Below are 144,179 nucleotides of genomic sequence, written 5' to 3'. Positions count from 1 at the left end.
AGATCCGGAATGAAAAATTAGGCGAAATAGAGTATTCGTTTGTCAGTTTTGGAGACCGAATGACCAAGTTATCGTCGATCAAAACAATAGGCGAAATACCGAATTCGTCCCAAATATTATATAAATAATATTTAATTTTTTTTTTTAATCTCATCTTCCCCAACGCGTCTAAACAGCCGAGACCTATACGAAATGACATTTTTTTCTCTTCGACCTTCCACCTCAGATCTCTCGCAAACGGTCCACTTTCGACGATCGCCGCAGAAGAGAAAAAGGTCCGCAGCTTCGTTCTCTACAAAACCCACCCAACCTTTCTTCATTTCACTTTCTATTTCACCCGATATCGTCAAAAATCAGCCGTATTTGGATACGAAAATTTCGAACTTTGACCTCGGATTTCGTCCGTTTCGGGGTCAAATCGCTTTCCGACAGAACGGAGAAGGAGAAACGTCCGCAGCCTCATTCTCTACATAACCCAACCAAGTTCTTTCCGTTTTCTCGTTTTTTCACCCCGTATAGTCAAAAATCAGCCGTATTTTTATACAGAGATTTTCGTAACTTCGACCTCGGTTTTCATCAATTTCGGGGTCAAACCGTCTTTCGCCGTAGAAGGGAGAAGAGACGAGCACATCGAAATCTTCGAAACCACCGGGCCGGTTTCGAAAATCAGCTGCTTCGAAGTTCGGTCCGTCTCGATTTCCGTGCCATTCATCTCGATTTCCGCGCACGTGCTTCAATTCCGTCGCCTAGTGATTGTAAGGAACTCTCAATTTCTATTAGTAATCATAGATTGTGAAAATTGCATTTAGGATTTTATTGGAAAAATTTGGATGTGTTTCCGAATATAGAATTCTTTGTTTATTTCAAAATTCACGCTAGAAATTGCATTTTGATATGTTTAATTGTATTTTTAACAAATTATACGTGGGTAGAGTATTTTAACGGGTTATTGCCATAAATTGGGTCTTGTGCACTGCTCGGACCCCGTTTTGATATGAAATTTGTATTTTTTTTCAATATTATTGATAGAAATAAATTGTATAGTTGAAAAATGTGATTTAATATTCAATGAACTCATGTGAGTTGATGAATATCAGAAAATGGATATTTTATGAAGAGATTGAAAACTGTAAAAGTCGAAAAAAGGGAAAAAGGGTATGAAACGGTAAAATGTCAGAGTCACACCCGAGGGGTGATGTCTGCATTTTACGTTGTTGTGTTGTATGCAGGTTGGTGAACGGATATCCAGGGATAATGTTACTGGTTGCATGTTTATTTACTTTCTGTTAGCGCGAGGCGCTCTGTTATGTTATTTATTTTAGGTCGGGTGGCCACACTTGCATGGTAGGAACTGGATATCTATTCTCAACCTTGTATTGTTAATTTCTCTTTTGTTTTCAAATGAAAATAATGTATATATATATTAGGTAACTATTGTGAGCTGTTAAAGAGTTTGTGAATGCCTGAAGGGATAGTGCGTCATATCATCCGGAGTGGTGTACTATCCTGGGATGTACGGTAGGGACCACCAAGCTCATACGTGGTATGGGACGCGTATGAGAGTGGAGTCACAACTGGAATCCGGGTTTATTCCTCTCTATCTTTACCAGTGAACTTGTAATGTAAAGGTGGTCGTATACGAAGGTTTGTATATTTGGGAATCACATGTATGCCTGATAGGCATAGACGAAGATGATTGGTCAGTAATCACTAACAATCTATAGTAGTCGAACGTTCTGACACATCGAAAAGAGACCCATTGCTTACGGTCACGTCAAACGGCCAGCCTGAGCGGGATAAATGGTCAACCAAACGTGGTAAGGGCAGCGACCGCCACAAAATCAGGAACTAAAAGCTAGAAAGGAATTGTAACATCATGTCCTGACTGGGAGCGATCCAGTCGTGAATCCCAACTCTCTAATTCCAATACTCCACCATCGTGTATTATGTATCTGTTGCTTATTTTGATATATAAAATGAAATGCATGTTTATTGTTTCCATTTGATCAATTAGATTTGTATAAAAAGAGAATGTTATAGTGAGTACTGCTGATCGATGTAATGTGAGTTTTAAAATATTTAGTTGCTCATCCCTGGCTATATGTACCAGTTAATCGTAGTTTTCTTCTGTAAAACTTTGTTTATTTTAAAATGATTCAGTATGTTTATTCGTTCATGTTAGGAAGGGTTATTGGCAGAAATTGTTGCTTCCTTACTGGGTAACCATTGTTACTCACCCTTTCCTTCTCCATTTTTTTTAGTTTCAGATCTGAAGCTTGGCGAAATAAGTGTAGAAAACGAATGAGGATCATCTGGTTGGTCAGATAAAACAACTAGAGTCCGTCACCTGGTAAGTACTAGGACTATACCCCCTAGTAGTGTCAGTTTCTCCAAGTAGTCTTATGGATTTGTCTTGAGTGTTAGGAATTCTGTTAGAGTGAGGAATTTTGTATAATCCTGTATATAATTTTTCTTCTTCCGCACTCTGATCTATCGAACATTATTAAACGTATATAGGCTTCCGCTAGTATTATATTTTGTTTGTTATATGCAGGATTGTATGTCGTTTATCAGGTGCAGGTTGAATCGCCTTGGAATGCTAACATAAACAGAGGAGACCATGCCGAAATTTCGAGGTGCCACCTCGTACCTTGAAATCTGACATGGGGATTTGTGTTAGTGTTCGGCGGGGCGTCACAGAGAGAGAGAAAGAGTGAGAGTTTTGTGAAAGTTATTGACTTAGGGGCTATTTGTTTGCGACTTTTTTCAGCACTTGGTGATGAAATGTTAAATTTTCAACACTTAAGGGTCGTTCAACAAGTTTGTTTACTTCAAATTTTTAAACGTTTTAATTGAAAATTAAGTAGAGTCGAGTCACTTATTATTATTCACTGAAACAGTAAGCACTGGTCTTTTTACGACACGGGCAATTATGCCCTTATACTTAAAACAACATTACCTCTCATGTCCCCATCTATCCTTCATTTCCATTGAAAATTACTCACCAAAAATTAGTATTCTTTCATCTTTGAAATAGAAAAAGGACTATTACGAGAAAGAATATCGTACGTTGATTTTGGATAGAGGATTTCATGTCGGCATTAATAGGGGAAGGTTTCCTTATGGCCATTAATGGTGAAATATCTAAGGGGGTTTCATTCTTTATTTTCTTCGACAACAACTTGCAAATGTTTCAGTAGTTCAAATTTGCATTTAGATAGATGTTATAGCTCTTCAATCTCTCTCTAGCAAGATAAAGAAGATAGCTACTCTCGTTCTGTTTTACCAAAATCAACGGTGTTCCTTTGTGAGTTGCTTAGCTTGTATAAATTTTGGTTTCAATTTGTTTAATTTCTTATTTAATTTCTACTCAGATACTCACAATATCATTGTATACCCAGCTCATAACTAATAGTTTTCTAACATATTTTCCATATGACAAACTTCTTAGAAGATTGGTTTTCAGCCATTTGACAAAAATTGAAAAACCCAGAATTTTGAACTTGGCTTTATTTTGTTGTGATCTAAAGATTGATAAAAAACCCATGAGAAGATCATTAACAGGATGTGATTAATCAACCAATATAAGAGCAATTAATTGTTTAGCTTTAATTAACTGAGTTTTCTTTAGCAAATCCATATAATTAAATTAGAATATATTTCCAAGTTTAAACACATTAGAACTTTCTTCACAAGCAAAATGATTTGAATATGGAAAGCTCGGGAATAATAAAAATTCAACAAAGATCAAGTTTTTTTTACAAATTGTAGAAGAATCAACATCAAGGACATAGTTGATCCAAAATCAATCATTTAGATTATCACTTTCATGTCCTTATACCATAGAGATTCAGTTACATGGGCAAACTGAACAAGCATTCATGATTGGTTTGCGCAACCAAGTTACGAATCAACTTACAAATGTAAATATTTTAATTTGTATTTAGACAGTATTATGTTTTGTTATTATAGTTTAGACATTTTGCATAATGTTGATGCATATTTATTTTATTATTTGTTTATATTAAAATATGTAGATGTGAATCATTGCAAACATTTGAATTTATGTGGATGTATCTTTATTTTCTTAATTTTTTTAATGTTTATTACTTGTTTTATTTGTAATATTGTGTTGTTTATCTAGATGGATGTAAAAAATCTTATATGCATATACTAAAGATAGTTGCCAAGTTTGTACATCGAAAACTTCAAGAAATTCAGACCGTTTGTATCTTAAATATCCAAATTTGAAATTTTATAATTTTTTCATTAAATTTCACAAAATTATTTGAAATCGCATGTCGATGTCTAAAATGAAATATTTATTTGTTTGTTTATTTTATTAGAAATAATAAAGGATGTGAATTTTGGATTTGGTTGGATGAATTGAGATGGTGTAAATGTCAATGTAGACCATGTAAATTATTAATAACTAAATCCAACAAAAATGATAACAAAAGAAGAAGATTTTATTATTATCCTAAATCAACATTAAGATATTAGTTAAAGATAGTATAACACAAAAATAATATAATTTAATATCTTATTATGAATTAATATATTTATTTTTTACATTAATTTTATTACAGTCAGTAAAAAATGGATGCGACTTATTCATATGATACGAGAAGCTGAATGCTGTTTCATCAACAAGCATGAAAGAAGATAAAGAAAAAATTTAATGCAAAAATAGCGAGATTGATGAAATTTAGACCAACATTATACACCTATGTAAGAATTTGAATGAAAAACTATATCTAAAAAAATGAATAGAATGTTATGTAATTTAAAATTTTGGTATATAATTTAGAATACCAAATTATATTACCTTTTATATTTATGATATTTTTATTATGTGTGATGTGAATTAACAATTAAAACAGTTAAACAAATAATATTGTGATTGAAAATGTAATATAGACAATTTATCAATTTTCAACATAACTAAAAAATCGTATTATATGATTATAATGCTTAATTTGAATCAGTTCAATACAATTCAAACAAATAAACAAACAATATTCCCAACACTTATACAATTTCAGCAATTATAATCTTTCAACACTTATTTGTTCAGTTAAACAAACAACCCTTATATCATCTATAACATTTTAAGAAAATTATCGGTAGTGTAAATTCAATAGCATTCTGAAGTAAACACTATTATTTAGGAAAAATTAATAACATTCATGTTTTGAATGCTATAGATTTTATATTTTATTTGTTTATTTATTTTTAAATATACCCACTATAAAATTCTAAAACCCAGAGTTATAAAAGAATTTACTTTGCAGTTATTAAGAAAGGAAATCTACATTTTTTATTCTACATTGGCCATACCATGTATTGATGTTAAAAAATGTCAAACTCATAGAGATAGAGATACTTTCATTCTCAACCCAACCAATTGTATATGACTGTCAAATAAATCAAGTAACGAGGGGTATGCAATACCCACGAAACCCACAAGTAGTACAACCAAAGAAAAGAAGGCCTCAAATCCATTGTAAGAATCCAATTAAACACAACTTCCCTTTTACAATGGGTTTTTTATTCATAAAGAGTGTTGAAACTAACTAAAAAAATAAAGAAAATGTACAAATTCATATCTACTACATTACGTGATGAAAATATAGAGAGTATTGCATCAAACCATGGATCAACAAAAAAATATGTTAAAAATCAATAATCTTTTCAGAAAATTTTATTTATCAAAACTACAAATCAATTTTGGACATTTTATGAGGATGAATAAAGTTGACTGTGAATTGAACATGATATTAAGAAGATACTTATAGAAAGTTCCCATACAACTACTTCACACAAGATCAAGTCTCCCATAGCCAACTCACTATGAGACAATATATTACGAGCCTACCGTATACCCACAAAGGATTTAGTTTCTAAAAGAGATGCTCTAATAGTCACTAACATTTCAAAATAAGAAGATTTGATAACACATTTTATTAATATTCTGTAATGTTCTTTAATCTCCTCAATATCATTGTAATCATATTCATTATAAATAGTAACAATTATATCCATCTCCTTATACATTGTGATAAAAAAACACAATAACTTCTCAATTTCTATATGATAGCAGAGCGACCCACGAACTAACTCGTGGACTCAATATTTTTACCTATTATACCTCTCAAGCCTTAACTATAGACCATGGCCATAATGAAGTTTCTTTACCCCTTAACCTTGAATGTTGGCAACTTTGTCTTTATACAACTCACTCAAGATAATTACAAAAGTGTATACAACATAAGTTCTTGGACTTATAGAAAGCCAAGATATAATGGGCTTCATCAATAATGAAATCCCATTACCTACTGAGCTAATCGTCACCCCGAATGATACTGTTACTAATGACCAAAAGGAGATCATCAACCCAGATTTTGTATCTTGGAGACGTTGAGATCGTTTATTGCGTGGTTGGATCACAAATACCTTTAATGAAGACACTCTCACCTTAAATGTTGACCTTAACACTATCAAGGATGTTTGGACAAAATTAAATGATGCATTCGCATAAGGCTCAACAGAACATGAATTTCATTTAGAAGAAATTGCAATCAATGTAAAAAGGTACTTATTCTCTCTTCAACTACATTAAAGAATTCCATTTGCGATGACCTAGCAACAATTGGAAAAGTCATTGATGATCGCAAAAATGATTTTTTGATTACTTAATGGGCTTAGACGTGAGTATAAATCTTTTGTCACCACTATGCTCACCACCACTTACTCCTTCATACAAAGACATTGTTCATCTACTCCAAAGCCATGACACCTAGAACATGATCTATGAGTCTGAGCATACAATTCAATATGTTTCTTATGTCGTCTAATGCAATAATAAGGGAAAATCATTCAACAAGAAAGGTCGATAAAGATATGGAACATTCTCATCAAAAGGACATGGATTTACACAATATGGAACAAATAATTGATGGGCTATTTCATCTAATGAGAAAGGATAAGGAAGTAAAAAATTAGAATCTTAAATTCACTAGATATATTGATTCTAACCTACCTTGCCAAATATGTGGTAAGATAGGCAATGTTACTTTGAAATGTTGGCATAGGTTTGATCAAGCATACACATTTGATGATATTTCAAAAGTACTCGTAGTCATGACTATTGAGGATAGCCAAGATGTTGATTGGTTCCAGGATACCGGGGTCTCCCAACATATGATTGGAGATGGACACACTCTTAAAATAACACACACGTATGATACCCTCTTACAAATAAAACATGACCAGATCAAACTTAAAAATGTTTTACTCATTTTTGAGTTAAAGAAGAATCTTTTATGAGTTTACTAGTGATTATTCTTGTATTTTTGAAGTTTTTGTTGGTGGTTTTGAGATAAAGGATAAAAACTGTCAAATAATAGTGATGGAAGGAACTAAGAAGGGGGTCTCTATGCTTTGGATGCACCAAAACTTCAAGCCTTCTTCTTAAATAGGAATCGATTTACATTTGAAGAGGTTTGGCATTGGTGGTTGGGGCATCCACAACCCAAAGTTGTTAGGTTTTTGGATAATTCTCAACATATAAAATGTGTTCATGGAATAAATGCAACACCTTGAATGGTAGTTGACAAATAGGCAAATCTTGTTGTTTATCATTTTTGTCTTCCCGTAATTTATCTATTAAACCATTATATATTATTCATTCTGATTTATGGGGTGCAACACTTATTATATATGTTGATGGTTACATATATTATGTTATTTTGTTGATGAATTTACTTAATTTACGTGGTTTTACCTTCTCAAAAAGAAATATAATTTCTTTCAATGCCTTTTAGTGTTTCAAGCATTAATTGAATGAAATTAAAATATTTCAATCCGACGTTGAAGGTGAATACAAAGATTGGAAATTCTTGCATCACTTAGAACAATTAGGAATTGTTCATCATATTTTATGTCTTAAAACTCTTGAGCAAAATGGAATGATCAAACATAAACATCGAAATATTACGAAGTTAAGATTAACTATGTTGGCCCACGCTAACGTTTCAAAATGCTATTGGGTTGAGGCATTTTTCACAACAATTTTTCTAATAAATCGTAAGCCTTCTTCTGTATTGAATATGGAATCTCCTTTTAAAAAATTAATGGGTAAAACACTTGATTATGAGTCATTTAGAGTTTTTAGAAGTGTTGTAGATATGTAATTTTTAAATCAGAAGATCACCTCTACGTGGATTTTGAGTCATCACCATTCTTTTTATAAAAGGGTGTGAATGGTCACTTGGGAGGTATTTTTTTTTTAAAACTGTCATTTCGGCATCATAGTGACTCTCATACGGATTAGGACACCGATTTACGTAAGGTCTGAGTAAGGGTTCAATTAGAGAGAGCGAAATGTGTTAGGCACTCCTTCAATCATTCACCTTCAAATGTTGGTAACCTTAAAAAATGTGATCATTTTAGTAAAATAAACAAAATGAGAAAATGATTGAGTGAACGACAACTTGTACCCTTAAACATAAGGGATTTACTATCGATTTTGATCATAAAGATCATCTCACTGAAAAAGATGATCCTCACCAAAATCTTTTCTCAGGGACGTAATTTTAAAAATTGTTGGCTAATGGATATGGGCCCATTCTCATAGATTGAGAAGGGCCTAATTATCGATATCCTCAAAATTAGTTGAGTGGGGTGTGTGCAAATCATGTTTAAGGCTTTAAAATGATTACAACCTATACACTTTCGACTGAACCGAAATTCGATTTATTGAAGATATGAGAGGGTGGATATTACATCCTAAGACTTTCTAAACGAAAAGTAAAGAATTGTGGGAGAAGGAGAGGAGAAAGATGAGGTGCAATATAACTAATTTTAACCTACCTTGGGGCTTGATCCTTCTTTTTTCTTTTTCTTTTTCCCTTTTTTCTTAATTCTTTAATAGCATAATTATGGGTTTCCTTTTTAAGGAAGATAAAGTTAACAAAAATAGGGGAAATTGAGTAGAGTGAGATTGAAAGGATGAAATTTTAGGGTGTTTGAGTTTTTAGGATTTGAAAGCATGAAATTTTTTTGAGAGAGATGAAGGATTTTATAAGCTTTATGGGTTATTTTTAGGGTTAAAAATGTCAAAGGTGGAGGATTAAAGGATAATGGCATAAGATGTAGGCACTAGAGGTTTGTTATTTTGATGTTGGAGAGGGGTATGTGTAAAAGATAATGTAAATAGATCATTATTGACCTAAATAGATTAGATCATTCAACCCATATGGGTTGAGTGTTAGGTGAGTTAAGGGGTGTGGATGTTAGTTGAAAAAAAATTGTGTAAGAGGGGTAGTTGTGGATGTTTTGGAAGGGTGGAAGAAATGTTGAAAGTATCTAAAAAGGGGGTATGGATGTGTGTGTTAAGTGAGTTGGTTAAGGAAAATAGGTGTGAGTTGGATTGTTTTCGAGATAATAATGGGGATATGTTACAACATGGGTGTGGGTTGATTAACTTTTTGATAATGGTGATGGAGTTGGGCAGAAAAGTTTAGAAAGTGAGTGGTGGTGATAACAAATGTCCTCTTTGATAATCAAGGGTTGCATAGACCTTGATTGACTATGATCATGGGTATACGTATGGAAATGGATTTGGGTTTGAACTTGATTAAGTTTTATTTGAATAGGCTTTTGACTTGACGAGGGCTTAGAGTTTAGGATTGGCTTGAGTCTAAGGTTGGGGTTAGAGTTGGGTTACATTGGCTTAAGTTAGGTTCGGTTAAGATATTGGCTAGGCTTAGGCTTGTTTTGAGATGAGGCTAAAATAATATTTAGGGGGTTAGAGATCGATAGGCCTTAGGTGGGCTTAGAATGTGTTTGAGTTCGGGGTTAGAAGGTCTTAGGACCTTTGATTTGATCAAAATACCAAATTTCAAAATTTTGAATTTTTAGACCTATTGACAAATTTTGTCGGAAAAAATGATTTTTTGGGGGTTCTTTTGAATGAGGTCCTGTTCAAATTGGGGTGTCTACAAGTGTTATCCCTATCTACGAGACTATGCATACGATAAATTCAATCCCAAGTCTCTTCCTTACATTTTTTATGGGGTATAGTACTCGCTATAAAGGTTATCATTGCCCCTATCAGTCATCGGGTCATGTATACATTCTATGGTATGTGATGTTCGATAACATGTTTTTTCCTTTTGCTAATCCTACTATACTTTGGATATTCATTTTCAGGGAACCACACAAGTCTCTATTTTCAATGAATGGATTGCATCTCCTAAGGAAGTGTTGTCGTGGCCTTTTTTTAATGGGTCACGTGACTCACCACCACCTACTCTACTTTGGATGCTCCATATAGTGATCCTTCTCAACATTAATTGCTACCACCACCTGATTCTCATACACCTGCTCTCTCAGACTAACCCATTGTCAACTGAATGGGTACCATTGATGGCAGTCCAGCTATTTCTTCATCTCTTATAGCAAGTTCTTTTATTCTAACCCATAATCCATTGCCTAATGCTACCGTAGACAGTCCTAATACGTCCACATCTTTTATTACTCCATCTATTTTTTATTCACAAGAATTATCTCATTCTGTTTTCCAATAACTCGACCTTCTACACCTAGTCATTTAATAATCACTCGCCTCAAAGATAACATTAATAAACCAAACCCTCGTTGTGCCAATCTTGTCCTAAACATGATTCCTTAAGATCCCAAATCTATCAAATCAACTCTTAATCACCCGGGTTGGAATGTCGCTACACATGAAAAGTTTGATGCCCTTCATCACAATCATACATGAGAACTTGGCCCATGAGAATTTGGTATGAATGTTGTCGGTAACAAGTGGATTTATAAAACCAAACTCAAGGTCGATGGTAGCTTGGAAAAACTCAAAGCTCTCCTAGTTGCAAAAGGATTCAATCAAATTGAAGGGCTTGATTTTTTAGAGACATTATTGCTGGTTATTAAATTAGGATCAATCCGCATTGTTCTTACTATTGCCAAGATGCACGATTGGGATATTCAACAGTTAGACATCAAAAATGTGTTTCTTCATGGTTATCTCACAATGACTATATTCATGGATCAACTAGCGGGTTTCGTTGATTCCACAAAACCAACTCACGTATATCACTTAAAAAAGGCTCTTTATAGGTTGCGTCATGTGCCACAGGCTTGGTTCAATCGATTTAATGGGTATATACTCATACTTGGTTTTTTCTATACTACCATTGATTTTTCCATATTCGTCTATCATCATTCAAGTGATACCCTTATTCTCATCCTCTATGTTGACGACATGATCATCACTAGTAATAATCAATAACTTCTTGAATGATTTATTACTCGACTTGAAAAAGAGTTCGCTATTAAGGATTTGAGATTTGTTCATTACTTTCTTGGAATCGAAGTCACTATATCCTATGATGCTTTACACTTATCTCAAAACAAATATGTTTTAAATCTCCTTGATCGTGTTCACAAGAACGGTGACAAGGGTATATCCACTCTTATGACACAAAAAAGTTACTTGTCGTTGAGACAGATCCCTATGAGAATGTCACCCATTATTGCAATCTTGTTGGTGGACTCCAATATTTGAATATGACCCGCCTAGATATCTCCTATGGTGTTAATCATATTGTCAGTTTATGGAGTGACCTACTATCGAAAATTTCCAAGCAGTAAAACATATCCTATGATATGTTAGTGAAACCTTGTCTCATGGTATTCAAATTCCTCAACTTGACTCATTAAGCATAATTACATACTCCAATTCAGAATGGGTTGGTTGCTAGTCAACTCGTCGGCCCATCACTGATTTTTATACTTTCTTTGGTAATACTTGTATATCTTGGAGTGCAAAGAAGCAACCAACTATCGCTCGATCTAGTGTTGAGGCTAAGCACCGTTCGATGGTTTTTACCACTGTGGCAATTATTTGGTTATCATTTATTCTACGTGATCTTGGGATCCATCTTTGTCGACCCCCCGAGTCTCTATTGTGATAACTAAAATGCATTGTATATGATTGTAAATCAAATCTTTCATGCTCGTACGAAGCATGTTGAGGTTGATTACCACTATGTCCATGAAAAAGTAGCTCTCGATACTCTCGTCACTTGGTTTGTCTCCTTTGCCAATCAATTTGAAGATGTCTTCACAAAACCATTGCCTTGTGCTTATTTTCAATGCTCGTGCTCCAAATCGGCCCTTATCTCTTCTTGTAAGCCCTATTTGAGGGGGAATGTAGAGAGTTCCTATACACCTGTTTCACACAGGATCAAGTCTCCCATAACCAACTCACTATAAGACAATATATTACCAACCTACTGTATGCCACATATGATTTAATTTCTAAAATAGATGCTCCAACGGCCACTAACATTCCAAAATAAGAAGATTGATAACACCTTTTATGTAATATTCTTTGACCTCCACCATATCACTGTAATCATATTCATTATAAATAGTAACAGTTATATTCATATCCTCACACATTATGAGAGAGAAACACAACAACTTCTCAATTTCTACAATACTAGGGAAGTCAAGGCGACTTGTTAAAAAAATGGTGTAGAATATGACAACAATATTTGTAGAATTATAATATTAAGAAGCTTCAATTTTCCTAGTAAACTTTAAATAGAATGATACCCTGGAAGTATTGACAAGAAAAAGTTATTGTGGTCCTTGGATAACTAAAAAAAAAAAAAAATTTAAAAAGATATCATGGTCTTACAAATCACATATTTCGAAAGGAAAATAAATTGGAAACGTCCCCTAAAGAATTCGATTTCATGGAGAAATGAGATTCGACTCTAGTGGGAAATCGATTTCCATTCCACGTCCCAGCATCGCAGAGAACAGAAGACAGAGAGTAATAGAAAAAGATCCATAAAATTACAAGTTATTTATAGAAACCCTAACATTATTCTAGAGTTTATGAAATTCAAAATTACAAGCGAACTTCGGTTGCCTTGAGATCGAGCTAGTCGAGGTCAAGATGCTAGGTTCCATGTCATACAGATTTAAATTCGTCCCTCAAATGCACTTGTATCAATGTCCTCATCGAAACCTAACAAATCTTGGAGTTGAAGTCCATCGGTCCTCTTGCAACATCTTTTCCAAATTGCAATCGGGTGAAAAAAAAATAGGGCAAAGGAGAGAAAATAATGAGAGAGAATGAAGTTTCGCACAAGCTGCAATCTTTACGCCTCCCTCTCTGTGTTTTTTTTTTTCTCGCGTGAATTGAATTTTACAACATTTTCCCAAAACAAACAACACTATTTATAATGTTTTAATAAACAAACTTTATGAAGTATGATTCTTTAATAATGTTTTAAAAATAAATTGCTATAAAATAAACATATACCTATTTCATAGTGTTTGTAAGTTTAAACGCTACAAATAGTAAATAATCTATAACATTCTATTGTAAACACCATAACACAATTGCTATAAAAGGCCATTTTCGTTGTTGTGGTTAGACCCTAAAAAAGTCCTAATACAAATGTGGTCGACCTTTCAAACTAGACTTGGTAAGTTTTAGGTCAACTCGGGTCTATGATTTTTTTCGCATGAATTGAATTTAACAACGTTTTCCCAAAACAAACAATATTATTTATAACGTTTTAATAAGCAAACTTTATGAAGTATGATCCTTTAATAGTGTTTTAAAAATAAATTGCTATAAAATAAACATATACTTATTTCATAGTGTTTTAAGTTTAAACGCTATAAATAGTAAATAATTATAGCATTCTATTGTAAACGCCATAACACAACTGCTATAGAAGACTATTTTCGTTGTAGTGGCTAGACCCTAAAAAAGTCCTACATACAAACGTGGCCGAGCTTTCAAACTAGACTTGGTAAGTTTCAGGTCAACTCAATCACTACCATTTATGAGTTGGTAATAGAAATTCTAGTGGAGAGAGAGAGAGAGAATTTAATCATACATCATGTTTGGGTTATGAGTAAGAAACATTGGCATATGAAAGATCTGAAAATGAGAGGAAAAGAGGTCATATGGATAGAAAAAGAATGAACATTTTGTTTGAATTGCTAAAGTGGGTGGATACGAATGAAAAATCCCAACATGAAATTGGTTTGATGTCCCGATGAGGACGGAGACGCTCTCTCATTAACCTAAAGTCCAACTTACCCACACATGTATTGTTAAGAAGTAAAAACTCTCCACGTATTTATATTTTAATCATGTGTACCGTTAAGTCATAAAAACTCTCGAAGTATTACTTTTAGGTGTTAAAATAAGAGAGTGGTTTGCAAAATAGGCGGTGTAGATATGGTTCATAAGAAAGTTGAGCTCCTACAAGCTTTTTCCCTCTCTGAGTTCCATAAATGTCGTTACTGGGATATAGGAATCTGGTATTGGAGTTCTGCATCGATCCCTAAAACCACGTCTGGTATTGGGTTACGTGTTAAAACTTCTCTTTCAAGTTTTCTAGTCTCAATTCATGATTTAATTTTCCATCAAACAATTGGTTGAGATATGATGATTACCAACCATCTCAATCGTGAGAATAGATTTAAGATAAGAAGGAAATATCATTTTGCTGTTTTTGTTTCCTTTATATCACTAAGAAATGCATGATCTCTAATATTGCTGTCAATGGATCATATCAGACATGAAATCCAATACGACAACTTTACATATGGATCGAAGGGTTCGTGTTTTGATAAGGATTTCATTTAATAAGCAATTAAATCGAATTTGGATGACCATGTCTCAATTAGACTGGAGTTCAAGCTTAACAAAGTGCTAGTAAGTATATAATTATATATAAATAATTGGATTTGGATCCAAATATTGAGATCCGATAAGAACGGTCCAACTCCAATCTGATGCTTATCGGATTCGGTCCAAGTCCGGGTCCCATCTGATTCTTACCATAGTGACAAAGTTGAGGTTCGGGAACCTTCGGTAATAGGAAGCTTTGAAAAAAGTAAAAAAAAAAGATCGATAAAGTCGGAAAACATCAAATAAATTTGAAGATAAAATGAATTTTTAAATAAAAAATGAATTTGATATAGTAAAGGATGAAAAAAGTTAAAGTTAAAAATAAAAATAAAAATAAATTGGGATTTTTTCAAAAAAAAAAACGTTGATGAAATCACATTTAATAGTGATTTTTTCAAAAAGTTCTTATCGTGCTGGTCCTCGTTCAACGCTGCCCCGATCTGGATCGATCCGAACCCGATCCATTCTTTTAGTCGGTTCTTTGACCGACATGGATGTAATTTTGAAAAAAATTGAAGGGCATTACCGGTACAAGGCAGCAGCCGGTACTAAGATATTATGATAGGTTGCCCTAATGCTTCACGAAGACACGAATAGGGTTTAGCAAGTCCTCTCTCTCTAATTGCGTATATAAGGAGCTCTTCATCCTCTTTTCTTCTTCATCATCATCGACGCTAAGGAGAGGCTAGGGTTTCTCTGCGATCGCACCAAGTTTAGAAGGTAATCTGTTCTTATCGATTATACTCTTAATTTCGTCCGTTTCGTTCATCGATTTGTGTCTGTTTCGATAGATAGACGTTAAGAACCTCTGGATCTTTCTATGATTTCGATTTCTATAATGTATTAGTGTTTGATTATGTTGTTCCTTTAGCAGATTTGTTCTTGTAGCTCGTATTTAATTAAATCGTTTTGGATCTGCTGGTATTTATCTTGTTAAAGCTTTGATTATGTTTTTTTTTTTTGTTTTGTTGTTGTTGGCCTTTTGATGATCAAATCTGATATATTCTCATGCTTTTATTGGTATAATTTTTTTTTATCTGGATTTCATGAATGGTGAGTGCCGTTCCTTATTTGAGTTAGATCTTATTGGATCTGATTAATATTTTGTAAATATTAATAGAGAAGATTCTATTCTAAATTTATAGTTGATTTCGTAATTAGTTGTTGGTGTAGATCTATTCTTGTGTCTGTAAGTATCTGAGATTGTCAAAATTTATAATCTCCGATACGAGAGGGATAATTAGGTTTGCAAAGGAAAGAAATTTTGAAAATAGGATAATTAGGTTTTTTAAGAAAATATTTACACGATAGGGATAATTAGGTTTGCAAAGGAAAGAAATTGTGAAAATAGGATAATTAGGTCATTTCATATGCAGAAAGAAGGGTGATTTTGAAATTTCAGCGTTGAATGTAGTTTCGGCCCACATTTGTCACAGTCATGGTTTTAAAACTCGGTTTCGTGTCTCGTCTCGTCCATGCCAGATAATGAGTCGTCTCAGACGAGTTTTCCAATATGTTTGAGACGTCTTGTTCAACAATGTGAAAAATGAATGTGGGGTTTTAAATCTCGTCCGATACATTGACTTGTCCGCTTGTCTTGTCCATGCCTGATATCGAGACAACTCGGTCTTGGTCTTGGATGAGTTTTGAAACCATGGTCACGGTTAAGTTCGTATTTGATTTGTTTTCAAATTTTTATGGATATAATTAGTTACATGACTTATTCTCTCAATTAGTTGAGATTAGTTTATTTATTTATTTATTTTTTATTATCAGTAAAGAGATTAGTTTTATTTTCCTTGATGTAAGATAGGCTACTCCCAACACCACACTATCCATGCTAAAAGGAGGGACTCCATGGGCGTAGCAAGGCAGTTGAGAGAATAAAAACACTTGGTTGAGAATTGGTTAAATGCTTTCCACTAAATTAGTAGATTTATTTTTCATTGATCACTGCCTCTATCTAGGCATGATATGGCGCCGCATGATGTTAATGTGTTTGTTCTATGTCATATAGTGTAGGCTTGAAGGAACCACAATTTGGACAGGCCCCTAATTTTCTACCTTTTTTTTAGTGGACAAGAAGCATATTGGTGAATGGGGACTACTAAGTTCTTTTAAATGATTACAGATCCATCATGAATATATCTTTGCCTTTGAGTTTAATAATGAACTAGCTATTAATACTGCATGTCTTGCTTTCTTGCTTCAGGAATTTGCAAGTTCAATCTTGCTATATTTGCAGATAGTTGAAGTGGAGTGTGTAAAGTTTGAAGCTTCTTTTATGTCTGAACGGGCTTCTCTCTTTTTGGGATCCTTTGGGTTGCTTGGAGAATATTGTCCTCCTACAAGAAAAAAGAACGGACACTCTTTGGAGATAGTTAGCTTTATGCATCTCGGATTATTTCGAGACTTGACACATTCTTGGGGTTGCAATTTGATGCGCCCTTTTCCAATTGCGAGGGACCAGTCCTGTAAAGTCTTCCTGTTACAAGAAAATTCAGGCATCTACTCCATCTGATACCCCCGTTACAGCGTTACTCTACCGAGACCAACATGGCTTTGCAAAACATAGGTGCTGCTAACAGTGATGATGCCTTCTATAGGTATAAGATGCCTAAGATGTTAACCAAGATTGAAGGTCGGGGAAATGGCATCAAGACTAATGTGGTCAATATGGTAGATATCGCAAAGGCCTTAGCCAGGCCCGCTTCTTACACCACGAAATATTTTGGTTGTGAACTTGGAGCCCAATCGAAATTTGATGAAAAAACTGGAGTTTCCCTCGTAAATGGGTCTCATGACACTGCTAAGCTAGCTGGGCTTCTTGAGAACTTCATCAAAAAGTATGTGCAGTGCTATGGATGTGGGAATCCCGAGACAGAAATAATCATCACCAAAACTCAGATGATTCAAATGAAATGTGCTGCATGTGGTTTTATGTCTGATGTGGATATGAGGGACAAACTCACGACGTTCATACTCAAGAATCCTCCTGAGCAGAAAAAGGGATCGAAGGACAAGAAGGCCATGAGGAGGGCCGAGAAGGAACGGTTGAAGGAAGGAGAGGCTGCCGATGAGGAGCTGAAGAAGTTGAAGAAGGATGTGAAGAAGAAGGGCTCCACTACTTCCAAGGATGTAGCTTCAAAGGTTGTTGCTTCAACTAAGAAGAAGACTGTCCTCTCTGATGAGGATCACTCTTCGCCTGCAAGCAGTCAAATTGATGAGAATGAAGCGGCTGAGGATGATATCGAGTGGCAGACTGATACCTCTTTGGAGGCAGCTCGGCAGCGCATTCAAGAACAGTTGAGCACCGTAACGGCTGAGATGGTTATGCTTACGACTAACGAGCAAGACAAGGAGAAGCCAAAATCAGCCAAGAAAGCCGAGGATGCAGTAACCAAGAATGGTAATCTGCCTCTGACAAACGGAAGCGAGAATGGGACCACTGTGGCTAGCATCCATCACAAGCTAGTTGAGGAGATCAAGGGGTTTCTGAAGAAGGGGTCGGGTGCGAGCCAGGTTCAGTCCTTTTTGGCATCGCTCGAGGGTTCCCCACAAGAGGTGATGAGTGGTCTGTTTGAAGCACTCTTTGAGGGTGTTGATAAAGGATTTTCCAAGGAGGTGACCAAGAAGAAGAACTACCTTGCAGCTGCTGCTCAGAACGAGGGTTCGCAGATTCTACTGTTGCGGGCTATAGATATCTTTTGTTGTGCAAAATCAAACCCAGAGGCTGTGAAACAGGTAGCTTTGGTTCTGAAAACACTGTATGATGCTGACGTGTTGGAGGAAGAGTACATAGTAGAGTGGTATGAAGAAGGCCTGGCAGGAGCCAACAAGAATTCACAGATATGGAAGAATGTCAAGCCTTTCATTGAATGGCTTCAGAGTGCAGAATCCGAGTCGGAATGATAAGAAGAGGTAAGGTTTGGTTACTTATTTACTAGTAAGTGCTTTGGTGTGGTCGTACTTTAAGTAGTCGTAAAGGTTTGTGGCTTTTGGATCATCACTGGACTCTTGTTAAATAAGAGACATATTTGTTAGTCTTTGCCTCGATGTGCACTGTGATCTTTATTACTATATATATATATATATATTTTGTTATTTCTTGGTTTTGGGGCTTCTCTTATTGAGCTTATGTTGAAATGTTTATTATATGTGGTTAAACCAATATTGACCTCACCGTAGAGATCATCCTCACCAAAAATCAGCCCATTCCAAAACTTCTAACCCATGTAAGACAAAACACGTTTGTTAAAGTGTGTGGTAAAGCTTAGGGTGCTGAACGGGACCCTAAAACTAAATCTCCATTTACTCACACACACCAATGGTATTGACGTGTGTAAATTTAGTTGAATTCCTACAAAGGGATTCATATAGACCATTGTTGATTGAAAAAAATATATCAAGTTATAAATATCGTAGGAAGTCTTAATATTAATGTATTAAGTGTTTAGGTTTTCAATTTTACTTCCATATTACATAATATTATTTAAATATAAATACTTTTCCTTAAATTTGGGAACTAGTTATGCCCATTTGAATCAATGTGTTTTTGAAATAGCTTCGAATTTATATAAAGCCAGGCTTTCTTTGAGAGCCTCCTCTGCACTGTAATGAAAATGGGACATTTGTAACATTCGTCGCTTTGGCCCCTTCTCTATGAAATACACTATTTACCATTAAAAAAAAATTCATGGAAGTATCATGCAGGTAACTTTTGCCATTCAATTGAACACTTTTCTATCCATCATAAAGTTGCTTAAATTTTTATACACTGATCTATTTCATTCTATCTAAGGTGTCACAATGGGTACCATTTGCCTGATTATCTGATGAACCAGTATCGATTTAGTCGGTTTTGGATCCAACCCTTTTTCAGTTTTGGGTCCTAGTCCAGCCCTACTCGTCATCTAAAAAAAAATGTATCCTAATAAATGAATTTATTTTACTAATAATTTATTTATTTATAAGAAAATTAGTGGTCTCATTAGAAATTAATTAAGAGAGATCTTGAAGTAAATGTACGTCAAGTAAATATGATCTAAAGGGAATGTGAATATATATATATATATATCTTATTGGTTTTTTTTTTTTTCCTTTTAACATAGTATCATTAAGTTCCCGATTTTATGATACCTTCTCCATGAATCATAGTTTTCTTAATTGGACGGATCAAATAATTGTAGGGGAATGCTTATATTTTAGCATTGTCCAATAATTATTATTTTTTTATAATAGTCCATCTTATTTTGTCTTTTAATGAAAAAGACAAGAGTATGTTAGTCTTTTACATAATAAATATATTTATTATTTATTATATTATTAGTAAATATATTTATTACGTTGGCATTCATGGTCAAAGCATTTATCAATATACGTTTATCTTTTTCACTAAAAAACAAAATGAGAAAGAATATTATTGAAAAAAAAAGAGTGTTGGACAATGCTAACGTCCCTACAAAGTGGATAGTCGTCCATGTGCCAAAGGAAATCTTCATTAGACACAGAGACTCTAATAGATATAACACGTTAAAAGGTTCCTTGAATTATTTCTTTGAATGAATATATATTGTAGAATAATCAATTATGTATGTATGGTAAATTGTTTTTGGAATGGGCTTCCTCACAAAAAAAAAACAAAAATCAGTTGATTCTAAAATTTCCAAGCCTATAAAAGTAATTACAAACTAACATTAAAAATGAACGGTCCATGATTCTTCAACCTGTAAACTGGGGTTAGTAATATTAGAATGGGCTAATTTTTTGTGAGGAGATGATCGCTGGCCATATAAATCATCCTCATACAAAATCAGCCCATTCCAACACTTTTTGCCCATATAAGACAAATATGTTGTTAAGAACATTGTCTAAAATGTTGTCTATAGAAACCAACCTCTCCATATATATATATATATAAGAGGGACCAAATCCTGGTTGATAAAGTAGTAAAAGATAAAGAATTAGCAACACATGATTAAAATACATTTGTATCAGAGAACTTGTTTGGTAAATTCATTTATTTTAGGTATAATCTTTGAGAAAACATAAAATTTTGTACACATAAAATTTTACTGTATTCTAAAGGCAGATTTATAAAATCCAATAATATATTTTGTAATAAAATAGAATAATGATGAATGCACGCGGTTGGATACGTGGCTGATGTGGCAAGGGCATAGAATGGCACATCTTTTTCTTGTGTATCCCGATGAAAAAATATCTATAATTCTATATCCATGCCACGTCAGCCATGTACCAAAACTGGGTGCATTCATCACGACTCAATAGAATAAGGACATTTGTTATCTATAAGATATCACAATGATCTACATGCTTTGGAGTGATTCTCTATTCTTCGTCAATTTCTCCTATCCTCTCTCCATTAATTTTAATGGGTCTCGTTCAGGTGCCAAATAATTGACACCTAAACGGCTCTCATTTTCAATAGATGATTGATTTATTTTACTCATGAATTTATTTTCAATGAAAAATCTTAAAGGGTTAGGATCAAGAAACTCGTGAAAAATGGCTAATGGAAAAACACATTATTCTAGCTATTAAACTACAAAATCCAACAATTGGGATTTACACACATCTCGATAATATATAACTTGATGATACATATTATCATGATAAACTTGACTGTTGGATTTTGTAATTTAACGATTGGTTGAGGTCATGTGATTTCCATGAGTCACGTAATTGTGACATAATCTTAAAATTTTCCTTTTTGAAGATAAGTTTTTGGGAGAAGACTATAGTTTCTATTATACGAAAAATCTTTACAAATAACAGAATAAAATTGATAGTTTAAAAAGTATATTATAATTTTGTTTTATAATAGAAACAAATTAGTCCAACTAATCAGGGTCCAACCATGAACTGACTTATTTGATGAATTTTTTAACACACAACATGTGTTTGTACTTATTTTCAAATTTATAGACGTAGATGGTTATGGCATGTCCAACTTTGAATATTACACGTGTACTTTTAAACTTATGACGTGTTTGCTTTGACTTATAATTATCTTGGTAGACAAAAAGAAAATAACTAAGAAAGGTATGTTTGATGGTATGGAAAGTGACTTTTCATAGAGTTTGAAATCCATGAAAAAATAATGGTGCAAAGTGGGCAGGTTTGGAAAATCGAATTTTATTGTGTGATTTCATCTAGAAAAAATCACAAGAAAAAAAATCCGAGGAAGAAAAGGAAGAGAGAGAGAGAGGAGGAGGGAGGTAACCAACATTGACGATGGAGACAGGGATAGTGACGACGAAGAGGATTAATGTGAGGGTGACGACAGTGGTGGTGATGAGTGAGAGATGACGTTATGATTTTGATTTGAGGACGAAAAATATGGGTAAATTTCATTTTTCTCATGGTTATGAATGAGAAAATGAAATCCAAGTTTTGTGGGACTTTTGGATGAAGGTGAAAAATCATTTTTCATGTAAAAATGCAATCAAACATATGAAAAATGATTTTTCACCATATTTTTCATTTGCAATCAAACATACCTTAAATGCACTTGTTTATCATAAGAATCTATCCAGTTCAATCTTCAAAACTCAATATAATATAAGATAATGAATCAAATGATGAAGGAATTTTGGATTAAAAAAAATAAAAACTGTAATGGATTAAAAATAATTATTTTTAAGGCCCAATTACTTGAGACTTTACCAGACTTTCTTGGCTACTTTTCTAGTTTCTAACTTAAGATTTTGTATAACCCTTACTTAATAAGTATTTAATTAATTTTGGATTATTTATCTATGGACCTAATTGAAGTTGTTTATTCTTGTACATACAAAAAACACGGAGAGAATAGTGAATGTAATTGAAGAATCTAGACTGCAATACGATCATAAGCCCAACTCAAGAACCAAGATTCTATGATCCAAGATGACTGCGTCGAGGTTAAGCCCTTATCGACTGTAGCACGGTGGAATCATTGAAATTTGTGCTCTGATGGTGTTGACTTGTTCTTCACATGAAATATTAGGGTTTGGGACTTTTAGCATCCGAAGTAACCCTAATTTTATTTTTATGTTTGAGAATGATTGCAATCTTCGCTTATAAAATCGTAAATTTTCAATTTAAAATCCATTCTCTCTAATCTTCAAAATTTCATATTTCTTGTTACGCCAAATATACCTATATAAACTGATTAATGAAGGGGATTTATATGTATCTTAATGATACATCATCTGATAATATAAAATCCATATTCTACAATCTAAGTGTTGGATTTTGTATTTAAACGATCAAGATCATCTGATTTTTCATCGGTCACCCAAGACCCAATCTATCAATGTTTCTTTTTGATGATGGAAGGTTACTAATGAAATATTAATAACACAATATTTTTTTTATTAAATAAAAATTAATAATTGAAAAAAAGAAAATCATATTATATTTTTCAAAAGTTTTTAATAAAACACAATCAGTCCATCTATCGTCCCACTTATTTGACAAATTTTAGGCCTAATAATTAGTCCAATTTCTAAAACATTGGTCGTGTGTCAAAGCCTTCTCATAAAAAGTCTTCAACTTAGGCAATTACCTAATGATCAGACTTCACCACCAACCATTTTCAAAGGACGGGACTGATCGGTCCAAAATTTAAGCGGGTTGCTCGCTCCAAAGTTGAAGAGAGTGCTTTTAAATATTTCAAAAAATTACTTTTAATAACACAACATGTGTTCGTTTTTTTTTTATTTTGACGGGCTGCACGTACCAACCACCTTAACACATGTTCAACAGTTAAATATAACCACTTTTAAGTGAAGGAGCATATACGATTCGAAGGTGTGACTTGGGAGCACACCCAGTCAGCCTTACCATGTCAATTAGCTCCTAATGGTGACCTCAAGGTTGTACCTCATATTGCACATCCTGACGTGAAAGTGTGTAGGAATCATATATGCTTTTCAGCGAGATACAAATCAAAAAGCATCTATGGTTCCCACTCACTTTCACATCAGGATGTGCGATATGAGGTACAATCTTGAGGTCACTCTAGTACGATTCTATTTTTATAAACACATTACTCCACATTTTTTTTTATATTATGTTCAACTTTGAATTTTTTGAGTTTCTCATTTATTTTCAAATTGACGACATATTCAGTTTGGTCTTTATTTTCTCTTATAAATAAAAGGAAATGGCCTTGATGCCCTCATCCTTGACTCTAATTTTTATCTACATCAACATTTAAACTTCAAGACCAAGATAGGATAGAAAAATTAAGAATTTTTCATAAAGAGATTAAAGTGCGTGTGTAAACAAGGAATTACAAATAAGTTTTGGTAAACTAAAAATAATTTACAAGGTTGAAGAGCATGAAAATGAATAAAGACAAGCGCATTGAAATCATTTTCTACTAATCTACAAGAAAAGGCCAAGGTTAAGGGAGCGTTTCGTATGTTAGAATACATAGAAATATCTCAAATATCCCCAAAATGTGAAGTCATTTCATGTGGACGGTTTCTTCAATTCTTTGAATCAGGTGAAGAATTTTCAACGAAAAGTTTAATCATGTCATTCAATTCAATGTCTCACTTTTTTTTTTCAATGTACTATAGTTTGTGACTAATTGCTAATGAAATAGGAAATTACTTAATAAATCATAATGAAGGGTTTTTCTTCTAAATAAATCCTTATTTCTTTTTGGGGATTAAGCCTAGAGTGATTTCAGTGGGAGACATCTTGACATGGTGGCACGTGCATTTGTTTATCCGAGATACGAGTAAAACACATCTACGGATATGCGCCCGTCATCACGTCAAGGTGTCCCATGTGTTTCCTCGCTGAGGTCACTCCAGCATGACTCTTTTTTGGGAGGTTTCGTTAGCGTGTGCTAAGGTCACTTTAGCTTGACTCTTTTTTGGGTAGTTTTACTAACGTGTGCTTTAGGCACACGTTATAGGGCAATAAATACATTTAGGAAACTGGAATCAAATGGTATTTTGGTAAAAAATAATTCTTTAAGGGTAGCAATTTCAAAAGTGTTTTATTGCACTTTAACTTGTTCCCTTGGGGCACACATTAACAAGCCCCTTTTTTGGGTAGCAATTAATTAATCTATTGAAAAGGGTTTTTTCAAGTAAATAATTAACTTAATTGCTTATTTTTTATATTTAATTTTTGAAAAATTCTATTGGCACATCAATTTTTACTTACAACACACCAATCTTTTTGAAATTAAATGTTTGTTTACACAGTTTGGTCCGTTATAAGTAAAAAAATTGACGTAACAATAGAATCTATCTCTATTTTTTTAGACCAAAGTATGTTTAGCTAGAAAAAAACATTACTAATGGAGTAAATAAGTGTAGAGGCATGCATTTAATGGGAAATTTCTTATTAGAATATATAAAGTAATTTTTCTTATATATATATATATATTTAAGGATTAGTTATGATTTAAAAAAAAAAATTCTATCCAATATGTTCTTCGTTTTAAATTAAAATTCAGAAATTTCTTCTCAAATTGATTCTTTGAAGAAGAAAAAAGATTCTTCTTTTATAACTTATTTTTCGAAGAAAATTTTAAAGCATTAAGATCAAGTGACACGTGAAAAATGACACATGATCCCAACCATTAAAACACAAAAATCAACAATTGAATATTATCATGGGTTACCCATTATTCGGATACATTTAAATTCCAACCATTGGATTTCGTGTTTCAGTGGTGCTCGAGATCATGTATTTATTCATGAATCACCTAATTCAAAATTTTATTTTTTTTAAATGTTAAGATATAGGCATATTTATTTAATTTTATTAGTTGGTGTGTTTTAATAATATTCTGATGTGACAATAAACATTCTCAACCGTAACTTGCGGGACTTGACTTTTGTTGTTGACAAGCAAAGAGGCCACATCAAAGAACTCTTGTATTGACCGATAACGTGTTTTGTTACGTTACGTAACATGAAACACCTTTAGGGTAGGGCACCATGGAATCAAGACCGTTCAAATGGCTAGCCAATAAGGATCAGTGGCCATCTTCTTCTTAATCACAATGATTGCATGCTCGTAACCATCAAATCTCGGCCCACGTAATCATGCCCACTATCGTGCTCCACACTTAAATGCTATGACGCTAAGGGAGCGAATGTTTGTACTGATTTTAAAAATCTAATCTTGACCATGAACCCAAATCGTGGTATCAACACTTACAAACTTTAACCAACTTAACAAGTTGATAGCTTATTACCTGAACTCAAAATAAGAGTTGATGTTTAATTTAGATTAGAAAAACAATTCTACCATGACTACTGATAAAATGATGTGCTGAAACAAACATGATTGACGCAATAAGTGCATAGATCCGTAGATCATTTTCTTTGTGTATCCCGAAGAAATCTATGGTTTTAAGCACTTACCGCGTCACTCGCATATGTTTTAGTGCGTCAGTTTATCACAACTCTTCTATTAGGATTTGACTATATAAATATTTTTTTCGAAAGTTGTTTCTTCCCTTTTTTTAAAATAAAATGATGCTTTTTGTAGTAATGCATATAACATTTCATCATCCCGAGATTTTGTTTCTAAATTCAACATTAGTTTTCAAAATTAGGTTGAAAATTAATTTTCATAATTTGATTATAACAATCCATGCGACCACTAATGGGGTTTGTGGACCCATTTTTGTACTCCTCGACATTATTGTTGTCCTGTGAACTTGCCGCACACTTCAAAATTTGGGAAGAATCTTGTCTTTTCATGACACGTGTCCTTTACACGTTTAGGTGAATATTCAAGATCCCCTATGTTTTCAAACTCACGGTATACCCCATGACTTTGGTCTTCTATTATAAATTAATACAAAATAACTTAAAAGCCCTTGATTTTTCTTTCCAAACCAATCATCTTCAACTTCTTGGATGAGGTGACGATGAAGGTGAGAACGGTAACGACGATGATAATGATTACCAAGGCATTAAGACCATTTTTAGAGTTTAATAGAAGATCAAGGTCAAGTGGATATTCATGAATTTGAAAATATAAGAAAACATTAACAAAAGTGTCGTGCTACACTACTTCTGTTCAACACTAAGATGAGCTGGTAGTGTACAGATAACCATAGATTTATTTCTTCAAGATACAAGTTAGAAAATCCATAATTCTCCATGCATTACCAGGTTAAACCAATATTGAATCAAATGTCCAACGTAGACAGTCAAGCATTCTCCTTCACAAAAACATAAGAAGGCATCACTTTGAAAACATAAGAAACCACGTGTAATTTAACGAAGAGCGAGATGATTTTAATATTTTTTAAAGAACGAGATGACTTTGAATTATTTAGATATCGTTCATGATTGAGATGAGATAGTATAGAGATTAGAGAAAAGCTCTCGTTATCTTTCAAATACAAATACGGCCGAGTTCCTCAACGAGATAGTGCAAAACAAAAATTGAAAAATATGATATTATATTATAATGCATCATGGGCTACCACTAATTACAATTTACAAGTCTACTATGAGAATTTTGGACTGATAAAATACAACATTAGGAGCACTAACACTCTTAACAACATTCTCATATTCAATGGGTATCAAATTGACATACAACACAATCCACATGGGCCATGACCCATGACCCAAGACCCCTTGTGTGTATAAAATTCAAAATGCCATAAGACACCCAAGAAAAAACTTACCATGATCATTGTACATGAACTTGACCTAGACCCACTAAAACAGGGCCCAACCTCATAAAACCAGATATCCCAAGATTGCCACATAGGACCTATTTGGGAAACGGACAATCAATGATGGCCCACCTAAAATCAGCTTTTTTAGTGATTTATAGCCGTTAGATTTGAATTTTTTCATCCCATTCATCATTGGTAGATCTAATGGACAAAAATCACCAATTAGTGGTTCTAGGTGTAGTATTGGTCCTTGACGAGAAGTCTATATCATCTCAATTATAAAGTGGGACTCAAAGCAGAGAGATGGGATAGAAAACGGTGAGATACACTAACGACGTTAACATTGAAAGCATTGAAGAAGGGTCGAAAGTGCAGGTTTCCCTCGAAAGTCGTCAACTTTGACGGCCAAACGCGCAAAGAAATTCATCTTTCGTTTCTTCGTCTTCTTCTCTCTACGTGATTGTTGACACCTTTGAGGCTTCTACCTTCAAATTAAGTCTCTTTCCCTCAACACATGCAGAGAGAGAGAGAGAGTTTGAATCCCAAAAACTATATTATTTGAAGAAAAAACATGAAGAACCGAACTGAGAAGGTTTCAGTGAAATGGATTCTAATTCTCTGTATCTCCAGCTTCGCTCTTGGAATGCTTTTCACAAACAGGTACAATCTTTCTCCATTTTATATTTTCCCCCAATTTATTTTTTGTTTTTTGGGTATTTTTATGGTATTTAGCACAGATTTCATATTTCTAGCTTTAATTGCTGAAAATTTATATGGTTAGGGTTTTTTTTTCTTCAAAGATCCTTACTTTTTATTGATTTTCTTTAGTTTCTCTATTTGGGTCTTGCTTCACCTACAAAATTTCTGGTTTCTTGTGTTTTTGAGAGATTTATGTCTATGGGTAAATTTGAATATCTGATTATAAGATGGTGCATATTGCAATTTATAGGGTTAGGGTTCTTTTCTTCAAAGATCTTTACTTTTTGTTGATTTTATTTAGTTTCTCTACCTACAAATCTTCTGACTTATAAATGTTTTAGAGGGATTTGTGTCTTTGGATAAATCTGATTATAATATGGGTGCTTATAATTTGATCAAGAATGCAATTTCAAATTTTCAATTGTATTGTAGGATGTGGGATCCGCCCGAATTGAACAGTCCGACGATCTCAAGACAACGACAAGAACAAGAGCTGCAAATAATTTCAGAGGATTGCAAGACGATGCGAGTGTGTATTTTTGTTATTAAAACTCAGAATGTAGATCTTAGACTATTAATTTTTATGAATTGGGCTTATTTTAATTTTGTGCAATATTTTCTTTTACTGTATCAGAAACTTGGACAAGAGAAAGATATAATGGGGGAGGTTCACAAGACCCACAAAGCAATTCAGTGAGTATGCAATTTCCTTTTTGATTCCGTTCGATTTATATATTTCTTTGTTTCCCAATTCAAATTATCAAATCCATTTGATGATGAATCATCAGAACTCTCGACAAAACAATTTCTACGCTTCAGATGGAGTTGGCTGCCACTCGGAGTTCTCAGGAGATGGGGAGCTTCGACAGTTCCCCTGAACACTCTACCGCATCTTCTCATGAGGGTCCACCAAGGAAGAAGGCATTTGTGGTTATTGGAATAAACACTGCATTTAGTAGCAGAAAGAGGCGAGATTCTGTTAGAGAGACATGGATGCCGCAAGGTTTATTCCTGCTATCCTTCTCTGTGTACTTAATGTATATCATTTGCTATAAATTACTTCAAAATCGGTAATAATTGAAACCTCTTTGTTTTCATTTAGGGGAAAAGCTTATTCAGCTAGAGCGAGAGAAGGGAATTGTCATTCGGTTCATGATTGGTCACAGGTACATCACTTCTTTAATTCTAATTAAGCTTGTGATTTTCTTTATTTTCATATTTGTTTCTACTTTTTTTTTGAAAAGATATGTCTCTGTGTGTATTTTTGTAGCTCTTTAGAAATTGTTTTATATTGAATTTGAAATTCTCATGTGAGTCCAGCAAGTTTACATTTTGCAAGCCAGGAATTGCTTCTTCTATGTGTATGTGGCAATCGTGAACTTATTGATTAACCTTTACTAGTATTACTCACATGAGAAGTACCTTAATCTCAGTTTTATTTACGACACGAGCGCCAACTGAATTGGAGGAATTTTCTGTATCTCTTTATTTAAGATGCTATGATACTACTCATTGAATCACCCAGAAAATTTCTTTGTTTTGTGTCACTCCAATTAGTGTTTTTTTTCCATGCTTGTGGGATTTTGATACCCATCAATAAGGTCACTTGTTATGATACCAAAATCCTAACTATGAACTTGGTTTTAAACTAGAAATCTGGTAAGCAGAATTAAGACATCTGTGAATCTTATTATTCTCATATAACAACTGTTTTTAACATGGATAGAGACATAAATTGTAGTGATAAAAATGAACCTAGATGCGTGAGGTGTAAATTTGATAAAAATGTACATTTAATAATTTGTGAAAGTTGAGAGTAAATGGGCATATATGTAAGCATCTCATCAAAATGATTTGACATGCTTAACATAGCTACGTATTACCTATTAAAAAATGGGAAAAAAGAAGGAAAAACTACAGCTTTTGTAACATTGTGCTGGATTTTATAAAACACCTTTATTACTTAACAATGACAATGGTTAGCCCATTATTAAACCTAATGTGTAGTTTTTGTGGTCAAGGTTGCTCAAAAAACATCTTTGGCAGATATAATGTAGTTATGTCTTTACCATCATGATCAGGAAGTGGAGAAATCAGTTATATAGCTCCTATGGAACTTATAAGTGATGTTGTTTAAAAACTTGTTTCTTTGTTAATTGACTGCGGGCAGGTCCGCATTAAAAAATATAACGATGGCACCTCTATTATTTTGAATGAGAAAAAGAAAAAAGGCATATTTCCAAGTGAATGTAATACATGTAGAATATATTTATTTCTCGTGACCCCGAACCCCCCTTTCTCTCTCTTTCTCATCTCCGGGTCTTAGAACACAAAGTGAAATTGTGAGAAAGTTGATTAAGTGATAATTAGAAATGAATGGAGGCATGATGGATATAATAGACACGACAGCTCTCGGATCAGGGGTACTCTATAGCAGTTGATAGTGATATCAGATTATCATTGACTATCTTCAATTTGACTTTTATTATGTACTGCTCCCAATTTTTCAACTAGAAGGATGTAAAAGAAAATATACGAAGAAAGAGGGGAGTAGAATATGCCAATTTTGTTTTTTTAGTTATATAAAAAAGATGGGGAATAGAATTAGGATATTATGATGCGTATGTTGGTCAAATTCTCTGCATCCACAATTGTTTTTTTTTTTCTTGTTTGATAATCATAAAAAAGGTTTCAAGTTGGTTCTTGCAGAAACTATCTTCTTATCCTATGCATTTATTTAATAAATTTAGAAGTAGGTTTCCGATCTAGGTCAAGTTTATGAACCTAAAATGTAAATGCAATACATTTTTACATAAAAGCGATAGAATCCAAGATTTGCAATCTCAAAATGAGGGATTGTGGTGAAACAAACAAAATCCTTTTATTCTTGTTTTCTTTTTTCGTTCGGTACATATTATACATTCATGAATATATAATATTATCTAAAATTTTCATTCTTTGTCAAAATGTAATCTGAAATGTTCAAAACTTGTGGTTCAGCGCAACATCCAACAGCATTTTAGATCGAGCTATTGACTCCGAAGAGGCTCAACATAATGACTTCATTAGGCTGGTAAGAAAACATGACTTATTTTCACGTTGATTAACAAGTGTGGCAGCTTGTCAGAGTCAGGACCTGAATCATGTTATTTTATTATATAGGAACATGTTGAAGGGTATCATGAACTATCTGCCAAAACAAAGACTTTCTTTTCGACCGCAGTTGCAAAATGGGATGCCGAATTCTATGTAAAGGTGGATGATGATGTCCATGTCAATTTGGGTATGCATTTAGTTGCTTTATTATTGTTATTTTCTTGAGAACTGCTATTGGCACCCCAACCTTTTCCTATCACACACCAATTTCTTAAATTATTTATCACACCCCAACTAAAAATTAAAACATACTATTCAAACTTTACAAAGGTTTGGTTCAAATTATTATCTCAACACTATAACACTCGTTCAAACAATTTCAGTAGTTGTTTTCAAGTATGATTAGGCTTACATGAAAGGGTAGTGTTAAAGGCACCCCACACTATAGCCAATTTATTTCTGGTCTTATATCAGTTAAAAGTTTTGGAATGAGCTGATTTTTGGTGAGGATGATCTCTATGGCGAGGAGATCATCCTCTCTGAAAATCAGCCCATTCCGAAACTTTTAACCTGTATAGGACAAGAAAACTGGCTATGGTGTGGAGAGCCCCCTGCCCTCAAAAAAAAGAGAAAAAGAAAAAAAAAAAAAAAAGTAGAAGAAATCTAGCAAAAAATAAGTGTGCTTCTCTTGGCACCCTAATTTTTACTTATTCTCAACCATTCACTCATTTTCTTTATTTTTAATTGGGGCGACAATAGCAGCTCTCTCTCTCTCTCTTTGGTTTCTTTCTGCATTATTGTTTAACTAAGTTTAAGTTTTCTGAACCTATTGGAAAATGCAGGTATGCTAGCTGCTACCCTTGCTCGCCACCGATCAAAGCCCAGAGTCTACATAGGGTGTATGAAATCTGGCCCTGTTCTTGCTCAGAAGTAATCCTCCTTAGTGACCATATTTATAACAATGGGTCTCTCCGACTTACATTTTATTGTCATGAATGGTGTAATATATCTTATATACTTTTTTTGGTCTATAGGAATGTTAAGTACCATGAACCCGAGTACTGGAAATTTGGAGAAGAAGGGAACAAATACTTCAGGCATGCAACTGGGCAGATCTATGCTATCTCACGGGATCTTGCCACGTACATCTCAATCAACCAGTAAGAAAGGATACACTTGTTTTTTTGTGAAGCAAATTCGGCCCAATGTTATTACTTGAGCTACCATATTTAATAGTTCATGAGTTATTGGATGTTTAATATGTTTCAAACCCATTTCACGAGGGGAAACTTTAAGTTTGTCAATTGTGACCACAGGCCCATATTGCATAAGTACGCCAATGAAGATGTATCCTTGGTGCTTGGTTTATTGGACTTGAAGTTGAACACATAGATGAGCGGAATATGTGCTGTGGGACTCCACCGGGTATGAATCTTCAAGTACATGGTCTTTGATGTTCCTCTTAATGGATGGAGTTCGTTTTAATTGATTTTGTTTCTTCGGTTCTCTATAGATTGCGAGTGGAAGGCGCAGGCAGGGAATGTGTGCATTGCATCATTCGATTGGAGCTGTAGTGGGATCTGTAAATCAGTGGAGAAGATCAAAGATGTTCATGCAAGATGTGGCGAAGGAGATGGAGCTGTTTGGAGTGCCATGTTCTAAGTTATTAGGATGAGGGGGTCTTAGGCCGACGTCATGTTAATGGGTTAATCTTTTTGACGGCCAAAGTGAGCTGAAACCCCTCGACGATCATCAAGAGAGTTTTTTGGTGACCGAGATAGAGAAGCTATATGCTTATTTATAAGATTCATACTGCCAATTCCACGTTTGTTTTCGGGAAAGTCGTCTGGAGATTGGTGAATGAGATATTAGTGGTTGAATTATGAAATCATTTTTTCGGTCTAGTGGGTTTTCCTGATTTGTCGTGGATTTGGGAAAAATGATCTTCTCCGTGTGTAAATTTCTGTGTCGTTTGGGGTTATAGCAGCATATTGAGATATTTATATTAGAGAGAATTGATTCTTCTACATTAGAGGTTACTATGCTGTAATTGTTGGAAGTACAAGTGAACACAAGGCTCTCTGCAGCTCCAATTTGATAAAGCAATTTTGATGTTCAATTTACTTTTGACTGTAGTGTGGTTTCCATTCCAATAATAGTAGATTACACTTTTCTTCATCGGTATTCTCTAATAAGAATTTTGGAATTGTTGAAAATCCTAACTTTACAAGGAGACTCGGATCGATTTTCAGATATGCATTGCTATGCTATGACTTATGACTTTTACTAATCGTCTCACACTTGCACCTTCCACCCGTGGTTCCAGTGTTAATAAAATGCACCAACTTGAGAGGAAAAAAAAAGGAAGAAACTAATGGGTCCATTCGGTTACCTCTTACCAAACCCATTCAGAAACAATCGATAAAAGGTTGCCAAGTGGGTTCATTCAACGTAGGGATTCGGTTCCTTCTTTGGACGGGTTTGGTTCAGATCGTGTTGGTTTTTGACAATGCTAAATAGTTATCAACCACCAAACTATACAAACTGACTTAAATCCCTCCCAAATCAATTCAAATTGACTTTATACATCGACCGACATTGATTTTGATTTCATAAATAAATGTCTCTTACTGTTTCTCCTTTTTTCTTTTTTTTTTTCTTTTTTCTGGTAATGATTTTCTTATGCCCCCCCTCTGACATACACCCCATCATAGAACCGTAGATCATTTGTCTAGGGACATGTAGAATCATAAATCTTTTTCTTGTGTATCCCAAGGCAAAAGATTTACGGTTTTATGGTGGGAGCGTCAGATTATCACCATTTGTGTGTGTGTGGTGTGTATGTGTGTGTGTGGTGTGGTGTGGTGGGGAGGTGGTAAATGTGATTGAAACCTCATTTATAACATTGATTTAAAATAAATGATTTTTATACTTACTTAAATTGAATTAGATTTAAAAAAATATATATACTGCTTTTCTGTTAAAACTGTATCAATAGATGTCATAATTCATAAACACCAAAAACCTCATGTTTATATTAAATAACAAACATTCAAAAAATTCTTAAAAGCCATTTGAAATTTGAACAAAAACTATCCGAATCCAAACTCGATGTCCAGCGAGTCAAGTTAGGGTGCGTTTTAATGGGAACTCTCTCCCAGTATGACACGGACGAGTCAAACCAGGATCGGACGAGTCTTGAAACTACTACCAAGTACCAACTGTCTCAGGCTCTCAGGTCTCCTAATGGTCTTCTTCTCCTTCTTCTTCTGTTCTCTTCTGGCAATTAATTATTTCTTTCAGTCATTCTGTCGAACAGTTCATCGATCTGATCCGATTCGCATCAAAGGAGCCTAAAACCAGTTTTGGTGGATGGAGAACGCGGATTTATTCGGTTCTTCAACTGCTCCACGCACTTGGCATGATTTTCTGGAACGTATGCGACATCCATCGGCTGCTGATTTCGTCAAATCCATCAAAAGGTCACCAAATCCTTCTTATTGTTCTGAAATTATGTTTCTTTAGATTTTCAAAGTAAAATTTTAGAAATTTCTTTAAGTTCAAACTAGGGCAAAATATTGTGTTATTTATGAATTTTGTACTTGAAATAACTAGACTGGAATCTGTTTTTCTGATATTTTGTGTAAACATCTACTTGATTTTATTAAGATATCATGATGAGATAGATTCGTTTAGATTAGAGTTCGAATATTGTTTGAAAATTTAAGCACAAATTTTAGATTTAAATGATCCGGACAGTTTGTCACATTGTGGATAGTGCAAGATTGCAAGTAAATTTAGAATGAATGTGGTCTTTTGGTATGTGTAATTGTAATCAAATCGACAGTTTGAATGCTTGCTTGGCATTGCGATGAATGATCAATCCTGAGATGAATCACTTTTGTAAACTCTGTTTCACCATAAAGATCGAAGCTTTCTTGCTAATAATCTACTAATTCTTTGAGAAATCTTAGAATAATCTACTAATTTTATGTTACACAAAGTGTAATGTGTTTGTTTCTCCTTCATTAATCATTATTGGTTAGCTTATACTCCTGGCAAAGCAAATATGTGAACGATTTTGAATTTGGATATGTCGAACATGGCAGCTTCATTGTGTCATTTTCAAACAATGATCCCGATCCAGAAAAGGATAGTGCTGCTGTACAAGAGTTCTTTACCAAAATGGAAGGTGCTTTTAGGGCTCATTCGCTTTGGGCTGGTTGCTCTGAGGAAGAGTTGGAGAATGCCGGTGAAGTGAGCTATTTTAAGTTGTTTCTATCTATTTATTCCATGTTCTTTAGCAACATAAAAATTCTCTTTATCTTGCTTATGTTGAGAAATTGTTGTATCAGTCAATATCAAATATCTTTATGACACATTTATTAATGAAGCCTACTATCTTGTTTTCCTATATCATCATCATCACTAAACTTGAAACAATGGATGACCCAAGTGTTGTGGGTATCCCTTCCTTTGTCTTACCTTCTTATTGTCTAGTTGTTGATGAGTAGCTGGATGAGATTAGTTATGGAGTTCTCATTACCCACCTTGCTGTTCAACTTTTTCGTTGTTGTTGTTGAGTAGCCGGATGAGGTTCAAATGCCGACCTTCATTGAAATCTCAGGGTTGAATAATAAATCCAGCTCTGGGCTTTATTTATTTATTCATTAAATTTTGATGGTGAAGTTGGGTTCAGGGGGGTTTGAACCTAAAAGGTGGGAACAACACTCTACACATCTTACCAACTTAGCTAAGTTGGCACTTCAAGTTCCAAGATTTATTCTAAGAGATCAGACACAATCTTATCTTTGATGGTTTAAGTGAACTAGGCCAAGTTGCATCCTACCTTGCCTGCAGCCGTGTCTACTCTCATAAACAAGACCTACTCTAATCCAGCCAGGTCAACTGAGCCTTTAAGTGAAAATTTTCAAGCAATTAAATGAAAGTCTTTGTCAATACATGTATATATTGATAGATTTACCCACCGGTGTATGACTAGCCTTCTTTCTCTTCTATTGCAGGGACTTGAGAAATATGTCATGACAAAACTATTCACCCGTGTATTTGCATCACTTCCAGAAGAAGTAAATTATGATGAGCAACTTTCTGAGAAGATGGCTTTAATACAACAATTCATTCGACCAGAAAATTTGGATGTTAAACCGGCATTCCAAAATGAAACATCATGGCTGGTGAGTGAAGGAGTGTTTATGTCATGTGGGTTCTTCCTTAAGCAATTAATTATTACTCTCTCTCTTGGAAATAGTGATTCAATTGTGTGTTTTTTTTAACAATGGAATGCCAGTTAAATAGATATATCGATTAAGTAGTTGACAATTTTATGGTTGTGGTCTAAATTTAACAACCTCCTTAAGAACTTCCTTGATTCCCTTCCAAAATCTACAAGTATAGGTGTTCACTATCCCATCCGAGGTTCCTACAACCATACTTAATTAAAATGATTATTCTCAAATGCTAGATTGTTCCTCTCTAAATCTCCGAAGGGCTTCAATTGCAACCTTCTCTTTGCACACCAAGCCATTTTTTGGCTTGGCTATGATCATAAGGATAGTGAAAGCAAATATTATATATACAAGAATGCTAGACACAACACCATTTTAGCTCTTCTAGAGAAGTAACAAGATTTCCATGAGCTGAGACTATGCTCAACTGTTTCCAAAACATGATCCCAAATCGCCTTTGATTGGTAACTTGCTTCTAAGGGGAGCCCAATGTAGGACATTGGAAAAGACCATGTTCTACAATCTAAATACTAGCGATGACTTCTATATTGTTTACTTTTTTCAAATCGCTTGAAAATAAAGATTATAAAAGCAACGGGGAAACAAAATCTATGTTACTTATTTCTTCAACCCCGAAGATCTTCTTTTCTTGTAAAGTTTTTACTTTGACCTAAAACCGCCTCAAAACAATAGAATACATGCATAAATTAACGTTGCATATGGCAAGCCCTCAAAACAATAACATGTTGCTTGTGAATTTGAATGGGAAATTTTAGGGCCGATTGCACCAGCTTGGAAATCTTTGAGGGCCCCTCTCCCACATCCTTTGTGAATATTATGCCCAAAGCTTCTACCACCACAACATAGAAATTGAGAAGCAAGTTCCCTTAACATGAACCCTAAGAACTCCTAATTAGCATGGAGAATGAAACTGAAGAAACAACTCCATGAATCCATCCAATCCACTTCGAAACAGAAGCTATTCTACTAAGCATATACTGAAAATAAAAACCTAGCTAACATGATCCATATCTATTTTGCACACCACTTACGATTTCCCAATTGCCTTCTTAAGTGTATACACTCAGTAGCACTATTATGTTCCTTTGGTCTCTTCAATAAGTCTAGCACATATTTATATTGGAAGAGTGATTCCTACGTACACGAAATTACTTCAATATAAACATATCCAACAATGCTTTAGCTTCTTAATCGCTCTTACATTGTCTCTTCTATCACTATATTGTCAACATTTACCCATAAAACTGTGGTACCCTTCTTTTGAAGTAAAATTATGCACACAACTTATCTGAAATGCGACCTTCAACATTTTCCTTAGTTTGTCTTTTCATCTATTTCGGCTTGTGGGGTTAAGTTTGAAGTGCTCCTTATTTTCAAATAAGTATTTTACAAGAATTCTACATTAGTTTTTGAACTCTTTCCTGAGTTTCCCTTCAAGTAAAAACTTACTTTTGCTCTTGTGTTTCCTTGTTTTCCCCCCTGCAGCTTGCACAAAAAGAGCTACAGAAGATCAATATGTACAAGGCACCAAGAGAGAAACTTGTTTGCATCCTTAATTGTTGCAAAGTCATTAGCAACTTATTGCTCAATGCTTCCATTGCTTCCAATGAAAATCCTCCTGGAGCAGATGAATTCCTTCCTGTTCTTATTTATGTCACAATAAAGGTAAGCTTAATCATCTATACATACATTTACTTGATTTGCATACAACACATGATTGTTTATTTTTGACTCCATGCATAGTTATTAGCTCAATAGATTCCATTTCTAATGTTTTCGTGCTCTGTTATGCGATACAATCAGAAGAATTATAGAAAAGTAATTCACAAGCCTCATAATAAGAGCTATATATATATATATATATATATATATATCTAAGGAGTGAGAAAATAACTACTATTTCCTTATTTTCAATACTTCCCCTCAGGCTGGGGTAAATATATCAACTAAGCCCAGCTTGACAAGATGAGAGTTAATAATAGAAGGACTAATAGACTTTGTAAGCATATCAGCAAGTTGTTCTGAAGATGATATAAAGACTGTCTAAAAAGCACTAGATCGAACTTTCTCCCTAAGAAAGTGAACATCAACCTCTATATGCTTGATTCTTTCGTGAGGAACTGAGTCAGAAGCAAGCATAATGGCACACTTATTATCACAAAACAAAGTGGAAGAATGAGAGATCGAAAAACCTAGCTCCATCAACAAGGATTTAAGCCAAATAAGCTCACAAGTGCCAAGAGCTATAACATGATACTCAGCTTCAGTAGAAGATCGAGAAATCACACTTTGTTTCTTACTTTTCTACGAGATCAAGTTACCACCATGGAAAGTATAGAAATCAGAGGTAAATCTCTTATCTGTAAGAGAGCCAGCATAATCAGCATTAGTGAAACATGACAAATGTGGTTGAACAATAGAAGAGTAGAAAAACTCAAAATCAAGACGAGACTTCAAGTATCGAAAAATATGATAAACAACATCAAGATGAGATGTGCGCGGGGCATGCATGGACTGATTGACCACACAAACCGCGAAGGTCAAATCTAGTCTCGTGTTAGTCAGATAAATGAAGTGGTCTAAGATGAAGGTGTATCATGCAAAAGAAAAGAGTCCTGCAAGGAAGATGATGGGGTATTTCTGCAAATGAAAAGAGTCCTACAAAGAAGATGAAGATGGAGAGAAAAACGGAGAACATAACACTATAAGAGATGGATCCTATAAAGATGTAGCACGAAAATAGGGCACATTTTTAAAAAAAGTGACATCCAAAGAGTGAATTACACAATGAAAAATGGGGTCATAACAGCGATACCCTTTTGACATAAATGAGTAACCAAAGAAGACTCATCGAATGGCTTTGTCATCTAATTTTGTGTAATGCGGTGTCCTGTCAAAACAAGTACATCTCAAGACTCTAGGTGTGATAGGGAAGAGGGTGCTATCAGGTTAAAGAACATGGAGAGGCACCTGTCCCCCTGAGGTGTGATTTAGAACGCTGTTAAGGAACCGCAGTGAGGACTGCCATATTCCAATATAATTTGGGAACATGCATCTCTCGAAGAAAATAACGGACAATACTCATAAGATGGCGATTCTTGCATTCCGCTACCCCGTTTTGTTCAAGAGTGTAGGGACAAGTCAACTGGTGAAACATATCATGCTCATGAAGGTGGGATCAAATTCCATCATAAATATATTCCCCTCTATTATCAAATCGAAAAGATTTAACAATGATGTTGTATTGGGTCTAAATCATTTTAAGAAAATTAACAAAGATATAAAGCACCTTAGAACGAGAATGTATCAAGTAAACCCAAATACAACAAGAATAGTCATCAATAAAAGTAACATAATATTTGACTATTAAAAACAGTAACAGGGGAAGGCCCCCACACATTAGAATGAACTAAATCGAACATGTATTAAATCGATGCATGCGAGAAATATAAAAAATACGTATGTGTTTAGAAAGCTCACACACAGAGCACTGAAACTTTTGTCCATTACAAGAAGTTTTTAAAGTTGGAAATAAAGAACATAAGTGCTAGAAATTAGTATGTATTAAGCGAGCATGCCATAAATTTAAAGTCTGGGAAGAAAAAATGACTCCTAGAGAGAAGAAGCACAGACGCCGGAACCACAATAGGTTGAGATCCAAAGAAGTACAGCCCATCTCTCTTATACCCTTTGCCAAAAATCCTCCTCGAAGTCAGGTTCTGAAAAATATAGTGAGTAAGAAAAAAAATTACAGAGCAATTTAAAGATTTTGTAATACTACTCACAGACAAAAGGTTAACAGATAGGTTAGGAGGATGCAAAATAGATTCAAGAGAAAAATCGGAGGATAAGGTGATGGTACCCTTATTGTGGATAGGAGTAAGGGGCCCATCAACAAAGCGAACCTCGTTATGAGTAGCAGGAAAAATAGAATAAGTAAAATAGCTAGACTCACCAATCATGTGATCAGAGGCACCAGAGTCAATTACCCAAGTCAGAGGAGCAGAGTCAGATTGAGTGATATGAAATGAAGAAAATGTATGTGGGGGCGTGATAACTGAGGCCACAGTTGAAGAAGAGTGAGTATGAACATGGATCTTATCCTGAACAGTAGCAATAATTTGAGTCTGAAGTTGTTGCAAATCAACAATGCCAAGAAAAACAGGAGTATCAATTGGAACTGACGATGACTCCACAACAGCAGCACGGGGAGCAGACTATTCCAAAGAAGGGGTGGCAGAAGATTGCAACAGATGGGATATAGCTGAAAACAACGAGCCTTCTCATTGGCAATCTTCCTACAATAACTGCCAGATCCTTGAGTGCGAGAGTTAGAAAAATTCGAATTGACTGCTAGAGCCATCTGATCTATAGCTGGAGCAGAGATAATGCCAAGGGCTTGAGTCTGAGAGGGAACTACACGACAACGATGCATGTCTCAAATAAAGAAGGTAAAGGAGTAGTGTTAAGGATCTGGGTCTGAAGTACTTCAAAATTAGGACTTAAACCCATGAAAAACTGGCATGTCTGATGTCGAGCAATCCTTGTGACTATATACTTTGTTGTCTTCGTAGACAACTCAACCATAGACTCATAGTGAGAAAGCTCCTCCCAATGAGACTGAAGAAATCCAAAATAATTGGCGACGCTCTGAGTCCCTTTGGTAGTTTGAGCAATGTCTTGATAAAGCTCATAAATCCTAGAATCATTCCTAGCATGAGCATATGTCTGAGTGCGGGTTGACCACAAAGAGGAGATAGTTTCATGATACATGAATATGGTGTAAATGCGTTGTTCCATGGAGTTAAAAAAGTCATCCAAGAACGGTGCAGTTATCGATCTCCCATTGCTCAATTTTGGAATGAGTAAGGGATGGCTTATTAATGGTGCCCGAAAGCCATTCAAATTTCCCTTTACTACCCAAATAAAGTTGAATAGGCCGAGATCAGAACTGAAAATTTTGACCATCTAACCGATCAAAAAAAAAAAAAATCGACTATCTAATAAGGCATTGGTGATTCGTTGGACTGAGAAATTTGCTTCATGAATGGTGTTGGAGTCCTTGGTCTCTTAATGTGATGTCATTGCTTACTACGAACAAGAAGGTAGAAATTTTGGTTCGAAGGGAGATCTCTTATACTCTCAAACAAAGAAGGAATAAACCACGGGGTACCAAAAACACCACAAAAATAACAACACAAGTAGCCACTAAAAAGCTAATTCTAGGCCTCCAAACCTTGTCTGCTGCTGTCGTAGGTCCCCAAATAAGGTAGTGATACTGTCACAAGCCCCCAAACAGAACTAGTTTTGCTGTCGTAAACCACCAAACTTGGTTGTGATGCTATTGCAGTCCCCCAAGCAGGTATGTGGTGCTGTCGCAGGTCTCCAAACCTAGCCTGCTGCTGTCGTAGGACTTCAGAGAACCTTGTATTAATTTCGCAAGTATCCATACAACAATCTACTGTTGTTGTAAGCCACCATATCTGATTGTTGCTGTCGCAAGGCTTCACGTAGCCCCCATAACTCTTCTAATTGCACTCGTAGGTCTCCCAGAAACCTCCTGCTGCTGTCATATGTCCCCAAACAAGGCTGGTTGCTGCCATGGTTGCTAATACAGCAAGCTGCTGCTATCGTAGGTCAATAAACACAACAGTCTGCTGTTGTCGTGGGTCAATAACCCCTCCTAGGTGATTGCTCTTGTCACGGATCCAAACGGAATCTGCTAAGGTGTTGTTACACTCACCTACACAACATACTGTGGCCATCGTAGGTCACAGAAAGAACCCTATCAAATAGTAGCAAGGGTAAGAGAAAGAACTCTATCGAAGGGCACAAAAAATCACATTGCAGAATTGCAGTATGTGAAAGAACCCTAGAAATTTTTTATTGCAACATACGATAAAGGGGGTATGAATCAAAGATAAAAAGCTCCCAAAGGGGAGACTTTCTAACGAAGTTGCGGCTAGGTTAGTAAGACTCAAGCTCTAGTGATTTTGAGAAAGGAGGAAAAGAGAAGAGAGGAGAGGAGATGAGAAGAAACTTCAAGGTCCCAAAGGAAATCAAAGAGAAGAACCCAAGGAGAGAGTGGGACATCCTCTAGAAGGCTTCGATACCAAGAAGAATTATAGAAAAGTAATTCACAAGTTTTATAATGAGAGTTTGGCAGATATATATTATCTAAAGAGTGAATTGACATAAATGCCCTTACATAGAATAAAACAAGAAAAGAACTACTATTTCCCTATTTCCAATAAATACAACCTTTCCACTAATGTTAATGATTAAATGGTAAATATTTTCTAACTACATTCTTCCTTTTTTTCCTATTGTACAATAGATGTTTGTAACAAGATTGTCTTGTCACCCCCTTTTTTGAGGGCTTTGCAATTTGTTTTGAATGATGCTTTAATGCTAGGTGAAGTTGCAACTTTTGGACACTAATCCACAACTTCTGCTGATTAATTACAAATGGAAAATGAGTTACAAAGTTTTCTCTTTGTGTTGATATAATTTTTTTTTGAGATGAATCAAAATATATTTATTAATGGGGGTAGTCGAGGTGACCTAAAACCCCAAGGAAGAACAAAGCGAACAAAGCAAAAGAAACAAAACAAATTACACTTCCACATAGCTACAAACTACAAAGTTTTCTCTTTTTGTTGATGTAACAATGAATGTCTTTTGGTGTTTTGTAAACAAAATTCGTTTTAGTCTGATTGGGTGCATATATTTATGATTAGCAAGTAAATCTGTAGTGACTTGCTAATGTACAGTATACAATAATGCAACATCTTGATGGTGCATGCATGCTTGTAGGATATATTTTCCTTTTTTCCTAACCATTTTCTAATTTATTTCTCGCTAAAACTATGGAAATGGTACATTGTAACTTCTTCAAAAGCTGTAGATCTTAAAATTTGGTGAGGTCCTAACAGAAGCTATGGCCATATATAGTGTGGAATGGAGGAACGATATTCATTTAAGCCGACCCCACATCTTTGGGAAGATTTATGAGCACGTGGTAAGGACTAAACAATTTTATTTAGCTTGTCGTGGTGGCAACATATTTTCTTCGTTACAGGACACTAGGTTGGAGTAGGGGAGGAGGTTAATTATTGTCAACGTTTGGGGATGATATCGAGTGGATTGGGTGAAATTCCCCATTGTAGATATTACCTGTAGTTTGTTAGTGCATTGGGACTGTAAGGTGGCAAATCCAGTGGAAATATATGTGGGGAAATTCTCCATCTATTTTATGATTTCAAGTAACTTGATGACCATTTTTTGGTTTTTTTTTACAGCAGTTAGACCCTAATGAGATGAGTGATAGGTCTTCTATGTGAAGAGTTGGAGTGGTTCAGATCCCGCTGAAGCATTGTGGTGGGTAACAAGAAATTTTCAGGGAAAAAAAGAGTAAGATGACTCAAAACTGCATGAGAGAATTTTCTCTGTGATTATGTGTGATCATGTGGTCTTTTGTTGAATGGAACTCAGTTTACTAGTTCTAATCACCAAGAATGTCCATTTTGCATCATCATCTCTATATATTCCTTGTTTCTTTGGAGTGGGAAAAACAACTTTGTAATATCATTCTAGAAGTTCTTGTGAGCCAGCATCATCCCTTGTAGCTATTCTATGAGAAATTTTGATAGCAATAAGGTTCTATCTCTTTTTAGGTTTGTTGAAAATCTTTTTCTTTCCAGTGGCTGGATGGTTCTTTCTTTTATTTGATATTGAAGGAGGTACTTGGAAATTTTAGTACAAGAAAAAAAATGAGATGTTGCTTGAAATCAAAGATATTGACTAGGAAGAAGACGAGGGTTCTCTATCCAATGCGGAGAGGGAGAATAGTGGTTGTTTGGAGATTACTACCCAAAAAGTTTATAAATTCATATCTAAATTTCCGTCTTTCAGTTGAATGAGAGATTTTTTAGTTGCAGGAATCTTCCATAGTAGGTCCCCTTCGGACTCTGGTTCCCACTTCTAGAAATAGTCAAATAAAATTAGTTTCCTATGGCCACTTACCTGCTCATGAACCCAAGTTCCCTCTCGTACCATCCCTTGCTTCATGCAACTAAGCTTTGCTCAAGGGTTAGCAAGTTGTGATGGGTTGTTGATAGAAAATGAATAATCTGATTTAGAATCCAAGATAATAAGATTGGGGTGTTTTATATAGTAAACTTGGCAAATACATGTGATTTGTCATAGTGGAATTTCCTCAATTATGTCTTGGATAGGATGGGCCTCAAGTGGTAGATGAAAGAACCATGTTATGGAGTGCCTTTCAGATTTGAATTTTTCAATTCTCGACAATGTGTCTCTAGAGGGTTTCTTTGGAAGTGTTATTGGGGCTCAGGAGATCTGTTTTACTTGTTTATTATTGTGTTATATATATACACTTACGATTTTCGAGTCCAAAGATCACTACTACTTGGATTTGGAGTCGTCACCATTCTTTTTTAGAAAAAAGGTGTGAATGGGCACCTGGAAAATAATTTTAAAAATCGTTTTTTGTTTGTAGTGACTCTCGTACAGATAAAAAACATTTGATCTACCTAAGATTTAAGTAAGGGAGTCCATTTGGGAAATAGGAAAGATGTTAGGCACCTTACTTCCTCCACCTTAGGTGGTAACCTATTCATTAGTCATTTTTCATTCTAGAAAATCTAGAGAGAGAAAAATGTATCTTCAAACTTAGAGGTATTTTCTTTCGAGCCTAAATCATGGGATCACCTCATTATGAGAGGGACCCTATTACGTCTAGGCCTCAAGCATTTACATTTTTATAAAGGTAAACCTTTAAAAAAATTGAAAATGAAGAAGTGAAGAGGGGAGGTTAGGAGAGGGAGAAGGGGAAATTATTTCCTACACCCACCTTGAAACTTGGACTTGTTTTTCTTCTTGAGTTCTTGATGAAAATGTTTATGTTAAATTATTTTTTTATTGTCTTTTGAGAAGAGAATGAGGGAGAAGGAGTATGAAGATTAGTAGAGAGATGAGTGATTTGATAATTAAAAGAGATGAGAAGATGAGGCTTGAGAGAGGGGATTCAAACATTGGGGGTTTGTGAGAGATTGGTGAATTTTTATAGAACCTTGAGGTGGCTTTTGGGGGTAAAATGGGGTGAAAGTATGAAATAATGGAAAATGACATAACGCTTGTAGATGAGGTGTAGGGAATTTGAAGTTAGAAGAGGGGTATATATGAAAAATTGTGTAAGTGAGTTGTTTTTTACCCATATGGGTTTAGTGTTAGGTGAGGTTAAGGGGTGTATGTGTTGGTTAGAAGAATGGTTATGTAAGAAAGGTAGGTGTTGATATTTTGGAAGGGTGGAGAAGATGGTGACACATGGCAAAAGGGGGGGATATGAGGGTGTAGGTTAGGTGAGTTGGTTAAGGAGAAGGTGTGGGTGTTGTTTGTGATAAGGATTTGGAGAAAATGATGGGAGGTAGGTTTATGAAATGAGTGTGGGAATAGTGATGGAGATGATGAAAATGATTTCTTTTGGGAGATTGGTTGTAGGGGTAACATGTGTCCATTTTGATGATCATTGATTTTTTGTAGTGATTGGTTAAGATTATGGATATGGGTATGGCTTGGCTAGAGGTTTGATTTAGGATGGGCTTAGGATTGGTTAGTGGTTTTGGTTAGATTAGGCTTAGGTTTGGGTTAGTTTGGAAATTGATTGAAACCATGGGATTGGTATAGGTTTAGGTTTAGGTTAAGGTGAGGTTAGAAATTGATTAGATTTGGATTTAGTAGGCTTTTAGGAGGTTGGTAGGCTTTAAGGGAAATGGCTTTGGGACTCTAGAAATGAGGTTAAGGATTGGACTTAATAGGTTTTATAGTGAACTTTTAGGTCAATTGGGCCTTAGGGATCTTTTATTTTGAATAAAAGCGAAAGCCCATTTTGATTTTAAACTATAATTTTTTGGGCCTATTCAAATTTGGGTATCTACAGCTGCCCCTCTTTGCAGACTAACCCAAACCCAAACCCAGACCGAAATCTAAGCCTAACCTAACCCAAATCATTAACCAATTCTAAGCCCAACATACAAAAAAACCCATCCTAAATCAAATCTCTATCCAAGCCATACCCATATCCATAATGTTAACTAATAACCACAAAAAGTCAATGATCATCAAGAGAGACACATGTCACCCCCACAACCAACTTCTCAAAAGAAACCATTCTCATCATCTCTATCACTATTCCCACACCCCATGTCATAAACCTACCCCCCATCATTTTCTCCAAATCCTTATCACATGCAACACGCACACACCTTCTCCTTAATCAACTCACCTAACCCACACCCTCATACCCCTTTTTGTCATGTGTCACCATCTCCTTCACCCTCCCAAAATATCAACACCTACCCTCCTTACATAACCATTCTTCTAACCAATACCCACACTCCTTAACCTCACCTAACACTCAACCCATATGGGTTGAAAGATTCAACCCACTTGGGTAAAAAACAACCTACTTACACCATTTTCCATATCTACCCCTCCCCTAACCTCAAATTCCCTACACCTCAAAGTCCATCATTTCATACTTTCACTCCATCTTATCCCCAAAAGCCACCGTAAGGTTCTATAAAATCCCATCAATTTCTCACAAACCCCCAATGTTTGAATCCCCTTTCTTAAGCCTCACCATTCTCATCTCTCTCAATTCTCAAATCACTCATCTCTCTATTAATCTTTATACTCCCTCTACCTCATTCTCTTCTTAAAAGACAAAAAATAAATGATTTAATATAAACATATTTCATCAAGAACTCAAGAAGAAGAAAAAGAAGTTCAAGCTTCAAGGTGGGTGTAGGAAATAATCACCCTTTCCCTTATCCTAACCTCTCCTTTTCACTTTTTTATTTTCGGGTTTTTTGGAGATCTATCTCTATAAAAATATAAATGCTTGAGGCCTAGACATAATGGGGTCCCTTTCATAATGAGGTGATACCATGATTTAGACCCGAAACAAAAATATTTCCAAGTTTTAGGGTACATTTTTTATTTTCACCATTCTCTCTCTCTCTAGATTTTCTTAAAATGAAAAATGAGCAATGAATAGGTTACCACTTAAGGTAGAGGAAATAGGGTGCCTAACACCTTCCTTATTTCCTAAATGGACCCTCTTACTTAGATCTTTGGTACATCAATGTTCTTTATCCGTACGAGAGTCACTATGAACAAAAAATGATTTTTAAAATTATTTTCCGGGTGCCTATTCATACCCTTTTTATAAAAAAGAATTGTGGCAACTTCAAATTCAAGTAGTAGTGATCTTCAAACTCGAAAATCATATGTATATATAAAAATATATGATGCAGGACAGTGAGGGGGGATAAGACCATATGGGGGTTTAGGATTTTGGGTAAGGATTAAGAATTTGAGATTGGGTTTACAATTTGGATTAGGATAGGGTAAATCCAAAAGATAAAATGAAAATTTGATTTCAATTATTGTAGGATAAAAAAAGGGTTAAAGGTTTGTAGGGTAAGAAAATAATTAAGGTTTAAAGATTTGGAAATGAGATTAATAAAATAAGGGTTAAACAAAATGGGGAAATGATTAAGGGTAGAGGTTTGTAGGTTTCAAAAATCAAGAATCAAGAATTCTAGAATTTAAGAATATAAGAATCAAGAAAAAATAAAGGAATAATAAATATAAAAAAAGATTAGAAGAAGAAAAGAAAGGGATAAAAAGATAGAACTTTGGAATTACATCAAGAATGGTGGATAACTCACTTCACTCCATAAAAGAAACACATTCTTTATTCATTAAAATCTTTGTTCTTCATTATTAAAAAAACCTAATACAACCTATATAAAGAAAATAAATTAGTAAAATTAAAATACCAAATAAATAACCTTATTTTCATAACTTTCTTTCTCCTAATTTTCAAACCTTAATAAACCTAAATATTATACTAAAGTTAAATCTAAAGTTACTGAATTGCCCTTAATTATTATACTAAGACCATAGACCAATAAAACATCAAAATAAACCCAAAAAACATGAAAATAAAGTCCTTAAACATAAATCTAAATAAAAACTAAATCTACTCTTTAAGATTTGATGTCCCCATCAATATATATATATATATATATAGGTAGTTGTTTGCATCAACTCATTCATCCAACGTTTCACCCTAAGAAAGAGAGTCGTCCGATCATGCGCAATCCAATAGTTGAAATCAATCCAAAACACAAAACACGTGATCACTTAATATTTAAATGACAAAAATCTGATCGGGTTCTCTCTCCTCCCTCTATCCTCTTCCGATCTCCTCTCTCTTTCTCTCTTTCTCTCAAACACACACACGCACGAACCCTAGCATCCCATATAAGTGAGCTCTACGATTTCAGGTAAGGCACACTTTCTCACAAACCCTAGCTCACAAAACGAACGAGCCATCTCTCTCTCTCGATCTCTCATAATCTCTTCTCCAATTCATGAAGGTTTTTTTGCTTCAAATTTTTTATTTTTGTTCTTTAGGTTTTTTCTACTGTTAGTATGACGTTTCACCATTGAATTATATATGTATGATTGCATGCTTTCATGAAAAAAAATCATTTTTTGTTTGATTTGGAGCTCTAGGTGGTTGTATTTCAAGAGTAAAATAGAGATTTATCACTATTATTTGGTCTCAAAGCTAAAAATTTACTATTATTGGTCGAATCTATTAATTAGTTTGGGGAATTTGATCATCCTTTTTTTTACATCAAAACAGAAACTTTAGGAAGGATGGATGTTCTTTGGATACTCCTTTAATTTTTTAAGAGACTTGGGTTTTGAAGTTCAGATTCCAAAAGCAACTCAATGAAGTTCAAGTTTTAGATTCCAGAAGCAACTCTTGCAATCGAGTCCCTCTTTCGCCCAATTGAACTATGTTTTTTGGATTGAAAGGAAGGATGGGGACTTCGGGCGCAATTACAATAGAGAGGGTTTGTTTGATTAGTGTAAGATTTTCGAGAGAGAAGGAGAGGAAGAGAGAGAAAGTTAAGTCATGAGGTTGTGAAGACAAAGATGTTTCAGGGTGAAACGTTAGAGAGTTTGCGAGAGAGAGAGAGAGAGAGAGAGGTCTCCTCCTCGTTGAAGAAGAAAGAGGTTAAAAATTTAATGCAGGGAGGTGGTTGTAAATTGCCAAAAATATTAAGTGATCACGTGTTTTGGATTGAGTTCAACCGTTGGATTGCGCAAGATCAGGTGGCTCTCTTTCCTAGCGTGAAACGTAGGATAAATGAGTTGATGCCAAACAACATCCATATATATATATATATATATATATATATATATATATATATGGGTAGTGTTCGGCAGCCAACGTTGGGAGCCAAAATTTGTCCTATATGGCTTAAAAGTTTCGGATTGGGGTGATTTTTTGTGAGGATGTGGAGATCATCCTCCCAAAAACTCAGTCCAATCTAAAACTTCTAACCCCATCAAAAGTGGTTTACAAATCAACGGTCCACAATTCTAAACCACTTTTGACGGGGTTAGAAGTTTCAGATTGGGCTTTTTTTTTGTGAGGATAATCTCCTCACCATAGCGATCATCCTCACGAAAAAGAGCCCATTCCAAAACTTCTAACCCATATAGGACAAAGGCGTTAGCTCCTAAACGTTGGCTGCCGAACGGGACCCTATATAAGAGAGGCTCCCGAAATTGTCAAAACCCTCTAAATTCAAAAAATGACAAGGAGCAAAAGCAAACAACGTTGATTAAAAAAACACTATTTAGTTCAATGACTGCACTTTATGTCAAAAAATACACGGATTTTCCTTCTTACCACATTAGCTGACAATGGGAAGAGGCCTCCATCACATTATTGTGAATGATATCTTATCCAAGCTTCTTTACAAGATGAAGGATGTTTCACAGGTTAGAAGGTTTGAGATCTTCTAATCAATCTGAGGAAGAGTTTTCTTATTGGCTTTGGATTGCAGAGGTGGATGAGAAAATGATTGAAGATTGTGCTATTGGACTGGATTCTGGGCTTGGGGAGAGTTTTCCTAGGCCTGGTTGATTGCTATAGGTGGTTGGGCTCTGCTATTGAAAGGGTGGTATAAGCCTATCTTGTTGTAAGAAGGGTCATTTTTCGTTTAGGGGAAGAATCACATTGATAAAGAGCACTCTCTTACTAGCATTATTGTTTATTTAATGAAATACTTGCATAGGTTCCTAAGGTAACTGAAAAGATACAAATAACTTTTTATGGAATGAGAAAGGACAAAACAATTAGAGTTGTCAACCAATTTTGATTGGGTCGAATCGATTCTATAGTAGTCAGACCAGGTCTGATCCAAGCCAAATAACTTATTCAGTTGGTGGATCAGAAATTGGGATTATGAAGACTGTAAAAAGTACAGGTTGTAAAGTTGGATTAATTTCTTTACTCGATAATAGGGAGTCATTATGTGGCAGGCCTTCTTTCAGGAGAAGGTTCTTAGATAGGGAGACCAAGGAGTGTGGGTCTCCTTGTCATCTGCATAATGTTGTTTACATTCCAAACAAGGAGAATTCTTGTGTAGACTTTTCTACGAAAATTTGGCAGATTGTGTGGAATTTAGCTGGGGCAAGTTGGTCCCTCTTAAAGAGAAAACCTTCATATAGCAATAGCTTTGGATAAAATTTCAATTGTTGATCTTCTAATCACTATAATATACGATTCCAAGCCATGCATTATGTTGAAAACCCAAGGGATGTCAGAGAGATTAAAATCTTTTGAAAGAACAGAATAGTAAGGTCTTCCGAGATCCTAGTAGAACTTTGCTGAAGGTTTTGTGGGTCCATTGGTGGCTTTTGATTAATTGTTCATATGAACTACTACTGTTTCGGGATGCTCAAATATTTTGCTGGTAAATATAACAATTTTTATCAAAAACAAAATACCATGAACTGAACACAATGCTTGACTTGTTCTGTGTCAATTCTTATCTGTGATCTGAGGTTTATCGTTTTGCAATTGCAATGTTTTATGCAGGCAAACCCTCCACAATTGCATTCAAACTTGCTTTATATACAACGCTACAGGTGTCAATCACGATTAGTCTCTGAAGCAGCTTATTTCTTCACAAACATGCTCTCTGCAGAGTCTTTTATCTCAAACATCAATGCAGAATCCATTTCGATGGAAGAATCCGAGTTTGAAAATAACATGGAATCTGCTCGAGCACTCATATCAGGCCTCACAACTGATTTTGAAAGCAATCGTGGTGTAGAATATGTTCCGAGAAGAGAGTCCATGGAAGCCAAACTACATGGTTTGAATGTCACGAATGAACGGAACGATTCTCTGCCTCCACATCTTCCACACCAAGCATCTGTAAAGCCAATAACAAAAAAGCCATCCATCTCAGATTTGGAGAAAGAAGGGGCGACTGAGCTTTTGAAAGAACAAGTGAGCCGAGTTTTTCAGGAGTATCCATATTTATATGCAAATGTTGGTGATCTCACGGTCACTGATGTAGAAGACCTACTCAATAGTTACAAGCAACTTGTTTTCAAATATGTTTCTCTCGCTAAAGGTATGGAAATCATTTCTCCATCTCTTCCTTCCTCTATTTTACGAACTCAATCACAAACCAACCTGAAAACTGAAAAGGAACCTGAAGACACCACAGATACCAAAAAATATGAAGATGTCGGTAAGACGGATGAGGTTTTAGATGAAGGTTCAGTTTTAAAAATGGAAAATTCTGAACCTAACAGTGAGATTTCCCAATAATTTCTGTGTTATATGGGGGTGCTGTGTTGGAGTAGTTATTCAGTTTTCAATGCAATGGTGGTCATCAGTAATTTATTTTTGCCCTGTAAAACTGATGAGTGAAAAACCATAAGTGTACCTTGGTAGCCTCAGCTAGAAACTACGAAGATGATCTTAATGTTTAATTAAGATGGTAAAGAAATGAAAATAAAGAGGAAATTTGGTTGTTGTGATGCTAGAAAACATCTCTTGGACCGAAATCCATATCAGCTTCTCTTTTCTTATTTTTGTCACAATTCTGGTGCATTGGTACTTTGTTGTTTCATCTTTTTTTAGTTTGAATAGCAAGTGAACACCTATTGAACTGAAAATATAGGTTTATTCTCTATAGCCTAGCCCTTGAAATCTTCACATCGATGTCGACTTCTACACATTATCCCAAGAACTGTGGCCTCCAATATCACCTTTGACTAATTTTGTCATTGGTCTTTTGTATGTCTAAATAATTTCAAGCTTTCTTGTCAAATTTTTCATAAAATATCATTCGAACAATATCCTAACTATGGCCACTAATTTATTTCTCCTTATCGAATGGTCTCTCAATGTTACTTGTATACTTGTTTGCCGATTATTTATCTTGTGGGCTTTGTGATCATATTTCGACAATCAAATCAATCATAATTTTTTTAACCCACAATCTCAAAAGTTGCTTTGTAAAGTGTCAAACCAACTGAGCTATGACTATAACCCTGAAATCAATAGTAATTTCGGAAGTAATGGAGCCTAGGAATAATGTGATAGTTACTCTAGGTTGGATCACCTCAAGATTTGACCTCGTTGGGGATGATCCAATGTTTACATTGACAAGTATCAGAATTTGTTTGTGGCATCTCTTTCAAGTCAGGTTTTTCGAGGACAAATTAGTTTATGTCATCAGATGTATGTTGCTTAGGATACGAATGAAACCCTAGGATTATCGAATTCTGGGAAGGGTGGGAAACTCATTACTCCAAACTAATCTTTTCGATTCGATATAAATCAGTTAGAGGTAGCCCAACAATTGATTGATCAAAAGGAATGACCAGAGGTGCTGGTTATATGATAAGCCTACACCCCCTTAGTCCAAAAACCAAAATCGTGATCTATGTTTTTTAGGTGAAAATATATTGACATGGGGTCCATTACCCAACAAAATGTATCTTCTTCTACTTACTTCGCTAGCTATGGAACCTCTACTAAGAGACAAGAAGACAGCCCTTCGTACTGCTTCTCAAAAGACCAAAAGGTTGTGAAGAAACCCAGACAAAGCTTTTTATTTAAATCATCTATGATTGGGATTTTTCCCCTAATAATGTGGGTACACGTGCAGGAAGGACCCACAAACAGTATGGGTGCACGTGCAGGCCAGCTATACAATTGGCCCCCACACTACCCATTTTATTTTAATTGATTGGGTTTGATTTGAAATGTGGGCCCCATTATCATCAAGTGGTGCATGTGCTGATGTTTTCACACAGTCAATACTTTGCTTACGTTACTTACGGTCAATACAAATTAATGCCAAGTCAGCAGTCAGACCATATGTCCTGTTTGCCGGCCCGAGGATAACGGTTTTCATGATCCTCATAAGTGTGAATCTCGAAGACTATACAATTTTTTTTTTACTAAAAATTTATGCGACCATCGATAAATCCTGATTCGATTCGATTGGACCAATTTACATTTTATTTTAAAATATTAAAAACAAAAAACTTATTTTTTTAGAAAAAAAAAAACTAGTGGTTCCACTGACCGAACTGATTTTATTACGAAATTGAAGGCGGTGGGACCACTATTTCAGAGAAAACATTTGGTTTGAAATGAATGGTTTAGAAATCCAGTCCCAACAAAGAATAATGGCCCCTGACTCTACCGAATCATCTCTACATAGTTGGCGAAGTGCAACGATAACTATTAGTATTAATTAACGCACCTTTGACACGGTTTGTACCTTGTAAACACGTCACCGTAGTGTAACCATTAGGATTCTTAAATTATTTATTATATTTGGACTTCAAAGCATAGGCAGCAGCAGCACTACCTCTTCCAAGTCTCTTGTGGTAGCCTTAAATTAATAAATATGCAAGCAAGACTGCGAATAAGTCCAATATATTAGTCTTATTTTGTATTGATCTCTTCCATGGAAATAGTATCCAATCTCATTTAAATTCAAGCCACCCTTCTCCCTCTCTCATCAAGATCAACAAGAGAAAATATGGGCTCCGCCGCATATCATCGTCATCACCACCACCACCACCATCATCATCATCACAACAATCACAAGCTCTCTTTTATGCCGATGATGTTGTGTTGGAGACCTTTGACACAAGACGAGAGGCTCTCAAAGTGGAACAAAAGGGGTGAGCCAACATCTCCCAAGGTGGGGTGCATGGGTCAGATCAAGCACAACAACAAGGTGGTCAGTCTACCAACACAACAACATAAATGTAACAATAATTATAATAATGGGAATAAGTACTTCAAGCTGAAGAAGATCTTCTCTGGTAAGCATTTAAATAGCGGCAACAATAGTAGTAGAAGCACAAAAGAGATCACCGCAAGAACAAATGATTTGGATTTGGATTTGGATTATGTTTCAATCAGTGTCATCGATTTGGATCCTCCTTTGCCTATCTCTAAGCCAAAGTGTGTTGGAAAGGATAGCAACGACACGAGTCTTTGGAAGAGAAGGTGTGGAGGTGAGGAATTGAAGGGTCTCCAGCTTCAACAACATAGAACCATAATTGGTAGTAAGGGAAGCTAAATCATGTAATCTTCTTTTTTTCTTCTTTTTCTTGTCAATTTTCATGGAAAATTATATATACTTCTTTTTCTGAGCAATAGAAACAAACCCCAAAAACAAATGAAATACGCATACATACATGTCAATATGCTCTTAAAACTCATTATTTTTCAAGCTGAAACCATCTTCTTCATTGGGATGCAAGACACAAGAACATGTCTGATTTTTTGGTTCTATAGTGTCTGACAGATTCCTAGAGTGAAATTGGATGAGTGGGAATGGAATGGAATAGTAGAAGTTATCGAAATATCTTCAGGGGATTTATTTCAAGATGACGAACTTGTGATCATTTAGTGAACCAAGAATTATTCGGATCAAAACAAAAAGCAAAAAAAAAAACCCCGTTTGGCCTTTAGCATAAAAAACATGGATGTCCTTTGTACCTCATGAAACTTCAAAATCTTCAATGCAGTTGAACTCTAAAATTTTACGGACATGGATTGCCACTTAATTCGTTTTAGCGACTTGAAGGATTGTTTGCCACATCATCGGAGTGATGGGTTCATTTGCTTTTGAGATATACTAATCTCCAGCCCCAATTGTGCATTTGTCGCAACAAAAACCAATTACAAGGAACCATAGTACAAGTTCTAAATGGTACAAAATATTTCTTCTTCAAATTCTAATGTATCCAAGTCTGCATCAACTACTACATTATCTAATCAAATGAAAATTCTACTACATCTCCAATACAAACAATCAGAGCAAGAACTCCAGGGTTAAAAAAAGATGAAATGAACTAACAAACTTTAAGAACATCAAGAGAATGGAAGAAAACAAATGAACGCTCAAGAAGTAAAAATTAGGAGGAAAATCCAGTTTCGATCTTCAGAACTGACGATTATGAGACAAGCTTCATCAAATCTGAGCAAGAAATATGAAACATTTATATATCTGAGCATAATTAGAAAAGAAGTTTCAGGGAATCACAAGCCCAATTTTTGACTCCAAAGAAATACAGCACAGATCAAACCAGAATCGACCAAAACTTGTAAGAAACAAGATCCAATGAAAAACTCAAAAGAGATATAAAAGAATAAATAAGAAAATAAACTATATATCATCGACAAACCAGAACCAAACTTGTTAAGCATGAAGTCATTCCTAGCAAAAGTAACCCTAGTTTCAAACCTGATCATCTCAAGAAAAATAAACAATAAAAAATACAAAATGAACTTGATGGATAACCATCTCCAAGAATGTGTTGCCCTAATTTAACTTGGTGATCTATTTAAACAATCTTGATGAATAAGGCATCACCGTCCAAGGTAGCTTCTGTTAATTCTAAACAGTACCTCGTTGAAATGTAATGGACTATGATCTTGTGAAAACCAGCATCAAAATATACCAAAGAAAACAATAGAGTGAAGGAGATTAATACACCTGGGCCTAGCTTCAATTCAAAATGGAATCCACAATGAAACTATGCTTCTCTGAGCGAGGGGGGGAAAAAATTATTACAAATGCTCGCCAAAAAAAACCCCTCATTTAAGATTCCAAAACTCCTCTAGCCGTCTCTACAACCTGCCACTTACTTATAACTTAATTCACTTTACTAGATTAAAGAGTAAGCCACCCACTCAAACTAAAATTTCAAAAAAAATATTTCCTCTAAAACAAAAATACTAAGAGCCTCCAAAAAGACTAAAAAGAAGAGAGATGTTAAATAAGAGTGAAGGTCTCCAACAAATTTTTCATAGGCGGGGGTGAGGGGTCTGAAAAATTATGAGGGGGCATATAAAATTACACTGGCGGAGAACAATCGCATGTGGACAAATCATATAAATGCTATCTGTATGTTCCAAAATATTGTACAGAGTGCTGTGTAAACCAAGTGATATAATCAGCTATGTGGACCTTGCACTTTGAGAACAACAATGCTAAGGGATATACACTAATTTTACAGTAACATGAAACATAAATGATTACCCATCTAATTTCTCATATACAGTTTACATGAAAGAAGCAAAGCTTCCAAGCTGCCCATCTGATGGAAACTAACACTCACCTGTTGGCATACATCTAATGGAAACTAACCCTCACCCTCTGTACAATTGCTCCCAGAACTCATATACAACACCGGCATCAAAACTTTTTTTTTAAATCTGAATCACAGCGGCATCTCCTATTGATATTTGATACATTGGTCAACCCTATTACATCATTTCTCCCCTATTCTCGCTTCTGCTTCACAATCACATAAACATGTCAGCCTCCAAGCAGAAATATGCATCTGGGATAAAAATGGTGGTTGGCCTCTTGAAGGGTTAATGAAAGACCCAAAAATGGGATATTCTTGCTCCTATCCATCAGGTTCTACTGGTTCATGAGACCCAGTTTCACAGGCAGTTGGCTTCTCCTTTGGAAGGCAAACAACCGGAACATAAGCAAATCCTTTAGGTAACCGCTGATTCTGCACAGATGCTTGGTCTGATGTCATCACAAGCTCTTTTTGAAAGGTCTCTGTGTGCTGCATTATTGATTTATGGAATGAGTATACAGTCATCATAAAAAAAGTGCAATATAAACTTAGATCCATAACTCAGTTGGTTTGACACATTGCAAAGCAACTTAGAGGTCCTGGGTTCAAATCCAGCTTACGCATATACAAAAAAAAAAGTTTAAAAAACCGAGTACAAAAATACAACTCTCATCACTTTTTCACCTTTCTTGATTTTGACCTCCTCTCCCCATCATCAGTAAGGTTCCGTGAGGCAACAAATGCAGGTCTATGAGGGAGTTGCTTCCCAGATAATGGCACCCTGTCATTTGGTTTCCATGTGCAGGGTTGTTGGGATGTGGAGCTGTCATCAGTCTTTTGGTCGATATCCATTGGTGCAGGAAGCATAACTCTGCGCTTACCAGAAACTGCAGTGTCCACTGTGATGTCATCCGATCTTTGGACTGCTTCTGCACAAGATTTATTATCATCTACATGCCCTCTAAGGGACGTGGTGGCTGACTCTGAACTAACATCAGGCAGGAAGAATGGACTACGAACGAGTGCTGAGAAAGCGACAGAGTCTCGTTTTGAAGCAAGAATGTCATGTGAACAGAGAACTAATTCTCGCTGCAAACATTTACAGAGTCAGTAAGATGTCCCATGTGAACATATGTGCATCAGTATCCATGGCAATACTAACAGAAACAGCAGAAACCAGATCAATGCAAGGTGTCGAATTAGAAAAAACATAACTTAAAAATAACACACCCATCCAGAAAAATGTACACCTTATTTAACAGATTAGCATACTCCGCATTCCTGGACTCCAGGAGATGACATTGAGAAATCATGGAATAAAGAATGCCTAAAAGAGGTCCCAAATTAAAACATTGATCTGAGTACATTCATGATTGTCGGACTAAGGAAACAAAGTGTAAGATGCCATCATAAAGATAAACCTTCCATAATACATAAGTTTGAGCTAACCCAAGAATCAACAATAAAATAATGTCTAGTGGCAAAAATAATTAGTGAATAGGAAATTTTGAATCCATTGGTGGAACATCTGTCTCAATGTAGTCTTGATGCACCTTGCCAAGGGTACATTAAATATCCTTCCCATGGTCATCCAGCTAGTAGCAGGACTGACGAAATCATTTGTAAGAGGCCAGGAAGGAACAAAACATGTTATCCCAGTCCAAGAAAGAACGTGAATCTCACTAAGGAGTAAGGACAAGATGCAAAAAGATTAGAAGGTTCCAGAATCAATGCCACCTTACCCACCCAAAGTAAGCTTTTGAAGAACCCTCGTACATTGACAACCCACGAAGAAATGAACAGTTTGATGCTATGATGACAAATATATAGAGGGTCACGTTCGGCAGCCAATGTTAGGGCCCAACGCCTTTGTCTTATATGGCTTCAAAGTTTTGGATTGGGCTAATTTTTTGTGAGGATGATATCTATGTCGAGGAGATCACCCTCACAAAAATTCAGCCCAATCTGAAACGTCTAGCCCCATCAGTGGTTTAGAATTGTGGACCGTCGATTTTTTACCGTTAATTTGTAACAAGAGATAAACGAAAACCTCGAGCTTACACTAGATTTAAACATATAAATATGCAATCTATGATGCAGTTTTGGGGTTATGGGAGTAAAAGAGGAAAGAAATTGACAAGTATAAATTTATTAAAAAAGAGAGAATTTACAAAAGGCGGTTGAGATGACCCACCAGAGCTAACAAACACATAATGATTCACATCTAAAGACAAACTCCTCGAAGAAAACACCCTTAAAATCCAGGCATACTTTACACCAAAAAAAACAAAAAACCCAGAATACCGATCACCACATCTAGGAAAGGTGTGATTGCTCCTTTGAAAATCCTTCCGTTATTCTCCAACCAAAGTCCCCAAGTTATGGCAAAATGAAGGAATCTCCAAAGAGTTTTCTTTCTCCCCAAGAACATAGAATGGTCCCAACTATGACAATGGGCCAAGAAGGAACGCGGGAAGACCCAAGTGATGTAGAAAAGGTTGAGGAAATGATACCAAATTGAGAGGGAGAAATTGCAATGGAGGAGAATGTGATCAACTAACTCATTACTCGAATTGCAAAGGAAGCAATAGTTTGGGGTCACAAAGCCCTTACTAAAATTGAAGTAATAGCATCGATAGAATGTGATCTACCGAAAAATCATAAAATCGAAGGGGTATTATTAAAAAATCTTTGGGTTAAGGGAGTAAAAGACGAAAAAAGTAAAGTTAAGAGGGGTATTATTGATAAGGGGAGGGGGAGAAGAGGAAAGATAATAAAAATGAAGGGGTTGAAGCGGAAAGTCAATAATATGAGATGGTGGTGGAGCCCACAAAACTATAACAGTTGGATGGGACATTTATTTCCCACAAACCTGTAGCAACTGCGAACCTTATAATTGTGTTTTATTATATAGATAATATTGATAATTCCAATTTTCCAAAGTTTACTTCCCCAAAAACAAAAGAAAAAAAACGGGGGAAGACAAAGAAGATTGTTGGAGTTGCAAGGCCATTATTAGGTCCAAAAGAAAATGGTGCCAACTTGGTTCAAAACAAATGGAATCTACCTTCACCTCTACTAACCACTAACCCAAAAAAAGGTTCAAAAGAAAAGTAGTTAAGGCATTTTTTGTAATAATAATATGAAAATGGAAAGAAAAACATGTCTCATAAGGTTTATGCCTAAGTCAAAAGGTGTCAAAAGGCCTAACTTTCTTCAATGCCTCTTTCAATTATTGGTACACCTTTAAGGAAGGAAGAGCCTTGCTTGGTATAAATTGGGTCCATAGAATCTTTGTCATCTTCACCCAAGAGTAACATCTTGTTCTTTCTCTTTTGGGCTCATGGTGATTGGCCATGGAAATGCATAACTAGTGAAGTGGGAAACGATTGATTTTGTTTTTCATGTATCGCTCATGTAAATTTATTCACCATTAAACTGTCTGTCGTAGTTTTCTTGACCACATATGCATCTCATTTACCTTAAATATCATGTACCTGACGATTGAGGAAATTCCCTTGGGCTCCATGCTCAAACTTGTGATGTTTCTTTTTCATCAACCCAATGACTTAATGTGGTACTAGAATTCCCCCTTATACAAATACAACATCTTCATCGTCCACGTGGTCCGTCTAATTCTAGTGCTAAGCCGCTAACCACCAGGTTGTTTATCAAACGACTGTAAAAGTTGTATATAGCCCAATTGAGTTGTTCAAGTTTATAGTTGAAATTTAGTACGATCTCTTCTAATTGATCCAAACATGCATCAAAAGTCATGTTGTTGCTTATGCCATCTTCTCAAATTAAAACCCTAATTTCCTGGAAACAAGACTTCATCTTTATAAGATGACGCAAACCAACTACGAAATCTATGATAAACAACAACAAAAATTACAAATCACAAAGTAGAATTGGTACCATTGTGAGAACTATCAGAGAAACCACTTCTCTTAACGTTTTCCCCCCAAACTTGAGCAATTCTATGCGTTACATAATGAAAATTTTGGAGTTTTATGTATCTTTTATACAACTTAACCATTAAAATAGTAAAAGACTAAACTACCTTATAACTAAGATCCTACTTATTTAAGTGGACTAAACACAAATCCTATAAGGGTATGTTTGATTGCATGGAAAGTGACTTTCCATGGAATTTGAAATCTATGGAAAATAGGTAGGGTTGGAAAATCAAATTCCATTGTTTGATTTTACCTGAATAAAATCATGGGAAAATTATCTAAGATAGATGAAGAAGAAGAAGAAGAAGAAGGAGAGGAGGAGGAGGAGAAAGAAGATGAGAGGAGATGGAGGGGCTTGGGGCGGAGAAGAAGAGGCTTGGGAAATGATAAGAGGGAGGGGGGAGGATGTCGTGGTGGTGGCAACGGAGGTAAGTGAGGAAGAAGAGGGGAGAATGTGGTGATGGCGGCAACAAAGGTGAGGGAAGGAGAAAAAGAAGAAGACGAAGAGAGAGAGAGAGAGAGAGAAAGAGAGTGTGTGTGTGTGTGTGTGTGAGAGTGAGAGAGAGAGAGAGAAGGTTGTCAGAGATGGTGATGACGGCGACAGCGATGGTGACGATGACGAGGTTAGTGTGAGGGTGGCTATGGTGGTGGTGGTGGTAGGGAAGAAGAAGATATGAGTGGGGAAGAATATGATATTTTGAGGATGAAAAATATGGGTTGATTTCACTTTCCTACCCATATGGTGGGAAAGTGAAATCCATGTTTTGGTGGGCTTTTTAATTGGGGTAGAAAATCAATTTCCATGGAAAAATGTAATCAAACACATGAAAAATGTCATTTTCCAGCCTATTTTCCATGTGCAATCAAACATACCCTAATAGTTTTGAAGTGCTGGAATTTAAATTGAAGAAATAATGAGCCTCCAAACAACAACATATGGGGCATGTGATGATTCAAGAGTGCATGGGAAGCTCACATGAATATCATCTTTGACAATTCAACCATACAACAAGTTGTTCTCAGAAGACAATCAATATTATTGAAAGTTAGCACGCAGCATCGATAACCATGTGAAAAGTTGATATGCAATATCAATATAATTTAACAATCTTTACTTTTTTCAACTCAAGCCTACTTTTTATGAAGTTATGAATGTCATAATGAATTTATCTTTTTGACGATGGCCACTAATCTCCACCAGTGTTTTCCAAACTTTTGGAAGCTTAGGCCTTGAGACTAGCCTCTAGGCGAGGTTCTCGAAAAAAACCTTTCAGACATGGTAACCTACACTAAGGAATCCCATAAATTGTTGGCTAGGGGCAGAGTTATGTCACCAGCTTAGGTTGTATTTGAATGATATTAATCAAAATAAATGGTAATACCCCTCTACCACCCTATCATTCGGTATGGTGCACAGGGTGCTCCATATCTCACTTGTAAGTATCATAGAAAATATCAACTTTGTAAAGAAACAAGCTAATTCAGGAAATCATAAAAAGGTGTGATTTGCTTTTTCTTACCACTAAGATAAAGTTTCACCCCAAAAAAAAAAGACAGGAAGTAAAATAAAGTAAAGAAAAAATACAAAAATAAGATTGATGCACTTGAGAAACAATATAAACCATTTGATACGACTTACCTTCACCTTTTCTCGTTTGATGATCCTCTCACAAAGAAGACGTACTCTTTCTAGCTCAACCTGTAAAAAAGAACTCCATGTAAAGGAAGCAACAAGGTGACCAGTAAAATAAAATCTTAAAAGGCAAAGCAAATGTGAATTTCTAGAAGATCAAATATTCAAGTAAGATTTGTCAATGAAGATTGAAGATGACTAAAGTAGATACATGGAAGTTACATTTTTATTTTATATATGTACATATACATAAATATACATTATTTTTATTTAATTTTCTTGCAAAAAGTTAGCATATGCTTCTAAAGTTAAACCACATGACAATAATGAAAGGAACCTCAATAGACATGTCAAAATGAGAAGAAGACTGCATTTGATAACAAGGCTAGTATTCCATGTGTCCAATAAAACATACAAGTCTATACATGTGGAGAAAGATAAAACTGGGATAAATTGCTCAATTGTAACTCTTTAACGGTCAGATTTTACTGAACCTCCAACACCCTTTTTCACTGTTGGGATAGCACGTTTATCCTAATTTCCTTAATAAATTTAGCAAATTACAAAGACTCAAATTGACCCATGAATCCCAAAAAATGGCAGCTCCAAAGAATAATACCATAGTTGAGCAGATGGACAATCGAATTCCATTGCATGTTATGTGTGTAAACACCAACACCAATATGTTTTATACATCATTCTACACATCTCTAGATAACCATGCTAGCTAGTGCTACTTTCCTCATTTAGGAGCCAACACCAGCATTGGACAAGAATGAGGTCCAGACTCAAGAAGTTGGGAGTTGATGGGAATGGCAGTGTGCAAATACACAAAAAGTATTAGGTGGCTTACAAACAGAGCCCATATCAATAATAAGTCTTCAAATAAGACTCCCATAAACTCCCCAAATAACTTGCACCAACAGAATACAATGCCCAAATAATAATGAGTTCTTGGACTGTGTGCTCCCGTTGAACACAGCCATTTCTCTCAATCCAAAGACCACAACAAACAGCAAAAGATAGTGAATGCTAGAGAATCCTCTCTCTACACCTAAAGGCCCAGCATTGCCACCACTCAAATATCACAATAATGTGTAATATTTTTTTTATTTATCACTAAGCCTATTTTAACGAGATTAGTAACTAGGTGCTTGAACAAATTGACCACCATGCGAAACACGTTTGACCCGCAGTCAAACTTATTGACCACCAGTTCAATAGGTATTACGTGATCAAACCCCTTAACCAACATCCATAGTGTCGGTCAAGCCCATCTGAACCACCAATCGACATCCTACACTCACAACGATTATCCAATGGATGAGATCGAATCTCAACATTTGATCTAGCAAATAGAAAAATGCTCCCCAGGCTCCTCACAACGATGCCTACAGGTGAAGAGATGCAACATTTTTTGGATTTCTAGAGAGTTGCAACTCTTCATGAACCAGAAAAATACCTTTTGGAGTGTGATCAAACGTGCTTGATCCACGGTCAAACACATTGACCAATGGTCAAGTCGTTTGTGTGTGATCAAACCCCTAGACTAACAGTCCAATGGGTATTACGTTGTCAAATCACATTATCCAATCACTGTTATGTAGCTTTGTTTTATGGCCCAAGTTATGGAGCTTAACCTGGTACTTGCATGTAATCCATAACTATACATCCTATTTTATCCTCCAAAGTACGGTGTAATAGGTTCACCTGTCCCTAGCACAATGTGATAGACATTGGGACCAAAGTCCTTTGCATGATGAGTAGTACTAAGGGATCGTGTCTTGTTATCGGCTCTTCCATATGTCATTTGAAGGGTAAGGTCACTTAAAAATGTTAAAGAGTCTTGATAATATATATTTAGTAGCATGTATTCTTCCCAAATGGTAATTAAATCTGCCTTGTTACTTTTTAAATATGCCCATGGCCCTGAAGCCCCGGTTTAGGCTCACTTAAGAGAAGACATACAGTTCTTTCTTGCACTTGTAACAGATATGAAGCAAGGAACCATAATTGATACACTTTATCTTGACGCATCACCATCATGTGAAGTGACAGTCTAACAGGTTCCAACCTGGCAAATCCATTTTCCTTTATCGAAAAAGTTGGGTTATTCACTCCATTAGGCTATCCATGTTAAACATCCTCGGCATCTCAAAGGGTCTGGTTTGGCTTATGTAAGAACAAATAATGTTGGTCTCTCAGAAATATCAGCTTTGGGTGTACCTAGGACGAATAGTGCAAGCTTCAGCATCAAACAATTAATTGTTTTTTTTCTTTCCACGACTGATGCTTTCCAACTAAGGTGACCAAATGCCTTGCACTCGTCCATTATATCAGTGTCCATGTAAGACTTACTTAACCTTAGTAAGGAGTTTGTTGTCAACTTCAACCCTTTTTTCATTCACTACACAATATAACTTAAAAGGATTAGAGTGGGGAGTGGGACAATCAATAGAGCTACAGTAACCTCAGTACCAGGTTGTAAGATGTCTTGGCATTGTTGAAATGGAAGAGCATGCTTACCTAGTTCACCAATACTGAGATTGTGGCAGACCATGCCAGTGGCTAATTGCTCAATCATGAATCATCAGACGACTTCGAGAGTTGGTGGAGGTAAGAATGTCTAGTTGCCTCTTATTGCATTCGGCTTGGTCACAGTTTCCTTTTTTAACAGTTGCAATCTTAGACTTCCTTTTAAGAATAGTATTGGGCTTAATTGTCCAATTCAAGAATAGTATAATTCGTTGCTTTTGGGTTTTATCCCTCATGATATGGACCAACCCCTCATCATCTCTATATGATTGATGAAGGTAAGAAGACACATTGCCCTTTGTATTCGGATGGAAATATGTGTGAATGACTATCAAGTCAAGTGTTTCAAACATATGTGTGTGGGTATGCCTAGCTGTCAATCAGACTTTTAGAAGCACAAGTTCCCAAAAGTCACTCGTGTTTCTAGTAAAGGCAAACCACGAAATATTCATATGACCCACACCAACTTTTGCATCACAAGTTCACAACTGCCTCCAAAAGTGACCTTCCCTCAATGAATAAGACCCAAGGATCTTGTTTGAGGACCACAATGTTCAGCCAAGTGTCTGAATAAAGCTACATTTCTATAAGGGTCAATCTTTCTTTATTTCTTTTTTCTTTTCTTTTTTTTTTTTTTTTTTTTTTTTTTTTTTTTGGGGGGGGGGGGGGGTAGGTGTTTCTTTGTATAATAGTAAGATTTGCAGTTAGGTTTAGGCTTTGAATTAATTTTCCTCTAATTTAACTTCCCCCTTCCCTTGCTCACAGCTATGACCCTAACAGTTTTAAATGGTACTTATTAAGCAATAGATGAATTATGAGCCTTGTGAAAAGAACAGATAACTTAACTATCCAGCAAGTGATACATGATATCTTATAACAGAATCAGATCACGAAGATTAGCATGCCCTCACTGACCCTTATTTGCTTAATGCGTTTTAGTTCCTCGGCTCCATGTTGCATTGTTTCAGCCTGTAGGAAGTTATAAAAAGAAAGATGAGACATGGTGCACAAATGATCCCATAATTAGAGAATATTCATTCTACAAACCAACAGGAATATGACCTTTTCTCTCTGCTCCAAGCTATGCTTTTCACAGTAGGCCTTGTGCTGCAACTTGCCCCCACCAGTTTTTAAATGCATGTAAAACCCAGCATTTCTAGCACAAGAAGGATGAAATGTGCTCTGACAGTTGCCATAATTACACTGCAGGACCGTAAAAATTACTATTGATGAAGAATGATTAATCCAAGGTCTAGCATTTACTTGCACTTACAGAAACAGAAACTAGTAGATGAATTAGCTATTCTGGGAGCCTCACCTTAATGCAAACCCCAAGCTTGTGACAACAAATACAGCAAACATCTCTTTCTTTCAAAATGGTCTCCTGACATTTCATTACACATACGTGGGCAGTGTTAACATGAGAACATTTCAAAATAAATACCATGTAAGACCAGAAATAGCAAGCGTTAACTCAGTGCCTACTACAGATTTTTCTTCTTTTTTTATGGGTAGCTTCTACAGAGTTTTACGAGTTGAAACATTTCATGAACTACATCATAGTAAGTAGTATCAAAATGAATATCTTAAAGCGTTATCCAAAATCGACCAATTCATCAATGCATGTACCATTCCTTCAACAAGATTTGGTTGTCCCCTTCTGAATGTTGATTCCAATAACCACTACAACACAGAGAAGACAATATTGATTAAGGTATTTGATGTGCATTTCAATAAGAATAAAAAACAACTGGAGATATTTGATTCAGTGACCAATTATTATTAATATTTCTCTTGTGGTGGGGGTGGGGAGCTAGTACCTCAGCACAGAAGGCATGAACCCACTGGCCATCAGTTGACTTCCTAAAAGCACCAGTATTGCCACCACATAAACTACATTGTGCAGTAAAGCATGACCTATCCCAAGAATTTCTAGATGGCAGTAGCGCTTCACACAGTTCACAGTACCATGGTCCAGTAGGATCTTTAACACTACGATAACAACCCAAGTGAACCGCAACCTGATCATGTAAAAGCCTTGTTAAACCGCCAAACCAAGACAAAAATAAAGAACCAAATGTGAGTTTGAGAAAAAGATGCTTGAGAACCTTGCAGTTGCAACAAATAACGATGGGGTTCAATATTGTCTCCGATCTTCTACAAATGTCACACAATTCTGGATGTTCTTTTGAAAAACCCGATGTTAACTGGAAGGTATCAGAGACTTTTTCAGATGAAACCCTTGCAACAGCCAACCTTGAGAGAGTTTCCTTTGCTCGTGGCTTAAGCTGAGAATAAGGCCCAGTCCTCCCACTAACAGCATTAACCCTCAATAGATTCTGCATCGAAAGAGCATTGTCAGTTCACACTTTCATGGATGGAAGTCACGTAAAGCTTAGTGTGAAAGGAATTTAGAACCTCATGATGAGCAGCTTCGTCTGGTGCATCTTTCCTAAATGAAGAGACTCTTGAAGAAGCTGCTGCCACAGCAGCTGCAGCAGCAAGCACAGCCTGAGCTTCTTTATGCCTTTTTTCTTTCCTTCCCAATTTCTTTGCTTCTCTAATCCCACAAAGATACTGGTTGACTAGTACTGAATCCCACTTTTGCTTCCTTGCCTCATCAAGCTCCTGTGGAAGACTTTTTACAATCTTCGAGATTAATTCATCTGCAAAGACAATTCAAACCCAAAATACATTATATTCATATATCAATACATACCACGGTGTAATAAGAGTAACAACAACAGAAATCCTTCTTTTTGGGATGGGTAAACTCAATTTGGTCCCATGACCTGTTTTGCAATATGTCAAACCAACTGAGCAATGGGTCTAAGTCCAACAAACACATAAATCTCGCAGATTTTGAAATAAATTAGTGCCCATTGTTTGGGAAATGATGAAAGAAAAAGATCAATAAATGGAGAAAGGAGGGAAATGTTGAGACCACAATACTGCCTGCTTGCAATAGCACGATCAAGTAGCTTATTCTGAAAGTAAATAAGTTGCCCTTCCACTTCATCCTGTGGCGATAGCTCTAGAAGTCCCAGCTTACGCGCCTTAACCAACTGCTCCAGTTTTACAGCATCTGATGTAGAATTTGTGTCAACACATGATGAGTGGTGATCTCGGTGGTTACAGCAAACACTTTCATGTAAATGCGCTTCCGTAGTAGATATACTTTTTTCCACTGGACCTGCCAAGCCAAAAATGTGATCATTCAAACTTCATCTACATCTGAAATATGTAAATCTCTAGAAAAGACATTACCATAACGCTCAGGCATTATATTTTCCTGCTTTAAAAACACACTGTTCTGAAGTTGCATCAATCTCTTGCAGATAAACGGGTGAATATAAGAACTAGGGGCTGACTCTCCACTTCTGAATCACACGAAGATGGAGATTCAAAAACATTATCAATGGTATTTATGTGCAGATTTTATGTCAATTAGATAAAAATATTTTCCAGAAGCACCGAACACAGACCATGATAGGGAAGACCTTAATGCAAATAAATCCATTTTTGTAAATCTTACATCGGATCAGGAAAAACTGGAGTCACTGCATTAATAGAAGAAACGGGCTGCTCTCCATTAGAATTCATAAAAGCACTCTGCTCAGAAATATTTGCCTCCCCTGCGTGATCGTTGTCAAGCTTGTTGCCATTAGCCAGCTCAGCTATATTCCCAGATAAAAATGTGCTACTAGCATTAGAAGAGATACTTTGAACAGACAAAAGAAAAGCAATCTGCTAAATACAAGTGCTCAGCATCCAGAATAGAAATTAATGCACCCACAGCATTCAAAAATAAGAGTTTTAAGATAGCGACGTGACAAAGTAACAATGTTACGGCTTCTTCACAAACCATTCATGAACCCTTGAAATGAATAAACACGGATAAAACCATGAACAAGAGGTGAGCATTTGTTCGTTCAATTGATTATTGGAACACTTGACAGTTGCTCATGTATACTGGTTCAACTAGCAGTTGTATTTCTTTTTCTTTTTCTTTTTCTTTTTTGATAGGTTGAAAAAAATCTAAAAGGGCCTACAAAATTTGATACATCTTTCACACCTTATTGTCTGATCTATGTAAATCAACCACACTTCCATGCATAAATCACGATACTCTTCTGCCTATTATTCTTGAAAATCAACTTGAAAAGTCTGGTTTGAGTGAAAATCCAATAGCTCCATCCGAAAAGTCTTTGCAAGTATATAACAAGAGATCACATTCCAAGGAACAAGAGATTGTTCAGGTTCATGACCATCCACCAGCATCTTAACTTGTCAGGTAATCCCTCTTGTTACCCAAACAGTCTTCTCTTGATCTTCCTATTACTCCCCGTAACAGAGCTTGTTCAACTCCTCGTCCCATTTGTAATTGCATCTCTTATTACTGGATCGATTGAGAGGTAGAGGGCTCATCAAGTAGCCAAAGAGTTTACTCAAATTGATGAAATAGATTATACAGAGACTTTTGCTCCAGTTACTAAACTTCTATATGAATCTTTTCAATAGCTGATACTAATTCATGTACATTACATCAACTTGATGTGAAGAATGTTTTCCTTCACAGGGCACTTCAAAAAGAGATATACATGCAACTTCCACCAGGCTATTATTTTAAAGGAGAAGAAGGAAATGCCTTTCTTCATGGGGGGCACTTCAAGAAGAGACATACATAGAACTTCAACCAAGCTATTATTCTGAAGGAGAAGGAAATGCTTTTCTTCACGGGGGTGCTTCAAGAAGAGATATACATGCAACTTCCATCACGCTATTATTTTAAAGAACAAGGAAAAGTTTTCTTGTTGCAAAGGCTATATAAGGACTAAAACAGTCTCCACATGCTTGGCTAAAAAAAATTGAGCACGTCACTTTTTCAGGATTGACTTTAGGAGAAGTGACTTTGATCATTTTGTCTTTGATTAAGAGAGTATGGAAGCGCACTCCTATGTTAGTAGTGTACGATGACATTGTGCTTACAGGTGATATCTGAAGAGAAGCATTATCTTAGCCAAGTCTTTGATGTAAAAGGCTAAGGTCCACTCCAAAAAAAAATAATTGGGATTGAAATTCCTCGTTCTGGTAAGTGTTGCCATTTCTAAAGAAAGTATGCCTTAAATCTTCTTATTGACACAAGCCTACTTGGAGTAAAGCCAATTGATAGTCATATTAAAGTGAATCATCACATCCACAATCATCCTTCGGGGCCACCTCTTTAAGTATAAAGCTAGATATCAATGTCTTTTTGTGAAGTTAATATACCTGATTATACACATCCGGATATTGCTTATGTTGTAAGATGTATTTTAAAATATCTGAAGGGGGTTCCAAGAAAAGGATCATTGTATAAAAATCATGGTCACTTGGATGTTAAGGACTATTGAGATGCAGATTGGGTTGGATCATCTGATGATAGAAGATCTACTGGTGGTTATTGCATGTTTGTTTGTGGCATCTTGGTCTCGTGGAAGAGTAAAAAAGTAGACTATAGTTGCAAGACCTTCAGCTGAAGCAAGTTGCAAGCAACTTGTGAGCTAGTATGGTGGTGTTCTCTTCTTAGAGAGTTGGGTGTTGAGGATTCGACTCATATGCCTTCTTATTGTGATAATCAGGGTGTGATTCATATTGTCCCTAATCATGTGTTTAATGAGAGGACGAAACACAGAGGTAAATTGCCATTTGTTCATCAGAAGCTGCAATCAAATATCATTGCTACTCCGTTGATTCGTTATGAGTTACAATTGGCGGATATTTTTACCAAGGCTAAGGCTCGTACTCGGTTATGTGAGATTATTGGCAAGCTTGGCATGTGTGACACTTAAGCACTAGCTTGAGGGGGAATGTCAGAGATATTAATCACTAGTTTAAAATTTATGGCTAGAAGTTGCTTGCTTTATTTGGTTGGCAGCCTCTGGCAAAATTCTTTCTTTCGATAATCTTATGGCTAGAGGCTTTGTTGGACCAAATTTTTGCTTCTTGTATAAAGAGAATGGGGAGTCGGTGAACCATATTTTGATTCATTGCATACTTGTTGGGAAACTTTGGTCCCATTTCTTGACTCTCTTTAATCTTTTGTGGGTGTTACGACTGGTAACAGTCGTTTCTCTTTCCAAACTTGGATTCTCAATGTGTTCTCGGGTAGGAAAGGATGCCTATGGTCCCTTATCCCTTTTGCCATATCTTGGGTTTTGTCGTGAGAAAGAAATCGAAGAGTTTTCAATGGGGAAGAGTAGGTGCTACAAGAGCTCATTTTGGAGGTGTTGGGATTCATGTTCTTTTGGTGTAAACTGGATTCGGACTTTAAGGGGGTGTTTTTTGATGATTGCGTGTTTCGATGGGACTCATTGTACTAAGAGTAGCTTTGCTTTTTTGCTTTTTTGCTTTTTTGCTTTTTTGCTTTTTTGTTTTTTATGTTGCCTTGTAATCTAGCTTCTTGTATCACAGCTGGATATCTCAACCGGTTGGTTTTCTTTGTTTTAATAAAATTACTCTACTTATCAAAAATAAATAAAAATTAATCAGTAGTTTATTTTTATTTTTCTGCATGTTTCATTTTATTATGGTTCATCTTGTAGCACCTTATCATGTTTTAAGTGGTGTGAAGGCATTATAGCCCCAACACAACCATTCTTAATATATAAAAAAAGACAATTTTACTCTCCTCTCTTCCCAACAATTTTATTCTCCTTTCGTTTTATTTCTCTTATTCTTCTACTCTCCATTTTCTATACTTTCTTACTTTCTGATTTTACACATCCGACACAATTTAATTGAAGATTTATAACAATCTTCACCTCGCATTTTAACAAGGCCACCACTGGTTACACATGAGAAAAAAATCCCAAGGGTTATTCTCTCATCATGGTCATCAAAGCCTTATTCCAAATATTTGGGATCCATTTTTCCTTATTCTCATTTTAGAAAATCCTAGAAGGTCCTTGTCATTTTCACTCAGAAACAGGATGCTGCAATAATTTTCCCAGAAGAACACTACAATTATGTGCAACGCTTAAACAGGCTACAGGTCATTCCACGACTAAGATTATTAAACATCATGCACAAATGTTGCCAGGAAGATCTGATACTCGAACAAAGGGTTTTTTTTTTTTTTTTTTGATATAAAGAAATTTTATTGAAAAGAAAATGGTATGTAAAACAGAAAAGAAAGGGGGGGGAAAAAAGCAAAGATAACACATTCAGGCATACCTTTCGGGCTAGCCAAATGCATTACAGAAGAACCCAAGTCTTGGTAGCCTACAGGCTCAGACAAAATCTGAAAAAGCAAAAGATATTATCTGCAAAATGTAACAAGAGTTTAAAACTTTTTTTAAAAAAAGGAAAGAATTTATAGATTTTTTTTTTTTTGGATAAGCAAATTTAATAGATTCATTATCTGTTCACAGAACTTCAAAATTCCAAAAGTCTATGGAACTTAAAAGGATGAAAAATGATAAATGAATCCATCAGCACAAAACAATTGATTACAATTAAGTTAAATGCAGTTCAATGGCATAAAAGAGTAATGATAATAATCATGAATATTAAAATGTAACATCAACAAAGCCTTATTCCCAAGAACTGCGGTCGGCCAAACAAATCTTGCTCCTTCATTCCCCTCTGCCCAAAGTCATGTATGAATAATAAAATGCGGAAAAAAAATACACACCTGGCGGACTTGAATTTTATATGTTAGTCAGGGAACAGAGCAACTAGTGAGAATCCCAAATTTCTACCAAAGAATTAAAATCTACATAGTTCAAATGTAAGATACGGTTACCTTTTCCATGGCCTCTTTATCTTTATCTTTAAAGTGAGAATCCCCATCATGTAGAAGAGATCCATTACTGGTACCATCTTCTTTCAGATCTCCATTGGGAACAAGTGGATTTACATCAACATCATCTATAACTATTCCGTTGTCATTTTGCTGTAAAAGCATTTCCACAGATGAGCGCGCTACTTTGTTATCCCTCAAAATCCTTGTGTTACTTTTTGCTCTTCTTGGAGGTATTGAATTTAAAGGGACAGCATCTGAATTATCAGGGCCTGCTACTGCAACAGTATTAGGACCATCAGCCCCTGTTGCCCTAACCCTAGATGAAATTGCAGAGTTACTTTCACTTTTCAAATTTTGCTGTGAAGTACCAATATAAGCATGACTTCGAAGCCACTTGATTATTTTGCATCGCAGATCAGGGAAAAGGGATGGCCTATCACCCTAGAAGAAAAGTTACACGACCATGAGAATAAATAATGCAAGGGCATTCTATACACTTCTAGTATCATTTGAGTTTTGAGATACAAACTATAAACATAAAAAGGTTATGTTATTTTTAAAATTACCGCCAAAGCTCCTGCCAACAAATCGGACGAAATGCCAATCTCTAATGCCACATCACTCACAACTGCTTTTCCTCGATCAATTAACTAGACCACATCAACAGAATAAAAGGTTGAGAAGAAGTTTAAGGAACTGACAGAATAAAAAAATAACTAAAAATAAAACAAAAATTAAAATTGTAGCACAGCACAGTGCTGAGTTGATAGGAACAAAAACACATTATCTACCATTTACCTTCTTCAGAGCTTGGACAAAATCTAGGGATTCGGATGGGTTAGCACTCCCGTTGTTGTCCTTCTCCAGTGTCTCCATGTTAACAAGTGAATGTACATCACGACATTCTGACCTAAGTCTGGCACTTGATCTAGTAACCAATGTATCTTGTTCCAATGGTATATCACTATTCCCCAATTTATCAGAATCAGCGTCAGAGGTAGTAACTTGGACCATGCTTTTGTCTCCATTCTTGCGCCCAAGCTTTAACTTGTGTGGCTTGTTCACCAGCAACGTCACAGGAGAATGTTTGGATAGAGAAGAATCACCACCACCATCCACAGACACAAGGTTTTTTGATTGTTGCATACTAGTTATGTCTTGAAATTCTGAATGTTTTGAGCAAAAAGCCCTCAATTCAACCTAAAGAAGTCAGATCATGTCACATAACCATGATTTTAAATATAAGAAGACAGAAGGCGGTGTGTGTGGGTGGGTTGTGTGTGCTGTGGGGTTGGGGAGCTTACATTATCACGTCCAAACTTTCCCCAAATCTCCATTCTGTGTTTTGCCTCCCTTGCACAAATAGGATGGAAGGAAGTCCTACAAGTTCCTGAACAATCAACGAAACAAAAAATTCATTATCATGGGAGCACGAGACCATCAGTAACATAGCATGTGTCACCAAATAAGAGTGCAGCATGCACAAGTACAACTCATGCAACAAGAAAATGCATGGTCGTTTAGTGTCAGTAGAGTTTATATCCACTAAAAGTTGTACAATGCCTTTAGATTAGATCGTACACATGTTGTACGTTTCCATGGGGTAAAGGAATCAGTTAGCATTCACAAATTGAGCCAAATTCGTGTAATAAATTTGGAAGGCCAACAAATTTTAGGATGAACAGTCTCAAAGAGAAATATAACATTCTCATGTTTTGACGATTAATGAATCTGTACTGATGATGATAAAACATATAAATTCCATCCATCGGCATTTTCCCATTCTACAAACCAGGATAAACAGTAACATATGTAGAATTATTCTTACCATTTGAAAATTCAGGTTTTGGGTGGGGGGGGCGGCAGGGGAAGGTTTTATCCATATGGATCCGTACAATTGCACAAGAAAAGGAGGTTTTATCCATATGGATCCGTACGATTACACAGAAATACAATTCCTTGCAGTTGATTGCAAATTTTCATGGGAAAAAAAAATTTCTCCAAAGGCAAGAATTTTCCTGTTAAGGCAGGAAAATAGAAGCCGAACGACCACCTGGGCAAATGATTTTTCGTTGGGGTGGGAAAATTCTGATGTGGTTTTCTCACAATTACCCATCTTCAAAACTAAAAACCAACTAGTTTTGAATTTTGAATTTTGAATTTTTCCCATGTATTGACATACACCAGCAAACATTGTTTTGGAAACTGTTTTCTCAAGAACCATTATCTTGAGAAATTGATTTCTTTACAAAATTCCTTTGTCCCATACTTCCCGTTTCTCTAACTATATTAATTACAGTAACAAATCTAACAAAATAAGGCATTTCTTGTAACATTTCAAGACAGTGTTCCTTTACTTGGCAGTTCACACGTAAGACAGCCACCTGGGCAAATGATTTTTCGTTGGGACGGGAAAATTCTAATGGGTTTTTTCTCACGATTACCTGTCTCAGTATTATCAAGGCATGCACCTCAGTGCTCCTGAAACTCGCCTCAAGGCAAGGTGCAGCAGCTACTCCTTAGTATAGGTAAGGCAGGACATGTTTTTCAAGGCGGAGGGAGGAGTGTGCTGAGCTGCACCTCAGGCAAGGCTCATGAGGCGTAAGCCTCACTTACATATCAAATAAAATGTGATTTTTGTTTTGTAAATCTCTTTTAATTGGTTGATATAACCTATTAAGTTAAATAATGATGAACCATATACACATATATTTCTTGGAAAGCGTTCGGAGGCACTAAAGAGAGCCAAACATTTTTCAAAATAGGGGTTTCAAGTTTCGGAATGGGCTGATTTTTGGTGAGGGTCATCTCCTCATCATAGAGATCATCCTCACAAAAAATCAGCCCATTCTGAAACTTCTAACCTATACATTGAAAAAATGTTTGGCTCTCTTTAGGGCCTCCAAACGCCACCCATATTCTATTCTACTCTTTTTTTTTACCATTCACTGTATATTGATGAGGGTTATGTGTTACCTGCTGCTGATGATGATGATGATAATGAGTGATACTTTGAGGCTTGCTTATAGTTGATATTTTTGAATTTTGAAACTTATCTTTTGTTTATCATACTCTTAGTATAAGGATATTGAATGGGATTTTGTGATTGAGTCTTCAACTTTTAAGTTTTAAATTTCAATTTAATTAATAGTTCGTAGTTCCTTATTTTTATGATATTTTATTCATTCTTAATTTTACTGTTAGTTTTTTATTGTTAGAGATTGAAATACTAAATGGGAAGTGTTCAGAGGCCCTAAAGAGAGCCAAACATTGATGGGGTTAGAAGTTTCGGAATGGGCCTCCAGACACCACCCATACTAAAGTAGCATCACCTACTTTCACTGATACTTCTTTTTATTTACATGATCTTTTAATTTTATTGTGTCTTACACTCTTACTTCACTCAGGCGTGCGTTGCGCCTTGCCCCTCAGGCACTAGGAGGCCTTTGTGCCTTTTACCCTTAAGTACACTACTTGTCTTCAAAACTAAAAACCAACTACTTTTGAGTTTGGAATTTTTCCTATGTGCAGTCAAAATCCTGCAAACATATTATTGGAAACTGTTTTCTCATAAACCTTATCTTGAGAAATTGATTTCTTTACAAAATTCCTTCATCTCACATTTACCGTTCCTCGACTATATTAACTACAGTAACAAATCTAATAAAATAAGGCATTTCTTGCAACATTTCAAGAAAGTGTTCCTTTACGTAGCATTTTACAGGTAAAACTCTTGAGGTTTATGATTGGAAGCACCCAAATTGTGGATTACAATGAACTAGAACATGAGTGAAATGCATGGTAAGTTGTGATTCGGGACTGGAAGGTGTGAGAATGTAAAATGGAAGATAATCTTTGAAGTTGCGAATCCTTCTGAACCAAAACAAAGAACTGCTGATAGTGCATACTATCAAAACCATAGCAATCAAGTTCCAATGGCATAATTACGAACACACCTACAGAGAGGCCAACCGAGCTGCTGATCACCTAGCTTCATTTATGTTGTCTTCTGATATAATTCAATGGTCCCCCCCCCCCCCCTTGTCTAGGGATTTGAGTAAAATTATTGAGAGGGACGCCACTGGGCAACCTTTCTTGAGAATGTAATGTTCTTTGTTAATTTAATATAGCTGGTCGGGGGTCTGCCTAACCCCCAGCTTATCTTCCAAAAAAAAAAAACAAAAACAAAGAACTGATCTGCAGAGAAAATTTGTCTAAAAATCACACACAGCCATTGAGCATGAATTCAAAACAGACAGTTGACCATATTCATAGCTAAAAATAGAGTGAACCATAGCAAGGGTGTGCATGATCTCACTATCCATGGTATGGCTTTGTCTAATCTACAACTTTGTAGAATCAAATTACTGAAAAATAATTATTTATAAAAAAACCTAAATATGAAAGAGGGGGGGGAGCTGAAAATGTGATATTATATGCCTACTAAAAACTAAATCTTACAGGTAACAATTTATTTGTATTCTCGTATTCATAACTATAAACAATATTATGGTAAGTATTCAACATTTCAAAACTAAATCGGAAGCCCTTAGGACAACAAACTCAGGTATATAAACGTAAAAAGTGGCTGAAGGCAGATTGTCAGTCAGAAGACACATTGGCTGATGTCATTTATGTATGCGAGTATGGAAACCAAATCAAGATTTTGTATCGAGTATGGAAAGGCATTTGTTTGATTTTGAAGAAAGGTCTTATAAGTATTTTTTTTATGGTGTTTGAAATAGACAGCATCAAATTTGAATCCAATAATCTTGTTTCCAACTGGAGTAGATTCTCCCAGGAGAATGAAATTAAATAGAGAAATCATAAGGAGATTCATAAAAAGATGAAACATAAAATAAAATTACAGAAAATTAAGGTATAGGAGCGATTTTATGGGATATTTCTTCATGATTTGAAGCCCTTTCTCTTTATTCAATGTACATGGTATTACATCGATGCTTATAAAAAAAAAAACATAGTGTTACATCGATTTCTCCTTAAAAGTCTCTCTCTCTCTCTAGGATTGGAGCTACTCTCTATTCACTCTCTACCTCTCAGACCTCAAAACGGATAAAAATAAATAAATAGTCCTTTTTATGACTGTCAAAAAATACTTATAAAAAGCTTGTTCCTTCAAAATCTAACACAGCCTTTCCATACTTGATCCAAAATGCTTGATTTAATTTCCACACTTGCACAAATGACATTAGCCAAGGTTGTGTCTTCTCATACTGACAAACTGCCTTCAGCTAGTTCAGAGTTTGTTGGCATATATGCATCATCATTTATGTAAGAGAGAGAATGAACACAAAATTTGAACTCTAGGCAGCTATTTTAGAGTCCTAGAGGTTTAAAATAAGTAGGATGAAGAGTGAATGGAATGCAAGTCTATAACAGCACACATATGATGAAGGTACAGTGAAAAATTGAGGGTAAAGAAATATAACGACAAGGCCATTTATGTAACAATTATCCATAAGGATGGAGGTATTGAGAAGGAATGAAGGATGTTATCCAAAGAATTAGACCTAGATGATTGGAAGAAAAAATGATAATAATAATAATTTCAAAGATTTCTAATTGGAAGACAAAACATTTAAAATCATTGTGCCCAAAATCCTAATCAAACACATGCAATCACACTTCAAGTTAGATATTGTGCATTGAAATCCATAGGTAACACTTTGTGATCTTATAAGATAAAGCTTATGGAAAAGAAATTAAAGAAACAAAAAATAGAAGAAAAATATGTAATTATGAGCATTTAAAAGGATACAAAATTACTGGTTAAATTATTACAGAGGGTGTGATCTCCGTTAGTATGACTTATCACCCGAGGTGTCATCTCTGTTAACCATTGCTCCCTCTGCCTCTAGTGTGGAGAGTCTGCTAGTTACCTTCTTCTGCATTGTAAATTTTCCAAGGAGGTTGGGATCTACTTACTGTCTCTCTTCTAATATTCAGGACGTTTTCCTTCCTTGGTTTTCTTTTTTTACATTTTTCATTTTTTTCATTTTTTTCATTTTTTTTTTTTTTTTTTTTTGTTTCAATCTTGGGATTATAGGGTGTTCCTTGACAGAGAGAAGATCATGTGGAGCCTAATCCCTTCAGCTATGCCTTGGAGCATCTGGAAGGAAAGGAATCATACAGTCTTTGAAGGAAGGGGGCATTGATTGTGAGAGGTCATTATTAGCATTATGGGCTTTCTGTTTTATTGGTGCTGATGTATTAAAGAATTTTAACCGACAAGGGTTGGTGAGATGGCCAGGACCACCCCTCAGGAAGGGGCAGTCCTGAGTTCGATTCCAACCCCCTCCCCCCCCCCCCCCCCCTGAGATTTATCCCAGTACACCTGGCACGTGTGAAAGGGGTGACATGTGTGCCCCGTGGGATTACTCGGGTGCTCTAAGAGGCCTAGTTACCCAAGGTATCAAAAAAATGTATTAAAGAATTTACGGAAATTTTTTCAAGGGTTTTCTGCATAGGTGGGAGATGTAAACATCACGGGAAAGGTGTTCTGTTTTTTCTTCTATTGTTGAGGTCCTATAAAAAAAATTCTGTCATGCAAAATAAAAAGTAAAAAAGACTTGTAACTGGCCCTAAAAAATTTATGGCATATCATAAAAAATGAACTCCTCTTCCTCTCCAAATCCACCATTCCCAAATACAAGAACTCCTTAATATGCTGCCTATACTTCATGAATCAATAGTCTTTCCTTTTTTCTTCATCTTTTTTTGACAGGTGTAAGGGATTTATTAATAATCAAAAGAAGGGGACTATAGAATAGATAGTATTACAGGGCAGGTTCCAGTGATTCAAATGGTTGCCTCTCAGCTGCCTCTAATGTATAACCACATCCAGGATGTCAGGAAGAGACCTTATAAGAAATAAGAAAAAGATACAAAGCTGAACAGAATTTTGGAACAACAAAATCGGAGTATGTGGAAATAATCCGCTTGTGTTATCTAAGCCACAGTGGCAAAGGTAAACAGGCTGAGTCATCAAGTAATAGCCTTCATATTCTTATCACAAGAAGGCAGCAGCGTGAAGGCAAGAAATTTTACTTATCATAAAACAATCCAGTTAGATTCAGTAATAGAGGAACGTATTTGTCATGAAAGATCAGTTCGAATTTTTGAATTCTTACGTCATCACAGACAGATATTTATGTGGTTGTCATATTCAAACGGATAACAACCATGTCTACTAGGCATGTTTGTATAGATTGGTTAAGAAAATAGATGGTACTCTTTTTTGTTAATTGTTCACAAAGAATGACACATCATTGCATGATAAGTCTTAGGCTTATAGCCTTATACAATCACCAGTCCTACCATACCATATAACTCACGCTAAATAAATTATAAATGAACTTGGAGGCGCCAAAACATGGGTGTGCAAGCACACATTGAATTTGTTATTGAAATGCCCTCTTGATGAGCCAATCAGACAAAATATATCCAAATGCAAAGGAATATAAAGAATGAAGCAATCGACATACCATGACTACAGCGAACGCATGCACCATACTTCACCTTGCATACACAACAAACTAGTTTCCTCCGTGTCTCCTTTATTCCTTGAACATTCATGATCGGCTCCATCGTCATCGTGTCTTCTACGTAAACCTCAGGCATCCATTGACTACAAACCAAGTGGGCAAACTCCACAAAGCCACCATTTTTATTTTCGGGGTCATCCTTCGCAATGGGTTTTAATGCGCCACCCAATTTGGGGCAAAGAAAGCAAGGCCTCGACAATAATTCGCCACTACCACTACCATTTTTGGGATGATTGTTCTGCGCACACCAAGAACAAACCCATGACCCAACCAGAACATCTTGAACACCATAGCACTTTTGATGCACTCCAACCTTGCAAGAATCGCAGACAAGAAACTGGTTAAAATGTTCACCAAGATCACCCAAACAACAAACATGACATACAATCGAATCATGTCCTTCAGAAGGAGCTAGAACACGTAATCTCTCTAAGCCTGCATCACTGCCCAAAAGCTTCCTTTTCTTCGATGGGCGTTCCGAGGTTAGTAGTATCTTATTATGGGCACCCAAAAGCCAATGCAAATCACTCGAAGAAGATGGTTTGTCCAGTTCCTCGGGAGGCAAAACCTCTGCTTCACCACCGTCAATTTCCATTAACTGTTTCTCCTTCTCCATCTCATTTTCATTCTCGTTCTCATTCTTTTCCACCTCTTCGACAACCGTTGCATTCAAACCAACTTCAACTACTAAATTGGCACCACTTACAGTAGAAGTAGAACCCACATTTTCAACAATTTTCCGCGCAAAAGGAATTGAAAAACAAGAGTGAGTAGCTAAAGAACTAAGAGAAGACTGCGAGACTAAATTCTCAATATCGGACAATGCAACTGGTCTGAAGTAATTTTCAGTCTCAGCCCAAATGTTGGAACCACGAGGCTGAGTCTGAGACGATTTCGCACCAGAATCTGAATGAGATTTCTTATGCCTCTTATTACGACTATTATTAGAATGTTTGAACAAGAAATCAGACAAACCAACAGGAAGTGTAGAAACCCTAGAAACACCAGAATCATCCGAATCAAAAGAGGAACGCTCTGATAAAGCCTTCTGAGCCTGATTGTAGAAATCGATGGCTTTATCTTCTCGAAAACTAACGGTCTGACGCGTATAAACCCTATAAATTTCCGTACAAGAGTTCTTCTTCTTGTTCTTCTCTTCGTTGTCGAACCCTTCTCCTCCTCCTCCCTCCGCACCTCTACACATCATCTTCCAATGGCATCGATTGCCACTCATCACAGTCAAGTGTCCATTGCAGAAACCCTAACCCTAGCTCTGATTTTGATCTCAGATGCGAAAGATAGATAGAGCGAGAACGACAAGTGTATAACACGGGGCTTCGTGTAGGGTTAGGGTTTCTGTTTCTTTTCTTCTTCTTTTTCCCTATTTTAGGTTTTTTTTTTTTTTCGGATCCGAAAAGACCGATTTTTTTCTTTTTTTTTTCGGATTTGTTGTTTCAGTCTCGGTTGGGTTGGCTTTTTTGGTTTACCAATTCGGGTATTTATATAGAGAGATTGGGAGAGGAGAGAGTGTTCGCGTTTTCTGAAGGCAGAAAGAGGGGTTTGTTTCAAGCGAGTTTTTTTTTTTTTTTTTTTTTTTTTTTTTGGGGAGAAAAATGAAATTTGGTTCTTTTATTATGGTTTCTGGATTGACGTTCTAAATTTCGTCACTGCAGTTGCGGGATCACTTTGACGAGTGAGAATAGGAATTTGATAGAGATATCGGTATTAAAACTTTCATACGGACATCCCAGATTCCCAGTATCTACGGAACCTACACATTGAAAATCGGATTGATGATAAAAAAGGAAATTCGATTCTTTTATTGTGTTTCTGGAGTGACGATCTAAATTTCTTCACTGCAGTTGCAGGATTACTTTAACAAGTGGGATTACCATTTTGATAGGGATATCGGTAGTAAAAGTTTCATCCCGACATAACACTGAATTATGCATGAAGAATGCTTGATAATAGAGTTGCAATAAGACCATGAGACCTAGGGTTAGTGACACCAAGCGTGACTTAAATATAGGATTGTCAATGGAGAAGGCCAGGTCAGGTTTGGGTTAGACTATAATTGGCCCAATGTGATAATCAGGCCTAAAAACCCTAGTCCAACTTAAGGTTGTCTAATGTTCGGATCCTAGTCCAACTTGGTTAATAAGCATTCAAGCTTATTATGGGTTGATCCGCAAACTTTGTTATGTAGGTTATTAGTATAAATATAATATAAGTCATCGGGATTGGCCGTTTGACAGGCCTAGTTCTCGATCCTAAACATGAATTGGGTCTAACCTAGTTGCGCATGATAATTAAACGAATCTGGTGACAATGCCCAAGATGAGCAAGAACCTAGTCTTTTAAGAACAACTCCATTCCATGATGGAGTTATTTTAGATATTCAAAAGGTATGCAATCCAACCATCTTATCCTAAATGACTCTCCATAAATATTTTAATATTTTTTTAATTCCACCCAAAATTCCACTACAATAAAATCCTACCCAATGGTAGTCATCCTTTGTCGCTGAAAGGTATAGATTCTAAATCTTCCTCTCTTCCTTTATCAACCAAAAAAATTCATTCGCCGAAATGGAGAGAGTTGCAAAGTGCATTGGAGATCCTTTAAAGGACTTTAACTCTCCAAAAAGGTAACTGGGATGGGATGCAAAGCGTGTTGGATCAGATTGTATGTCAAATTTTAAATAACAACATGATTATTGAAGGGGGGAGTAAAATTCCATTGGCTCGTGGGTTTCATGCTAGGTCATAAACCCCTATGCAAAGTACTTCATTGATATCATATCATCGAGAATCCCCAACAATTAATATGTTGGGCCCCATGAATTTATGAATGTTTGGGTCACCATTATCAAAGTATTGCGATAAAAAGTACACACAAAATCTTATGTGATTGTCTAACCATTATAACTTGTAATCGTGAAAAGAAAGTCAAAACTATAATGAAGAATGTCCATTCCAATGGTCATGGTTTGTCTTCTTCTTCTTCTTCTTCTTCTCTTCTTCTTCTTCTTCTCTCTCTCTCTCTCTCTCTCTCTCTCTCTCTCTCTCTCTTGATGCCAAGCCACCTTTATCTATCAAAATGATCAGTCCAATCCGACTCGAGATCGGATACTACAACGGAGCAAAGTTCAGATAAAACTTGCTTGAAAAGCTTGTTTTGTCACACAAGAAAGATATTGCTATTTGGATGCTGGTCTGAATCGATTCAATATAACGAATTATAAATAGCTACGAATACTCCTGAACATATGATTTCATGTTGTATGTCTCTCTGTAACATGTTTAGTGGATCTAAATATTTCAAACAATTTTTTGACATATGAAAAAAGCAACCAAAGTAAATGTCAATTTCGATCAAATTCTCTTTCTGTGTCTTTTTTTAATCTTCATAAATGTATTAATGCTTCTTTGAGAAAAAAAATGTGTGAGAAGATGGCATAAAATTATAAATGTTTGTATATGTATGTTATATCAATATGCTAAGGAGAAAACCAATATATTATATCAATGCATTCACAAGAAAGCAATGGGACTAATCAAACATGTTTTAGAGATTTATTGTATTGGGACAAAAACACATTAATTGTAAGCAGATATTCCCTCTATGACAAGATTTTCTATATCGTGATATCACATGCGAGATTCCATTTTAACAATGTATAGACTGACACTTTACATAATCAAATTTTAACGATCCAGTCTAAAGATAGCACCAAATTTTAACTATCCAATCTATAGGCTTTTCATTAAAAATTTCCCAATAAATAGCAGGTCTCAATCCTCCATTCCAAGATGATCATTTAAGATTTAGTTTATGCTTTCATGTTTGTTTTTTTTTTTATTTTTTATCGAACAACAAAGTGGCCATTGAGTGTGATATAGACGGAGAGAACAATGATAATGAACTTGAAGACATGGTATATATAAATTAAATAAAAATCTCCACAACCAAAAGATGCACAAAGACACATTAGGCCTCAAGGTGTCTTAACATTAAAGTGAATGAAAATTTTATATGGAATATAAGGTGCCAAAAATTACATTTTTGTTATTTATTGTTGCTTTTATGAAACAATTAATGGGGCGTACTAGTTTATCACTAAGTTACGGAACTCATTATAAATCGTTTATCACTTAAAAAATGTTTTAAAAAATATATAAAAAATGTGGGTGTATCCATTTAAGCTTGCATCATCATCATGCATAATTCTACAAATCATCGGGGAACACTTAGTTCATTCTAACACTCGTCACACACTCACAATAAATTCCCTATCCCCATGCATGTAAAATATTTTATATGCATTCTCATGTCTTCACATTGAGCATTAAAGGACATAAGTCAATGTGGTTCAAGCCCGTTGGGTAACCAAACTGTATAGTCCAAAATTGGTAACACTCATCATTTCTCAAATCTCAAAATACTTTCACAATTAATTAGAATCATCATATTTGGCCAAGGTTACAAGATCCATTCTCACGATTAAGACTAGTTTGGAGTTACCTTATATAAAAATATTTTAATAATTTTACGTTTTTAGGAGACCATTCACACCTTGACTTTTAAGAATGGTGACAACTCCTAAACCAAAGTAGTGTGAAGGTTTCTTAAATGAAACTTACATATCTATAAATTCTATCTACCTCGTTACGAATAATGATTGATGTGTTATAAGTAAAAGTTGGAAGTTGTTACATTTTGAGAGATCCCAATGAAAGTAAAGTTAATTTCTTGTAAGAGATAGGAACAAATAGATTCTCATTGTAATTGGTTCCATTAAAGCAGGTTATTATTTTGAAAACTATGCCAATTTAAGGGATGGTTTTAAAGAGGACCTTTATAAATTATAAATTGTATTTAATACGTGTTATAATGAGTTGGTAATGTAGGAAAATCTATGGAAGAAATAAACAAAATCTTAGTCATCACTACTCGTCTATTTTTCATTAAAAAATAGTAGATATTGTATAAATAAACAAATATTGAATCTTTAGGATAATGTTATTTTATATTAAATGAGCAATTTTATAAATCATTAAATAAGTTCAATATGAACATCAAAGATGAAAAGTTAGTGCCTTAGTACAAATGATTAAGAATACTATTCAACTAATTTGTTAGTCCTTGGTAAGAATGATACAAGAGCTCACTTCTCTAAAGGCACGAAGGATTTTATTAAATATATTAATATATTTTCATTTTCATGAGACTTGACAAATATTTGACCTTTTGGGTGTGTTTGATTGTAAAGAAAATATTAGTTGACAAATGATTTTCAAGACAAATCCTTTTTTGTTGTTTGGGCACAACATGAAATTTTTTGTGGAAAACCATTTTTGTTGTTTGAATTGCATAAAAAGATTTATTTTAATTTAACTTTTGTGATAATTATACAAAAAAATAATGATAAAATCAAATTTTGTTATGGGAAAGACTTGAATTATTACACATTTACACCCCATATTCTTAAATGATTAGAGAACTACTATTGGCACCTTACATTTTAATTATTCCACCCCAATTAAATATTAAAACACGTTCTTCAAACAGTACAAAGGTTTGGCTCAAATTATAATCTCAACATTATAACACTCATTCAAAAAATTTTAGTAGTTGTTTACAATTATGATCAGGCTCATATAAGATCCTAAACAAAAAAAATGGGTCAAATTTAGCAAAGAATGAGATAGTTTCTTTTGGGATCCCAACTTTTACTTATTATTTTCTTTTTTTATTTGGTCTATAATCAATAAATTTGGGGTGTCAATAGCAACTATTTAACTTTATTTATAATAAAAAAATATTGATATAATTTAAAATTAATTATTCAATCAGAAAGTTACAAAAAAAATGGTCGATTTAGATAATTTTAATTTTTTTTATAAATATAATTAAAATTTTAACAATTTAAATATTTATTTTATAAATTAATTATGATTTTAATTGATTTCATTTTTGGTGCTTTTTTATTTTGTTTAATTTTATATATTAAATAAATATTGATTTTGTTTGATTTGTGTGTGTTAACAAATCATTTTCCAAGGGGGAGGGGGTAAGAAAATGATTTGTCGTTGATGAAGGAAAACCAAGGGGTGTTGGCAAATCATTTTCCATGCAAATTTAGAGTTTTTGATGTGTCAAACACTGACAAATTGTCATTTTCCATGGAATTTCAATTTCTCTCTACTTTTCTGTGCAATCAAACATACCCTTAGTTTCCTTTTATATATATTTTTGGAGAAAAATCATTATTTATATTCACGTAATAATTTGATGAATATGTATTTCAGTCAAAATATTCAAATTTCAAGAGCACGAGTGCAAGATTTTTCACGAGTATTTCGTTACAACAAACTTGGACTGAATTACTTTTCTAAGAAATGAATTTTGTAAAAAAGTTACAAATTATTCGTAGAAATTGATTGAAAATTATATCCATTCAATATTTTAAAAGAGTATTAAAATATAACCTTATTTAATATATTTTAAGCATGTTAACAAGTTCGTTCAAATATACAATCGTCTACATTCAATTAGTTGGATATTTTAGAAATATATTCATACACGCATGTATAGTAAGGCGTGAATATCAGAATGTGGTACTTAATATTTTTTTACATTTAAGTATATATTTTACTTATTAAGACTTGTATAGTTTGTATAACATTAATATTATTATCATCATCGTGTAGAATATAGTTGTGTTTGGGCAACTGAACTCTCCGATACTTGTCCTGATGGGTGGAATAATGTCATTGGAGTTTATTAATTTCACAATCCATATGGTTATTTAATAGTTTGATTATCAATTATTATTATTATTATTATTATTTAAATACTGCAGAGCTAAAATATAGTTGTATTGATGAAATAATATATGATCAAATTTAAGGCAGATCCTTGAAAATAATTTGGACAATAAAAATGAAGAAGACCTGAAGAATCTCCAGAAGAGTGGCGTTGAACTCGAGGGAAAGATAATTTCTAGAATTAAAAACACAAATTTCCCTATTTTAAACCGGAAAATGCGGAAGTAACATTGAGATTGACATCGTTTCACATATTGCTAATGTGGATGTGTGTACAAAATCATAGGTGCTTTCATTGAGATATGAGTGAGAGTCATATATGGTTCTGCGCACACCAATGAGTGAAACGATGCCGATTTCAATGTTATTCCAACACGACTATTTCAAACCACCCAAGCAGCCAAGCTTCAATTGGTTTAGGCAACCATGTAAATGGATGACATCGCTATTCTATAGTCATTATATGGTGACCATATGGATGGACTTGAAGCTGTGATTAGATGTTGAACCTACCTCCATCAAAAGGTGGTGTTTTAGCATTCCTTGAGTCACTATGATAGAAAAATGATTTTTTTTACTTAAATGCCCTCATTTTCAACCAAGAGCTAAAAATCTTTGATTTTTCTTGTTAATTAAGTTATTTATATAACTTTTTGAGTAAAATATATTACTTTTATCTTCAACTTTAAGATTTGTACGTACTTTCTACCTTCAAACCTTAAGAACAAGATAGAATTCCAGGAGAAGTAGGAAACGATGGAATTTTAGATAGAAAAATTAAGGATTTTCTACTTATGAGTTAAAGGGAGGTTGAAAAAACAATATATTGAAGATAAATTCAAAAAATTTTAAAAAATAAATTATCATATAGGTTGAAGAGTATTTTTTTTTTCTTTTTTTGGATAGAGTCTAAAGATAGGAATTATGGCATTTTTGTTAATCTAATGAGAAGACCATGGTCAAGGGGCATGTCACCAATTTTGAAAAAATAGGGGACATCTCAAGTATTCACCAAAACATGGAGGGTATATCTAAATCAAGAAAAAAATGTTATAAAGGCTAACTTTTAGACCTAAACCAGTCTCTTTGGTGGAGCAAAAACTTTTTTTTGAAGAAAAAACCAGCCAACTTTTATTTGGACTTTTTCTATAAAAAAGATAGTAGTAATCTAAATAGTCCTTTTATTGCCTTTTTTTTATATTATAAATATCTTCCATGAGAGAGGGGTCTACAAACTTCCTCCTTTTTGTGTTTCCACATGTAGAGGAATCCAAATCTAAATTTGACTTCTTTTTGCCCCCACATATCTTTTTTTAGATCGCACGTCATGTCCATGTGAAGGAAACAAAAGAAACGCCATAAATAATAAATATAAATAAATAAATAAAAGCTAATCTCCACAAACTCTTATTCTACTTGACTTATTTGCACTCATGGGCCGTATGGACTCTGTTTGGTTGTAGGAATAACTTATATTCGATTTTCAGTTGTGTTGGAGTGACCTCAATATCGAATATTGTACTTCATATCACGCATCCTGACGTGAAAGTGCATAGGAATCATAGATATTTTTTCACTCGTATCTTGATGAAAAGCGTCTACAGTTCCTATACACTTTCATAGTTTTATTTTAGGATGTGTGATGTGAGGTACAATCTTTAAGTCACTTCAACATTATTCGTTTGATTTTTTTAGAAATAGGTGATCGCGTATTTGGTCAAGTTTGTTTTAGGGAAAATTGCTTAATGAACCTTGATTGAGGAATTTCTTGATAAATAACCCCCCAAGTTTAGGACCTTTACTCCTTTTACTTGTAGAGATTGATGATTCAAATCATCAAGATCATTGAGATAGACATTTGATTTGGTTGAGATCAACCTTTTATGGCCATAGAGATCGTTTATAAACCGTCGATCTTGATTAGGGGCGGAGCTAGTAAGGAGACATTGGTGGCAATTGCCCCCACTCAATTTTTTTAGGCATTTCAGATGCCTTTGAATATATGCTTAAATTCAAGATACCTCTACATTTTAAACTATTGATATGTCCTATTTGACCTTGTTACCTCATATCACACATCCTTACGTGAAAGTGCATAGGAATCATATATACTTTTTCACTCGTATCTTGATGAAAAGCGTCTATGGTTCCTACATACTTTCATAGTTTAACTTTAGGATGTGTGATGTGAGGTACAATCTTTAAGTCACTTCAGCATTATTCGTTTGATTTTTTTAGAAATAGGATGGTCTTCTACTTAGCCAATTTTGTTTTAGGGAAAATTGCTTAATGAACCCTGACTGAGAAATTTCTTGATGAATACCCCCCAAGTTTTGGACCTTTACTCATTTCACTTGTAGAGATTGATGATTCAAATCGTCAGGATCATTGAGATGGACATTTAATCTGGTTGAGATCAACCTTTTATGGCCATTGAGATCGTTTATAAGCCGTTGATCTTGATCGGGGGTAGAGTTACTAAGGAGACATTAGGGGAAATTGCCCCCACTCAACTTTTTAGAGTATTTTAGATGTCCTTGAATTTATGCTTAAATTTGAGATACCCCTGCATTTTGAACTATTGATATGCCCCGTTTGACCCTGTTGCCCTCACTCCGTCATCTCCCTCCAATTTTTGCACCCCTCCCCCTCCAATTAACTATAAGTTTGCCCCCACTAAAAGAAAATCGTGGCTCCGCCCTTGATCTTGATACTTGAAAAAAAGATTTTGCTAATTGGATTGTTAAATTACCACCCAAAAGTCCAGGGTGTGTTTAGAAATAAGTCATTAGCACAGGTCTATTAAGTAATTTTCCCAAGTTTGTTTGTCCATGGTATATATATACCCATTTTGCTATTTATTTATTTATAGTAAAATGGGTACCCATTTAGGCCTGGCCCAATGTGGATTGAGTTTGGATGGTTCTTCTGGCACAATTTATTTTCCTGAAAGTCAGGTTAGATATGATTCATGTTAGAAGATGGGCTCGGTCTTGGGCTTGGGCTTGGAAGCTATGAGACAACTCTGTTAGGCTTAATAACTCATATTATTGTTTTAAAGAGCTTTACTGTCACACCAACTTTTGCTAATACAACCCCAAATGTGTGCTAATTCTTTGATCATTTACATATGAATGGGGCGGGCATTAGCAAAAGTTGGTGTAACAACATATTCTCTCTTATTTTATTATATTACAACTCTGCAAGGCTTTGTAACTCATATTATTATTTTAGAGAACTTGACTGTCACACCAATTTTTGCTAATGCCACTACAAACATGTGCTAATTCCTTGGTGATTTACACATGAAGTGGGGTGGCATTAGCAAAAGTTGTTGTCGCAACAAAATCTCTCTTATTTTATTATATTAATAATACAGAAAAAAATATATATATAAGAGAGCTGCTATTGCAACACCAACTTTTGCTAATGCCTCACAAATTCCTATGTAAATCACCAAAGAATTGCATACAATTAGTATGGAGTAAGCAAAAGTTGGTGTGGCAATAACATCTCTAAAAAATAAATATGGACAGGCCCAATCTGTAAATAGGCCCAATCAAATGTAAATTGATTGAACAAATAAATTTTTTCCAAGGCAACTAATCCTAGCAAAAGTCCTGATTAAAAAGTAAAAAAGTAGAAAGTGATTGGAGAAAAAAGTAAATTTTAGAAATCAGAAAGTAATTTTTATTTATTTTTTAACGTCTTTTTTATTTATTTTTTACTTCATTAAATAGTTTTTTTAAATGAATCTAAACCAGCTTTAAAAATTTTTAACTTTCAAAGTGAAAAAAAAGTTACATTTTTTAAGTCTCAAGGATGTGCAAATATTCAGTACCACATTACCACGCCACTTGTTGGTCATGTTCTACGAACATTCTTTATTTTATTATTTTAATGATAAAAAAATATATAAAAAGCATATATATATTCGTTTACCCAAAAATTCTATTATTTTTTAATTTTATAGGGTTATTTAAATATTCCCTAACCCCTCCACTTTTTTGTGAATAATTGAGATACCTCTACATTGTCAAACTGATGATGAGCTTCTTGACCTCAGTCTACTCATGAAGATTAATAAAAATGACTGAAATGCCTTCATTTTCAACTTCAAACCAAAAAAACCTTGATTTTTCTTCCAAAAATATATTATTTTCAAACTCCTCAAAATCCTATCTTGTTCATGAGTTTTAAAGATCAAAGGAGACGAGAGGTTGAAAAATTAAGAATTCTTTGCTAGAGGTTGAAGACGAGGATATTTTCAGTGTGACTAAGCATTAAAGCTATCAATGTAAAAGATCTCAATTGGGGTTAATTTGGGACCAATCCGATAAGGATAAGATGCTTACTGGATCTAGGTTTTATCGAATATCAACTAGGTATGAATGGGATTGAACCTATTTTTGTGTACAAAATCTAAATTAACAACTTTCTATAAAAAACAAAATATACATAATAAAATTTAGAAAAAATTACTAAACAAGGGTTAAATATTTACAGAAAGAATAATGATTTTCTGACACCCCCCCTTTGACATATGCTCCCATCATAGAAGCGTTGATCATTTGCCTCAGGGGAGGCGTATGTCAAAAAAGGGCGTTAGATTATCATGACTCTTACAAAAAAGAATCTATTTTTTTAATTTTAATTTTTTTTTATTACTAAAAACGAATTAAGTCCAAGTTACTGGGGTGTAGGGTGCATGGTTTTGAAACTCGGTATTTCGTCTCGTCCATGTCTGATACTGAATCATCTTAGACGAGTTTTCCGATACGTTTGAGACGTTTTGTGAGTCAAATAAAAAAAATAAAAATGAATGAGTCATAAATCTCGATAAAAAATTGACTTTGTGAGTTAATTTCGTTCTGCTCTAATACCGAATTAACTCGGACAATACGTCTTGATCTTGGACGAGTTTAAAAACCATGGTAGGGTGTTGAAACGAATTATTAAAACGTCATTTTTTGTAATTAAAAAAAAAATTTATTTTTTGAAAATATAAAAATATTTAATCCTTTTAAAATAATTTTCCTTATTGGTTTGGGTCCATATCAGCTTGAGCCATGGTTGATCCAAGTTATTAGATAGGAACCTTGCTCCGAACCTTATCAAAATCCAAATCCTCAATTCAGTTCCAGAGTTGTTAAAATGAAACGAATTGGATTCCTGACCTGATCCAATCCATTGGACAGCCCTAATGAGCATCTTTTAATCCACCATCTTTTATTAAAAAAACCATAAGTTTCTTTTTTTTATGAAAGTTAGATGGAAGAACAAAAATAAAAAAAATAAAAACCCCATAAGTTTCTAAGTAAAAATAAACTTAATAAATAATTATAAATCGAGTTATAAGATTTATCTCAAATGGGACGAGATGCCTTAGGCGAGTTAACTCGATGTTGGTGAGGGAGGAGACAAAGACAGAATACTGAGTTAAAGAAGAAGAATAAGAAGAATGGGTTACAATTTCCAAAACATCAAACCTCAAACTTTTTTTTTTTCTTTTTCTCTCTCTTTCCCTCATGAACTGTACATATTGTTGAAGGATAATATCCCTCCTTCCCTATTGTGAAAATTGATTAAATTTAGAAGTGAAGACAAGATGGCAAAAAAATGAGTCTCAGACGTTCAATCCGTCGACGCCACATTGTTTGTAAGTCAGCAACTGTTTCCTCGGACTGATCACTATCGCACAATCCACCGATACCTATTCTCCCCCAACATCAAAACAAATTCCCAATTGTGCTTCTTAGTTAGCAGCATATCCATAGTATAACCCAAGGTACAGTATACTTAAAAAAAATAAAAAAAAATAGAGGAAGTAATTTTAATATTTAATACTTAATTTAGAGAGTTGCTATTGGCACACCACTTTTACTAGCGCCACTCTCTTAATTTAATAGATATTTATAGGATTGAGTTATAATTTACAACTTAATCGACTAAAACCATCTTGAAAGTAAATTATGATAGAAGGGATTTAGGTTGGGGAAGGAGAATTAATCGGGATTATTACGACTTATTGATATACCATGTTAAACATGATGAAAAGAAATAGCAGAATCAAACAAAAATGAAAATAAGAGAACACCAAGATTTATGAAGCTTATGTGAGAATAAAAAAGACACATAATAAAGAGAAATTCTATAGCCACACCAACTTTTTTTAATGGGTAAGCTGGACTTGAATTCATGACATCAAAGTTGCTGTGCAGTTTGTCAAACTAACTGAGCTATGGGTCTAAGCACAACATGATACATCACAACAATCCTTTTGAAATAAAGGAGGTATTTACATTAGGGCTGGCAATTAACCGAAATTTATCCAATATCCAATTCGAAAAAATAGGATTGAAAACTAAAACCCAATACAAATTCCGGTTTGGTTTCGGATTAACCTCAATCCAATACCAAGAAGACCTGATCCATTTTAAACATAAAATATGTTTCATCTATCAGACTCTCACACTCTCTCTTTAAAAAAAAATTATTTCAGCCCTAAATGAGTAGTCCTCGACAGAGACTCAAATCCTAGGGTTTCTTCCCCCAAATCCCTCTACTTCAAACTCTTCCATGGAGGTTACACTACCCACCTACACTAGGGGTGTGTGTGTGTGTGCGTGCTTGCTTGTGATGGATTTTTCGGTGACATCATAGAGTTCTTAGAGAGTGGTCCGTTCCTCGTGATCATCTAGGGCTTTTTACAGTTATTTCCATCACAAAATTCGAGCCATATTAGAATGAAGAAGAAGAAGAAAAATTGGGCTCAAAGGGAATGAATTGATTGAATGCTATCATGAATTGGTGGGGGCGTATGGTGTTAAAGTGCGCCCACGGATTGATGGATTAATGGATCTTTGAAGAAGGCAGAACCAAGGTAACAACCCTAACTCATAATCCCTTTACCATCTCTCTCCCAATCCCCAAATCCTAGTTATTTATTCCCAACACCCAAATCTAATAAATAAACAGTGTTCCTGGTGTTGGATCGGATCGGTTATGGATTGATTAAACTATTAATTGGGTCGGATTCAGTTCAAAAAATCATTGATCCAATCGGATCAGATGTGGATCATATGACAACAATTTCGGATAGGTATAAATCTGATACCGAACTGATCCATTTCCACCCCTAGTTTACATACGAATTTGTGTGTTATAAGTAAAAGTTGGTGTGCCAATAACAATTCTCTTGGCAAGAAATGTCCAAGAACCACCAAGTAGTGCAGGTTAGTGAACAAGAAAATGGCCCATGATAATTTGCGCATTTTAGCAACATGGGTGCCATAATGGAAGGCAACAAAATAATATAACACAAAATATAAGGTCACTTTTTCGTACGAGAGATTCTATAAACACACCAACTTTTACTAATAACACACCAATTTACATATGCACAAGCTAGGATGTGCAACTTCGTTCGGTTTGGGCCCAAATTAGAGCTGAACCGACTTAGGTCAGTTTTATTAAATAAGAACCAAAACTGAACCAAAACCAAATTGCTCATAGATCTGAACAAAATCAAACTGAACTAAGGTTGGTTAGGTTTGATTCTTTGAGTTGTCAATATCCCATAAACTTGCTTGAAAGCAACATATTTTTAATGAAAAACATGAAATTTCACATAATAAGTCACTAATTTATCCATAAAAAAAAATAAAAAAAAAAATCATAATTCATGCCATAACTACTAAATAAGAACCAAAACCAAACCAAACATAGAATTGAACAAAACCAAACCGAACTAAGGTCGGTTTGGTTCGGTTCTTTGAGTTGTCAATATCCCATAAACTTGCTTGAAAGCAACATATTTTTAATGAAAAACACGAAATTTCATATAATAAGTCACTATTCTATCCATTAAAATTCATTAATCTATCCATAAAAAAAATCATCAAACCAAAAAATCATTAGGGTTCAGTTTTCTATATATCCAAATTTAAACCCAGAGCTAAGTTGTTCCAAATCAAACCAAAGCAATTAGATTGTTTCAACTAGCACAAAAGTTTAATTTCATAGTGTAGGTATGTTATCAATAAAAGTTAGTGTGCCAATAGAAGATCTCCTCTCTTTTAATATATTCGGTCAATTAAATGAGTATGCGTGTGTACAAAGGGAATAAACCTTAAGAGCACATTAGCAAGAAACTCATGCTGTGGTGCACATTAGCATAAACAGCTTTAAAGGATATAACGCAAAGCTCTGGATCACGTTAGCTTGACAGCGGGGCAATTACGTTGTCACAACATGAGGAAAAAGTAGAGCAGTGTGGGTGCAAATACAAGCAACAAAACTAAAAAGGCAAAAATACAAAAACTCTTGGAGAGGAAACATAGTAGGGCATATTAGTAAAAAACCATCAGAAAAATAATGTTGGCGTACATTATCAAAAAATATATATATATATATGGATATTTTTTTTCAAATAGAATGGTGGCGTACAATTGCAAAAAGTAAATAATGGGGAAAAATAATAATTTGTGGCGCATATTAACCCAAAAAAGAAAAAAAAAAAAGGGGATTTAAATAATAAAAGAGAGCCACTATTCCCACACCAATTTTTTTGCTAATGCCACACCAATTTTTTTGGCTAAGTAAATCAACAAAGAATTGCACACAGTTGGTATGGCGCTAGCAAAGTTGGTGTGACAATAGCAACTCTCTAATTTTTTTTTTTGAAACACCAGAATGATGGCGTACAATTGCTAAAAAAAAAGCAATAAAAAATAAAAAAAAAAATTGTACGTAAATAATAAATACATGGATATATACATTTTTTTTAAAAGTGATGGCGTACACTAGCAAAAGCATAAGAACAGAAATTGCGGCGCATTTTAGCAAGAAATGGAAGGCAAAAAATAGTAGCGCATATTAGCTAGCAAAAACGGAGTGATAACTGATAACTAAAAATGGCGTACATTAGCAAAAACAGAGAGCAGGAGAGAAACATAAACAGAAACAATGATGGCGTATAATAGCAAAAACACTCCCAGAGAGAGAGAGAGAGAGAGAGATCTTGCTAACCTGAACCCTAGGCGAAGTAAAATCCAAAACCCGGATCTTAGCACCAACATCTCCAGTAACCCTAAGTTCAACTCGATCATTAAAGGTAGCATCTTTAACCAAATCGGTGGCATCAGCTTGAAGAAGATTGACTCGATCAACACCAACAGTGGTCTCAATCTGTCTGCTACTATGCGCCGGTTGATAAAACCCAGGAACCGAAGCAACCCCAAGAGGAACACCTTTGTACATCACATAGAACTTCATCTCACTGTATTTGATCCCAACCTTGTTTGGATTAACGGCTGTAAACACCATCTTTATGTTCAAAGTAAGCGATGCCGTTGATGTGGTTGATGTGATGGCGGTGGACCCACCATCTGGTGCAGATGGTGTTGATGTTATACCGACGTATTGAACCCCAACTTGTTGTAATTCGAATTGGGGTTTTTTGGGTTTTACAGCGAGGGCGATTACGAGGAATATGCCCAGGACGAGGAGACCTAAGAAGGTTAGGAGGAGAAAGAGGCAACAACAGCAACCCCTGAAGGACGCAGACGAAGAAGAAGCCGAGGAATTGGGGTAGTAAGGGTTGTGGTTCTGGTTTGGTGGAGGGCGTGATGTGTGCTCACCGTTGATGTTAGCTCTCGATGTCATTTTTTGCTAATGTGCTCAAGATGACTTTTGGGTTTTTTTTTTTTTTTCTTAATTGATGAGAAATTGAGATTCAAGCTTTAGCCCATCTCTCTCATCTCCCCCACCACATTCTCTCTTGTAGTTTTGTCTGTGTGTCTCTTTTTTTTTTGCTTTTAGAGAGAGAGAGAGGGAGAGAGATTTAATTGTGGGGAAACATTTGCTAACTACTAAAAACATCAAAACTTAGTGCAATATTTACTTGATTAAGGACTGTTAGAAATTAGAATCATAGTTTTAGAATTTGTTGAGTCGACTCAAAACTCAACTGAGTCAAGTTGAATCAAGTCATGATTTTAAAACTCGATAAATTTTTAATGGATAATTAAAAAAGCACCCCACGAATTAATAAGGGCAATCCAGAACATAGCCAAAACTTCTAATTCCATCAAAATTAATTTATAAAAAAAATGAACAATTTTTACATTTGTTTTGATAGGATTAGAAGTTTCAGAATAGGCTGATTTTTAGTGTAGATGATCTCATTGTCATAAAGATTTAGAGATCAATCTCACAAAAGATCAACTCATTTCGAAACTTTTAACTCATATAAGATAAAATAATTCAATCATGGTGTTGGTTGCCTTTCTTAATTTGTTGGGTACTTCTATAATTATCCATTCTTTATACATAGATTTAGAAAAATTATTGCCACACCGACTTTTAACGACGGGGGTTTAAAAACATAGAACCGCCTAGTAGGGCCAGGCACTTGGACTTTTAGAGCACCATATATTGGAATCACGATTTGCTATTTTAGACCTTGTGTGGTAAGTTGTTAAATCAATTGCACTCACATAAATGGAAAAAAATTCAACTCTCAACCATATTTCTTTTCAAAACTCCAATGTTTATAGATTTGAAATCTTACTAACGATCATTGAGCTCCCCTAATGGCGTCAAAAAACATGGTCTGATGCAATAAGATGTAAGGACAAAATTCTATGAATTTAAAATAAAAACTTTAAAATTTGAGAGTTTAATAGCCGTCTATTTTTAAAATTTGAATAAAATCCCCCAAAAATATTTTTATTTGAGTTTTATCTTGAAATTTAGAGGGCTGTGATGTTGGATTTTCAATTGATAACTCATTTGAGTTCAAGATCCTTAGTAAGATTTGAAATCTTACTAATCTAGTAAGGAAAGTGTTTCTCATGTCTCTATGTCCATATTTATTGGATAAATGTCTTCATGTTTAGATTCTCAAATTTATATGGTAAAAAAAAAAAAAAAAGTACAAAACAAATTTTGAACTTTAAAAGTGTAACCAAACTTCAGTTTTTATGGGTAAATAAGACTTCATCTTCATATTCCAAAAAAATCCAGACATTATTCTCCCTAAGATGGCATAAAAATTGGATTTTTGTTTTTGAAGTCTTTATTTGATAAGGGGTTTATAAATGGTTTTAAATACTAGCAAGTTTATGGGTAAATATTAGAATGGTGAGTAGTGCTCGGGTGACTTTTTTGGTGTGACAAAAATGATATTTTTACGTGATGACATGCACATAACCGTAGATGCTATTTACTCAAATATTGAGGAAAAATATCTACGGTTATGTGCGTTCGACTACATCAAAATGTCATTTTTTTCACCCATAAATGTCACCCCATTATTAGTGTAATGTTTTGATGTGCAATTAGAAGACTTATTTTTGTGGCTGATATTGATTTAACAATCTAACCACCAAATCCCGTACCATATCTTGGCTTATTATCTTCATGTCAGGATCCTTTAACAATGATTCGTGAAAAAAACACATGATCCCAACTCTTTAAATGTAACATCCAATGATTGAGATTTATCGTCAGGATAAGTATCTTCGAGATTTGTGTATCTAGATACTTATAAATCTCAACCATTGGATTTTATTTTTAAAGGGTTGGGATTGTATGTTTTTCATGAGTCATTCTTTAGAGTCAACGCAACCCCTTACCTTTATTATTATAATGAGAGAAGGTCAAGTAGGACCCCACATCAAAATTTGAATTTAAAAAATACCCCCATCTTAACATTTAAACTTAATATAATTAAGGGTAATTTAGTCAAATCTATAAAATTGCAATCACACATCCCTAAAAACAGGTTTGTCAATTTTTAAAAGAGTCATGATAATCTGACGCCCCCCTATGCTTCTATCATAGAACCGTAAATCATTTGCCTCGGGATGCATAAGAAAAAGATTTATGATTTTGTGTATCCCAAGGCAAATGATCTACTATTCTGTGATAAGGATGTATGTCAAAGGGGGACGTCAGAAAATTATTATTCTTTTCAAAATTACAAAACTATCCATGTATCTTCAAAACCACCTTTTCAATTAATTTTTTTAACTTACAAATAAGCTCTTCAGTGTGCATTTGCACGTGCCACATTCTAGTATGTAAATAATTAAAATTATTTATTATATAAAATAAGACAAATTCGAACATTATTAATCATAATTTCATATTTTTATTTAAATTAAAAAAATACAAAAAATCCAACTACTTTATATTGAATTTTACTTATAATCACAAGATTTTTAAAATATCGTTCAAGTCATTTCGGTTGTCAAGTTAGACAGTGTGAGAGATGATTCACCTGGTATATATTTTCTCATTCTTGAAGAATGTCAAACAATATTTGAAACCACTCAATTAAATTTTGAAGTTAATCAACTCCAAGACTCAATGGAATCAACTCTTCAAGTCAAAGATACGAAAAATGAAATTAATATAACCCTATCTATAAATTCAATATTAGTATTATTCTATGCACATAATTAGAAATTGTAACTTCTTTTTTGTCTGACAATCTTAGGATGACAATGTTGATTGACAAAATTTATCCTATATGACTTAAAAGTTTTGAGTTGGGCTAATTTTTTGTGAGGAGATCATCCTCACAAAAAATCAGCCCAATCTGAAAGTTCTAACACCATCAAAACTTTGTAAATCACTTTTGATAGGGTTAGAAGTTTCAAATTAGATTGTTTTTTTGTGAGGATGATCTTCTCATAACAAATCAGTCCAATCTAAAAATTTTAAGCAATATAGGATAAATTTGGTCAGTTGTCATCCTAAAATTGTCGGCTGAACACTCCCGATTTATAAAATCCCATCTAAAAGCATATATCATCATCCATTACACAAAACGATGTTTTAAAGCTCAATTTTATAATATTACTTTAAGATTTTAACGAATGTGCGTTAATGATAAAAATGTAGAAAAGATGGATGAAAAGTGGGTATTAGTTAGATAATTATTTGATTTAGTGGAATCCTAATTGATAATAGATCTTAAAGGATGATTGGAACAAAACTCAAACAAATTTCATTTTAAAAATTCATTTTATAAAAATCTAATAGCTTTAATATATTATCATGAAAAGGTATTTTGGACATTTCACATAAACTTTTGAATCCATCATCTATTATTCTTGGGTCAGTGATGTTGACTTTTGATCAACTTAGCTTTTGACTTTTTGGACTCAAAATGATGGCAAACGATTTGATTGATCTGATGAAAATAATTGTAAAAAAATTTCAATTATACTTTCTAAATTAAATGTTTGCATCTAATTAATAATAAAATCTTAGGTAAAGTAATAAAGTCTAGTTAAATAAATCTTCTTGTTGTCCAACATGATTTTTTAACTTGCTTCGCCTCCATGGAAGATTTATCGATTTTTTTTATTTTTCTATTTTTTTATTTCTCTAATTTTGACTTTGTTCGATGGAGCATAAGATTTTGCTTCAATGGAAAAGGATTTTAGGTTTAATCTATTCTAAAAGTAGAGTTTGAGCGTTGTGTTGAAAAACCTTACTTCTTTTCTTGAAAAAGCTTGTGAGCTTCTTTTTCTTTAAAGGAATGAACTTAGGTTTTCAGAGAAAAAAAAAAATGATTCTAAACACTTTAATGGTTTTATCTTTAAAACTAAAGAGATATTATTGCCACCCCAACTTTTACTAACGCCATCTCAATTCATATGCAAATCACCAAGGCACATCTTGAGGTGGCATTAGCAAAAGTTGGTATGGCAATAACAACTCTCTAATATTTATATATGGGGGAAAGATTGACTTTTCAAGTATATTTCTAATTTAATGAATTTTCGTCAATTGGTCTTAATGTCGTATTGATTTCAAGTGATTTTTCGCTCACAAAATTTCTCGTTACAATGCTCATGAACTCTCTAATGCATACACACCAAGCTTAACAAGGGTAATTGATGTCATTCAATAAACACAGACTCATGTGATTGATGAATCTCAGATTTTGTTAGCAAAAAAATATTTCATTAATCTCATTTCAACTTTGATAATTTTTGAAAATTTTGATAGATCTAATCATATATTTGGGCTGGGGCAAATTTACAATGGGCCCCCAACAAAAAAAAAAAAAATTAAAAAAAATTAAAAGATACACAGAAAAGAATTTTCAAAGTCTATAGATTAATGAGCTATTGCAATATATTTTAACAACAGATAAAAAAAAATCTACCACTATTGCTTCCACAAAAAAAATCTAGTCTTAGTTGCCCCCACAACTATTTTTTTTTTTTCACCATTTGTTACCCCCACATAGGAAAAATCATGGTTCTGCCCCTGTATTTGGGTATGGAGCCCAAGGGTTAGGATTAAGTTATTTGATTATTGGATCGACCCATTTTAATATTTTATCCGCTCAATCTGCATTGGGATCTATAAATTAAACTCTATACATTATATGAGTGACTTGATTGTATTTAAACAATGAATTTTATTTGCGAAAATTCATACCCAAATCATATGGAAGCATTTAAATTTGATGTATAACTGCATTCTTCAATTATTGACATTGTATGGTACAGATGAACTGGTAGTATTATAAGTATAATACTACGTAAGTATTCAATATTTCCCATTAAGGTAGGTAGTAAGTATACGTTACCTTGATCGTGGAGAATACTTCTCGACAAGTAGTTTGCTTTAATATCCTTTTGCGAGCTTTTCTTTGGGGTTTTTGGCGGTTTCGATCTTGTATAAAATAAGGGCAGTATAACATGCTTCGCGGCCTATTATATTAAGTTGACGTATGAGTTGGCAACAAAACTCGGTTATGTAATTCTAGACGTATCCCTCTAAGTTTTGGTGAATATTGAGATACCCTTATATTTGTGAAGTATTGACATGCCCTTGTTCTCAAGGTCTTTTCTAATAGACTAAAAGAAAATGACTTTAATGCCCTCATCTTTATCATGTTAAAAAACACACTTTAATTTTCTTTCCAAAATCAGTCAGTTTCAATTTCTTGATTTTTTTTTTTTTTAACTCCAGGGTCCTTCAATCTTAAGGTTTTATAAACCAAACTTTCAAACTTCAAGAATAAGATAGGATTTTTAAATACGTAAAAGGCGATGAAATTTGGATAAATTAATCTAGGGGTTTCTATAAGAGATTAAGATAGATTGAAAAATAATAGACTTAAGAGACTAGATTTCATAGGTTAAAAAAATTACTATAGGGTTTGATGAGACTAAAGTTAACAAATTTTTGATAAAAAAAATAATTAAGGATTTCTTTTTGTCTGTGTGTCTAATGGGCTAGTGGATAGTAATTAGAGGTGAAAGCTTTAGATAAAAAGAGACTACCTCACCCCTTATCATGATGACAATCTTCATTTAATTCATGAAAAAGTCTCAAATCTAGACGGTTTGCTAAAGATTAAGACACTCCATCGATCAAGTTAGTAAGAATAAGTCAAAAAGGAGTTATAAAATCATTCAACAAATCAAAAGTCATTTACTTGTGTCCTTCCTTATGTATTTATAGTGAGCGTTTTGAACTCTGTAGGCAACTTTTGTTGAATATCTTGCGATTGTTGATCCTTATCCTAATAGAATTAGGATTTTTCTACATTTATCCTCTTAATTTTGTATTCAATTGTAATTCTTTCTTATTCCTTATACATCTAATATTAATTTTAAAATTAGAATTCTAATCAAATTAGAGATTCTTCTGTTTGGATTTGCACTATTCCTTTGTTGATTCTATAATTTTCCTTAATTGCAAAGATCACTTAGCTATATTTATCCGAGTGGTTTAATGTTACCACATGTCACTCTAGATGAGTCCTATTTTAGACTTGGGGACGTTGGCACATGTGGGTAGAATTGCCCGTTCGCCGAATGGATTACACTAACTTTTAATATTTTATACGTGTCAGGTAGACCCACTTGTTACATGCGGTCTCTTCCTATTGGATGACATAATAGATCTTAATTATGCACCCATAATAACAAATAACTAACTTTGGAGAGATGGAACATGACTCTCCTTTACTAAAAGGAGGTTGTAAGTTCAATACTTGTTAAAATGTATTTTGAAGGTGCCTGCTTGCTAAGATGATTAAAGTTTGTGAGTGTTGAAACCTATAAATGGGAATTAAATTGTGGTACCAATGGTCATGGGCTTTAACCAACTTAGCAAACTCACACCTTTTAATACTCATTTTCCCCTATCATCTTATAATGATTTAGAGACAAAACTGTTGCAATTTTATTACAAAAACTCCTTTAATTTTATTACCAAACAACTTTATCAATCAGACCAGCATGGGTAGTTTAGTAAGATTTCAAATCTTACTAAGGGTGTTGGCCCATATGGATTATCAAATTGAAAATTCAAAATCACATACTTCTAGATTTCATGGAAAATATCAGATTAAAAAGAAAGAAAAAGAAATCATTTTCGAGCTTGATTCAAGCTGTTGAAAGTGAATTGCTACCAAACTCCCAAATTTAAATCCAAAATTTAACGGTGAAAATTAGCTTTATTTTCTTGGTTTCTTTTTTCAAAGTTCTTCGTATTTTATATTTTATAATCCTATGACATCAGATCATGTTTTTAGATGTTAAAAATTGAAGCAATTAGAATCCACTCCAAGATATGTTGAGTAACAAATTAACACTTCAATTTTCAAAGTTTGATGGGTAACAAACTTGATAAAGTAATGACATATAGGTCTGCTAGTTAAATCTCTCAATGATTTATCTTTGTACCTTTCTATTAAAGTTCACACAAATGATTTTTTTTTTTTTTAACTCAAGAAAGGGTACCCACTTAGCCGAGTTTCTCTTTGGACATCTATTTTAAATCAAATATATAAACCCTAAACCCTAAATATTATTTTGGCCTTTTATTTCACATTCACAAGAAGGATAAAAAGGTGAAATCACATATGCCACCTCCAACATATATCCACTTTGGTAAAAATAAATACTAAAGTATATGACCTTTTTGATAAATATTTGACTGAACCAATAATTTCAAAAAAGACATCATCATCATCAATGTACTTTAAAAAAAAAAAAAAAAAATTTTAATTAAAATAAAATAATGTCGCAAAATAAATTTTCTTTTTTTTACTTCCTCTATGGTGACGACTGTGTGAGAGGTTTTTTTTCCCTTCCAAAAAGTCCCTAACTTTTGACATGTTTTTTGATCGAATTAAATTTGATACATTTTAGATCCAATCCAATTGTCATTAGATTAAATTGCATTTAATTATTAAAATACAATTGGCTATCGAATTCATATGATTGGCTCTTATCTATATAATAAAACACAACTGAGTTGCAATAGTTTTATACTTTTTGAGTTGGGGATAAATGTCCCTCAACTACGATTTATATATCATCTTTAATCCATCTAACTATCAAGCTATAGTTTTGTATTGTCCATTTTATTTATTTTACTCTTCATTCCAAACGTTACTATATTTTCTATTTTATCCCTTTTAACTTATTTTATTATTTTTTATTTTTCTCTTTTAACTTTATTATATTTTTTCTTTCCAACTTTATTTTTTTTACTTTTACATATTTAACTCTCCCATCAAATTATAATTTTGTAAATCCCACTTTATTTCTTTACATTTCACCCTCCATAACTTTTCTATATTTTCTCTTTTGCATTTTTAATCCAACTTTATTTTTAACACTTTTACTTCTTAACTCGAGAGAAAATGTTTGTACCATAAGCACAAGTAAACTCTGATCTATATGATAAAACATAATTGAATTACTACAAATTTTTATTTTTTATAATATGACAAATGTTTCATCGACTTACACCACACTTTTTTGTCTTTCCTCTACACTCTCTATCTTTATTATCTCTTTTTAACCCACTTGATTGTTTTTCAGTTTTTACCCTCTTAACCTCAATTGTTTTTAATATCCATCCAATTTATTTTTTTTTTTTCCTGTTTTTACACATTCATTCCAACGTGGAATGTAGTCAACCTTTGTTAAACATGATCAAATCATCTCAACCATGTTTTCTTATTTAATAGGATCTCAGGACTACTTACATTTTTTGCAAATATGTTCATTTTTTGTTTCACCTGATTAGCCAAAAACTCTGAATTTTTTTTTTTTTTTTTTGTGATTTGCCATTCTCCTCGTGATCCAAATTTTACACGGGAACATTTCATAAACTCTGTTTATCTCTAACATAGTTATAAAATTAGCTTAAACACTACCAATTCTGCTTATGAAAATCAAACCTAGTAATAAAGATAAAAATTCTTAAAAACCAAATCCCCCCAGAGCTGAAGACAACAAAAACAAAAAACATGGGAACAAGATGAAAACAAAGACACATTCATCTTAAAAATAGTAAAGCCTACCTCATAAAAAAGGCAATCTAATACACTCATCTAGCAGTATTAAATAGAACTATAGAACAAAAAAAGAAACTTGACTATCTGAATCTACTGTAAATTATCGGGACTAGCATTACCTGCTTCGGGCTTGGCAGCATCATCAACCCTCCTGTTATCATCAGCCTCGAGTACGTCCTCCATCATATCATCTTCAGCAACGTTTATATCTTCCACGTCATCCTCGTCGTCATTGTTTTCGACACCTCCCGGGATCTTCCGTGTCTTTGGGCCGTGCTCGAGTTGGTGGGTTTCCAGCTCTTTGTCCATTGTCTCTTGTAGGTTCATGAGATTGTTGTTTCCTCTCCTTGTGTTTCTCGCATTTTGCCACCTTTCCAACTCTTTTTCCACATTTGCAATGTATTGCTCCCCAATCTGCTTCTGATATTCTGATAGTTCCTCTCTTCTAGCAGTCTTCCATTCAAGAAAAGCCTATCGTACACAATAACGTATGAAGTAAATTTATCAGTTCATTTCTATTTCGCAAGTGATTACACTATTATAGTACAATATGAAGATTAGAGAAGATTACAAAGACTATCTATTTACAAGGTATGGACTGCACAATCTACTTAATAAAACACAACAGTGGGTCCCACTCTTTTTTTCTCAAGATTCATAACCCCATAAACAATGTATCTTGAGGAAAAAAATTTACCTTTTCTCTTCTTCCTCTTTTCAAAAATACCCCTAACTTTGTTTTCTTTCTTTTTCATAATACATATCATAAGATACCCAATCACATAATCCATTACTATCCTTTCTTATTATACAAAAAAATATTTTATTCTAATTATTTGAAGTATAACGCAGAGACTACAAATCCAATTCAACATATCTGCAAATGATACTAGACATCTTACTAATGGATGGTGATATGTGCCTTAAAAGTGTGAAGATAGTTCATATGAACATCTTCTTAAACGACAAACATTACAATACTTCCCAATTACTGTCCATTTTATAGCAGATAACAAAACAGCTTCGATAAAAATGCATGCAAGTCAAACAACCAAAATAAGGGTAGGTGAAGAACATACCTCTTCTTTGCACTGCTCAACCAATATTGTGTCTTCATCCAATGGTTTGGTGGGCAAGTAATATATTGGAGGCTCTGCCTTGGTCCTGATAAAAAAAACCAACAACCAATCAAACAAGAATTAGAATGCACCAAAACAAACTCTTGTTATGCTACCTATCATCTCAGGAAGGAAGAAGAATCCATTTCTTTCGAATCCAACACTATCCACACGAACAAAAACTTATCTTTGTCTCAACAAAATTGTGAATATGGACACTTTTGGACCAAAATTAAAAATAACCTGCAGAATTAGGTAACAAGATATACTTCAGAAACAAAGAAAGAAGCATTAAAGGCAAAAAAAAACTCCAGTGCAACCTATGAAATAACTTCACGAAATCTAATTCAATGTACCTTAGAAAATTGCCAAGCTTTTTATGGTGCTCACTCCACTGAAGAAACAGCAACTCCAATTTCTTTTCTTCAGCCTTGGCAGCAACACGTGCTCGAAGGGTCTGCAACGAAAAAAATGACAACTAAATAAAAATGAATTTAAATAGATAATTGTTTGACACATCCATCTTCAAGTTTGATCCAACCACAAGTTCAAGATCCAAGTCATAATCAAATAAACGCACCAAATCCCGCCTCCGATTTTCAGCAATTTTTTCTCGCTCTTGTTGTCGCAGCCTTTCACTTTCTTCTCGGGCCCTTTGCTCAGCCTACATACAGTTTAAATCCTTCAATTACCACATGAAAGGCTCCTCCACAATCTCCGACCTATATTATTAACAGAGACATTCTTTGCAGAACATAGGTATTTAGACCAAATCCAAGGATCACTGGAATAGTCAAAGCCTATTTAACAGTATTCTTTTCTAGTAATATCTAAATAATACTTAAAAAAGAGAATTTGTTAAACCTAAGCTGGAACGCGGTCAAGACGTGACCAATTACAATCCCAATAGAGTTGAATTGCTCAAATGTCTGGCCTACACCTATTGAACTTCTAAAATACATTAAAACGCTAATAGAATTTTTTTAGATTTTCATGAAGTCCAACTGACAAAAAACTTTAGTAATGAGATTTTATACTGGAAAAATAATTGAAAGTGAATTAACTTTCTTTGTTGTATAACTTTCCCTAGCAACAGATATACAATGAAAATCAACTGTATTGGAAAGATTCAGTTAACAAAAAGTAAAGAGCTAAGAGTACTCACTCTCTGTAAAGAATTTGACCTACGCATATAAGCTTCTGTTGCTGACAGATGCCTGTCTTCTTTCTGGAATTTCTGAATCAATGAAAACAAGGCCAATGTGTTTAGAAGGTATGGAGGAAACATAATTGAAAGGATTAAATACGAAGCACTTCGATAAAAATCAGTATAAAAAACAATATATAAAATGGATAATAATTCAAATTACCTTATAACAGACACATTTGAAATTTTGAATAACTCAAATTTACTTAGGTTTAGTTTCTGAAGCCTAATTCAGGAAATTCTTGACAAGCACAGATTTCAAAATGGTATGCCCCACTTAAAAGTTAGAACTTAGAACTAGAACTATGGAAAACAATAGACTAAAGGAATAGCTACTTTCTATTTGTGATTCATGATTACATTTCCCCCCCTCAAGTATGGATCTTTTCAGGCCTTATAAACACATGATTTGTTTGCAGCTTCAAATCAGCCTGCTCGGAGAATTGCTTTGATGCCTGGGTTTCCCATAATGCTTTCACTTGAAAAGAAGGTTCTGAATTCAAACAGCAATTCTTCATGACTTGGTAAACATTGAATACTTTGAGAACACTAGCTTATGAAAGTAGCTCATTAATTCGAATTAGTTCCTGTAATTCATGATGAACCGTTTAAAGAAGCAAAAGTGCACCGCCTATGCCAATAAAGTTCAAATAGAAAGGATTGAAGGTTTTACAATATTCTAAAACAATAAATATTTAAAAAATTTACTGTGGAGGTTAAAAACTCTTCAGTTATATGGGGGTGGGGGGGGGGGGGGGGGGGGGGGGGGGGGCTCAAGTGGTACGGCACCGTACCTCTCAAGATTAACAGATGGATTTGAACAGACAACAACAAACAGAAAGTTCGTCGCTCAAGGACATGCCCCAAATGCACCAACTACTCATTCTTGAGGCATAACTACAAATTGTTCCCATAAACTCAATTTATCCCCTGAAGTTATTTAGCTTTTGAATACTACAGCCTTCACTTCAGTTACTTGGTGGTCTGGTTCGACTCAAACATTCAAAACCAGTGTAATCACTTGGAAAACCATTCACAAATGCTTTCAAACTAGAGATACCTACTCATATGACATCATCAATGCCACTTTCTGCCCTTTTTGTAATAACAATTGGGAGGCTATTGAGTAGGCATGCAACACCACTACAAGAATAAGAAAATCTATTTTAATATCTGGATGCAAAATAAATATAAGGTGGAAGCTTCAAGTAAGTTTGGCGAATGCAGCGTTTGGGAAAAAAATGAAGTCAACAATGTCAAAAGAACCTTCCCCTTCTAGTACCAACCATCTCGATTCCATCTCCACATCCACTTGCTCTCTTCTGAACTAGGAATAAAGAACCCATTGATACAGGAAAGGAAGTAGAAACTGGTGTTCAAAGTTTTGCTCCGTTTTTTGAATGTATGGTGGAAGATTCCGCTTTTGGCTAAGACCAAAACATTAACCTAAAAATATTAAATATCCAGACAATTATAAAAAATAGAGTTAAATTTCTCATTAATTATTATATATAAAACGAATTAAAATGTTGGACGGTCCAGCGTTTTAGTAACTTGCTGGACAGTCCAGCATTTAACGTTGCATTTTAAATAAAAACACCGAAAATGCCCTTCTACCTATCAAGGTCTTCAGTCATTTTTGTCCTTTAAATTCATAAAATAACATGAAACGTTGGACTGTCCAGCGAGTTACTAACATGCTTGCCCTCTATTAGGAAATTTCCATTAAATGTTTCAGAAATAACATCAACCTCCCAATCATTAAGATTCTTCCTAAAACGTTCACAAAATTCTATGACTTATTGAAAAATTTGTGATTAAATAGTGAATTAAAAATGTATTTTGGCATTTTTTTAGTACTCTAGGGTTTGTCAACCTAGAAAAAAATTTCAGCATTCACATCCAATCCCATATGATGCATACTAGTAAAGGAGATGGCATTGATAAGATGATGGTGACCATTTTATTGATGAAGCGTAGAATGATGACGCAAATGAGGATGACACTTAATTTGATGATTTTTTATTGGCTGATGAATCCCAACTGATTGTAATCTTTTTTGCATTTGAACAACATAAACCTTGAATGTGTTGTAGACCCTGACTCCTTTTAGATACGTATGGATGATATTAATATGGGATGTTATTATAGTAATGCGGAACTCAACCGATGATGAGAATTACTACAATTTTATTTTTTCAGTGGCGAAATCTTCCAAGTCAAGGAGAATTGATGGGGACATCAAATCTTAAAAAGTAGATTTTAGTTTTTATTTAGATTTCTGTTTTTTAGGATGAGTATTTGAGGTTATTTTCATGTTTTATTAGCCTATGGTGTTAGTATAACTGTTTAAGGGCAATTTGATAACTTTATATTGATTTTTTAATGAGTTTTTATAGGATGAAAATTCAAGGAAAACAAAGTTACGGGAGTAGGACATAGATGGTATTTCTACTTTTGTTTTATTTACAAACATTGGTTCTCTTAATTTTAATTGGATGGTTGAGATTAGATTTAGGGCTTAGAGAACATTATAAATACTTGCTTCTTGCTGTAATTTTCTTGAATGAGGAATAAAATTGAGACTGAAGCTTTTGATAATTCCGATTAATGGTGTGGTGTGAGGCTATGTTGGAGTGAGTCCAATATCTCTTTCTTCTTCTAATCTTTATTTTATTTTTATTTTTTTCTTGAATTTCTTGAATTCTTAATTCTTGAAATCCCTTTCTTGATTCTTGTTCTTGAAACTTACAAACCCCATTTTGTTTTACCTTTTAATCCTTCCCCACTTTCTTTAATCCTTACTTTATTAATCTCCTAAACCAAATCTACCCTATACCGAAATACCCTAAATCCCCGTTTTCATACCAAAATCAAATTCCATTTTTGGTCATACTTGCCCAAAATCCAAGTATCAAATTCGCCCAAATACCCTAAACCCTCCCCTAATCCAAATACCCTCAACCGGAAACGTTTGCAATTGTCGTCCAAATCCTTAACCCAATCCCCAACCAGAGTTTCCTAAATCACCTATTTTTCCCAGATCAAATCCATTTTCTTATCCCCCTTCATTGTCTTACATCAATATGGGATGTTATTATAGTTTAATATGGGATTTGATGTATAATATGAAAACGCAACTTAGCAGGAACAATTGCATAATCCTAACACTAGTCTACTTTTTCCTCGATTTTTCCAAATTTATTTGAATTTCTCCCTTGTCCGACTTATTCCTGAACCTTGGCTCTTCTTTTTTTATTTTAATTTGTTCTAAAGAAAACCTTCCCTTCAGTTATCAAGTAACCCTACGCCATGTAATTTTACAGTTATTGTGAACAAAATCTCACTTTATTATTAATCTTCTCAGAACCCAATTCCATCACCTTTGTTGACCTTGAAGAAGATTCCTTTATAGGAATTTGTTGTGTAATGAAAATGCCCCTCAAAATGTTGGATCCACAAGAAACCTTGACCTTAGCAATATCCTAACCCAGGTTCTTGCACCCATATTTAGCCTCATCATTCTCCTTCATTGCTTGGAGGTGAACACAAATTCCCAATTGACTAAATGGTATCTAAAGGTATCCCCACACCCATGCCAAAGAACATACACATGTAATGCATCAACAGATTAGGGAAGGCTCTTCATCAATGCAATCTTTCTCCTTGAGACAAAACCTGGGTTTCCACGAAGCCAATCTTCCAAAACATTTCCATAATTAGATCCCTAAGAGCCTTAAAACAATAGCTAGCCCTCAAATAGAGCCTTAAAACAATAGTTAGCCCTTAAACAAGAGCTCCAATACCCTCTACTTCTCCCACTCAAACAACTTACTCTTAGCTAGATTAATATTCCAGCTAGAAATTATTCAAAACAACACATGAGACACCTTCAAAACCGAAACTGAAAGCAGCCCCTTCCCCACGAACAACAATGTGTCATCGACAAACTGAAGGTGCCAAATTAGTGTCCCCCAACCCCACCACCAAAGCATTTTGACACCAATCACTCCCGGGGTGGTGGCTTGACAGTAGTTGAGCAACAATTTGCGAATTGATAAAACCTAGTGGACAAATTTTCCATCTCCAAGGAAAAACACTTTGATCTCCTATCAGAAAAACTCCCAATTCCCCTTTTCGGGCTTCCACTCTTACATAAAGTTCTTGTTTCGATAAATCAAGCAGGAGAGGTTATCCGGAATGATTGGGCGTTAAGCATCTATAGGTGGCTTTTCAAATCCATCGTCAAATCCCAAAGCTCAATCCTAGACAGGCGGTGGAAACTACCAAGCAGGAGTAGGTGCAGAGGGAATTTGCGGTATATGTTAAAGTCCATGGGCGATGATACCATAGACCTGGGTTTAATTCTCATCATCAACGAGTTACTTATCTCATAAAAAAATACCAATAAAAAAAAACACTGCAGGAATAATCATCCTAATAGGCATCCTCCTAATAGTCCTTCACCATCACCATAATGTAACTTCGGATCAAAAGGTGGGCTTAGACCCATAGTTCAATTGGTTTGACACATTGCAAAGCGACTTTGAGATCATGGGATCAAGCCCAACTTACTCATTGAAAAAAATAAAAATCATAATGTAACTTCCTATCATGACCAAATAACTTTTGAAAAAGGTAATAAGATCCTATTGGCTCAATGGACTTATCACATCCACCTCCCCAACAGATTTGTGAATCTCCTCCTCCTCAAAGAGTCTTTTAAACTAGCTACATTTTCCCAAACTGATACAGGGCAGCCATAAGCATAGAAATTGTATTACATCTTTTGTGGGCATTAGCAACACGAAGGAAAATCTAGTGTTTTCATTCCTTCATTCGTTAACTTGACCCTCAATTTTTCCCTCAACTAATATCCTCCATTTTGACTAGTTTATGATATTCTACTTTGAGATCTACCTTCTTGTTTCTATCTTCCAAAGATAAAGCTTCACCCTCATCCTTCTTCTTATCAATATTAGAAATCTCATCCAAGATGGACATCAGTTTTAGATCAATCAATCATCCCTATCCTTTGCTTGATTTTCTTCTTGAGAACTTTCACAACTTTCTGCGACCCACTTTCCCTTTAGAGCTAAAGATTTTTTTTTTTTCTGAAGTGTAAACTTTATTAATCAAAAGAAGAGAGAAAAAAGAAAGAGAAGGAGGCTGAGATAGCCCCCCATACAGAGAAAACAGATAATAAATATATATATATATATATATACAAAGTAACCCCCCTCCCGTCTTCACCCCAATACATGTAATAAAGTACCACTTGTAATCCTTTTCCAACACCCGTCACTGATTTTTTCCACAAAATATGTAAACTCTAGACATAGTTTCAGAGCCTAGTGGCACAATGAATAGGGTAACCTTTGCAAAGACATCCTCACTAAAATTGGATTAGTTTCGGACAACCAAACATAGCCACCCAATGCACTGGTCTAGTTTTCTCTGGAATCCTAAATATCATGCTGCAGCCTGCAAGTACCACTCAAAACTCCCAAAGTGCAGATAAGATCTGATTCAGCTGAAGCGGCCAATTGTAGTAATAAATATTACAAATGGCCATGGAAAGTGAAACCAAAGCTCCCTGAGATAATGCATATGCTTCAAGGAAAATTCAAGTTGGTCCAAACTCAACTAAGGAAAAAATAAAGTTGCCTTGAACATCTTAGCAAGTTCTTAAAAATGTAATGGTGGCCTTAGTAAGGTTTATCAGTGCCCCAAATAACTTTCCCACCCCCCCCCCCCACCCCACCCCACCAAAAAAAAAAACATGTTCTGAAAGATCACTTGGGCTCAAAAGTCCAAATCCTACAATCAACGTATAAGTTTGATAAAAAGCGAGGCCATAGCACATATTTCCACCCGAAACATGCTAGCAATTATTCATTAAACAAGTAAGTACTTGAAAAGTGATTTTACAAGAAAGTAGATAAATATCGCTGTGACTTAAGTAGAAGAGAGAATACCTCCAATGTCCCAAGAAGTTGTCCCAATATTCTTCTGTTCCTATTAACCAAGCTGGGGTCCTCATCTTTTGGCAATACCCTCGGAACATGCTCTGTCGCCGGAATATCAAAATCCTAAAGCATAACAATAATATTAAAAGTTGAAAAAATCCAACAATAAGAGAAAAGTCAATAAGAGGAGGTTTGAAATTACCATCCTAGCCATCCTTCGATTACCATCTCCCCTACTAAACCCACTACGCTGCTGTGGGGGATTCGAAGACCTCTTATCACTCTCACTAACTGTGGCAGTACCATCATCGTCAGTAACCAAATCCTTCTGTTTCACATCTTTCGCTCCATCTGATGCATCCTTGGTGACCTCTCCATCCTTTATCTTCATTGCCAACAAAACAGTTAAAATTTGACAAATAACCAAAAGAACAAGTTTTTCTCCAAAACTGTTCTTCATAAAAATAAAAAAATTGGGTTCAAAATTGGATGTAAGGGTTTCTTCTCATCAGGATACTAAATAAAGATAACGAAATGGGTTCCCCCTTCTCACATTTTGTTTTATACAACTCCCAAAGAGCCAGAAATGTCCATATTCGTTGTTTGGTGTGCTGTTCTCTCTTTAAAAAAAATCTCTTTTACAAGAAAACAATCAATAAACATACTTTAGGTTTCCGGAAAAAAATGAAATTCCTCCCATAGTAACCAAATTCAGATTCGACAATTATTTGACAAGGGTTCAGTTCGGAGAAGCTTCTTAAAAAAAAATCGGGAAAATTTTAGGGATTATACAAAATATATCTTTTCCCAAAACCCATCATCTTCAACTTCATAAAAGCCCAATCTTGTTCTTGAGATTTGAAGGTTGAAGAACATAAAAATGTCACCTTATTTACTGATTAATCTACTAATTGGTTAGTAATTCATCAAATTTGCAAAAATTCGGAAAAAGTTCTGATTATGATTCCTCCCACGCCCCCAAAAAATCACATTTGTTATCTTTGCAGAAAATTCAAACCCACCCTATAAAAAAAAGTTACGATTTTTAGGGTTTTACCTTGACAACTGCTGAAGAAAGACGCCTTTTGGGTGCAGGTTGATCTTCGAAATCGACCCGATCGGCCTTAACTCAATTAAACACAAATAAAGTGAATTAGAAAAAAACCCTAACAAATAAATTCCAATAAATCTAACCAATAAAAGATGAAATTACAGGAGTGATAGATTATTACAGGTCTGACAAACCCTCGTTGACGAACAACAGTTCCATTCGCACCAAAGTTTCGAGGACCATTGGAGGTTAAACCTGCGCGACGAATGCCTCTAGGGTCTCGAAGGCGATCGGTAATCTGAAATCAAATTCACGAATTTGAGAAGCAAATATCCATAGATCGATCAAAAAGAGAAGAAGAAATTGGATTGAACAACAGACCTCCCGCTGTTGTCGATGGAGCTCTTCAATCTCTTTGGAGAGTTCTTCTGCACTTTTCTCCACTGTTATGGTCGCCATTGTTATTGTTGTGTCGTTGTTGCTGAAGTTGGAGTTTAAAACCCTCGTATGGGTTTCAAGAACCGGATTCTAGGATTGAGTGGGTGGACCCGGTTCGTACCGATCGAATTCATCAATCTCACGGTTCTCACCCGGTTCAAAACCAATGACGTCAATTTATTGGAGATGAGTCGTGCTGGAGTAACACTAACATTGACATCGTTTGGGACATTGGTGTGCACAGAACCACAGATGCTTCTCAAACGTATCTCGATGAAAAACAAATATTGTTCTATAGTTACATCCACGTCAGCAATGTCTGAAACGATGTTAATGTTAATGGGGAGACCCTCATGGCTCATGTTTTCGAACTGATGACATACCTTGACCTCGTTGTACTCGGAAGTGTAATAGAAAATGACTTAAATGCCCTTGACTTTATTCTTTTGCCTAAAACCCTTGAGCTACACTAAGAAATTTAAACATTCCTTTTGAGATGGGTGAGATGGCTAAGCTATGAGGAACATGAGTTGAGCCTTGGGTTAGACTAATACAACCCAATCTTAATTCGGGTTGAGCTCAAGTTGAAGGTTGGAGCAACCTAACTCAACTCAAACCCCAAATCTATATAATAATATTTTTATATTAATTATATCTATTTTCAAATATAAAAGTTTTATTTATATATTCTCATTTAAGATATAACTCTTTTCTTTTTGCAAATCAAAGCTTGTTCAAAAGAGTAAAACCCATCCAACACGCCCAAAACTACCAAACTCAGGCTAAATCATGTTCAATCCGATTTTACAATCTCAAACTCGGGCTGAGGGCTCTGCCACTTGAGTTGAGCCTAGGTCTATCCTCCAACCTACCTGGGTTGCAACCCCATACTCAATCGACAAGGGTATAAAAGAACTTTAAACATGTCTATAAAAAAAAACCTCTAAACATTGGAAATTCCAATGATTTAAGTCAATTTCGATAATTTTTTTAAAAGTTAGTAATTTTTTATAATTAAATAAATAACTAGCCCATTTTTAGTATTTTTCCTATTTTCTATTTTTCTGATCTCATGTGAGATTGAGGTTAAGGACATTGTCATAAGTTTGAAAGGGCTTCTGTCTCCATTTGTATTATATTTTATGATGTAAAAGGAAATGATATTATTCTCACGGTTCAATGGTAATTCTTATAAAGTTTCAAAAATACTACTTACCAACATATCATTATAAATGATAATGGTGTCACTAGTCTTTACCACTGGTGTACAGATAGAATCGATGGTTTTATTGATTTTTGGTTTAGTTGGTCAAACCAAGGTCCACTCGGGGTTGATAAGTATGTCATGGTTGAGTAGAGTTGGGTTCCTAGATTTAGTTAATTTCTATACATTTCATATGGGTTCGTGGAATACAATGAACCACATACTAATCAATTTTTGTGTAGTGAAGTTGCAATGTAATTTTTCAAAGATTCATGCTAGACTAACCTCAAGTAACTCGATGAAAAGTATCTATGGTTCCTATCTACTTTCATGTCATGAAGTGTGATATGAGCTTCTAGCTTGAGGTTACTTTAGCATTATTCTTTTTTGGAAAATGCTGAGGTAACATTGAAATGTACATCGTGACAGACATTTCTGGTGTGGATGTGTGTCAGAATCGTAGATGATTTCGTCGAGATCTAGCTCGTATCTTGATTAAATCATCTACAATTCTGACACACATCTACACCAGAAATGTCCGTCACGATGTACATTTCAATGTTACCTCAGCACAATTCTTCTTTTTCTAAAGAATGACTTTTAGATGTGTTACTTTTTCAATGGGTTGGGATCAAATCCAATCCGTGGAGAGGTTTTTAGGCTTTCCACCCCTTGAGATGTGTGTAGCCCTTAGATGATGAGCTCAATCTTGACTTTTTTATCTCCTTTGGGTAGTCAAGCTTTGACTTCTTTTTTATCATCATATGTTTTCTTGGTCGATCATGGGTGAAAAGGTGGTCGAGTTCGGTTTCAGACTGTTTTGGGAAGATTTCCATTTCTGAATTATTTTTCCTAAGACCTTCTGCTTGTTGCCTCCAAACCTTCTTGGAAGTTTTTTGGCCTTCCACACATCGGGCAAAAGAATGTCATTTACTTTGATCGATGGCCGAGGTGTCTCTTTTTCTAGGTGCTAATGCGTCATGACCGACCTCCCTGGTTGATGGCTTCCACCCTCAATCTTCTTCTTTTACTTCGAGTTGAGTCTGGATTCACTTCCAAATTGAAGTGGGAGTGTCTGGAGTTTTCTCTTCTGGTGGTAACTCGGCTACTTTCCCTAGACAAGAGTCATGTCAGATGCCTCCCTATATCGGAAGACATGACTTTAAACTCCATTCTTCCATCTCCTTCTTCAGTTTGTTGATCATTTATTTTCTTTTACTGACTTATGACTTCTTCATTTCTTTTCAGCCTGCCCTCTCTCCATTGTTGATGGTAGATTGGCTAGATCATTCTTCCGTCAAACCTTACTCCACTTTTTTGGCTTCTTCTTGGCGATGACGGTTTGGCGCTTCCTCACTGCTTTGAGATTCCTAGACTACAACAACCATGAAGTTAATAGGTAGGAGCCCTAGTATGGGGTTTGCCAATATTCCTTCTAATGATCTTGTTAGTGTAATCTTACACAAGAATAGACAATTTTATACATGCAAAGAAGATGATAAACAATACACTTGCAGAGTCTTATTATTCTCTTTTTTTTCTCTCCCTTTTCTATTAATCTTCTATACTCTTTCTTCTCCTTTTACTTACTAACCTTCTCTAATGTATCTAGCTTAGTTTATATAGTGGAGTTCTCTGGACAAGTGTTATATTCTTATTGATCTAAGTGTTTTTCTATGAATCATGTTATTTTAAGTGTACTCGAGTGTTCAGGACAAAGAACCTATCATGTCAGTAGGATTGGATTTGATGTGTAAGTATTGCAGGTTTTTAAATGTGGAGAGAAATATCTCCGACTTATGGTGTCTTGTCAACTAGATTCAAATCTTTCTTGAACTTATTTTTAATATACATAGTCTTAGGTGTTTATCTTGATTTTCGTTTGTATACTTCGTGCCTAATTTGTTAGTGTGATTGTAGTCTATTTCCTGAGCTTTATTTATGAAAAAATGGTTATTAGGTTTGCTTGCTGGTTGTTCTTTTATTTTTCATCTTCTTGAATCTTCTGTGTTCTACTATCTAGATGTTCTCAGTCTTTATCGTGCTCATAGGATGAGATGTGACTTTATATTCTTCCGTGTTTACGTTCCTTATGGGTTTAGTCCTAACTGTAGTGATATACTTCTCGGTCTATGGTTTTATAGAAATCTAGTCAAGTTGGATCTTAGTTTCTATTTTTACTACACATGTCCCTATTACATGGTGTGACAAATATGATCCCCACACAATGGTTGAGATTTATGAGAATCTTGGTAACACAAATCTCGGGGATACTTATCACAATGATAAATCTCAACCATTGGATTTTGCATTTAAAGGATTGGGGCCATGTGTTTTTTTTCACGAGTCATTCTTATGAGTCAAGGAATCCATGATTAATTAGTAGTTATCTTCTCATACCTATTTGATCAATCTTGTTCTGATCAATACCAATCAACGATCATCCTTTTGAGCCTAATCAATTGACAGCCCTAGATTTGCCCACCAAAGTAATTAACAAGATTGATTGTGCCATAAGGGGTTCAAAAAACACATGGAGTTGGATAGGTATTAATTTCAATCCCTACTAGATCAGTACTTGTTATGAAGATTTACTTTGAATTGGATCAAATATGAGAAATTGAAGGCTTTTTGAAACTTGGAAAGTTCCACTTGCTCTAGAAATTCTTAAAAAAAATAAAAATAAAAAATAAAAAAAATCAGAAGCTTTAGAATTTTATAGCAATTTTTTTCCTTTAAAATAAATATTTAATGTTTTGTAAAATTTTAAGAATTTCCAAAAAGGCTAAAGAAATTAATTTCTTAAAGAGAAGATAAATTTTAGAATAATGGTGAATGAACGCGGTCTTGGTATGTGGTTGGGTACGTGGATGATGTGGTAAGGACACAGAACCACATATCTTTTTCCTATACATCCTAATGAATAGCCCCACCTACAAAATAGAAACAACCCAATATTTCGAAAGGGTTGTGATTTTCTGATGCCCCCCCCCGCCACACATACGCTTCCTGGCATGGCATGGGTTAGAAACATAGATATTTTTCCTCGGCATATATAATTGTACATCCCCATAAATATGTGCAAATGTGTATCCTGAGGAAAAATCAATGATTCTAGCACATGCCACACCAAGGAGCATATGTCAGACGGAGACAGGGGTGTCAAAAAATCATTATTTATTTTGAAATCATTTCAAATCAGATCCGGTTTGGCCGGTTTAAATAGGTATTAAAATTGTACGGGTCATGCTTATCTATAATTCCAATTTTTACTCAATATCACCTTCTATTTTCCTAATTTCCATTAACAACATAGTCTAATAAGTACACAAAGCACAAATTTGTCAAAGTGGTTGGACCCTGGTTCAATTTGGTCAAATCGGTCTACTTTTATTGAAAGAATCATGATTTTTGCACTCAATTTTTTTCACTCAATCTGTACTTGGTTGATGTGGTGAAGGCACAGAATCATAGATCATTTTCTTCGGGATGCACAAGGAAAAAACCTATGATTCTATATCATTGCCATGTCAGTCGAACAGAGACAGAGTGAAAAAAAAAACACACACACACTCTGAAAATCATTAGCCTTAATTGAAAAATAAAAATAGCTATAATTTTTTCCTAAATTATATAACTTAAAAAAAAAAAAAAAAGCCCCAAACATCATATCTTACAACAGTCGGTTAGACCTGATTGAAACCCAAGACTTCCAACCCCTTGTGCCTGGTCCCATGGAAAAGATACCCTAACTGATTTTATTTGAAATCACCAATCAAATCAATCTAGAAACGTAAGATGTATGTATCTTTGATCCCAACCCTTTGTCTGCCAATCACTGAGGAACATTGGATTTGTCGGTCACCATTTACTTTTTAGGTGTAAGTAACATCTTCCAAAGTGAGTAACTTCTCATTTATTTAGTCCCACATCGGACACGTAAAGGTGGAGAATAGAAGGAATGCCTTATAAAAAAGGTTTTATGAGTAAAAGAAAAGCATACCTTTCTCGGCCTTTTGGCTAAGATCAAGTGTAGTATCTGTTCTTATCAGTTTAATATCTGATACGTGGACCATCGGTCCACATGATATTAAATTAATTTTTCTTGAGGGAGGGTCCAACACAATAGCTTGCTATTGGGGCCTTCAAGCGTCGCCCTTGTGTTGCACTATTGCATGGGCCTGGCGCACCTCTCCAATACAAATTTAAAGCTTAACTATCTTAATATGGAATCAATTATGTTAAAATTTTAACATATTTATAGATTGTTTCTCTTAATATAATCAGATAATTGTTAAAAAAAATTATGTCTCTTATTATGGGGAGTGTTGGCTATTTCTAATCATTATGACTGCTAACATTTTATCGGATCATGACTGCTATTTCCAATTCAATTCATATCCTCAACCAAGCCAAACCTAAATCACAATCTATCTATACTCAAACTCATCCTCATCATCATAAACTCGCTTTTGAATTTCAAAGCCCATTGACCAAGATAAAAAAATCCTGACCACCTTGCCACATGTCACCATCATAACACAACATCACAAAAATCAAGCTCACTATCACTATCCCTATACCATGCCACATGCCACCACCTAATCGCATAATTTTTTCAAAAATCAATTCACAAGTTATCTTCAACTCACTTAATTCATCTAAAGCCAATGTATGCTCTCATTTTTGTCACAAGTCCTCACCACAATTCACCTCCAAAAATATCATCACCTATCCTCTTACCTTAAATAAGTTCTAACCCAGTACACATACTCTTTAACTTAACCCTTACTCAACTCAAGAATAGGTTGTCTAACTAACCCAATTGTGGGTTTGGATCAAATGCAACTCACTTACACCATTTTTTCTATATACCCCTCCCTAACATTAAAATGCCCAACACCTCATGTCTAAATCTCATGTCATGTTCTCCTATCTTCTGACCTTGACCATTCTAGCCCTAAAGTAACCCTATCAACCCTTATAAAAACTCTTCTCACCATTTGAAAATCTCATGCTTAAACCCCCTTCCTCTCAAGTCTCATCTCATTTCAATCTCACTTTAAAACTCATAAAAAACCTTATTAATCTCTCCACTCTCTTTCTTATTCTCTTCTTTTTAAAAAGAAAAAAAGAAAATGAATTCTACATATTTCTATTAAGGACCTAAGAAGAAAAAGAAAGAGGATTCAACCTTTAAGGTGGTTATAGGATATCATTTTAAGATTATGTAATTCCCCCTTTTCTCCCTTCTCCATCTCTCTCTCTCTCTCTCTCTCTCTCTCTCTCTTATCCTCCCCTTTCATTTCTTTAATTTTGTTTAGAAAGCTATATGATGTAATGTTACCCTCCCTTACCATCGAACTTCGATTCAATCAAAAGTGTACGGTTTAAAGCTCTTTTCAAAATAAAACTCTACTCAATTTAATTCCTACTCACAAATTGCACATATCACAAAAACTAGTTTTAACACTAAGGTATTTCGGTCCTTCTTTCATAAGAATGGGCCCATAACCATCAAAACCCAATTTTTTTAAAAATTGTTTGACTTTAAGGTAAAGTCATAATTGAGATTCCCTCTTTCAATGATGTGATTCTCATAAGTTAAACCAAAATTAATGCCCCCCTTCGCTTAGGGGATGCAAATTGTGTTTTTTTATTTTTTATTTCTAAAAATGATTATATATTCGATATTATCACCTAAGGAGAGAGAGAGAGAGAGAGAGAGAGAGAAAGAGAGGGGTGCCTAACACCTTCCTCAATCTCTAACCGAACCCTTGCCTAGATCTTAGTTAGACCAACATGTTGAATCCATACAATAATCATTATGGATGACCGACCATTCACACCATTTTCTAAAAAAACTGGTGACCACTCCAAATTCACATAGTGGTGATCTTCGAATTCGAAAATCACGTAGGGACAATGTTTTTTTTACCAAAATGGCCAAATATATTTATTTTTGAAAATTTTCTTTTATGTACGAAAATTATTAATTAAAATGACAATCATGGAATAAGTTATCATATTAGTATATATAAGAAAAAATAATATAATTTCAAAAATGGGTATGACCTTTTTAAAGTAAATTGTTTAACAATCGATATATCTAACATGTTGATAAAGATATGGATGAGTAGTAAGGTTATAAAAAATGCGGATATCGGCATTTAAGGGAATATAAATGTATAGGATAAAAGTTTAATTGGATCTAGACCCTACACGTGTCAAAATTTTAGAGCGGAGTGACGGCCAGGTAAGGCAGGATCCGATGTTGTCTAGGTATGTGGTAACTAAGGAATTTGTTGGCTCTACTCAATCAAGAATAGTTGAGCTGAGCTGACTAATGTCTACTCACAATAGGCAGGGAGGGGCAAATAAGAGCAGAGTGATGGGACGAGTTGTCTTATTGTCTTTGAGTTAAAATTGGGAAGGTATCCCGAGAACCTTGGAGTGATCGACTGTATCAATCACGTCCTTTCAATCACTTCCTATTATAAAGGAACTTTTCGTCAATTAACCCAAGGATTTAGAAGGAGGATAAGTCCATGATAAGCTCGAATCCCCATGAATAAGGATGGATGGATGACATGGTTAAATGAGGCAATGAAGAAAAGCGGTTGACCTATAAATAAGAAAGGAGGTCTTGAGAGAAAGGACTTTTGAAAAGTGGTCAAAGTTATTAGCTATTACTTTTTTGCATCTTCAATTCTAACTTGAGAGTTGGAATTTAGCAAGTACCAAACAGTAGACCAATGTGTTTGTGGAGAAGGAGAGCCCATCATCAAAGAGATTTGAGTTAACTCAGCAAAATCGCCTCTACAACAAGTATAGTTCATTAAGAAATAATATGAAGGAAATTTGATTGATTGAGCTATATATTTAAGGCATTTACAAGACAGGCTAATGACATCACTTGTGCTAAGAAGTGCTTTGGTGTAAGAAGAACGATTTAAAAAGATGAAAGCGATAAAATGACATGTACTACGCTAGTATAAAAACACTGAGATCACATACATGAATTGGCAAAAGATATAATCTAATGATTCAATCTGCTAACTCCAATATTTGTGAAATGGCCGGCGTAGATGATGATGATGATGATTTTAAAAAAAAAAGGGTCCGTATGATTACGAGTGGAACATGGGTGATAAAATGATTTTTCATTGAAAATGTGATTTTTTTAAAGATGTATTCTTGCACATTTTCCTTGAAATTCATTTTCTCGCCGGTAGGGATTTTAATTTCCCCCTTGGCAAAGAAAATGTTTTTCCACCCCACCCCCTAATCTTATTCTCTCACAAGTCATGTCTATCCCCAACACCCAAAACTAAAATTCACATATCTTTTTTTCACATTTTCCTTGGTGATCAAGTCAAATGGAATTCATTTACCCATACCCATTTTTCCAAGGAATTCAAATTCCCTTGAAAATGAATTGCTTGGAAGCATATATTAAGCTAGCTCAAGTGAAAAGAAACCAAATTCAAACATGGAGGAATTGAAGATAAAAAAAGTAGCCCAAAGTTAGTAAGAACTACATAACTGAAATAAAATGAAATTTTAAAACTAATGAGGATTTCAATGATCAGAGATCAAATTCAAGACTAAAGGAATTGAAAATAATTAGTACATGACCTAAGTATATGTTCTTCAAATCCATGTATAAAAACACAATCTTGCTGAATTTCTTTTACTGCAAATGCTAAATTTGCTTACCATGAGGGGGGAAAGATTCAACAACCCATTTGTTGGAAGTACTAGAGCTTGCACTGTCCCCATCCCTAAGACCCAAAGTAGGTCCTATAGAATGAATTGCCTGGCTTTCCTTAGAGATATAAGACGTAATGGCAGCCGCAACAGCAACCCTAAACTTAGGATCTGAAGTGATCGCACTCACATTTTCACGTATTGACGTGTCTTCTTCAACATTCCATTCCTTCTTATTCAAACCACCCATGTTAAAAAATGTACCATCGTCACGGTAGCCCACATTGTTAGGTACCCAAGGATAATTAAGTTGTGATGGTGAATGTGAAGAGCTAGGTATGGTGAGATGTTGTTGAGGACCACGCCCATTGTCGATAAGATCAAGAACAACCCCTCTAGAAGGATCATTAGGGTTGAAAATTCCATGGATGGATGATGAATTTAGCGTAGAATGGTTTACAAAATGATGATTTCGACTAGAAATTATGGGTGTTTGGATTTTGTTGGAAATGCTTTCCAAAATAAGATTATTTGAATTGAATATTCTCGACGATGACATGAAGTTAGTTGGTGTAGATGTCGTTGAAGCCAGTGCTGTTGCTCCCACTGGAAGAGGATGGTTGTGTGTACCTTCATAAGTTGTTATAAGTATTGACATGTCCTCTTGGCACCTTTGCACCTATTTACAAAAAGACGATAGTGAGATCCTTATCAATCAATCTGAAATTTTGAATCACGTACATTTGGTACTTCGATCGATTGATCATATAATATTTGGAAACCAAAGAACTTAAATTTATACAAATATTTGGTTATATCACCTGTTTCCTCACTGGGCATCCCGGGGCTACCGTGCAACGATAATAAGCTCTTGGGCAAGGGTTTCCTTTTGCAATTTTCTGCCCATATTTTCTCCATTGACACCCATCATTCATCTGCATAAAATTACAAGATGAATTAATTATATATTACTTATTTTAAAATATTAATAAAAATGAATGTTTGAATTTTCATTTATATGTTTAATTAAACTCACATTAGCTTCTTGACATCTTGCTCTAACCGATACTCGAGCTTTTCTATTAACTAGGGAATCGATATGGCCTTCGCTCTTTTGTAACTTATTTTGTGTAGGAACAATACTTGTCTCTTCTTTCCTCCCTTCTTTGACTTCTTCTTGTTCATGTTGGTGCACTTGAGTTTGCATTCTCAAAGACAAACCTAATTCTTCTTCAACCGCGTCACCTTGAGACAATAATGGAGTTGTTTGATCTTTAACATCAGAGTGTTCAGGTAGTTTTTCATCATCATGGAGTGAGAAAAGGATCTCAGGGTCCTAAATTAAACAAATATGATGGAAAAAAAATAAGATTATAAGATCCATAGATAAATTAATAAAAGATAATATAGCATACAAAGTATAAATTGAAAGTGAAGGAAAGTCAATGATCTACATTTTTCTTGTAATTTTGTTGGATTACTGATAATTTCATTTGGAGATCATAGTAATCATTCATAGTTTGCTCAACAACCTTCCTTAATACTTTGTTTTCTTCTTTCATTTGGCTCATCTCCACCTGCAATACACATAACTAATACAAAATGTGGTACTTAATTAGTCTTTGATAAGGATATATATATCATTCTCTCGATCAAATGATACATCCATATCAATTGACAGATTGTTAGATAAATAGATTTATCGAAGTTGTACTTAATGGAGACTCTAATCGGTCAAATCAATCTAATGCTGTACTTAACTTCTATAACATACCAAGTTATCACCAAATATATATAATTTGATACGAATCGATAGATAGATAGATAGATGGATGGATAACATGGTACTTAATCTTTGATAACATACTAAGTTATCACCTTAACATAAATCGATACTATTTTGACCATCAAACAGAATTGATAGATAGATAGATAGATAGATGGATGAATAACATGGTACTTAATCTTTGATAACGTACTAAGTTATCACCTTAACTTAAATCGATACCAATTGACCATCAAACAAAATTCATAGATAGATAAATGGATGGATGGAATTATTGAAGATGTAATCAAATCAATTAATCAGACTCTCTGTGACATCTAAAGAACGAAACAAATGATTCTAGGTTGCATGAAGCGTACAATGATTTATGCTCTCGATGTGCAAGTACATCTGATTGATCTGAAAATTAACTAAAGTCTCCATTAGTACAATTAGTTGCCAATAATTAAGGATGTTCATGAAAGAGATTAATTAACATAAACTATTACATGTGTTATGTTACCTCTTGAGTTTTTAATCTTTCTTGCAAGGAACTCTCTAGTGTTGTATCTTCCTCCTGTGTTTCTAAGTTTTGTTGCAAGGAATTCATTAGTGTTGCATCGTCTTCTTCTTCTTCTTCTTCTTTTTCTTGGGTTTGTCCTTCTTCATCATCTTCTATCCTCACAGATAGATCTATTTGCACTGTTCTCTCCTCCCTCCCCATTGAAGGTAAGTCTCTCTCTCTCTCTCCTTGACTTATTATCGCTGCTTTTAAGGCACAAAAGTCAATGTCCTCGTCCCTATAACGTATAATATAAGATGAGTTAAAATTTGATGGACCATAGGGATACAAAAGCCTTTGTACGAAGCTGCCACGTGGTCTCCTCTTCTTTGGCCCAATGACCTCAGGAAAAATGGTATTTTTTAGAAACAACCCTGGTAAAATTGGTGATATTAGTTTTGCCCCCTTGCAAAATGCAAGTTTAGGTTCACCTCCCTTGTTCGTAAGTCAACGTTGTGATTTCTTAATGATTTAGTGGTGAAATTTTGATTTTGATTTTGATTTTTTTTTTCTTCTAAATGCTCTTTAAACACTTAGATTACTAAATCAAAATTTCTCTGTTAAGACATCGGGAAGAGCCAATGTTGACTTACGATCAAGGGGTAAATTCAATCTTGCATTTTGCTAGAGGTAAACCTAATATCACCAATTTTATAGGGGGGTGTTTCTAAAATACCCAACTAAAAAACAGAAGTTGGTGTGGCAATCTCTCACCTTTTCATGAATTAAATTTAAAAAAAATAATTAATGGTAATTTCAATGGTTGTTTTACTAAGAGAGCTGCTTTGGCACCCCAACTTTTACTTATTACATCCTAATTTCTTCAATTATTTATCTTACCCCATTAAATATTAAAACACACTCTTTGAGCATTACGAATATTGGGCTCAGATTATAATCGCAACTTTATAACACTCGTTCAAATAATTTCAGTAGTTGTTTACAGTTATGATTAGGCTCATTTAAAATCTTAAGCCCAATAAATAGAAATCTAGTAAAAATAAAACAAAAGAGATTCTTTTGGTACTCCACCTTTTACTTATTATCAACCATTCACTTATTTTCTTTATTTTTAATTGAGATATAATTAGTAAAAGTAGGGGTGCCAATAGTAACACTCTCCCTTAATCACCATTTGGTAATTTCCTCTAATTTCTAACCATTAGTTTTTTTATATTCTTTTGGTACTTGGTTATTAATCACCAATCAAGTTGATTTTTTGGTTCAAAAAATTTGCCACTTGGCATTTCATGAAGGGTGGTATAAAGATATTTCTGTGTCCATGCGGTGCATTGAATTTAAATTGTTATTTAGGTAATCGAGGACGCATCTAAGTGTTTGACTTTGATTATGTTTTTAAATAATAAAGAAGAAACATTAAGTAAAATTGAGAAAGCTACTGTTAATGCCAAAGCATGAAATCTCTGTTATCTTACAAGTAACTTGACACACGTAAGCCCCTTAAATTACCATAAATACCCCTATTCAGTTAGGTGTCACTAGATCGGATCAGGGTCAAAATGGTCCAAATTTGCTTCGACGATAATCGGATTTGGTGTAGATAGGATCAAATCCAATTTGATTTATAAAATACAAATAAAATTTATAGATTTAAAGTAGGGTAAATTACCATTTCTTAAGTTGAATATGATGAAATTCCGATTCCAACTCACTACTCATTTTAATTCTCAGACACCGGAAAAGCGAGATCATAGATTTTGAAAGTGACGATCTTTCTGATATAAAATAACAAGATCACTGATATTTTTTTTTAATGTGACAATCTCACTAAAAAGTAGCAAATTTCTTGTAAGATTGTTATTTTATAATTAGTAAAATTGTCACTTTTCAAATAAATATCAGTGATTTCGCTACTTTATATTAATGAGATCGTCACTTTGAAAAATTTGTGATCACCCTCTTCACGTTGTGTGAACTAAAATGAATAATGAGTCTGAATCAGAATATCGTCAAAAGTTGATATACATAGGTTCCCAATTGGTTTTAGTTAGCAAGAAAACAAGTGTATTTACCAAAATGGATATCCATCGTATGACATTAAATTGAAAAACAATATCCATTTAGCTATAATCAGTACAGAGAATATCCATTTCAGGAAAATATATAAATACTGAAATGGGTATATGACCATGGTTTCAAAACTCGGTTTAATGTTTCTTCTTGTCCATGGATGAGCTGGAGTCGTCTTGGACGAGATAATCCATTTAACTCGGTTTATATCGATTGATTTACATATATTTAAATTAAAATAATTATAATTTTTTAATAAAATTTTATTTATATAATAAATATTTAAAAATCTAATATATATATATATATATATATATAAATCAAAATTTACAAAATCCCCATTAAACTCAGCCGAGATTTTACTTACTCGATCGAGATTTTCAAAAATATCATCTAAGACATTTCATTTATCTCGTGAGATGATGTGAATGTTGAGACATTGTATATATCCGTAACGTTGATTTAAAATTATGTATATGACCTCTCAATAAATGTTTTAATAAATTGGTTAGACCTATAATTTCTATAAAATATGTGGATGTTTTTATACATTTACTATAAGAATGGTGCTGAGGTGACATTGAGATTTACTACAATTCTGACATGGAGGTGCGCACGGAACCGTAAATTCCTTTTACTCATATCTCGAGAAAACACATCTAGGACCATCACATCAACACAGTGAGATTCACAATGACCATCAAATAAGAATCGGGATAATCTGACTACCCCACGTGGCAAACTCAATCGACTATCCTAACGTGACAAGTTCGGGAATCGTAGATCTACGCTCTTTGGGATACATGAATGCACTTTCCCATTAAAAATGTATCTCGAGGGAATCATGTATCTCGAGGAGCACAGATCTACCTTTACCAAACTTGTCACATCAAGTAATCTATTGAGTTTGCCACGTGGGTAGTTAGATTATCACAACTCATAAAATAAACTAAATTCTGATATCACCTCACGGAATTAGAGCCTCATACGAAATCCCATGACAGAGAGCTTTGGGAATCAACTATTTAAAATGTCAACTACTCAATTCCATTAACCTTTAATATTTGTTATAAAAAACCAATTTATTGGTAAAAATTAATGCAAAAAAAGTCATAAATTGGTTTAATAATGTAAGGTTGGCAACTGAGGTGATCACACTCGAAATTCGATCTAATTAATAAATTCAAATATGGATCAAGGATTTGGGTTTTAAAAGGTCAATTTGAGATTATCGAATCAATTTTGGATCTACTATCTAAGACGTCAATTGTATCAAATCAGATTTATTCTGATCTTATTATATAGAGTGTTGATAATATGACCCGGTTTTGACACACGCACTTGACGTGTTTGCTCACAGTCCAACAAACGTTTGACATGTGGCACAAATGACATCAACAATAAAGAGATTCTCTCTTGTCTGCTGTACCAATATTTATTTGTTTAGATTTCAAATCTTAAAAAAAGTCGTTGGGCTCACATTGATTATTACATTTACAATCCAACAACAGGTTTTTAGGTTTCATGAAAATATTCATATTAAATATATATATTAAAAAAAAAATATTTTTTTGAACTTGATCTAAGGTGTTGAAAATGAATAACCAGTAAGTACCCAAATTTAAAAATAAAATTCAACGGTGAAAAATAACATTTTTTTTTAAAGTTCATATAATTTTGTCCTCTACAATTATATTGCATCGGATCACATTTTTAATGTCACAAGGTGATCAGATCAGAAAGTTTTCTTTATTTCACAATGGGCAAGAGAGAGAAAATGGTGTTAAGTACATTAGCCACAAATTACGTCATATTATCAAAATTCTATTATATATGTTCCGAATCTAATTTCATCCATATAGAATTAACAATTCTACTTATTGTCTTAAGTAGATTGCATAAATTACCAATATTTTATGCATATTTTTTTTAATTCCCATAATCAGAATAAAAGTTAGATGGAGTAAAAAAATTTGAACTCAAAACTTTGCGAAATTAACGACTTTTTTACATCAAATCAAACATGACCTTAATTAATTAGTGCTCCTTTACTTTTGGAGATCCCATTACTATTTGCATATTTTTTTTCCCTTAAAATTGAAACAACTCTCTCCAAACCATTTTAAAGGGAACAAAATCTTTGTAGCTTATTTTTCTTGTAGTCCCAATATTCAAAACTAATGATTTCTTGACTTGGTTTTTTTTCTTTTGTATTCCGAAGAAAATGATTTATGGTTATGTGCTCTTGTCAAAATAGTTGAGTACAGATTAAGTGAAAAAAAAAAAAGTTAGAAAATCACGACTCATCTTTCAATGGTTGAGAGAGTGTCACATCGACAAAATAACAAAATCTGATTATTTCAATTTGAAAGATTAATAATTAATGATTTTCAAAACTTTTAATTAAGTCAAAAAGGTATCTAAAAATAAAAAATAAAATAAGTATAATCTAAAGCATGAATCTTAGAGGACTGTGGTGTTATTTTTTTTCAACATGATTGATGCAAAAACTATAAATCAAATATCTAGAAGGGCCCAATAGAAGTGATTTTCAAATAAAAGTATAGTTCCAAAATCTGGCTGTTTATAGAGTATCATCCCTAAGGTCTACGATAATAGAATTAAAATAAAATTAAAAAAAATGCGATAATCCCAATGCATGTTTAGGAAATCGAGGTCCAATCACTTGTTAGAGAGAGAGAGAGAGAGAGAGAGAGGTTCCGTTGACACACGACACTGATTTCTTAATTTCTCCTAAGTTGACCTCCACCTTTAATGGATCTGCGCACGCATGACCGTTCCGGAAGGGCTGTCAATCGATTTGATCCGACAGTCGTTATCCGATCCATTTTGATCCAATAATTTGGGTATGGATTCAGAAAAGGATCCGAATTGATAACCTATTGGAATTATGCAAATTATATAGTATATTTTATTTAAATGTATGAAGTTTATTTTTATTTATTATATTAAATAGGTGATCGTTATTGAATCAAGTTTGGATCCAAAGATCAAATAAGAAAAACCTGATCGAATCATTATCAGATTGGTCACAAATCAACCTGATCCATGGATATAATACAATATCCAATCCATGAATGTAAGGCCCACCAATTGGTGAACGTTGTACGCTAAATCCTGGTTTGATTGGTGATTTCTAGTCATTGGATCTATTTACATTAAAAAAAAAAAAAAATAGTAAATTTTGATGGTTAGGAATAGGCCATGATTTTTTTTTAATCCACGTTATAGACGTATCTCTATGCCCGTGCTAGTTTCTATGCTTTTTGTTATCTAGTATAGTACTTGGGGGCGCTTAAGCCCCCATTACTAGGGCTCGCAATGGGTCGGGTAAGACCTTGACCGACTCCATACCCAAATTGAAACACAAACACCCATACGGTCATATCTTATTTCTTACTCGAATTTTAGGATAATACCCAAATCCATTTTACCTAAGTTTTCGGTGGATAACCATACTTGATTCTTAAGTCACCCAAAGTTTTACCCTCTCTCCTAATATATATTTTACTTTAATAACAAAAATTATATAATAGGTAATTAGGTAGGATATGACATATACTCATATATTCAACCCTACAAAACTTTTGGGTAAACTGTATCGAGTAATATTAACCGAATGCTTAATCGAATAGAAAAACCTTGCCCATATCAAATTTATTCGGGTCAAATGAGTCGAGTAGATGGGCATTATCCCAACTATTGCCAACCCTACCCATTTTCTTCAAAAAACACACTTATTAAAGGCCAATTTACCAAAACATGACCTAAAATTGATTAATTCCCAAAATGATGCACTATTCAAATTAATTCCGAAAATAAGTTTTTTTTTTTTTTACTGTAATGGTAACAAAAAAAAATTGAACGGTGTTTTTTGCAATTTTCATATTGAAAATACCCTTATTTTTTAGTATGAAAAAGAGTATTTTCTATATGATTTTAGAAGAAAAAAAACATTGTTCATTTTTAATTTTTTTTTATCGTTTTTGGTATTGAAAAAAAACTTATTTTTGAAAACCATAAATTAATGTTTTTGGAACTAATTTGAATAGTGCACCATTTTGAGAATTAATTGATTTTTGTGCTCTATTTTGGTAATTTCCCCATTATTAAATGCTTTTAGGATTGTGAGTTGACTCAACTGATTATGAGCTAACTCAGTACTTTTAACTCACTTGCGTATTTCCTTTTTTTTTTTTGTCATTATTGATAAACCTATTTTTAACGAGTATAATTCTGTGTTAATGGAATTTGAACCAATGTCTCTAATATCATCACCCAAAGATTTTATCAACTAAGCTAATTGTCACCTACACTCACTTGTATTTTTACTTGTCCATTAATGTCAAAAACTTGTCTGGAAGCTTGATGGGATTGAGTGATACTTAATGTTCCTGTCTGAAAAAATACGACATAAATATATAATTATAAATTTGAAAAAAAAACACTTATTTTGCAAGAAACTTATAATTATTTCTTGATGAGTGGCAAATTATTTATTAATTATTACACCAGAGGACACATTTAAATTATATATATATAATTTAAAATAAAAGGCTTAATAATTTGGTATCTATGGAATAATTGGTATTTCAGTTATTGAAAAAATCAATACAATATCAACCGATACATACCTGAAACATCCAATTTTCACAACAATAATGGAACAACAGCAGAGGGGCCGCGCGGCACCCTAGTTCACAGCCCAACTATCACAAGTATTTAGCGTGCTAAGAATGACAAATGAGATATAAGCCATGGTACGTGATAACCCTCGCCGAGGATGCCGTGCATCTGACCCATGTATGGCATATAATGCGGATATAGCAGTAGTATAGAAGGACGGGTACCGCATTGCAACCGTCCTACTAACACTATCTCAAAGCGTTAGGGAACGAAAAATACTCAAGACAAAGCCAAGCTAGTTGACCCAAGCAGACCCTGGGGCCCGAAACATTAAATGTTTCAGGATCATTTCATATTGACTGATACAATCAGAGAATTTTAACCATGCCTTCGCATCTTATTTAAATTTATTTAAATGAAGTCTTTACAAAAATAAAAATTTAGGTGATAATAAAAATTGTACTTTAAAATATATTTAATAAACCAAGCATATATCCATTTTGACTCATCCAACTCGTTTCAGAAGTCATCAAGTTTAACTCAAGAACTACAGTCAGAGTCAAATTTCCAAGTACTAAAATTCTATCATCTTGAAAGAGGGGTTGCTTTTTTACCTACATTTTTTTCACTTTTCCATGGGAAATTCCAGAGATAAAAAAAAGAACTTCAGAAAATATATATAAAAAGACTTAACTACTTTTCTCAGAATTGAGCCCCAAAAAAAAAAAAAATCAGATTTTCCCAAACTGTGAGACTTCCCTTGCTTCCTACATTGCAGACCAAAAACAGCCCTCCCTATAATCTACCCATTTGAGTTTTGGCAGCACAAGTCATCCCAAAGGACTGGAGCACCTTTAACTTATTGCACTTCAATTTCAGCATCATATGGTGAGGGTGGAAATATATGCCACCCTCCACTCCTTTTTCCACACCCACCTACTTCTTCACAGCTTTTCTATCCAATATCAATTAGAAACTTCAAAAACAAAGTAACCCCTCTGCCATCAAAATATGAACATCCAATATGTCAATCGACTGAAAATCACGCAATGGATCTGGTGTCAGATGAGCTCAATCCAGATGAAGAACCACTCAAATTGCCCTTGTGAGAGTCCAGCGGAAGCGGGAGCTTCTGGACCCCTTGGCACAGTTTCGAGGACGGCTTCAGTTTAATGTACTGCACATTCAAGCAAAAACCTAATTAGATGTGCTAGCAACTAATAAGTAGTTAGGTTTAAAATATCAGACAATATGTATCGGTATTGGACAAGACCGATACGAAACATTGACTCCAAAATATTCTGGGAATGTATTGGGTATGTATCAGTTTTTTCAGTAACCGAAACATTCAATCGATATGATATTTTAAACCTTAAGTGTAACTAAGAGAGAGTACATCAAAGATATTAACTAATTCCACTAGAACAATGGAGAACGGGGCAGCTTAGTTACCTCCTTATAGAAAGAATTTATTTCTTCCTCAGTAAGACCTTCCTCTTCTCCTGCATTTTCCTCCCACCCAAGTGATCGAAGGAAGGCAGCTTCTTCCTCATCTGGATAAAGAATTGCATTGGGGCTTGAATGCTTCTCTCCAATGTTTGAAAAACCCCGAGACTCTTCACCAACATTCCCATTGCTAGTAATGTTACCTCCATTTTCAGTCACAGTTGACCAGTCCAGACTAGACAGATCTGACGTAGGGGTGTCGCTACCACCCTGAGGACTAACAGGAGCAGTAGCAATCCCAGTTTCACCAGAGTTCTTCGAGACAGGTGACGACACAGAAGGGTTTGGATCTGGAGCAGAAGAAGCAATAGAAGTTTTCTTCCTCATAAGATTGAAGAAATCATTACGGCTCTGGGCTTGAGACATGGTAGTAGGTTTCTTCTCCATGGAGGATACATGGGTTGTGGTCAGAGCAGTGGTCTTGCGCTCAACAGGAGAGAGCTTAGGGTGGTTTGGGCTCCTTACAGAAGTGAATCCAGTCGATGGAGCAACGGCATGTGGGTCATTCGCTATCTTGCCAACATTTGTCGGATTCAGGCTATCGTTGGTGGTGGTAGGTGAGATGCTGTTCTCTCGTGCTGGTTTGAGGACAAAAAGCTTTCCACCATGAGATATTTTTCCAGAATCAGGCCTAGCCTGCCCACCACCACGTAAGGCATGGTTGATAAGATGCGGCGATGCAAGTTGCTGCTGCTGCCCAATCATGTTAGCTACATTTGCCTCATTCCTGGATGTTGTTTTGGGTTTCTGTTTCTCAGAATTCAAAACCTGAAAAGGAAATAGGACAATGATTGGACGTCAAAGAAGTAATACTTGTTTGCTTAGATTTCAGAAACCAGGACTACATGCATAAGGTATTGGTCAAGGTATGCATGATGTGAGAAACGGGCACTTCAAAATATAGCAAACATTGAAACCACTACAAAACATAACATTAATCAATCCAGTTCTTTATGAAAAATAAAACTCATGTTAAGAGTGATGCAAATGCTAAGGATTTAAATTGTAGGTCATAGGATTTTTTAATTGATTGTAATAAAGTATTCCAAGAGGCATGGCACAACTTAAATCCTTTTCACTCAAAGAAGGGCTCCTGGTTAAGTTATTATAAGCGAATGGAAGGTTGGGTGGATACTAACTAGCAGGCAACCTGAATGGTTACCATATGGGTATCTTGGTGGGGCTACTTGCCTGTTTACCCAAAAAGAAGATTTTTATAGGTGTAAGAAGCTGATAATGGGGAAAAAGTACAAGGAATGAAAGGGACGGGAGGTCAACAAAACGTACCTTACAAAGCTGAAAAAGACAGCAAGAAAGGAGAAATCAAGCTAAATATACAAATGCACATATCAAATTGCCAAACATCAGTTCATTACTACATATCTGCTCTAGTTTTTTTTTTGATAAATATAATAAAAATGAATTTTTATATCTGCTCTAGTAGAATCAAGCATTTCATCTTTCCTGATGTTATTCAAATGTCAAATTAGTTTTTATTCTCTTTGGCTTGCAAATATTGTTAAAATTCCAACAGTTGGGAAGTTGGCATTTGACAATTAGACAGACTAATGAAGAAGTATGCTCAATATTTGAGCTTTTGGCATATAAAGAGTCTTGGATAAGCCTAACTTGGGCATCTTTCTACAACATAATATTCTAGATAATGCATAAATGTGTGGTTTATGCAAAATATGGAATATAATAATAAAACACTTCTTAGAAATTCATTTTAGAATAAGCATCTCGCTCTCAACTTCAAAGATTATGTTCACAAAGTTCTGCAACATATGGGTTGGTTCTAAAACTATATTTGGAGAACACTAACCGAGGTTTAAAATCCCGATCTTGGGATACAATATATTATAGTAGGTTAATAACCAACATAAGTGGCCCAGGGCGGTTCACTACAAAAGCCAACACAATACAACACGAACCTAAACAAAGTAATACAAAGTCAAGACAAACACCTAATGTAACATACTGCTACCATAAACGCCAAGCCATCTCACTCGAGATGAATTGAAATGGTTCAACAGTTAAACATTGACCCTAGCTCATTCATATATGATATCTTCTTTTGATTGAAGAAAGCCAGCAGAATAAGCTTGCTAACTAGAACATATAATGTCTTTTTTTTTTTCATCTGCCAATTACTAGTCCAAAACCGTCAAATGTCTTCAGAGTTTCAATTTTCTAAATCTAATTACCAAACCCTCAAGTACATAATGTCTCAATCCGCCTTAAAACAAACAGCAGGACCATTTGAGATGTTTCAACCAATCAAATTTATTGTATCTGAAAGATGTGCAACTAATGTGTATGGAAATATCAAAAAGTGTGGTGACATTATGCTGTTATAGAATCAGTTGTTTTTTTTGTTGATAAGTTATTTTTTAGAATCAGTTATCAGTATCACGTTTAAAAAAAAAAATTACTACAAATAACAAACATTTTTGTCCCTTTTGATATTTCCAATTTAAGTGGGTTAACAATTTTTGACACAAGGGCAACTGGTCAACTGCTCATATTCAAGTAGCGGTCCCTTGGTATTTCTAATTTGCCGTAATCTAGAAGGATTAATGAAAAACAGAGGGAGTAAATGAAAAACTAGAACCGTGGAGTTTGCACTAATCATCTATGCTGAAGTGGTGCCTAGTGTGAGAAAAGTTGATGGCTAGACAAGGGAGAATCTAGTACAGTGTGTGGACATCAAGCATTAGACCTAAATACGAACTTTTTTGAACTAGTTATGGATTGATTAACAATAATATTCTTGGGAGGTCCCTTGGTGTATGCTGTTATTTTCCTATGATAAGTCCCTTGTATATGTGATTTGCACAAAAAGTAGTATTGGTTGATGGAAATTACAACTTACAAACTTATCAAAAAAAATTTACAACTTACAAGACACAGAATGAAAAACTGGAACTAGAATATTGAAGAAACTAAATTTCAAAATAACTAGGACCAAAATAAAGTTTATTCAACTTTAGTAATCTCATAAGGATGGGACACTAGTTGAAATTGATGGCAAGAAGTACAAAATGGTAACTACTTCTGATATTTAGTTTCAACCATCCATAAAGACTGGAATTATTTATTTATTTATCGGGAATATTACAATGGTGGGAAAATTCATAAGGATGTGAACCCTAATTAGTGTTGGGTAAGAAAAGTGAAGACACATTTTCTTACTGTTATGTGATTGACTGGTACAAAAAGAATTAAAGAGAAAATTTTGCAACACAACCATAGGATAGAGAAGAACAGAAATTAGTAAATTCAAGGAAATATAGAAAAACAAGGTCGACATGGAATGCAATGGCTGAGCAGTAAGACTAGGAAAGACAATCAGAAAAGATTACATTCAAAGTATTCTAGGAATAGCCCCCATAGACAATAAATAAAATCAATTGAGATTGTTTGGGCATGTGCAACAAAGACTAATGAAGACCAATGAGGAATGCTTTGGGTCAAATTTAAAGCTCTAAAAGCCCAGTGAAAAACCATGAAAACTTAAATTGATGTAAGAAGAGAAGATTGACGACACATGCCTTTACTAAATATATGGCTCAAGAATTGAATGGAAATAAAGCTAACGTTGTCAATCAGTACTTGGGACAAGGGATACATTATGATTTTAATACCTCACAGTTAGTACACAATTTTCATAAAAAGGGTATGGCTCAACAGCAAAATGGAAGCATGTAACAAAAACTTTGGAAATATCAAACAAGTATATTGTGAGAAAGAATCAAAAGACAGGTGGCTAAAGCCAGGAACAAAATGCTTCTACAAATTATGTCGATCTTCCTTCGAAGACAATAACGCTTGGACAGGACATAAGAGAATATAACATGGAGAAGAGGGCAAATAAAAACAAGTTCTCCTTCAATTCATTTGTGCAGAGAAAACATATCCTACCTGCTATGATATTGGTTATGCATCATACCCCCCCCCCCCCCCCCCCGCGTGTAAATTGTTCCTAGTGAAGAGTAAAAAAGACTTTAACACTATATTCTTGACATCAATCATCATAAGAAATAAATAGCTAACGTGAGGATGTGCTCATGCAGTAGTATGCAAAGGTCAAACTACTCGACCCAAATTGTAATGCAAGAATAGTTAGGAACAGAGATTTTGAAGTCACATGATACATAACAGATATCAAAATAAAGCCAATTGTCAAGTCAACTCCTCATGAAGCTATTGAAATATGAGAACGTGTTGTGCAAGCATGGAAACAAAAAGCTCCATCTTTTTTAAAAGTCTAATTCAAAACACATTTTGCACGTCTAACAATTAAAACACTAAAAACACTCGACTTTTTCAACCAATAAAAAAGTTCTAATTTTTTAAACATGACTTTTACGTTTTCAAACACGTTTCTTTTAATAAAATAAAAATCAAAATAACCCATTTTTCGCAGGCCTTATGATTGTTTGTACTTTAGTTCATTGTTTAATGTAGGATTTGATTATAATGTTTGATGCTATACATTTTTTTTCTTTTCAATAGTGTGTTATTTTGCTCTAAAGATACTTGATGGTTAGATTCTCTTTTTTGTCATCATAAAATTTAATAATGTATAATTATGTGTAGTAACATTTTATCATACATAGATATTCAATAATATTTTTTTCGCTCAAAAATATTTTGTAAACTTAGAATAAATGTCTAATGTTTTATACTTTACATTATGAATACATTTTTTTCATTATTTTTAATATTAATATATATAATAAAACACACTTGTGGAGGATAAACGTCCCATCAACTACAGTGACCCCACTACTGCTTTTGTCCTCTCCTTCAACTTTATTGTCTTGACTCTTCTCTTCCACCTCCACCTCCACCCCTTCCTTTTTTCACTAATACTCCGCTAACTTTACTATCTTTCTTCTTTTACCCCCTTCAACCCCAAAGATTTTTTAATAATACCCCTCTAATTTTATTATTTTTCCTCTTTTACCCCCTTAACTCCCAAAGAGGGTGCCTGCGTTGTAGGCACGAATGAACTCTAGTATATATATATATCCAATAATACCCTCCCCATTTAGTCTTTTAGTCAAAAAGACAAGGGTATACTAATTTTTTATATAATAAATGCTTATTTACATAATAAATGTTAAGGGCATTGTAGTCTTTTGATTTAAATGTCTTTTATTGTAGTAAATGATCTGGCAATTAATGCCAACATGATAAATGCATTTATTAAGGCCATAATTAATATATTTATTATGTAAAAGATTAAGATACCCTTGTCTCTTTCACTATAAGACAAAATGGAAAGGGGTATTATTGAAAAAAAAAAAAATTGCGGTGAATAATGCTAACATCCCTATGAGGTCTTGGACGTTAGCATATATATATATATCGTTCCTTTCCCGTTTTCTTCGTTTTTCCCGAAGTTTTCGCTTGCCGTTTTAGACCCGTTCTCCAACTTGGTAAATGGTGACTACGTGTGCAAGTCATTTCTCGCAATCAAGCAGCCGTTCCAATGTTAGAAATTAAAAAGAAAATAGCAAAGGAATCAAAGAGAATGGTTGTGTCCATCCCATACACTATATACTAATACTACATTACTTCTTTTTTTACTTGTGGAAAAATATGTTTTTGGATGGCAAAAAAGTAATAAATACATTTGTCCACATGCTAAGGCTTTCCAAATCTTTCCTATCATCCAAAAGAAATAATCAATCACTCGTCACCTACTGGGAGTATAGTAGATAGGAGGATGGATGCCAGACATAACACATGCAAATCTGCTTGCTATAAATTAACCATTTGAACCCACCAAAAAAAAAAATTTGCAATCAAAGTAATCATATTGAAACATAAGTATGGCTTTGATTGCAGTAGCACAAATACGATACAAAAAAAGTAACAGCACTTCCTGTTGTTGTAAAGATACTGTTCCGCATTCAGGTCTAATACGATATTTTTAAGTACTTTCCTTTACCCATTAAGAAGAATAAGGACACAAAATAATTAATGCATACAATTATATAAATTTATTGCTTTCATGTGTCCATCAGTTTTGTAAGCTAGATTCTGAAACTCATTATCATCTGATCGCTGAAAGAAGATACTGCAGATTATGAGATTAATCTTTTTGCACAACTATGTTCATGCAATAATTTTTTTTAATCTAGTTGATTAAAATACACAGGCACTGATTCATCAAAATACCATTTCCACAAGAATGTGATTCAAATTTTACATTCCTTCTAAAGATTTTCATCATTTAAAAAATACTAGTTTATATTCATCAACAAAAAAAATGAAGAAGTTTCTTGACATATAATCAAGGAAAATGGTTGAACCAAGTAATCAGATGAAAGGGACCAAATCTTTCTAAATTATCGCTGACCGATAGCCAACTACAAAATAACCAAGATAAGATGAAACTCTCTGACAAGATCAAATAGGGGAAGAAATGCTCTTACTGAGGTCTTAGGCATTGATGGTGTCATGGGTATTAATTGCCGAGATTGCTTAATTGCCAATTCCTCGAGCCTTTGGGTCTCAACAGATAACTACAATCAAGTGACATAGGATGCATTAAGCAACATAACAACTCCAATACAAGTTCAAATAACAAAACAAACATCTCAGTTACCTGGGGTGTGGTACGGGCTCGTGAAGGGGTTTGTGCCAACTTTTCAGCCATATTAAGACCAGTTGTAGCGCTAGAAGCCAAAGTGGACGAACTTGCAGGAACAGTTTGTTGAGAAGATGAGGGTACCCCACTATTGTTTCCAATTTTGATGGGCACCTCTGCTAAAGCTGAGGTCCAGCCATTACCCCCAATCATGGCCGAAGAACCCATTGGCAAGCTATGAATGGCCGAAGTCAAACCAGGAGATGAGACTCTTCCTATATCAGGAACTCCTTGTTTTTCTTCAGCTCCAAGAGAGGGAAAATCTCTTTCAAATGTAGCCTTGTGAATGCCCCCCAGACCATTATTGTTTCCATGATTGTTGTTGACAATGTTTGGGTCAGCTGATACTCTTCTCGGCCCCACCTCACCCCTTTTCCCCGATATCATCGATTGTGAACGCCTTAACATATCCTTCTCAATCCTATTTGCAAGTACTGACCGCTCATTCTCACGAAAATCAAGAGGGTCTTTATCCCAATCCCTATCGCGATGGTTCCTACCAAAATTACTGTAAGATCGAGAATGGGCAGATGAGTCCTTGTCATGTACCATAGAACCATTACTACTAGAACTCCTACGGAAGTAAGACGAAGAGATTCTATCCGAAAATATAGAACGCGGACTATCACAATCACCAATGCCCACAGACGATCTATTTCTCGAAGTTGTAGTGACACGATCATCTATAACAAAATAAAACCACAGTACAAATACTTAATTTCGAAGCAACAAAAAACCCATTGAGAAAATTAAGTAAATAAATAACAAATACTTAATTTCAAAGAACCAAAAAACAAAAAAAACCCAGGAAATTAAGTAAATTAATAGTACCTGAGTGCAAGGATGACAATGCAAAATGGTGTGTTGTACTGCCTCCACCACCATTTACATTTCCAGTACCCTTCAACCATTCTGGAACTAATGTGGGTTCACTTCTTTCCATAACAAGTATGGAACATGATCAGTGAGAATCAGAAAAAAAATCCCTATTAGGTCGACCTTATTCCAACAAAATTGTGTTATGTTCCCGTAAAGAATTAATCCAGTCCAACCCTAATTTACCGAGTTCTCGAGAATCCAGCCTTGCTTCACATTCTTCGAACTACTTTGATTTCGATTGAATTTAACAAAATTTCGAAAACCCTATGACTCCTGCTATGTAGAATGTACACTAAATTAAACCACCGAACAAGCCAAATCAAGATCGAAAAAACATCAATTCCTAAGTGTTTAGCAATCCGAAAGACGAGTAGACTCTACGCCTCCATCTCATGAGATGGATTAGACACACTCAAATGACCCTCATCTCTGCAAGAACTCGAATCGATTCTCCAAAAAAGATGCCCTAATTATCTCTTAAACAACAAAAGAAGACTTCTCCAAAGAGAATCTAAACCCATTCCAAGAAACCCTAGAATCGGAAGAGAAAAAATAATAAAACCCTAGACGAATATTAAAAAGGAAATAAAAATAATAGAAACTTTGACAAAAGGAAACTTCCAATAAAAAAAAAATAGGGTCTTGCTTCAACTTTGAACCACAAATTTAGATAGAAATCAAACCCAAAAAGGAAGATAACTAACCCTACCTCTCTAGGCGCAAACTAGTTGTTTCTGAGGTGGAAATCCTAACCGTTGGATCCGATACGAGAAACCCTAACCATCCAATTAACTTTCGAGTGTCCTCAACGCGTTTTCGCAAAATCAAATTCAGAATTTCTAGGAAAATCGAAGGAGAGACGTTAGGGTTCAAAATAGAGACTCAGAGAGAGAGAGTCTTGGTTTTGCGCCGCTGAGAGAAGATGGAGAAGAAGAAGAAGACGGGTTTCATGCGAGAGCGAGTGTGCTTGCGCGTGCGATTGAGAGCGAAGAAGATGGAGAATTCGTAGAGAGGTCTCTTGTTGTAATTCTGGTTTGTTGCTTGGACTGCTCAAACAAAACGTATGAAGTACTACAGACTCTCCTTCTATTTAATTTTTTAAAATAAAAAGAAAAAAAAATTGAGCTAACTCTCAGATTTTATATGATAATTAGAGGAACCCCTAGATTTTAAAACTTGTCATTACCCCTTGAGTTCAATCTTTGATGCACCAAAATATCTCCAACCTGCAACTTATTGCCATAAATCCTTCATCTTCAACATTGGATTTTGGTAGCACGATGCCACGAAATATTATATTAACTTCTAGAATAATTTACTAAAAATTAAATAGATCAAATATCGAAGACATTGGATTTTTGAAAGAATTACCAAATAAATCAAAATATTTTTATTTAAATATTAAGAAGATAATAGCATAAAAAATTGTACAAAACGATGCCAAGCATAGAAGTACAATTAAGATGAGAAGATTTTTCAGAGGATTCCCTGAGAATACGAAACCCTAATATTATAGTTGTCACTGATGAAGGAGAAAATTCAAAAGGAATTTGAGTTTTTTTTTTCCTGTCATGTGAAAGTTGAGACAGTTGAATTTTACTAATATAATCTCATTAGCTCAAATAATATGATTCTTAGAAAATCAAATACGTAAAAGAATCATAAAGATTGACATGGTTGAAGATAGTTTTAATGCGAGAGTCTTGTCTTCTACTATTTTACCTCCAAAGA

General features: G+C 34.6%; 9 protein-coding genes and 1 non-coding gene across 11 annotated transcripts; 5 read left to right on the top strand and 5 right to left on the bottom strand.

The window, feature by feature from the left end:
• The first annotated feature begins 15,317 nt into the window (after positions 1-15,317).
• LOC147404255 (eukaryotic translation initiation factor 5-like) lies at positions 15,318-18,870 on the top strand. Its single transcript, XM_086440131.1, has 2 exons — positions 15,318-15,475; positions 16,968-18,870. Exon 2 carries the CDS (start codon positions 17,312-17,314, stop codon positions 18,665-18,667), a length of 1,356 nt encoding a protein of 451 aa, XP_086296257.1. The 5' UTR covers positions 15,318-15,475; positions 16,968-17,311; the 3' UTR covers positions 18,668-18,870.
• Positions 18,871-27,721: 8,851 nt separating this feature from the next.
• Positions 27,722-33,352, top strand: LOC147404254 (Galactosyltransferase family protein). The gene is given in 12 exon segments (XM_086440130.1): positions 27,722-28,094; positions 28,566-28,662; positions 28,768-28,826; positions 28,922-29,136; positions 29,236-29,299; positions 31,134-31,206; positions 31,296-31,416; positions 32,072-32,159; positions 32,264-32,389; positions 32,546-32,577; positions 32,580-32,654; positions 32,743-33,352. Coding segments are annotated over 12 exon segments (1,188 nt in total). The 5' UTR covers positions 27,722-28,005; the 3' UTR covers positions 32,892-33,352.
• Positions 33,353-34,344: 992 nt separating this feature from the next.
• LOC147404253 (vacuolar protein sorting-associated protein 9A-like) lies at positions 34,345-52,494 on the top strand. The gene is made up of 5 exons (XM_086440128.1): positions 34,345-34,711; positions 35,339-35,486; positions 36,254-36,424; positions 37,982-38,161; positions 51,492-52,494. Exons 1-5 carry the CDS (start codon positions 34,602-34,604, stop codon positions 52,233-52,235), a joined length of 1,353 nt encoding a protein of 450 aa, XP_086296254.1. The 5' UTR covers positions 34,345-34,601; the 3' UTR covers positions 52,236-52,494.
• A 2,058-nt stretch (positions 52,495-54,552) lies between these two features.
• LOC147404252 (myotubularin-like protein) lies at positions 54,553-55,017 on the top strand. The gene has a single exon (XM_086437832.1). It carries the CDS (start codon positions 54,553-54,555, stop codon positions 55,015-55,017), a length of 465 nt encoding a protein of 154 aa, XP_086293958.1.
• Positions 55,018-56,825: 1,808 nt separating this feature from the next.
• Positions 56,826-82,100, bottom strand: LOC147404251 (PHD finger family protein). Its single transcript, XM_086440127.1, has 19 exons — positions 80,456-82,100; positions 74,255-74,340; positions 73,749-74,150; positions 73,517-73,600; positions 72,951-73,391; positions 72,380-72,446; positions 68,700-68,841; positions 68,432-68,544; positions 68,109-68,357; positions 67,583-67,830; positions 67,273-67,503; positions 66,985-67,185; positions 66,794-66,847; positions 66,483-66,548; positions 66,227-66,367; positions 66,080-66,133; positions 62,636-62,695; positions 57,722-58,126; positions 56,826-57,526 (listed from the first exon to the last, which is right to left on the bottom strand). Exons 1-19 carry the CDS (start codon positions 81,747-81,749, stop codon positions 57,359-57,361), a joined length of 4,506 nt encoding a protein of 1,501 aa, XP_086296253.1. The 5' UTR covers positions 81,750-82,100; the 3' UTR covers positions 56,826-57,358.
• A 10,555-nt stretch (positions 82,101-92,655) lies between these two features.
• Positions 92,656-97,163, bottom strand: LOC147404250 (uncharacterized). Its single transcript, XM_086440126.1, has 2 exons — positions 96,376-97,163; positions 92,656-93,058 (listed from the first exon to the last, which is right to left on the bottom strand). Exons 1-2 carry the CDS (start codon positions 97,009-97,011, stop codon positions 92,972-92,974), a joined length of 723 nt encoding a protein of 240 aa, XP_086296252.1. The 5' UTR covers positions 97,012-97,163; the 3' UTR covers positions 92,656-92,971.
• An 8,498-nt stretch (positions 97,164-105,661) lies between these two features.
• LOC147404249 (protein-protein interaction regulator family protein) lies at positions 105,662-115,580 on the bottom strand. The gene is made up of 10 exons (XM_086440125.1): positions 115,424-115,580; positions 115,224-115,340; positions 115,049-115,114; positions 114,194-114,376; positions 114,001-114,114; positions 107,981-108,052; positions 107,396-107,479; positions 107,172-107,272; positions 106,777-106,861; positions 105,662-106,168 (listed from the first exon to the last, which is right to left on the bottom strand). The coding sequence occupies exons 1-10, from the start codon at positions 115,499-115,501 to the stop codon at positions 105,788-105,790; spliced, it is 1,281 nt and encodes a 426-aa protein (XP_086296251.1). The 5' UTR covers positions 115,502-115,580; the 3' UTR covers positions 105,662-105,787.
• Positions 115,581-120,683: 5,103 nt separating this feature from the next.
• On the top strand, positions 120,684-120,879 carry LOC147404248 (U2 spliceosomal RNA). The gene has a single exon (XR_015178173.1). It is a non-coding gene; the product is annotated as a U2 spliceosomal RNA (small nuclear RNA).
• A 3,331-nt stretch (positions 120,880-124,210) lies between these two features.
• Positions 124,211-126,887, bottom strand: LOC147404247 (WRKY transcription factor 72A-like). 2 transcript variants are annotated; one of them, XM_086437721.1, is made up of 5 exons: positions 126,683-126,887; positions 125,849-125,986; positions 125,431-125,730; positions 125,216-125,329; positions 124,211-125,073 (listed from the first exon to the last, which is right to left on the bottom strand). In XM_086437721.1, exons 1-5 carry the CDS (start codon positions 126,881-126,883, stop codon positions 124,390-124,392), a joined length of 1,437 nt encoding a protein of 478 aa, XP_086293847.1. In that variant the 5' UTR covers positions 126,884-126,887; the 3' UTR covers positions 124,211-124,389. The 2 variants fall into 2 exon arrangements, with proteins under 2 accessions (XP_086293847.1, XP_086293848.1); XM_086437722.1 differs by lacking the exon at positions 125,849-125,986.
• Positions 126,888-133,844: 6,957 nt separating this feature from the next.
• On the bottom strand, positions 133,845-143,529 carry LOC147404246 (uncharacterized). Its single transcript, XM_086440124.1, has 6 exons — positions 143,158-143,529; positions 142,401-142,721; positions 141,528-142,252; positions 141,355-141,444; positions 134,852-135,673; positions 133,845-134,576 (listed from the first exon to the last, which is right to left on the bottom strand). The coding sequence occupies exons 2-6, from the start codon at positions 142,510-142,512 to the stop codon at positions 134,442-134,444; spliced, it is 1,884 nt and encodes a 627-aa protein (XP_086296250.1). The 5' UTR covers positions 142,513-142,721; positions 143,158-143,529; the 3' UTR covers positions 133,845-134,441.
• Positions 143,530-144,179: the final 650 nt, after the last annotated feature.

This window comes from Akebia trifoliata, chromosome 4, assembly GCF_017979445.1.
Source record: "Akebia trifoliata isolate Shusen 1 chromosome 4, ASM1797944v1, whole genome shotgun sequence".
Taxonomy (NCBI): Eukaryota; Viridiplantae; Streptophyta; class Magnoliopsida; order Ranunculales; family Lardizabalaceae; genus Akebia; species Akebia trifoliata.
This window is presented reverse-complemented; position numbering and strand designations above follow the sequence as displayed.

Coding starts and splice junctions, on each gene's coding strand:
- LOC147404255 (XM_086440131.1), top strand. CDS start 17,312: ATGGCTTTGCAAAACATAGGTGCTGCTAACAGTGATGATGCCTTCTAT.
- LOC147404253 (XM_086440128.1), top strand. CDS start 34,602: ATGGAGAACGCGGATTTATTCGGTTCTTCAACTGCTCCACGCACTTGG. Junction 34,712..35,338: donor TTCGTCAAATCCATCAAAAG/GTCACCAAATCC, acceptor CGAACATGGCAG/CTTCATTGTGTCATTTTCAA. Junction 38,162..51,491: donor TTATTTATGTCACAATAAAG/GTAAGCTTAATC, acceptor TGTTTTATGCAG/GCAAACCCTCCACAATTGCA.
- LOC147404252 (XM_086437832.1), top strand. CDS start 54,553: ATGATGTTGTGTTGGAGACCTTTGACACAAGACGAGAGGCTCTCAAAG.
- LOC147404251 (XM_086440127.1), bottom strand. CDS start 81,749: ATGAGTGGCAATCGATGCCATTGGAAGATGATGTGTAGAGGTGCGGAG. Junction 73,601..73,748: donor TTGTCCAAGCTCTGAAGAAG/GTAAATGGTAGA, acceptor GATGTGGTCTAG/TTAATTGATCGAGGAAAAGC. Junction 67,831..68,108: donor TGCAAGCAGGCAGTATTGTG/GTCTCAACATTT, acceptor TTGTCTTTGCAG/ATGAATTAATCTCGAAGATT.
- LOC147404250 (XM_086440126.1), bottom strand. CDS start 97,011: ATGACATCGAGAGCTAACATCAACGGTGAGCACACATCACGCCCTCCA. Junction 93,059..96,375: donor TTACTTCGCCTAGGGTTCAG/GTTAGCAAGATC, acceptor GGGGGAGAATAG/GTATCGGTGGATTGTGCGAT.
- LOC147404249 (XM_086440125.1), bottom strand. CDS start 115,501: ATGGCGACCATAACAGTGGAGAAAAGTGCAGAAGAACTCTCCAAAGAG. Junction 115,341..115,423: donor TCCATCGACAACAGCGGGAG/GTCTGTTGTTCA, acceptor ATTTGATTTCAG/ATTACCGATCGCCTTCGAGA. Junction 107,273..107,395: donor AAAATCGGAGGCGGGATTTG/GTGCGTTTATTT, acceptor TTTTCGTTGCAG/ACCCTTCGAGCACGTGTTGC.
- LOC147404247 (XM_086437721.1), bottom strand. CDS start 126,883: ATGGGGAGGGAGGAGAGAACAGTGCAAATAGATCTATCTGTGAGGATA. Junction 125,987..126,682: donor AAAGATTAAAAACTCAAGAG/GTAACATAACAC, acceptor ATTTTGTATTAG/TTATGTGTATTGCAGGTGGA. Junction 125,731..125,848: donor AACAAAATTACAAGAAAAAT/GTAGATCATTGA, acceptor TGTTTAATTTAG/GACCCTGAGATCCTTTTCTC.
- LOC147404246 (XM_086440124.1), bottom strand. CDS start 142,512: ATGGAAAGAAGTGAACCCACATTAGTTCCAGAATGGTTGAAGGGTACT. Junction 141,445..141,527: donor GAGCCCGTACCACACCCCAG/GTAACTGAGATG, acceptor ACTTGATTGTAG/TTATCTGTTGAGACCCAAAG. Junction 134,577..134,851: donor TAAATTCTTTCTATAAGGAG/GTAACTAAGCTG, acceptor TTGAATGTGCAG/TACATTAAACTGAAGCCGTC.